A 144,179-nucleotide genomic window follows, 5' to 3' on the forward strand; every position below is an offset into this window, starting at 1 on the left:
GAGTAACCACATCAGTTGCAAAAATTGAAATCATATAAGAGTATAAATAAAAAGGGAAAGGCCCTACTCCAGAGCCCATACCTTAGAGGTAACCGCTGTTAACAGTTCAAGAGATATCCTTTCAGACCTTTTTCTAGGCCTGTGCAAATACATGATATAATTTCTAAACATGAGTTTGCACTATACACAGTGTTCTGCTACTTGAGTTTTTTGATGTAACATCTTGGACATCTTGCCAGACCTAGTATACTATTTGCATAGTCAGACTTTAATTTATGATACAAATATCCTCTTAATGGAAATCAGGTTATTTACTATTTTTTGTGGTTTCAGCTGTTTTGCAATGAACATCCTTATGTAAATACCCTCTTGGTGTATATCCTAGTTAATTTTCTAGGATAAACTTTTTGAGGAATGGCCACATTAAAGGGTACAGATATTAACTAGACTCCGCCATGTTGCAGGGAGAGTGTTATGGGCTGAATTGTGTCCCCACAAAATTCCTATGTTGAATCCCTAACCCCTAGTGCCTCAGCATGTGACGGTATTTGGAGATCGGCTATTAAAAGGGGGTACTAAATTTTATGAGGCCAGTAGGGTGGGTCCCTGTCCAATCTGATTCATCTTCTTGTAAGAAGAGGGAGTTTGGACATACAAAAAGACACCAGGAATGGGCAGGCACAGAGGAAAGACCATGTGAAGACAGAGAGAGAAGGCAGTCACCTGCAAGCCGAGAAGGGAGATCTCAGGGGAACCCAAACCTGTGGACCTCCGGATCTTGGACTTCCAGCCAGAGAACCGAGAGAAAATTAATTTCTATTGTTTAAGCTACCCATGCTGAGGTCTTTTGTTACGGCAGCCCCAGCAAACTAATACTGCAGGGTTATTCTCCAAACGTCGCTGGCTCTTCTACCTTTAGCTGAAGACCAGGTGGTGTGAACAAGCTGTTCTGGCCGCTGCTCCCTACTTTCTTGATCCCATACTCTTGCTGTCTCTTCCTTCATTGTCTTTACTTCCTTGCACATTACAATTTAGTTAATAAGGGGGCTCTTAATATGAACCTTGGGGAATTTCAAGGATTTTTGGATGTTTGTGAATAATTGGGTTTTTGATGTGCCTCATTTTGGCATGGCATGAAGATAACGGGAAAGTATTGACTGAGATATTTTCCTGAATTATCCTCTATTTTTACTATATGAACTAGGAAACATTGAGAAGAAAAATTTTCCCATACCATTTCTCTCACATTTCTTCCTCTGACTGATGAGAGTAAATAGCTCACCCTTTGTAGATTACATCCACTTCATTAGTCAGATTTTTAGATTAAGATAATGAATTCACCCTACATCAGTTTTGTGGTCAAGATTGCACTCTTTGAAACATATTCCCTCTCCCTGACCAACAGTCCTCCTTCGACCTTCATTATATCTGGGGTGTGTGCTTCTGCAAGGAGGAGGCAGGAAGGCAGCTTGAAGTCACTGGAAGATCTACATTCTGTTCCACGACCATCCCCAGTAACTGCCACATACTTGACATTCCTTTGATTTCCTGAAGAAGAATGACTCACCCAGAATCACATAGACACAACAGATGGAATAATTGGTCTCAGGGTCTCCTAATACTTCTTTCTGCTGTCGGCAATTCTCTTTACTTGTAATGTGAATGGTGGTCTTCCTGGAGACTGCTGCATGTTGGTGACAATGGGAAAGGAAGAGGGAGAGGATCTGCCCGTGACTGAAAAAGAGGGCTTTCTTTTGTGAACTCTTCCTTCCCTGGTTTCTTTTCAATGTTCATGTTGGTTGCCCAAGCACCATAGGTCTGAGAAGTTTGTGCTTACATTTGCCTAACAGTTTAGTATATCTTAGGAAGCTATGAGTCAAGCCTGTCTCTTTTCTAGTATTGATTGAGAGGGAAAGAGAAGGGCAGGAAGGAGCTGGGCTGGGAGAAATAAAGGTGGTCCTGCCCTTTTTGCCCAGTCTTGTCAATGGCCGTGCCAACTGTGCCTCTCATTGCACTGGCAAGGAAGTGCCTCCAAAACCCCCAAATAAACCAACACAACATGGTGACACTAAAAACAAAATACACACGCAAAAAAAACAAAATCAAGAGAACAAACATAGAAATCTCTGCCATTTGAAATCTGGAAGGAAATTGTGTAAAAAGGGTCCCCCCCCCCGATATGTATATGTGCAATGGAAGTTGGGAATGAATTAAGGAGCAAATATAATTTTTTAAAAAAGATTTTATTTATTTATTTGACAGACAGAGATCACAATTAAGCAGAGAGGGAGGCGGAGAGAGAGGAAGGGAAGCAGGCTCTTCGCTCAGCAGAGTGCACAATGCGGGGCTTGATCCCAGGACACTGGGATCATGACCTGAGCCGAAGGCAGAGGCTTTAACCCACTGAGCCACACAGGCGCCCCTAAGGAGCAAATATAAAGGTAATATAATAATCACTTCCTAATTGCAACAATCAAGTTCTATTTTATTTTTGCCCCCCCCCCTCCTTTTTGATGCTGTTTTTTCTATTCTATACAGTTTCCTAAGCCACATATGTTCCCTAAAAGTATGTGCTACTATTTCCAAAGCTATTTGGGTGCCTACTATAGGCAAGGTACTATGTTAGGTTTGCACAAGATAAAAAGATGGCTAAGATTTAGTCTATGCTCAGGTTCTGCAATTGCATAGTAAAAGTAATTCATAATCATGTTTTCTTACATATTTGCAAAAACAGCTAACTTTTACAAGAGAAACCATTTTAATTGTCTTGTACTCATCAATAGCATTTAAATGTCATTGACATTTAGCTCAAACCAAAAACATAATTTGAAATACTAAGCAATTAAATGAAGACTTATATCACAAAAAAGGATTTCAGAAGAGTTGGCTTACTAATGTGTTATAAATTGTAAAAGGGAAAGAAAGAGTTACACCCATGCCATATGGGAACTATGGAGCTATAAAGTAATTTATCATCTGTAATACATCTGTTTCATTTAATTCAAATTCTAACATTTATAATTCCAATAGTTGGTACTATGGTCTTTTACATGACATGAAAAAAATAATACTTGAACAAGTTCTTGAATTTGGTAGGTAACTGTTTAAAATTACAATGTCTCTTCCAACCCCTAAGATATTATATTCTATTAGGACACAAATGTAGCCTTTAGAATAGAACTCCTGAGGGAAATATGGGAAATATCTATAGTTCAACACTAGTTAATGCTGTATTACTCTCATTTTGAATGCGAAAGATGGCCATTATTTTGGTTTCATAAAATATGTTTGTTTATAGTAGTTGACTGGCAAAATGTTATCATTTGCTGCCAAATTTCTGGAAGCAAATCATGGAAAATAGAGTATTACCTAAAAACCATAAATCAGCTCAATCATGAATCCTCCCGTGAAATGGATCAAATCATGGGCAACAATCACAAACAGATGCAATTTTTTTAATCAGATGCTTAAGTATATCCTTAAAATAGGATCCAAACAATGTCAAATGATTGGAGGTATAATGTAGAAAGAGTCTAAGTTGTTGAGAGTCACACAAAGGAAGGAAGTAATGACATACTATTTTAACTATTACTAAGCATTTTGTCCTCCGCCCGTCAGTCTCCATGGTAATCCAGTGCAATTGCTCCACATAAAGTAAGCACATTAGTCTGGCAGAGGCATTTGCTTCCTCTCTGAATTTCCTGTTTTCCTAGATATGAGGTCTCTGAGGTGTGCCTTCAGGAAATAGTAACTCACTCAGCAGTCTGCTAGAAGAGTGATTTGGAGAGGGCAGGTTCCTACGGCTTGCTAAAACCATAGCTTTGTTCCAACCTACCATGTTCCATCTACATAAACTTAAGTTCAACTCAATTCACTTTCACTAACCTATTATACAGCAGGAGGCATTCAATCATTGCCAAAGTCAGCATATTAAGTCTAGTTGTTGAAGGCAGCTGGTTTCTCATAGAACCATGTTTCCCTACTTCCTGCATCAGTCAGGTTATGATTCAGTGGTAGGAAATGCCAAAGGGAGCTGGCAACAATGGCCCTTTCCATTTACAATAGAAATGGGATTTTTTCCCAGTGGTGTGCTCAATGGTATTTGTACCGCATAATCAGATCGGATGGCTTTACAAGGAGCTGATAGGCAAGAAAACCTCCAGGTAAATGGTTTCCTCTAGTCCCGCAGACCCAGAGGCAACTGTGCTGCCAGTCTGTTACTAGGGATTTCCCCAGAGGGAAGTGGGGCTCTCATCTGCATTGGAATGAATCTTCCAGGAGGGCCCTGGAATTTGAAAATTCCTTGAGCCTCCACTGATAAATTGAGATAAATTAGGCCTCCCGGGGCAGTCTGGATTCAGACATCTTATTTCTGTGCTTTCTCCTCCACTCCCTTCTTGGCTGGGGGGAAAAAGAAAAACTCCTCCTTCTAAGGTAAAGAATTTAAGAATGGGAGCTATTTTGCTGCTTGTTTAAGTCTCTGGTCTTCAAGTTGCATGGTTCTTTCATTTTATCTTCTTTTGTTTTGTTATTACTACTGTGTCTTTTGGCTTCTCTTCCTCTGTGGGGTGAAGTTTGATCTTCACAAAGGAAGAGGAAGTATGAGGCTTGATGTTTTCTAATTTTTGTTATCAGGTGTTTAACCTTGTAAGTGTCATTTGACTTCCTGTACAATATGGATTCTTAAGTCTACAAGAGGGCTTGTCAATATCTCTTCCCTTTCATTTGCAGAATATTAACATTGTCGATTATTTTAGATTGGTCTCAGAACTTTTCCCTAATATCTACGCTATTTGATCAAGAATTTAACACTAGAATACACTGGGATCTTAGTTTTCAAATATTTAAAAGTTAAGCACAATATTTTAAGCCATACTTATCTTGATTCCCTGTGTTTTTATTTCATGATACTTAAATGAGGTTTTGTGCATGGCAGAATATTTCTCTTGACGAATGTCTTGAATTATGAGGCTTTATGTTCTAAGTTTATTTAAACAAAATATATTCTCATAATCATTCATACAAAACTGGTTTCGACTGTTGTGAACAAGTTATATGTTCTTAATTTTCACAAGAAATGAAGTTTTAGTTAGCCAGGGCTCTTTGGTTTCTAAATCATTTCTCAATCCTCTTCTACTGGACTTCAAGAGAGGAATAAAAACTCTCAAGGGGTTTTAGATATTTGGACATTACTGTTAACGGGAAATGTTGTGAATTGCCTAACCCACTTCACAAAATACACAACTGAAATCTCAAACTCCATCCCTACCACCTAAACTGACATGTTTGCTAAGTTTTGGCAATAATGAAAAGTGCTATCTCATTTTTACTGTCATGTTCTGAGTTGGGCCTCAAGAAAAACCTTTATATTTAGACCTAATACCCTTGACTACTTCTTCTTGCATTAAAGGTAGAAGTACCTGAAAATTCTAAGAAAATGTCTAATCTTTTCACCAGACCAAATGTCTAACAAATGAGTATAGGATTCAGGACAACAGAGGAACAAATCTCCTCACCAGAGGTCTTGTGTATTGGAAAAGCATGAGCCTTTGAGTCATGTCTCAGTGTCTTAAAAATTCTTTCTGTTTTTTTGTTTTGTTTCTTAAAGATTATTTATTTGAGAGAATGAGAGAGAGAGAGAGAGAGAGAGAGTGTGTGTGTGTGTGTGTGTGTGTGTGTGCACGAGCTGGGGAGAGGGGCAGAGGCAGAAGCAAGCCTCTCGCTGAGGAGGGATCTCCATGATCAATGATCAGGCTAAATCTCAGGACCCAAGGTTCATGACCTGAGCTGAAGGCAGGATCACTACCCACAGAACCACCCAGCCGCCCCAGGATCTCACAAATTCTAAGGGCTTGAGTAAATCACTTCACTTCTCTAAACGCTGGTTTCCTCATTTAAGAAATGAGGGTAGTATCTATTTCACAAAGCTGTTATATAGATTAAATTAGATTGATGTTAAATGACAGCTATAAAAATTCTCATCTTCAAGTCAACCGTCAGTTTTGACTCAAGAAATATTTCCTGAATGAAGTGATGAGTACCATACCCTGTGGCAGATGCTGAGGATACACGGACAAACCAAGACAAGAGTCCCTGCACTTAAGGAGCTTAGACTCCAGTAGAAGAGACACGAATTTATAGTACTTCACTGTTAGTACCACCCTATTTGGGGGTGGTACTACTTTCTCCCTGCTAGGGGAAAATACAAGATACTATTGGGGATAAGTGGGTACCTTGCCCAATCTTGGGAGATCAGGAAAGGCTTTTAGAGAAAACGATGGCTATGCTGAGACTTCAAGGAGAAGCCAGGTGAAGAAAGCTAGTGGAAAATGAGACTGAAGTGTTCCCCATAGAGAAAACAGCAAGGCTTGTTGGAGTTTAGAGAGCAAGGGGATAGTAGGTTGACCAAAAATGAGGATCTGTATCACTTAAGTTTTCTGAGGGAAAGTTTGAAGAATTTAAACAGGGGACTGACATAGTTAAAGTTTAGAAAGGTTACTTTGGCTATGACATGAAGAATGAACTAGATTTGAACAAGGCACTGGGCAGAAAGGTTATTGCAGAGAGGTAGGCAAGAGATGATGTTGGCCTACCTAGAACAGTAGTAGTGGAGATGGAGAGAAATGGAGAGATTGGAGGTATACAAGAAGGAAAAATAGACAGGACTTTCTGATGGTTGTAGGAGATGAGAGGAAGACATGGTGGGGCTGAGTATAATACTCATATTTCCGGGTTAGTCAATTGAGTTGATGATGGTACCATTTAGAAATAGGGAACATATAAGTGAGTATAATGAAAATGAGGACTTTAATTACAGCTGTATTGTTTTGAGATATCTTGGAATATTAGGACATGTATTCCTTTAAATATAAAATTGCATTTATAAATAAATTTAGGATACGTGTTTCAAGGACACATATATTTTCTCTTTTCTCAGTGGAGACATAAGACGACTATGCAGACTTCCCGAATTTAGAAGGACATTTGCCAAATACAATACAATGTCTATCAGGTCATGTACTTTGAAGACAGTCTGGTATGCAGGTTTGTAGGAAGGAGAGAACTGGACTAGAAATTTATATTTAGGAGTTATTAGTATATATATGGTCACTGAAGCCTTGGAAATGAATGAGATCACCATGGCATAAAAAGTGAGATAGGAATAAACTGACCAGGACACAGTGATGAGGTGCATGGACATTTAAGTGACAGGCAGAAGATTGAAGTCCTGGAAGGAAGAATAAAGAAGCCAGAGATCTAGAAGGAACACTAGGTAAGTGGGTTTCAGAAAGCAAAAGATGTAAATGTGGCAGGCCATGGTCATGAGTATCAAATGCTACAGAGACACCGAGTAAAATAAGTAAAAGCGTCCACTAAAAAAAGGAACCCTCATCATTTTGGTGGGTATGCAAATTGGTGCAGCCACTGAGGTAGAGAATATGGCGTTTCCTCAAAATATTAAAAATAGAACTACGATATGATCCAGTAATTCCACTACTGGCTGTTTGTCCGAAGAGTATGAAAACACTAGCTCAAAAGGAATTATGCACCCCTATGTTTATTGCACCACTATTTACAATAACCAAGTTATGGAAGCAGCCCAAGTGTCCATCAACAGATGAATGGACAAAGAGATAAGGTATCAGTGGAGTGGTAGGGACAGAGCCCAGAAGCTTATTGAATAAATAATCCACTGAGTAAAGTTCCCGGGAAGGCAGGAGAAATGAGACTAGGCACAGAGAGAGGGGATACATATAGAAATGTATGCCGCAGATTTGGGGGGGATACCTGATTCATTGTGATGTTTGAAAGGATAAATGTGGATGCAGGTAGGCTTATGAATATGGAAGCAGAAGTTGTTGGAGGTCCTCTCTGATTACTTTTATTTTTTGCTGATGATAGATGATGGAGGAGTGCCTGGGTGGCTCAGTTGGTTAAGCAGCTGCATTTGGCTCAGATTATGATCCTGGGATCCTGGGATCAAGCCCCAAGTGGTACCCCACATTGGGCTTCCTGCTCAGTGGGAAACCTTGTTCTCTCCTGCCTGGCATTCCCCCTGCTTTGTGCTTGCGGTCTGTCTCTCACTCATTCTTTGTCAAATAGATAAATAAAATCTTTTAAAAAATAAATAAATGAGGGGGGCGCGCCTGGGCGGCTCAGTGGGTTAAGCCTCTGCCTTTGGTGCAGGTCATGATCTCAGGGTCCTGGGATCTGACCCACATTATGCTCTCTGCTCAGCAGGAGCCTGCTTCCCCCCCTCTCTCTGGCTGCCTCTGTGCCTACTTGTCATCTCTCTCTCTCTGTCAAATAAATAAATAGAATCTTTTGGTTTGAAAACAATTGAGAAAATCTGAAGTGGTTGTTGTGGAAAAGAGAGCTAACCACGCAAGCAAGTATTGTTTGGCAAAGTTGAAGGCTCATTGGAGGTTGGACACTGTAAATATGTGACCAAAACAATCTATATTGTCTATCTAGGATTTCAGGTCAGTTTTTTAAAAATCTGTTTTTGAATCAGAAGATTAAGGTCTAGACTATATTTTATTAGCAAGTATGATACTGCAGACAGTGCAAGAGAGATTATAAAACTAATACAATAATTCTCTTACTTTCTCCATCCCAACATAAAATTTATAATACACATGTGAGCATGTGCATGCATTCTGTCTCTCTCTCTCTCTCTCTCTCTCTCTCACACACACACACACACACACTTATATAACACTATTAGAACTCCTTATGGAGCAAGTTCTATAGGTTGTCATCATCTTGTTGCCTGTAACCTTCCACATAATTTTCAATGGAAAGTAATGAAGTTATTATTGTGTGGGGTGCAGTATGCTGGAGAGCATGAACAATCCTGAGGCAAACAACTTACAATTTCTATAAAGAATTTATCCATTTTCAGAGAGCAAAATAACAAAATTCCATTGAAAGATCCCCCTCAAAAACATATATTCGTAGAGATGGGAGGCAAAGATTATTATTTAGATTACCTTAAACAATAATAGTATTCAGGATAATTTTATATTTTAAAATGTGCTATATATAGGTAACATTCATTAAATATTTATTATGGACTAGGCACGTTTAACTTTCACAGAAACTCCATTAGGTAAGTATCACTCCCATTTATAGCTTAGGGAACTGGATTACAGAAAGGCTGAGTAACTTGTCTTTGGGTATATCCATTGTAAATGGCAGAACTGGGATTAGAACCCAGGCAGTTTGACTTCAGAGGTCACATGTTTAAATTCCTGCCTATGCTGCCTCTTCAAGGTGGGAATGTAATGATATTTCCTAAAGTAAAATGCCCTTTTGAAGTTTTGGAAAGTTAAACAATGACTGGTTGAAAAGATGAGTTGTTAAAAGACATGATGAGCAATTCAGTACAAGTAGAGACTAAGGAAAGAGTAGTTACCAAGACTCAAAATAAGGTGTTTCCTTAGATAAAATTTCCTTTATAAAAACAACAACAACAAACAAAACAAAACAAAAAAAACCTTGGAAACACTTCAATATATACAACAGACTACAGAAAATAATTACAATATAATACCCAAGTATTACATTCCCTTCTCTTCTTCTCAGGAAGGAATCACTATTCTGAATTTATCTATCACTTCTTTACATGATTTTCCGAATCTGATCTCAAATTTTGTTTTTAAATTTTTTTTTTAAAGATTTTATTTATTTACTTTTTACAGAGAGAAATCACAAATAGATGGAGAGGCAGGCAGAGAGAGAGAGGGAAGCAGGCTCCCTGCTGAGCAGAGAGCCCGATGCGGGGCTTGATCCTAGGACCCTGAGATCATGACCTGAGCCGAAGGCAGCGGCTTAACCCACTGAGCCACCCAGGCGTCCCTGTTTTTAAATCTTTATTTATGATATACCATGTACATCTTTTTGCAATTTGCAGGTTTTTTTTTTTTTGCTCGGCATTATGTTAATGAACGTTATCTAAATCAATACTAGTAGATTTAGTTAATTTCCGTTTAGTATTCCGTGTATGTCAGTTTGTCCAGTAGTGTAATTTAGTCATCTATTCTCCTGTAAGTGGGTATTTAAGCTGTTTCACTAATATAAGTAATGCTGCCATGAATATTGTTGCACGGACTCACAATAATTATTTATATATTACATATATTATGTAATATTCTATATTGAATGTATTTAATTCCTTAACATGCAGTTTAACAAGAAAGGTAATAACGTGCATGAACTATACAGCAAAGACAGGCATTAGTTTTCAAGAAGGGTATAACAGACCATGGGTTGTTCTGAGCAGAGCGAGGCTACTTTGACTATCGAGTGTTTGGGGGGGGAATACTCAAGGATCAAGCGACATTCATTATTATAGTATGACACCACACTCCAGTCTTTAATTATTCTTTCACTGTTATCCAATAGTTTCACGTGTGTTCATTCATTTTCTCAACTAGAGTACAGCTCCACCAGGAGGGAGCCGAGAACCAACAAGGTGAGTTAACACGAGTGTGACCGTGAAGAGTCCGCAGTGGAAGCTGCAGCAGGCGACCTCTTGGCTGTGCCAACCTACCAGAAAGTGACAGCGCCAGGCGAATGTCAGGGCAACCAGGACCTAATCTCACTTTCCACCCCAAGAGTCTTGGAAGCTGAGGACACGAGGATGGATGGAGGCATAGACACCTGCTCAAAGTGTCTCTCCACTTTCACCCACAATGCCGCCAGGTCAGTAGCTGGGAACAGAGGCTTGAACGCTGCCCCCACCCAGAGAGCACCTTCCCAGTCTGGCCTCTGTTAACCGCGCCTCTTTGCTTTACGCCAAATACGTAACCAGGCGCTAAGGCCAACCCGGCGGCTTCTGCAGCTCCAAAACCTGACGTGAAATTGCGCGGGGCAGCCCTGACAGAGGCCATCTTTAATTTGGGCAAAACCCCACCCTCATAGCTCACCGGCCACTCCCTCTCGTCGTCCCCAGGCTTTTCACCGACCAACGTAATGTGACTTAACCTTAAAGGCAGTGTTAAAGAAACACACATAGAGGCCTGACTATCCATGACCCTGGAGACGCCAAATCCCGCCAATATAAACATGGCGGCTAAGCCTGAGTAGCAAAAGTGCGCTGATGCCAGTGAAGTCATGTTCGAAATGGAGAGAGGCGTCTGGATAGAGAGGGAGTAGTCTCGCGAGATCAAGGCTGGCGTCGGCTAGGCCCGGAAGCCTCGTCTGAAGGGGCGGGGGCGGAGGAGCGAGCGGGAGTCAGGCGAGAGTCCGCCTGCTGTCGCCTGCGTAAGCGGGGCAGCGACGCCGGGCGGCTACGCCGCGAAACCGGCGTAGGCGGCTTTGGAGAATCGGCGGGCTGCGCTGCGCCCGGGCTGGTCGCGGAGGGGGGAGGGGATGTCGGTCAGTGCGAGATCCGCTGCTGCTGAGGAGAGGAGCGTCAACAGCAGCACCATGGGTGAGTCTCAGCTTTGGGCCGCTGCGACTCAGGTTGGCGGCTCCGGACTTGGGGGGGCTCTGCGGCCGCCAGATCGAGCTGGGGAAACGCCTTCAGACGATGTGGGGAGCTGCGGCCGAAGGAGGTGGGGTGGGCCAGCGGCGGGCCCGGGGCGCGGTGGCGGCGGGCCCGGGGGGAGGGGAGAAAGCGGCGGTGACAGTTTGAATTGAATGTGAGGAGAGCAGAGGCGGCGGTATTTCCTGTGCCGCGGCCGACGGGCCGGGGGAGCGGGGAGACGTGACCAACGGCCTCGCCCGCCCCACCGAAGCGGCCCGAGCGGGGTCGTCTCCGCCCGGCCCGGCTTCCGCGGCCCTGTTTCCTCCGGTCCGCGGCCGCTGCACCCGCCGCGGAGCTCCCCTCGTGGGGAGTGGGCCTGGCGAGGAGGGTGGGGACGTGTGCGCGAGCCTGGCTGAGGGTGCTGTGTGGGCCGGCCCGCGAGGGTGGCGGCGGGGAGGGAGGAAGAAGGATGCAGCAGGCAGAAGCTGCGGTGGAGGCGGTGGAGGCTGCAGAGGCTCCGGCAGCCGTGTCGCCCCCTCGCTCCGCCTCCCCGCCTCTCGGGGTTTCCTTTCCCCAGGCGCGGCCCCGAAGGCCGGTGGATGGCGGGCGAGGCTTGAGTGCGGAGGCTAAGGAGCTGGTTTGCGCTTAATTTTTAGGAAAAAGAGGAAAGCGAAAGCCTGGGAAGGGCGCCCCCACCCCTCCCGAGGAGCGGAAAGGGTGGGAACGGGTCGCTGGAAAAGGGACGAGTTGGAAATACTGGTGATGTTTAAGGAAATTAATTTTTGAACATATTTCAGTATTTTCAGTTATTCTCTTCTGAAGCCTTTTCATTTCCTTTCCTCCCCCACGTATTGGAAAAAGAACAAGGCCATTTCATTCACATTTTCCACTCCTGAGTTCCATTTCATACTTGTGTATAGTAGGAAATAAGCAACTAAGGTTTTTTCTAACGCATTTCCATTTGCTAAGTTACATTTTCAGAGTGCACTGTTTCAGATCTTTTATTTATTTATTTTTTAATATAGTGGAGGGAAAGAATATTTAACGTCCAGGTGTTGGCTTAGTTACTGAAGTAACTGGTGAGTTTGTGGTTAAAGTTAAACTTTAAGATTTATTTTAGTTTTGTTACTTTGATGGGATGGAAGAATACCTTCCTGAGTGCCCTTGAGAATCTAAATGAACATATAATCTAGACTGAGAAGTATTTTACTTGTTTTATGTATTTACGTGAGGAGTATAGTCAGTTGTCGTCGTTTCCCACTCCCCAAGTATATAAAAGCAAGTTGAGGAAGAAACTTTTTAGGCATTAAGTGTACAGGTACAGATGAAATTTATGGAATCCTGATAGACTGAAAGATGACTTAGCAGGATAAAAATTATTAAGCTAGTTACTGCTGCCCGGATCCCTTATTCCTCCAAATAGCAAGAGAAGGGGCTGGGGAAAGCAGGAAACTGTCTTTCATCTCACCCAGCTGTTCAGTGGGTGGGGCTAGAGGAGATAGGGTTGAGTGGAACTATGAAATAAATGTGGAAGCCACATAGATGGTGTGTATGGTAGTAGTGTGTTATTCTGTGATGGGACAACATGGTGGAGCCAAGCTCTCCTGATATAGTTTTAAAAATATCATACACCCACTTAGGCTTGCAGAATGGAAGATCATAATTGATAATAGAAATTTATTTTTGTGTTTATATCAAATAGATTTTAATTTACAGAAAGGATATTTTTGTAATTTGGTTAAGAATTTTTGGTTTCTGGTTTTGATTTGGAGAAGGTTTTCAGTATATCAGCTACATGAAAGGTAGTGTTATCAATAGGTTGTTTCAGAAGTTCGTTGTAAAATTTGTTGCTTGCATTTGCACACTTTCCCACAGAAATAATCTTAAATAAGTGTATGCTAGAACTTCTGAGCTAGTCCATCACAGGGTAAGGCTCCTGACATGTTAGAGCGATTTAGAGGGTTAATGTTAACAACACAGACACACCGCGCACATAAAACTTGGGTAGGAGGAAGAGTTAGATCTGTGGTTTTCAAGGTCTCAGTAATGGGGGTGGTCAGGTGACATAGACTATTCAGAGTGAAGATAGTGGAGAGTAGGTTGGCTTCAGACTTCTTGTTGATGATACACATACTCACTATAGATTCTATTCTAGGAATTGCCAGTAGGGTACTGTTCTATGACTAAATTACCAGCTGAGGACCATGTCTTACATTCTGAGCTAATAAGCTCTCTGCAGTTTTTTGTTAGAGGGTGAAAAATTTTAACTTTAACATGTATGTATTTTACTGAATTTTGAGGCAAAACTAACTTTTTAAAAATGTGTGTGTTTTTCCTTGTAACTAAATCTGGACTGTAAATGACACTAAATTTATTGTGCCATGAAACTGATGTAGGAAAAAAATGTGTTTTTGAGTAGAATTGTAAGGTAGCATGATTATGGGTTACACTTGCCAGATGAGACCATAGTGTTAAATGTAGACTATTGGTCTCTACAGCAGTGTTTTGCAGACTGCAGGTTGAGGTCTGTTAGTGGGTTTTGAAACCAATTTCATGGACATGTAATGATTTTTAAAAAGTAGGAAAGAAAGAGAAGATAGCAGTACATTGCACTTAGCATGAATTTTAGGCAGGGTTAAATTTTGTTTTGTATGTATTGTGTATTGGGTTGGGTTATAACATTTTTATTAAGAATTGTAGTCAAAACTGGGAAAACACATGGGGGATGTGCAGCATGGATGGGTCAAGTCAGAGGTCTTTAAACATTATGGTATAGTGTGGAGATCTTGGTCTGAAAAGGAGGATATTAAGATTTTATTTATTTATTTATTTGAGAGAGGGAGAGAGAGAGCTCACAACAGAGCATGAGCATGAGGGAGAAGAGGGAGAAGCAGACTCCCCACTGAGCAGGGAGCCTATCATGGGGCTCGATTCCAGGACCCTGGGATCATAATCCGAGCTAAAAGTAGACACTTAACCAGCTGACCCACCCAGATGTGAGAAGTGAAGACTTTAAATGCTGTTAAGTCCATATGACTTTTTCTTATCTTGGATTTATTTATTCTGTGCTCCATACATGAAATGTGGTTAGAGAGATCTGGACAAGACCCAGAGAAACCGAAAGAAGATAGTATTATTTAGGGCCTCTACTCTAGACTTTGTGTACACACACACATACACACACATGTATATGTATACATATATAATTTATAATATACTAATAAAATTATCATTTTAAAAATTTAATTAATTATTATTTTTTTTCTTGTCCATTTACATCATCAGAAATCAAGAGAGCCAAGTTTTGGGCATGAGCCTGAGGGAAGGGGGCCAAGGAGGCAGCTTGGTTTGCTTTCAATGTTGAAGGCTTTACGCCAGACATATAGGTCCGTTTGATTTGTGCTGGTCCAGTCCGGTTCTCCAGAGGTAGTATTACATATAGGGATTTGAGTTCAAAGTGATAACAGACAAATATAGTATAATGATTAAGAATATGGGCTTTGGTGTGAAGCAGACATGAGTTTAAATCCTGGCATTGCTTACTAGATATATCAGTTAGGATGCAGTTAGGATACTGCTTTTCAAACTGACAAAGGACCTTTTCTTTCCTGTTTCTTTTGAAATTTCTAATCCATTGTTGACTGATACTATTGCAAAAACTACTGCAAATTTTTTTTTTAAATGAAGATGAATTTAAAGAAGGGGAAGTACAGTCTGAATGTTTTTTCAATCCCAACAGACAAATTTATTTTGCTATAAAAGTTTTCATTTCTGTTAAAATTTAGTTTCTATACTTCTGTGATATAATCCGATAAACAGTTCAGACTGGCTCACTGGTCCACACACCACATTTTAAATAGCACTGGGTTAGACTATGCTGCAGTAAGTAGCCCTAAAAAATCTAAGTGAAGGTAGCTAAAGATGAGGTTTTGCCTGTCATTCTAAAGTTTATGTACTTTATTGAGGCAAGTGTCTCTTAACTTCAAAAGTACCTTCAAAAGGCTGAGGAGAGTTAATAAGTATCCCCTGAGGCTGGGGAGAGTAAATAAGTAGGAGAGTAAATAAATAACCTTGAAGTTGTTTCTGTTCACATTATTTTGAATTAAAAAAAATCTTATTCATGTTACATTTACATTTTATTTGTTTGCCTTACATGCAGTGTAAAGAGGCTTTCTCCCTCCTTCTTCCCCACCAGTCTGGAAGTAAAAATTGATTTTCCTGAAGAGGTGACATGTAAATTCTGTTCTGTATACCTTTGGGGTCACAACTGAGTACTTTTGGTAGCTTCATTTGAGAGGGGAGGCTCCAGGTCAGAATTTTTCAAATTTGACACTATTGTAGTTTGGAGTTCTGTAATTGTTTGGGGGGCTTTTCTTTGCATTGTACAATGTTTATCAGCATCCCTGGCTTCTACCCACTAGATGCCAATAGCACTCTCCCAGTTGTGACAAAAAAAAATATGTTTGCAGGCCTTGCCAAATGTCATGGGGTGAGGGGGAGAGGAGAGAATCACCCCAGATTGAGAGCCACTGTGCCAGGTGATGGAGAAGCCTTTGAAGAATCATAGGAAACAGAAGAAGGAAGTCTTTCTTAATCAGCTAGTCCATAATTCTTCCTCTTAGAGCTCTCACTATATTTCTCAAAATTGGTAATCAGAATCACCTAGGTAGCGTGTGTGTGTGTGTATGTGTTCGTACGTAAGTTTATAATTTAATTCATGAATTTCTGTAAATGTGATCATTAGTTAACTGGATGCATAACATTATGCTAGGTCAGTATTTTCCATAGCATAATTGATAAACCTCATGCATCAGGATCAACCACAGCCTCTTGTTGAAAATGCGGATTAGTTCCCACCACACATGCAAAGATTCACAGTCTCTGAGAGGGTCCCAGGAATCTGCACTTTTTAAAATGCTTTCCAAATTAAGTAACTTTTTTGAGGTGAGGTATAGCTTTCATACAAAAAATGCACAGTTAAGTGTTCAGTTCATTGGATTTTGACAATTATATACACCTTGTAGCTTTTATTCCAATCAAGATAAAGAACATTTTTGGGGTGCCTGGGTGCTTTAATCCTTAAGTGTTTGACTCTTGGTTTTGACTCTGGTTATGATCTCAGGGTTGTCAGATTGCCCTGCAGAGGGCTCTGTGCTCAGCGAGGAGTCTGCTTGAGATTCTCTGCCTCTGCCTGCCCCCCTCAACGTGCTCTTGCTCTCTCAAATAAATAAAATAAATCATTTTTTTAAAGATAAATGACATTTCCATTACCCTAGCATTTCTTTCTTTTCTTTTCTTTTCTTTTTTAAGGTTTTATTTATTTATTTTGAGAGAGAGAGAGAGAGAAAGAGAAGGCATTGGGGGTGGGGAAGAGGCAGAGGAAGAGGGAGAAGCAGACTCCCAGCTAAGCTGGGAGCCCAGTGCAGAGCTTGATCCCAGGACCCTGAGATCATGACCTGAGCCTAAAGTAGATTCTTAACAGACTGAGACACCCAGGCACCCCCACCCTAGAGTTTCTTGTGCCCTTGTGCCATTATTGCTCTGCTGGCCTGATTTCTAATGTCCATCGGTGAGTTTTTAAAAAATTTTTTAAAAAAGAAACAGCTTCATTGAGTAAGATGTGATTCACAGGCAGTGGACTCATTTAAAGTGGTTTTTCTGGGTAGCTCTTTAAAGTCTTTCCCCCCTAACTTGTTTATTGTGAAAGATTTGAAATGTAAAGAAAACATGAAACTATAGTAAAATGATCATCTTGGTACTTTTAAAAGCATACAGATTGTAGTAGTCTTCCAGGGTTTCATAAGCAGTAGGCTTGGGATAAGGCCTTGATTGTTTTTCAGAATAATTAAAAGAATTTTTTCCAGTTTTACTTTGTAAAATATATTTGAAATATTCCTGCAGTGGCAATTTGAGATTTTTGTAAATGTAACAAATACTCAACTGCTAACAAAGTGTCAGACACTGCAAAATAGTAGCAATCAAGAAAGCTATGGCCCATGGCCTTATGGATGTTACTTAGTGTTTGTGTTTTCATTTCTGAAAGTGCTTTTTATTATGTGTGTTTTTTTAAAAAAGATTTTATTTATTTATTTGACACAGATTACAAGTAGGCAGAGCAGCAGGCAAAGAGAGGGGGAAGCAGGCTCCCTGCTGAGCAGAGAGCCCGAAGTGGGGCTTGATCCCAGGACCCTGAGATCATGACTGAGCGGAAGGCAGAGGCTTAACCCACTGAGCCACCCAGACGCCCCGCTGGGGGTGTTCATATTGTCAAATAGGTAACACAATCACTTGGTTCAGAGTTCAGAAGGTTAAAAAGAGATATGTAGTGAAAGCTTTCTATTCCTATCCTCAAGTAACCCAGTTTCCTCCTCAGGCAACCCATTTAACAGTTTCTTTTATGTTTCTTCTGGAGGTGATTTTTACATATACAAGCAAAAAAAAACATACCTCCCTCCTTTCCCCACCCATGATAACATCAGACACACATTCTTCCTCACCTTTTAATTTTTCCCACTTAGTGTATCTTAGGTTATTCCATATCAGTACATGAAGAGCATTCTTATTCTTTTATATAGCTGTATAATCCCATTATAGGTAGGCTATGATTTAACATGTCCCTTTCTGATAAGACATTCATTTTCAGTATTTTGCTATTATAAACTATATGAGTAACTTGGGACATTGATTATTTCACATGTGTTGGTAAATCAGAGCTCCTGAACCCTTTGACACAAGACATTATCAGATAAAGTTGTAGTATTGATGTTAAGTCATTACTAGCTTAGGACTTCACCACTCAAGTTAATTCATTAGCAAACATGTCTTGTGCCTTGTGCTGTGTGATGGGCACTGGTGATACTGAGTTAAGTGCTGTGACAGTCGAGATAGAAGGTGATTAAGAGCTTAAGTTCTGGAGTTAGACCTGGATTCGCATGTCTAAATCTTAACTGAATCTTGGGCAAATAACAGAATTTTGCCTTCTCTTCTGTAAAGTGGGAATCACAAAGTTATTAGATAATTAAATGAGAATTAGATGATAACGTGGCAAGTTCTTAGCCTCATATAGTGAGCAGATGGTAGCTTTAAAAAAAAAGTTACCATGGGGCGCCTGGGTGGCTTAGTCAGTTGAACATCTGACTCTTGGTTTCCACTTGGGTCTCAGAGTCATGGGATTGGTCCCTGTGTTGTCGGACTCTGTGCTGATCTCCAAGTCTACTTGAGGTTCTCTTTCCCTCTCCCTCCCACTTGTGTTCCTTCTCTCTCTCTTTCTCTAAAAGAAATGAATAAATCTTAAAAAAAAAAAAAGTTATCAGACTATATGGCCATTATTTATTTTTCTGCCTTTATTTTTAAGTTTCTTAAAGTCAAGGATTGTGTTTTGTTCACTTATCCCTACCTGGCATTTACTTAGTAAATCATTTGTGATATAATTTAAAGGTATGTAGAGCATACAGTGAAAATATAGAGCAGGATACCTTTTCTAAATTGGAAAAGGTAAATCTTTAAAGGTAAATAGGAGTGATTAGACAGAGGAGGAGGAAGGATATTTATTGTAGGCTGAGAACTCGTGGTAATTTATGGAACTAGACTCATAAGTAGAGATCTGGTGTCCTGTACTGAGTATTTAAAAAAAAAATCTTTATTGAAGGATTTTAAAAGAAGAATGGTAACCATGAACATCATGATGGTAATTGCAGTAGGAATAGCTAGAACACCAAGGTGGGGCCAGTGAATTGAGGGAGGTTAACAAAGCAGTCCTAGGACTAAAATATGAAGGACAAGGGCACCTGGGTGGCTCAGTCGGTTAAGCATCTGTCTTTGGCTTGGGTCATGATCCCAGGATCCTGGGATCAAGCACCATGTCAGATCTCTGCTCATTGGGGAATCTGCTGCTCTCTGCCCACTCCCTTCCTGTCGCATACTTACCGCTCTCAAATGCATAAATAAAATCCTTTAAAAAAAATAAAAAAAAGAGATGAAGGACAGAACTAGAATAGTGTCAAAGGACATGAAGTGTAGGGGATGGTTGTGAGGGGATGTTGGTGGGGAGTAATGAATCCAGTGTCTGAACCTGAGTACATGGGTGATTAGTAGGTATCATATATTGAAAGAGGTAATTTAGAACATGAAATTGAGAGGACTGGAGAACATCTAAGTCTGCATGTCTGGTAATCTTAATACTAGGAGAGACCTTTAGGATGGGAAACAAAAATTTTAAGATTATTGTGAATTTATTCATTTGTGCTTTGAGTTTTTATATTTACTAATGAAATCCACCATATTGATCAAAAGCTATACTGTAGTCTGGTTAATAAATTTGTTGGTACTTTTTTTTTTTTTTTCTTTTTTAAGAGTTGGGGAGAGGGACAGAGGTAAAGGGAGAGAGAGAATCTTAAGCAGGCTCCACCGCCTGTGGAGAACTATTGCAGGGCTGGATCTTAAAACCCTGATATCATGACCTGAGTGGAATAGTTGGATGATTAACCGACTGAGCCACCCAGGCGCTCCTTTTGATACTATTTTTTTAAGACTTGGTATTTGTGGTTTGGTGAGCAGTGTTGAAGGAAATTGGAATAAAATGATTTGTGTGAAACTTCAGTGTCCTTCAAAGTTAGACAGACTGAGGTCATCAATTTCTTAAGTACTACTAACATGTTTACTTATTTAAACTTTCTACTGTTGTATTTCATAGCATAAGCTCTTTCACATTAAGGGTCACACTAGTGTTTCTTTACATGAGTAACATTTTGTATCCTTAATGTTCAAATTGTTCTATACAGATTATAATTAGTTTTTTTCTTTATGGGGAAGATTCTGGTAGGTGTTGTTAATTTCAGAGACTACTGTAAATACTTTGTGTGAGATCATTATTTGTGTAAGAGGAGGCAGAATCTTCATAGTAATTTTATCTTAGTGCTTTCTGTTTATGCTATTATTAAAGTAACCAGGGTAATACATGTAGCATTGTAAAAATTTGTTACATGTAGCATTCTGGGATGTGAGGTGATCTATATAAAGAAATTTTTTTTAGTAATGAATGAATCATTTTTAATTTTAAGAAGTTTTAATAGAGATGCTTAGTTGATCTTATGATGAATTTGAACAAATTAACCAGGAGGAAAAAAAACCATTAAATTATTTCAATTGCTGATGGTTAATTTTTGTTCTTTCTTAATTATATATATTTTTTCATGGTTTTAATTAGTGGTATATTAGTGATTAGTGGTTCTTAACGCTGGTCAGACATTGAAAACACTTTCAGTGCTTAACACCTTTGGAAGCTTAGTTCACTATGAGGTGGGGCTCAGAAATTTGCATTTTAAGTATTTTAGATAATTTTGATCAGCAACCAGAGTTGATAAGCTCTGGTGTGAATTATATATTATGAGGTAATATAAATAAAAGTACTCTGTAAACTCTTAAATTTTATACAAAACCAGGATATTATTCACTTACTATTTAATATAGTTTTTGGTATATTATTTGACATAGTATTTTGGTAGATTAATCTATATGCAGGTTATTTTAATATGTATTTAGTGTTCCAATGTTGATATCCTGATTTGTACAGCTATTTTGTTATTTTGAGACATTTTGTAGTTTCAATATTTTAGAATTGTAAGCATTACTTTAAAGAATATCTTTAAAGATTTTTATTAATTGATTTGACAGACAGAGATCACAAGTAGGCAGAGAGGCAGGCAGAGAGAGAGGGAGGGAAGCAGGCTCCCCGCTGAGCAGAGAGCCCCATGTGGGGCTGGATCCCAGGACCCTGGGACCATGACCTGAGCTGAAGGCAGAGGCTTTAATCCACTGAGGCACCCAGGTGCCCCAAGAATATCTTTAAATAGACCTCTTCTGCCTTCCTATTATTTTCCTTGTTAGTTCAGTCCCTTAAACTTGTTTTCATTTACATTTCTAACATTATTGGAGAGAGGTATTTGTTATGTATAAACTGATTGGCTTCCCCGCTTTCAGTGGAATATACTGAACTTGTGAATGTCACCTTCAGGAACATTTGATTTTATGCTCTGAGTTAGGGGGCTATTAAATAATGCAATATGTGAGTAGTTTTTTTTTTTAACAATGTATAGCTTTTCACCTGTTTCTCTCATGGATATACCTACCTTCTTTCCTTGAAGTCTGTAGCTATCTAGTTTACTGTTACAAATCTCTGTGTTTTAGTTGCTCAGTTTTTATTTCTTGGTTCATTTCTTTATTGAAGGTCTGCTATCTGTTAAGCATTAAGTTAGATTTCCATTTCTGGTTCCCAGCTATATTCTGTAGAATTGATATGCTGAGTGGAAAGGCAAGAAATTTATGTGGAAGTGATTCCTGTTCAATAGGTATTTAAAATAATGTGCAAATAGAAAAGAAGTGCAAAAGTTCTTTATATAGTTACTGTATGATTTGCAAAGACCTTACTTCTCAAAGGACGCCTTGTAGTCTGTTCATTTTCTTGTTGCTGAGAAGGGTAAATTGAGTAAGTATTTGTCTAGTGTAAGTTTGGAGACATGAGAACTTCGCAGGAAGGGATGAAATTGGTGATCCTAGATAGAACTGTAGTCAGTCCTGTTTTGGGATTTGTGTTAGAATATTAAAGTTGATCTAATCCAATACGACTAGGAGTTACTTTATGAGATGCTTAATTCATCTGTGAGTTAGAAAGATAACTGGAATGACTTAACTGGCAAGAGGACCCATCAAAAATACTTAAATTTTTGTTTGACCATGGTGCTGTGCTGTTAAAATGATAATTACACAGATGTAATTTTTTTTTTCGAATTTTGGAATAATTTTAGACTTGTTGAAAGGTTGCAGCCCCTAACTTCTTGAAAATTAAATATTTCGTCAACGTGGAGGAAATGCAGAAACAATACCACAAACATGCAAATACAACATGATATATGAGGTAAATGCACCGGTAGCAGTAGTGCTGGCCAGGACTAAGGGAATTAAGAAAGCAGGTTTATGCTTGATAGAAAAACCTTTAATTGAAATCTTTGTTGAAAGTGTTTGGGTAGGGCTGGGAGGGTCTATTGTTTTTTAATTGAAGGATGGGTATTCTAAGTATAGTTAGTCATTAGTGGATTCCATGTAACAAATTAAAAGCATGATTCTTATCCCCTACTTCTAGACTGTGGCCTGGGTATCTGTTTTTATCAAGCTCCCCAGATGTTTCAGATTACAGCCAAGTTTGGGAATCACTTATCTGTAAGATAAAAGTCCAGAGTCCTTAATAATAGCTGTCATCTATTGCACAACCACTTCAATGACCATCATTTATTATACTCATTGTATGTGAAGTGCCAAATATTTCATATATACCTTGCAACAATCTCGCAAAGATTTATCCTGGTCTAAGGCTCAGAAAGATTAATTTACCCACCAGAGTGTATTTCTAAGTTACAGCAGGTATTGGAATTCAGATTTCTTGCTGTATTTATAATGCTTTATTATTCTCTTATGTGTTCTGTCATTAAAAATTTAGGCAGTCATTTTGAGATATCCTTGGTTGGACTTTTTTCTTCTACCCAGGTTGAGTCATACTCTTCCTATTTTTGCCTCTCCTTATGCTGTTCTTAGCTACCTTGAAGTCCCATCCATCCATTAAGGAAGGTCCAGCTAAAAACTACTCATTCAGGGAACCTTTTCCCAGTTATCTGAGTCTTCGATGATCCTTCCCTTTTCTTGAACTCATAGAAGATATGCTTTTAGTAGGTAATAGCACAGTCAACTTTTTATGTATTATCAGTTATTGTTCATGTTTAATAGTATATTGTTAGGGTAATATTTGCAGTATTGTCATGTGTGGCATGCTTTTTTGAGCTCCCTACTGCTCTTTAGCTTTATTGTATATATAGTACTGATCTTGAATAGAATTCTTTTTTATAATGAAATGTAAGTTGAAGGCTTTGGTTATGGGTTAAAGTTAGAATTTGTAGTTTTGAGATATCATATTATTTGGTTACTTCAGTAGCTCATTAAAGCAGACTTAAAATCTTTGGTTTTAGAGTAAATTTTTAAACGTACAGATATATTTATCATAATTTATGGATAATTTCAACAGCAGTATAATTTGGTTTGCAGTACAATTTTTTTTAAAGGTTTATTTGAGAGAGCACAGTTGGGGAAGGGCAGAGGGAGAGAGAGAATCTCAAGCAGACTCTTCACGGAGCATGGAGCCAGCAGCCTCAGGGCTTGATTCCAAGAACCTGAGATCATGACCTGAGCTGAAATCAGGAGTCTGATGGTCAACTAACTGAGCCACCCCGGCAATACAATTTTTAGAAAGTACTTTCTTAGAAACTATATTACTCTGCTAGGGCTGTCATACCACAGATTGGGTGAATATCACAGATTGGGTGGTTCAAACAACAGACTTTTATTTTCTCACAGTTCTGGAGGCTTGAAGTCCAAGGTCAGGGTGTGATCAGGTTTGGTTTCTAGTGAACGGGTTCTTCCTGGCTTGTAGACAGCTGCCTTAAGAGTGTGTCCTCACACATGGCATTTCCTATGTTCATGGAGAGTGAGTGAGATGCCTTAGGTGTCTGTTCCTCTTTTTATAAGGGCAGCGATTGAATGTGATTGAGGCTCTACTGTAAGGACCTCCTCCTTTAACCTCAATTACTTCTTTAAATGCCTTATCTTCAAATATAGTCACATCCTCATTAGAACTTCAACATATTAACACATTAGAACTTCAACATATTAACACAATAGAACTTCAACATATTAACACAATAGAATCCATAAGATGAATTGATTTTCTATGAATTGATTTTGTAATGTAGATAAGCTATAGAAAAATTTTTATAAAATGGATAATATTTTTATTGATTTCTTTTTATGAGGTAGGCAATACTAGGATGAATATCAGTTAAACATTTTGTAAGTCATGGCATTTGATATTCTGACGAGAGATGTCTTTGATGTCTTTTAAGAAGCTAGTTTGGGAGAGAGATACTGAAAAAATTGGAATTCTTTAATGAAATTGCTATGTTGTGTTCAGAGTGAATTCTAGTAAAATACAGAGTTTGTGTGTGTGTGTATGTCTGTCATGAATGTACAAAGCACAGTAGTGACTGATTAAAATGGAGTAAACTTAATCCTATGAAAATTTTGAGTATGTTCTTGATACTTCTGTTATTCTTTTGATATTTTTACAAGATCTTAGGATTGGAAGATGTATCAAGTTGCTTAATCTAATTATGCAGAAAATGCTCTAATTTGCTCTGCAGCATACCTGTCAAGTGGCTGTCTAATACTGCCCTGTCCAATTTTGTAACCATGAATATACATAGCTGCTGAGCACTTAAAATGTGTCTAGTCTGAATTGAGATTTGATATAAGGGTAAAATACACAGAGGATTTTGAAAAGACTTACTTTGAAAAAAAATATAAAGTCTTATTTTTGTATTGATTGTATATTGAAATGTGTTGAGTGTACAGAGTTAAAGAAAATATATTATTACAATTAATTTTACTTGTTTCCTTTTCTTTTTTTAAATGTGGCTACTGGAAAATTTAAAATTGCATATGTGGCTTGTGTTTTGTTTCTAATGGATGGAGCTTAATTTAGCCTGTGTTAGAAACTCACTGCCTTTGACAAAGCACATTTCATCTTTGAATAGCTGAGACCATTAATTGTTTTTTTCCTGTTTGTGTATATCTGAAGTCTGTCTTTTATATTTGTATTCAGAAGTGCTCACTTACTCCTTGAGACTAAGAAAATAAGTCTAATTTCTCTTTTTAATATTACTACTTAATAGTCTGAACATAACTTTCTCTGAGTCTTTTGTAGAGACTTTAAGTCTTTATATTTCCTTTATGACAGGGGGTTGTATCCCTCCAACCATTGTTGTTAATCCCCTCTGAACTATCTCCATTTGGTACATATCCCTGCTGACACCAGAAACTGAATATCTTTTGTTCTTAAAATTATAGATCAGAATAAATCTTTGTCTTGTATTTGCTGTATAAACTGTTAATGAGTTAAACTACCTTTTAGGGTGACTTTTAATTTCTTATTGACTTACAGGGCATGTCAACTAAGATTTTCTACTTTTTCCTCCCGAGCTGCTGTTTTATCTTGCTTCTTCAGCACTTTTTTTTTTTTTTTTTTTTTTTTTAAGAGGAGCTTGTTGATTGAGAGGTGAAATGTGTTCCACCACTGACTTCTTATTTTGTAGTCCCATTTTATAGTTCTGAACTAATCTGAGGCTTTGTCTTCAGATTTCAGTTCAGGGTGGTGAAAAAGGACATGGTTTGTATACACATATTGCCATATTAAACTTCATTTGGATTTTGAGTGTGTCATATAAAGTATTTGGTGTCTTTTTCACTTTTTTTCATATGCAGGTTTGATAGTATGTTTTCATCTAGGGTTAGAATAACGTTCTGGGTTTAATTAAGGATGGATCCTTGTGGTGTATAATTATGCTGAGTTGACATACTTCTAATCAGCTATTAATCCACCTTATTTTATTAGTATTCCAGACTTTGTTTCTCTGCCTTGCTGAAGTTCACATCATGATTGAAATCTTGCAAGAATTATTTCCTATAATTTCTTCCTTTGCATTCTAATAAACTTGTCAGAAATGGAAAATTTAAAAAAAATTTGACTTACCTATAAAAAATAAAAATGCATACTGTCTTGTGGTCAACATTACTTTTCTATCTATGTGATCTTTAGTTTTTTGTTTTAATGGAAATGCTTTAAGTTCTTTAGTAATAACTTGGAAAATAGAAGGTAGTATAAAACCAAGTTACTTCTATGTCCCATTAGCAAAATATAACCTACGTTGAAATTTGGATATATTTTCCTTTTGGCTTTTTTTCTTTGTAACTTTTAAAAGAGCTGTAATGATGGTGGCACATAATTACAGTTCTTTTGGGTAAATACTTAGGCTAAGTATTTAGCTACTTAGTACTTAGGCTAAGTATTGGTAGATCTGTGCTTAACTTTTAAAGAAATTGCCAAACTGTTTACCAACTTAGTTGTAACATTTTACGTTCCTGTCAATAGTACATAAGAACAGTTGCTTTAAATACTCAGCAACACTTGGGATGGTCACTGTTATTCATTTTAGTCACACTAGTAATTGGAAATACTTCATTGTGATTATAATTTGCATTTTCCTGCTGACTCATAATTTTGAGGGTCATGTGCTTATTTGCCATCCATAGGTTTTTGGAAGTCTTGTCCATTTTTAAGTTGGGTTGTTTGTCTTACTGAGTCGCATATTTTAGGGACTAGTCCTTTGTTGAACTATTCAAATAATGTATTTCTCATTGCACTTTTTGTCCATTGTCAATTTTTGCCTGTCACAGTTACTACTGTGCTATTAGCTTTAATAATGATTTTCTGTTTCTGTTATCTACATTTTTAAATCTTTTTTTAAAAAAGATTTTATTTATTTATTTGACAGAGAGAGATCATAAGTAGACGTAGAGAGAGGCAGGCAGAGAGAGAGAGAGAGAGGGAATCAGGCTCCCGGCTGATCAGAGAGCCCGATGCGGGACTCGATCCCAGGACCCTGAGATCATGACCTGAGCTGAAGGCAGCAGCTTAACCCATTGAGCCACCCAGGCGCCCCTGTTATCTACATTTTAAAATTAAAATTCTTTTGTAAGAGGCACCTTGGTGGCTCAGTGGGTTAAAGCCTCTGCCTTCTGCTTGGGTCATGGTCCCGGGTTCTGGGATCGAATCCCGCATCGGGTTCTCTGCTCAGTGAGGAGCCTGCTTTCCCCTCTCTCTCTGTCTGCTTCTCTGCCTACTTGTGATCTCTGTCAAATAAATAAATAAAATCTTAAAAAAAAGAATTCTTTTGTAAGAAAGAGCTATTGTGTCTCATGTTCATTTATTCAGATATTTATTTATATTGGTATGGGCATATAAAATTAACTTTATCAGTTGTGTTGCTCATTGTCTTGGATGTGACCATTGGGGGCTCTTTTAATTTGGCTCCCATTCATCCTTTCAACATGCCTTATCAGTTTTTGGGAGCACTTTCTTACTTTCTGGTTCATCTTGTATTTTTCCTGCCTAAGTTCTGGAATCAATCATTTTTCCAAAGAGCACCAAGTTTCTTTTGAGAATAGTATTTAGAAACCAAGATTTGAGGACTGGAAGTATTCATCGCTATTAGGGTGTCATTGCTTCTAGGTGTTTGGAGCAGATAGATCTAGGAAATTGTATATTTATATATATTTATGCATCCATATTTGTATGTATATGTATACTAAAAACCATGAATTCATACTGATAAACCAATTCTTTTATAGTTCTGAGCTAATCTGATACTATTGTCTTCAGGTTCCAGAAACCCTGCACTAACACTAGGTTCAGTCTAGCCTCTTTTTTCCCCGTACTTGTGATTCCTTTCTCCCAACAGTGAACAACCTGGCTCTCATCCACAATTTATTACGTATTTGCTAATTCTGGTATATATATAACTGTAGTTTTAGGATTGCTTTTATAGATATACTTACTAGAGTAGTATCTGTATATACTTTTTTTTTTGTTTTTAAACTATCCAGTCAAAATACTGTTTTCCAAAGTTATTTGTGGTCTTTCTTCCTTACCATGTTCAGTGGAGTTATGTTATTCACTTGAAATAAAGTTTGTTTTCATTTGTTAACTGTTTCAAGTCCCTTTTGAACTCTATTCACATCTTGGCTGATTTGGGTTATTTTTTATTGGGATATGTGAAACATTACTATGGTGTCAACAGTCAGCGCTATAAAACAGTATGTCCAGAAGTATTCATCTCACCTTTGATCTCTTACTCTGTTCTCCATCCCCCTTCTTGTCACTTTTCCACCCATCTTTGTGGGTAACCAATGTCAGTAGTTTCTGGTTTAGTTTCTTTCTGTCTTTTTTTTTTTTTTTCTTAAAGATTTTATTTATTTGACAGAGAGAGAGAGGGATGACAAGTAGGCAGAGAGGCAGGCAGAGAGACAGAGGGGGAAGCAGGCTCCCTGCCTCTGAGCAGAGAGCCCGATGCGGGACTTGATCCCAGGACCCTGAGATCATGACCTGAGCTGAAGGCAGAGGCTTAACCCACTGAGCCACCCAGGCGCCCCTTCTTTCTGTCTTTTTACAAAAATGATGTATGTGTAAGAAAGGAAATATACAAGCTATATGTGAAAGGTAATGTCTTGTAGATACTACATACCTGCTTTTATACTTTTTGAGATGTAATTCATATGTGCCATAGAATTTGCCCCTTTAAATTGTACAGTTCTGTTGTTTTTGTTATATTCATAGAGCCATCCCAGTTTTTAATTTTAGGATATTTTCATTAGCTCAGAAGGAAACCCTGTCTGCTGTTGCTCTGCTCCTTCTGCTTTGTAGGTCTTGGCAACCACTAATCTGTTTTTCATCTCTATAGATTTGCCTGTTGTGAGCATTTCATATATAAATGGAATCATACAGTATTTGATATTTTATGACTAGCTTCTTTCTCTTTTCAAGATGCATCCATGTTATAGTATATATTAGTACTTTGTTCCTTTTTATTGTTGAACAATATTTCATTATTTTGATAACACTATATTTTGTTTATCCATTCACCCGTTGGTGACTATTTGGGTTCTTTCTACTTTTTGGCTATTGTGAATAATGCTGTTGTACACATTTAAGTACAGGTTTTTGTGTGGACTTATGCTTTTGGTTTTCTTGGATGTATATCTAGGAGTGGAATTGCTGGATCAAAGGATAACTGTATGTTAATTTTCTGAAGAACTATCAGACTCTTTGCCAAAGTAGCTGTGGTATATTACATTTCCACCAGCAATGTATGAGGGTTTTGGTTTCTTCACATCTGTCTACACTTGACATTGTTTGTCTTTTTAAATTATCTTAGTAGCTATGAGGTGCTGTCATTGTGGTTTTATTTTATATTTCTCTAATGACTAATGATGTTAAGCATCTTCTTGTGTATTTACTGGCAACTTCTATAAATCTTCTTTGGAAGAATGTCTGTTTTGAGTGCTTTATTCAATTTTTAATCAGGTTATTTGCCTTTTTATTTAGTTGTAAGAATTCCTTACATGTTCTGGATGTAAGTCCAAAATAGACTGGGATAGATGATTTACAAAAATATTTTCTGCCATTCCATGGGTTGTCTTCACTTTGGAAGTGAAGTATTGACAGTATTCTATGAAGCACTTTTTAAATTCTGATGAAGTCCAGTTTACCTTTTTTTATTGCTGTTATTTTTTGTGTCATATTCAAGAAGCCATTCCTAATTCAAGATCATGAAGATTTACTACTGTTTCCTTCTAAGAGTTTTATAGATCTAGATCTTATAAATATTTAGGTCTTTAATGCATTTTGAATTTACTTTTGTACATTGTGTGAGGTGGGTACCCATTTTCTTTCTTTTGTATATAAATATCCAGTAGTCCTAGCATCTTTTATTGAAAAAAATTTTTCTATTAAGTTGTCTTGGCAACCTTGTGGAAGAGTTGACCGTAAAATGTAAGGGCATATTTCTACCATTGATTTGTACATCTCTTCATAGTTGTACTACACTGATTTGAGGACTATAACTTTGTAAATGAGTTTTGAGACTAGGAAGTGTGACTCCTCTAGCTTTGTATGGTTTCAAGATTGTTTGGGTATTTGTCTCTTGAATTTCCACATGATTTAGAGATTATTGTTAGTTTTTGCAAAAGGACCTTGATACACATGGCTTTGTGTATCAATTTGGGGAGTATTGCCATCTGAACAAAATTGTCTTCTAATCTATGAATGGACAATAGCTTTCATTTACTTAATCTTTAGTATTTTTAGCCAGTGTTTCGTAGTTTTCAGTGTACAATGTTTGCTCTTTTATTAGATTTATTCTTAAGTATTTTTTTATGGTATTACAAATGATTTTTTTTTTAGTTTCATTTTCTGTTGCTTTTTGCTCGCATATAGAAATATAGTAAGTTTTTGTTGATCTTGTTTCTTACAACTATTAGTTTGTGGTGTGTGGATGTGTGTTTCAGTAGATTCGCTAAGGTATTTTATTTATAAGATCATGTTATCTGTGAATAGAGATAGTTTTACTTCTTTCCGGTTTGGTTGTCTTTTATATCTTTTTCTTGCTGAGTACCTTGGCCTGAACCTTCAGAACAGTGTTGAGTAGAAGTGGCACTAGACATCACTGTCTTGTTCCTGAACAGTGAAAGCATTTAGTCTTTGACTACTCAGTATGATGTTAGCTCTGGGTTTTTCTTAGATACAGTTTATGAGCTTGAGGAAGTTCCCTTTTTATGCCTTGTTTGTTAAGTGTGTTTATCTTGAAAGAGTGTTGGATTTTTGGTCAAGTGCTTTTTCTGTGTCTATGATGGTCATGTGTTTTTTTTTTCTTCTTTTTTTAAGATTTTATTTATTTAAGAGAGAGAGAGCATGATGGAGGGAGGGTCAGAGGGAGAAGCAGACTCTCTGCTGAGCAGGGAGCCTGATGTGGGACTCGATCCTGGTGTTCCAGGATGATAACACGAGCGGAAGACAGTCACTTGATCAGCTGAGCCACCCAGGCACCTGATCATGTGTTTTTCTTGTTGTTGGTTAGTTAATACGGTATATTACATTGGTTAATTTTCATATGTAGAACCAATCAGTAGATGAATTCCGGTGGTCATGGTGTATACTTTTTTTTTTTTTTATTGCTGGTTTTGTTTTGCCAGTATTTTGTTGATGGTTTTTGCATGTATGTAAGGGGCATTTGTCTGTTGTTGTTTTTTGATGTGTTTGTCTGATTTGGTATCAGGGTAAAACGGGGCAGTGTTTTACCTCTTCTGTCCTCTTCTGTTTCTTGGATTACTTTGTAAAGGATTGGGCAGTCTTTAAACATTTGATAGAATTCACTAGTGGAAACATTTGGACTTGGCTTTTTTGGGGGGGAAGGTTTTTGGTTACTAATGTAATTTATTTATTTTTATTTTTAATTTTAAAAAGATTTTACTTGAGAGAGAGAGTGAGAGAGGAGTAAGGGGCAGAAGGAGAAGCAGACTCCCTGCTGAGCAGGGAGCCTGATGCAGGGCTTGATCTTGGGACTCTGGGATCATGACCTGAGCTGATGGCAGATGCCTAACTGACCGCGCCACCCAGGCACCCCTGTAATTTCTTTGTTTCTTATAGGACTTAAGATTTTTTCTTCTTGAGCCAGTTTAGGGTAGTTTATGTCTTTGTAGGAATTTTTTCATTTCTTGAGGTTATCCACTTTGTTGGCATACACTTATTCAGAGGTTTCTTTATAGTCTTTTTTGTTTCTGTAAAGTTAGTAGTGAATTTTCCTCTTTCATTCTGAATTTCATTATTGAGAGTTTTCGGTTTTTTTCTTGATTAGTCTTTGCTAAGGTTTGTCACATTTACTTCTTTTCAATGAGCCAACTTATGCTTTGGTTTATTTTCTGTATTATGTTTGAAATATATTTTACTTCTGCTCTAGTCTTTATTTTTGTTTGGTTTGCATCTAGTTTGCTCTTTTTTTAGTTTCTTGAGATAAGGGTTTGGTAGTTGATTTGAGATCTTCTCTCTTTAGCATAGGTATTTACCGCTATAACTTTTCCTCTAAGCCCTGAATTAGCTGCATTCAGTAAGTTTTGGTATGTTGTGCTTTTTTAAAATTAGTATTTTTATTATTAATCTCAAATTTTATAGTCTCCTTTGTGATTTCTTCTTTTGCCATTGGTCAGAGTGTAATGTTTAACTTCCACAGATGTCAAATTTTCAAGTTTCCTTTTTTTTTTAAAAGATTTTATTTATTTATCTGACAGAGAAAGAGAGATCACAAGTAGGCAGAGGCAGGCAGAAGGGAGGGGGGAAAGCAGGCTCCCTGCTGTGCAGAGAGCCCGATGATGCCTGTGGATGGTAGAGGCTCAACCCACTGAGCCACCCAAGTGCCCCTCAAGTTTCCTTTTGTTATTTATAATTTCATTCTTTCATAGATGATTAGTATCCATAGTAGCTGATCTTAGCCCTTTAAAATTGTGACTAAGATGTCTGATGTATGGTCTCTTCTGGAGAACATTTCATGTGCACTTGAGAAGAATGTCATTTTGCTGATTTCAGATGCAATGTTCTATATATGTTAAGTCTAGTTGCTATGTTCAGGTTTTCTGTTTCCTTATTTATCTTCTTTGTAGTTGTTTAACCCATTTTTGATAGTGAGGTATTGAGGTCAGGCTATTATTGTTGAATTGTCTTATTTTTCCCTTTCATTCTGTCAGTCTTTGCTTTGTGTATTTTAGGGCTTTGTTTTTAGAGGCATATATGTTTATAGTTGTTATGCTTCTTGATAAATTGATATTTTAATCAGTATTAAGTATCCTTGTCAGTGGTAAGAATTTTGTCTTAATGTTTGTGTTGTAGCCACTCCAGCTCTCTTTACATTTTTGAAATCGTTTTACTTCAAGGTAGTTGTGTCTATGATTCTAAAAGGTGTTTCTTGTGGGTACCATATAATTGAATCATGGTTTTTAATCTATTCAGTCAATATTTGCCTTTATTGAATATTTAATCCTGTATGAGTACTGAAAGGTAAGATTTTCACCTGTCATTTTGCTATTTGTTTTCTAAATATCTTATATCTTATCAGCATCTCTGGTTCTGTTTATTTTTTCCTTTTTTTCTCTTTCTGAATTATTTTTTCTTGTTAAATAGATGTTTTTAATGTACCATCTTAACCCCCCCCCCTTTTTTTGCTATATTCTTTTGAGAGTGTGTGTGTGTCTAGCAGGGGCTTTGCCCTTGGGATTACAGTTAATATCTGATTTTATAGCATTATAATCTGGCTTATTACCTATTTAGTTTCAGTAGAGTACAATAATTCTGCTTTTATATAGTTTCATATCCTCTTACTTCCTTTGTGCTATTAGTGTCATACAAATTACATCTTTGTACATTATAGACCCATCAAGGCAATTTTATAATTATTGCTTCATGAAGTTGTTCCTTAAATAGGTAAAAGAGAAAAGAGTTGCAAACAAATTATGCTATCTTTTATATTTACTTGTTACATTTACCGGTGATACACATTTCTTAGAGGTACTGTGTAAGATCCTCCCATTTCAGTTTGAAGGATTCTTTTTTTTTTTTTTGAAGGATTCTTTTTAGTATTTTTCATAGGGCAGATCTGATTTTGAGTTCTCTCAGTTTTTGTTTATTGGAGAATGTGTTAAGTTCTCTTTTATTTTTAAAAGATACCTTTTAGTAGATACTGAACTTTTCGCTGACAGTTTTTATGTTTTAACATCTTGACTATGTCATCCCTCTACTTTCTGGTCTCTAGTTTCTGATGGGATGTCAGTCATACTTATGGAGAGTCCTCTGTAATGGTCACTTGACTCTCTCATGATTCTTTGTCTCTGGTTTTTGACAGTTTGATTTTGATATTTCTAGTTGTGGATCTCTTTGATTTTTATCCTGTTTGTGGAGTTTGCTCAGCTTTTGATGTGTAGAAAAATGTTTTTCTTCAAATTTTGTAATTATTTCCCATTATTTCTTTTCCTTTCTTTCTCTTTCCTTCCCTCCCTTTTTCCTTCATCTTGAGGGATTATGTATATGTTGGTATGGTTGATTATTTTCCTTCCAGAGTCTCCGGTTTTGTTCATTTTTTTCTTTATTCTTTTTTGTATTTTTCCGTTAGACTGGTTAAAGTGATTTTTGATCTGTCTTCAGATTTGTTGCTTCTTCTGCTAGCTCAGATATATTGTTGAACCTCTCTACTGAAGTTTCATTTCAGTTGTACTTTCCAACTTGAGAATTTTTATTTAGTTCTTTTTAATACTTAGTGTGTCCTTATTGATAGTCTCTGGTGAATGTTATTTTCATATGTCCCTTCAGTTTTTTAGACATTGTTGCCCTTAGTTCTTTGACCATATTTAAGATAAATATGCCTTTGCTTAATATCTGGGTGTTCTTAGGAGATAGTCTCTATTGACCCTCCCTCCCCGCCCCCCCGCCATATATGGGATGTTATGTCTTGTGTTTTTGCATGTCTCATAATGCTTGAAAACTGGACCTTTTAAATAATACAACTCTGGTTAAATAATGCAGCTCTGGTCAGATCTCCTCCCAGGGTTTCTTAATGCTGTTTGTTGTTTGCTGACTTTGTAAATTCTGCTTTCTTCACCATTGTGTTGTCACCGAAATCTCTGGTTATCTTTGTGGTTATTTATGGAGTCTTCTAGACTCCATATCAAACACCAGACAGGCCAAATAATGATAATTCTCTGGGAATGGGGCTTTAAAAGAGCCTGTTCTGCCTTCTCCCACTTGCTGTCAAGATGCTGATTTTTGCCATAATTGTGTGCTATTGGTTTTCAAGACTACTGTGGAGCTGAGAGGGGAGATGAGAATAGGCAAGGTACCTAGATTCAGCCCCCTTATTTTGAGTAAGTGCTCTGTGGATTGCTACAAACCTTTTGTTAATTTCTAGAGTTCTGAAGAAGTTGATTTTGAGTTTTCTTATTGCCTTTATTTATTTTTAAAGATTTTACTTATTTATTTGACAGAGAGAGAGAGTGAGAGAGGGAACACAAGCAGGGGAGTGGGAGAGGGAGAAGCAGACTCCCCACTGAGCAGGGAGCCCGATTCGGGGCTTGATCCCAGGACCCTGGGATCATGACCTGAGCCAAAGGCAGCCGCTTAACAGACTGAGCCACCCAGATGCCCCTTCTTATTGCTTTTAAAGGATAGAATTTTCTGAGATCTTTACCTTGTCATTTTCTTAACTGTCACTCTAGTCTGTATCCTTTGAATTGTCTTGCATTGTGCACACAAGAAAATGTTTAAAGGTACATAATACTGTGTCAACTGTCTAGTAACAGTTTTTCCACTTGATACAATGTTATCTGTCATGCTTATTCTTCTCAAGCTTATAATGCGTGGTATTTTTACAAACGGAATAGCATGATACATTGTTTCTTTCGCTTGTTTTTAGAACTTGGTTTTTAGTCTTTCACTGTTACTGTGTTTTGTTAAATGTTCTTATAGCTAAATCTTAAATATATTCTCAAAATTATAAATGTGTAGAAGCGGAATGTGTTGAGTCTGGAAGCATGAAAACTCACTTTTTGGTCTGTAAGACCAGATTGCTCTTCAGGGAAATGGTTAAAATTTATATTTCACCAGTCATGTAGGAGAGTGATTATTTGCCAGCTTCCTCACCCAGTACTGGGTATTACTATTCATTTCATTTTGTGTTCCAGGAGATCTTTTGGCACAAAGGAAAGTTTTATATTCTTGAAATGTTCTGTATCTTTATCTAGTATGGGAGCCACCAATCACATGGCTCCTGAGCACTTGAAACGTGACTAGTTCTAAATGAAGTGTGCTGTATTTCAGATATTACTACAAAAGAAAAGGGTGCAGAGCAATGAATATGTGAAATGAATTCTAGTAATTTTATATTGATTGCATGTTGAAATAGTATTGTGTATACATTGGTTAAATAAGATATTAAAGTTAAATTCTTTTTTCTAGTTTTTTAAATGTGTTTAGTGGAATACTTAAAATTACATGTGTGATTTGTTTTATATATTTATTAGGCAGTGCTAATCTAGATTCTAGACAGTTCTTTCTTTAACAAAAGCCCTGCTTCTTTAAAGCTTATGCTGTTTAACCACAGCATGTTCTCACCCTTTTTAAATTTGCCAGTTTCTATTTATTCATTCAAGATGACACCAAACACTCAGTTTTCCTTTCCTCCCCAAGTTCTGTCATTATTCTGGGGCATTTTTAGTGCCCATATGTACAACTGACTCAATAATTTAGCCTCCCAATTTCTGGGTTGTGCTTGGGCCATCATTTTAATGGTCCCATGTGGGGGTGCCGGGGTGGATCAGTGGGTTAAGTGTCTGCCTTTGGCTCAGGTCATGATCCCAGGGTCCTGGGATCCAGCCCTGCATCAGGCTCCCTACTCGGTGGGAAGCCTACTTCTCCCTCTTCCACCCCCCTGCTTGTGTTTCCTCTCTCACTGTGTCTCTCTGTCAAATAAAAAAATAAAATCTTTCATGGTCCCATGTGGTTATCATCTGGAACTACTGTTCCACCTCTAAAATCTTAATTGTATGGCCCATTTTAACCACAAGTTCACATTCTTTCAGATATCTCATTTCTTTGTTTCCTACCTTTCATCCTTGACCCTGAATCACTTCAACTGGACTTGTCTGCTTCCATGATGCCATGATCCCTTGACCTTTTTTGCACACTTTCTGCAAAATAACAGTTTCAAATGACTCTTACAGTCTATTGGCTTGTACTTATGTTGCAGATTGCTACTGGACAAAAATCCTATGGCTTCTGGGATATATTCACACAGATGTGTGGTCTTCAGCTTTAATCTGCATATAGAGTTGCTTGGCTGTCTCCTATGGGACTCCCAGTCTTTTCCTGCTATTCTTGTGGTTGTTTATTCAAATGTTTTACCTCTTACTGTTCCCTCTCCTCTCCTCTCCTTAAAATGAGTACATGATTTTGTCTCTTGCCCTTAGAGAAAACCTCATCCCTCATTCTAGAACACTGTATCCTGATTTACCTTTTTTTTCAGCCATTTGTCTACTTGATCTTTTCTGTTAGCATTTAAGTGGGTGCAAATCTCTCTCTCTCTCTCGTTTTCAACTCGCTCTTGACCCATTGTTACTCTCCAGGTTCTACCTTATTATTCTTCACCAAAAGCTTTCGAAAGGAATTGTTTATACTCTTTCCCTGCACTTACTCACTGTTTATTTACTTCCAGTATGCATTTTTCTTTTTCTTTCCCCTGTTCTGACAAAGGCCCCTGATAATGATAAGTAGATTCTTCTGTATCTTTATAGTGACCACTCCAGAGCATTTGGTACAGTTGACCACTTCTTGAAGAAGGCCACTACATTTGACCTCCTTGAACTGCTTCTAGGAAGTACTTTTTTTCCTCATTCTTTTTATCTCTCATCTTTTTCTAGATTTATGTAGGTGGTGGGATGTTAGTATTGTTTCTGGCCTGTTTCCACTTCGTGTGCTGTATTTGGATTCATATGCATGGTCTTCATACCATTTAAGTGTTGTTAGCTTAAAATGTTCTGTTTCACCTAGACATTTCTAGAACTTCTAACTTTTATATATGCAAGCTGTGTACTAGACAGTTGTCTCCCTAAAGTCCATTTAATACCTTAAACTCAAGTGATTCCTGCTTTTAATGATTGGTACCACTGTAACCCAATTGTTCAAACCTGAATTTAGAAATCTCAGCCTTACCACTTCGCAGGTTAGCTATAGAGACCTGTAAATACATCTTATTAATTTCTAACTAGCACTGTCTATTAGAAATTACTGTAAGTAATAGATGTAATTTAAGATTTTCTAATAGCCACATTTAAAAAGTAAAAAGAAACAGGTACAGTTAACTTTAGTTCATATGTCAACCAATAATGACTAAAATTTTATTTCGGCATGCAGTCACTTTAAAAATTAAGATAATTTTTGGACGCCTGGGTGGCTCAGTGGGTTAATCCTCTGCCTTCCGCTGGGCTCAGGTCATGATCTCAGGGTCCTGGGATCAAGCCGTGTATCAGGCTTACAGCTCATTAGGGAGCCTGTTTCCCCCCTGTCTCTGCCTACCTTGATCTTTCTCTCTGTGTCAAATAAATAAATAAATAAATAAAATCTTTTTAAAAAAAGATAAAACATTAAAAAATTAAGATAGTTTTCATAGTTTTTTTTTTCATACCAAGTTTTCAAGATCTGACATGTATTGTGCACTTAAGGCACATCTCATTTCAGGGTAGCTAAATTTCAACTTTTTGATAGCCGCGTGTAGCTAGTGGCTACCTTAATATAGACAGTAGAATTTTAGCTTCTATTTCTCTTCATCCTCACTTCTTTCTTGACTCAAGTCCCACTTTTTTCCCTGGGTTACTGCACCAGCTTTTGGGACAATGTACAATGTATGTATATTTTAATTCCAAAGGGCACAAGTTGAGCTTGAAGTTAATTAAGACAAGACCAAATGTTTGTCTTTGAAATTTAAAGTGTTGTCATTCTGAGAACTCTTACAGTTCATCTTCAGTTTCTTGTTAGTGGTAGTTTTCTAAAATAAGAATACAGTTCTGCATGTAAATTAATGTGATTGTGTATTCTTATGCTTCAAGTCCTTTAATGTTCTCCTTAAGCTTTCAAGATGAAGTCTAACCTAAGTTCCTTAGTGTGACTGACAGTAATCTTCATGATCTGGCTTTTGTTCTAGTTTCCTATGCTATAGCTCCCAGGCCTTGAAACTGAGATGTATTAAATTTGTAGTTCCCATACAGAATCATGCTCTCCTTTTTTGCTTTTGAGCCTTTGCAGTTACCAACTAGTTTGCTTGAGACCCATATTTTCCAGCACCTACCCACATTTCTCATCAGACTAAGGTGTGCTAGTCCTTCAGGAGCTGAAGGATCTGACCTCTCCCCAACCCCCACTTTTTTGTTCTATAGCCATCCTGTATGTTTGCCTAGATCACAGTATTTTATCACTGTGTTGTTATGATTGTCTTTTAATTTACCTGACCTTAGGTTCTTGGTTTCATAAGCAGGGAACTTGTTTTTATCAACTTTTGTGTACTTAATTGCTAGTACATACATTGTGAAGGTCCAGTAACTATGTTGATTGAATGAGAGTAATTCTTTGTAAGTAGAGATTAGATTCCAAGTTCAGAGTAAAGAAAAAAAGTTTTAAATGTTATCTTATTCTTACACGTATTCATATAATTAAATATTAAAATACTTTAAGCACATTAACTAGGAATCCAAAATAGAGAAAATAAAAGTTAGTTTCATCAGTACATAATTGCTCATCTCAGTGAAAAGGGAAGAGCTGGGGCAGGCAAATTAAGACATGAACTTTTCAAAAAGATCAGGGTGAGGGGACATTAAAGCCGACATTTAGGACATAACCATGCAAATCTTGTAACATTTTAGTGTTCTTGTTGTATTAAATCTGAAATCTAGGTATTTTTGTACCAGTTATATTTAGAATATTTAAATCATTTACATGGTGGCATTCTTTAATTTTTCCATTGGGTTATATAAGACTAAAACAGATATATATATATGTATATATATATATATATATATATATATGTATATGATGTAAGGCTTTTAAGAATACTAAGGAATAGACAAAAGTGTTTAGAGTTGCTTAAATTTTAGAAGAAACTTAATTTTTGTCCATGTGTAAAACAATGTACAATGTATCTTTTAATTCCAAAGGGCACAAATTGAACTTGAAGTTAATTAAGAAAAGACCAAATGTTTGTCATTGAAATTTAAAGTTATGGATAAAAATCTTGGATCTTTCTAGCATGATTTTTTTAAATTGCAGTTATTAAGGAGAGAAACAATTGTGGTGTTACTAAGGTAATTTGGGGTTGAATGTCTCATTTTGTAAAGATGAGGGAAGTTGAAGGTTTTGTTGTACATCTTAGCTTGGATATGTTTTAATTTTCCTCAAAATCTGATTTTTGTCAGGCTTCCTTTCTGTTATAATTCCCCTTGCTCAATTGCGTTTTTGTTATGGAAATGTATATTTGGCATTTTCAAAATAAATTACTGCTTTTCTTTTTTGGAAAATTTATTAAAACATATTAATATTCAGACCTTTAAAAACGATAATGGATTTCAGATGCCAAGATTTTCATAACTTTATTCCTTGTAATCGTAACAAGTGGCAAGAGAAGGTAAAGTGTTCTTAGGGGTTCCAATAATCTATCAGTTAGAACCTATTTAAAGCATCTTGTTCTTCAAATATAATTGATTTCTAGAAATAAGGTTAAATAAGTTAAACACTAAAATTACTGGATATTGTATTTAAGTTGATATTTCCACAGGCAGTGAAGTAACAAGCAGTAAATTGTTGTGATTTGGTTTTCTTAAATAAGAATTTTAACATAGAAATTTGGCATAGTAACTAAAAGAATTTTTTAAATGTATGCCTTTAGAAAAGATGATTTGATAACTGTTTCTTCTTATGCAACTCATGTTTCAAATCCAGTAATACTTTGAAGAGCTTAAGGTATTTTGGTAGAAGCCTGCATGAGAATATACTTTTATCTTTATTCACATGCTTATAAGAGTCACAGTTATATCACTCATATCTATAAATAATGTTTCTTATTCAGAGATTATATTTCACACTGGTACTGTGAACATTTTATTTGCCCAGGAAAAGAATCAGTGGGTGGTTAAGTCTTCTGAATTACAGACTGTGGTTGATTTTAGAATTTGGGATGAGGAATGATTCTTATGAAATGTGAAAGAAAAGTCTATATGTTTTAGTCAACCAATGTTATGTTATTGGTATAATCCCAAAGTCTTTTGGGAGGGGGGTGGACGCAATTTTTTCCTTAGAAGGAATTTTCTTAAAAATATATATTTAGCCATTTAGCTTTTTAAAATCTCTCTCATGTATTGGCATTTTGCTAGGAATATAGAGATGTGTAGAACATGGTTTTCTCCCTCTGGGAAATAATTATAGAGGGCTGATAAGTAATGTGTTAAATTTTAAAATAATTTAATTTTGGGGTGCCTGGGTGGCTCAGTGGGTTAAGCCTCTGCCTTCAGCTCAGGTCGTGATCTCAGAGTCCTGGGATTGAGCCCCGCATCAGGCTTTTTACTCAGCAGTGAGCCTGCTTCCCCCTCTCTCTGCCTGCCTCTGCCTACTTGTGATCTCTCTTTCTGTCAAATAAATAAATAAAATCTATAAAAAAATTTAATTTAAAACATAGAATTATTTAAAGTGTTATATTTATGTGCAAAAAATTGTTTACCCTCATCCTACTCATTCTTCTTCCTCACTATGTTACTGAAACTGCTCTTATCCAAACCAGTAACCTCCTTAGTTTTATGTTTATGTCTCTTTGGTTATGTTTTATGGTTATGTTTTTGGTATTTCATTTGACCTTTCAGTGGCATTTAACACAGTTGAGTGACCTTGAGCCATTCCTGGTGTTCCTTCTTGCTGACTGATCTTTCTCACCCCTGTCTGTCATCTCAGTGTTAGAGTGCTCCAGGTCTCTGGCTACCCCCCCAGTCTCTAGTTTCTCCTCGAGAATCCAACTCTCTTCTAATACTGCTTAAGTGCTTATGACTCCTAAATCTATGTTTTCAGCACCAATCAGCCCTGCAGTTTCTGGACTTACGTATTTAACTGCCTACTGGCCTTCTTGAATGTATAATGCACACATCAAACATCACACATTCAAAGCTGTTTTTGATTTTGACAGTTTGGGCCCTCACTGCCTAATTTTTAATTCCCATTATTCCTATTTTTCCTTAGAAATATCACTCCATTGAGTTGTTTAAGCCAAAAACCTAGGAGTTTTCTTGGTCTATTTCTCCTTCACCAGTCACATCTAAAGTGTGTTAGCAATGTCCTAGCAGTTTTACCTTCAAAACACATTCTGAATCCTTCTTATCTCTTCTTGTAACCACACCATCTAAATTCAGTATACCCTTTCTTTCTTGGACTATTGCAGTAGACTTCTTACCAGTTTTCTTATTTCCACTTCTTCTCTTAGCCCTGAGAGCTATCTTTAAAACACAAATCAGGTCAGGTCACTTGCCTGTGTGCAACCCTCTAGTGGCTTCCCATCATGCCTAAAATAACATCCAAATTTCTTACTTTGGCTTGGTCCCACATGATCTGGCCTCTGCCTGCCTTTCTGACCTCATTTTCATCATTTTTCGGCCTGATCCACCACTTTCTTCATTGTAGTTCTTGTAACCTCTTTTTGGCCTAAAATTACTAAGTTCATCTCTACTTTAGGTCCCAGCCCTTTGCCTAGAAATCTTTCCTCCCTTTTCTTAATCCATTCCCAATATTGTACTATATGCCAAAGACTGTTCTAGGACTTGAGGATAAAGCAATGAATAAGACACAGGGACATACTCTTTGGCATTTTTCTTATGCCTTTTGTCTGGAGCGTTCCTTGAATATGCAACCTAAAATAATCTCTCTGAAACTTTTTTCAACTCTCCCAGATGGCGGCTTCTTTTTTTGATGCCACATTTTATGTGGTTTATTTAATATCTACCTTTAAGGAGCTCACATTGTAGTTGGAGGTGGAATAGGGTGGAGAGTGCAATAAATATGGTGAGTAAAATGTATGTTAGATGATAAAAAGTGCTAAGTAGAAAAACATAAAGCTACAGCAAAGTACAGAGGAGAATGGAGTTGTAATTTTAGATGGGTGGTCAGGGCAGGCCTCCGTGAAGTTGACATTTGAATATCATCATGTGTTCCAGGTTGTGATATAACTCGTAGATTTGTGTCAATATAAAATAAAAATATACAGTTTTCACAGACTTTTTGTCCAAAGTAAATCTACTTTCTTCTCTATGCTTCGTTAGTTGCTTTCAGTTTTCACAGCTCACATTAACTTCATCTTCCCATTTGTTGCTTGCTATCTTTAGCTTCCTTCCCTTTCCTGTATCCACAAGTCTGTGTTTCTTCCAATTCTGAACTTTAATCAATAGAACTTGAAATACAGTACTGTATAAAAGTTTCTAACTAAAATGTTTGCATTTATCTTATATAGACGGTCTTTTTTTTTTTTTTAAAGATTTTATTTATTTATTTGACAGAGAGAGAAATCACAAGTAGATGGAGAGGCAGGCAGAGAGAGAGAGAGAGGGAAGCAGGCTCCCTGCTGAGCAGAGAGCCCGATGCGGGACTCGATCCCAGGACCCTGAGATCATGACCCGAGCAGAAGGCAGCGGTTTAACCCACTGAGCCACCCAGGTGCCCCTATAGACTGTCTTAATTCAGAGATTGACAAAGCAAAATTGTATGAAAGTTAGATTTTTTTCCTTGAGATTTAAACCCTGTCCTTATATACCTTGCTGAAACACCATACATAACAGCTTTTTTTTTTTTTTAAGATTTTTATTTATTTGAGAGAGAATGAGAGAGAAAGAGAGCATGAGAAGGGGGAGGGTCAGAAGGAGAAGCAGACTCCTTGCCGAGCAGGGACCCCGATGGACCCCGATGAGGTATTCAATCCCAGGACTCCAGGATCATGATCTGAGCCGAAGGCAGTTGCTTAACCAACTGAGCCACCCAGGCACCCCCGTAACAGCTTTTCTACCATTTCTTTTAAAAATTTAAGTACAAGGCATAGTAGTAATTGGCTTTTATAAAAAGTTAAGAGTTGTTCAGGAAAGCTACTGAACATTAGTTAAAATTCATTAGGCCTTAATGTCCCACAAAAAAAGTATTTGGCATGTATAAAGCCTGTCCTCACCTTATTTATAATTTATTTCTAACTTGTTGAGTTACATGTAAGTAACTTTCATTTTTTTCCCCTCTATTTTTTGCTATGTTCCAATGGATTTGCCTTTCCTGTTTGGACTGAATGTGTCATACACAATTCTTGGAATTCCTCATTTACTGTTCCTCTATGGATCTGTTCTGTTGGAATCTGGAACACTGGAATGATGGAAATGTGTTCTTTACAAAGTAGCTGTGAGTATATGAGATAATTTATACAAAGATGTTTTCAGTCTAAATTAACTTAAATTTAACGTACAGTTCAATGAAATATGAGCTAAGGAAGCCTTACATTTAATATATATTTTTAGCTTAATGCATAGTAAGCTTTCATATATTTGATTTTAAAATACTATACTGTGATTAGTATCCTAGTTAGTCTTTAAAATTAGCTTTTCCATTTAATTGGCTTGGTTATTCTATCAACATTTGGCTTAAAGATTAGTTCATATGATTCAAAAAAAATTGCTAAAAGTTGGTGGATGGATTTTGTTACATGTGATGCTAGTGAGGAATGCAGATTGCTGTTTAAATCCAAGTGTGTTGAGTTAATGCTTTGATTTCATGAGTATTTCTTTTTTTAAATGAGATATTAAATGTGTCATAAACTTTTAAGAGAAATATGTACCTCTTAGGAATATTTTGCCATTGTATTTTAAAGATGACTAAGACCTACCTCTAAGTAAAATTAACCGGTAAGACTACTCACTCAGATGGTCTAAAAACTATGGACAGTTTTTCTCAGCACTGGGTAAGTTAAAAGTCAGATTTAATTACTACACCAATTTAATAGTAGGTTTCTTTGAATTACTCATGAAGCTATTGTTGAGATCAAAGAATCAAAAACCATGCAGAGAACTGAATTCTGATTTTCTTTAAAATCTGGATAAATCTGATGTCCCTGATGAGGGAGGCAACAGGATCATTTGAAATGCTGAAGTGGCGTAATTGGACCTGGTATTAATAGCTTGAAAGATACTGTTCACTGATTGACTTGGCCGTAAGAACTTCTAAGAATTTATGAGAAAATTGTTTTAAACTCAACATTTGATTTCATTTCATGAATAAGAAGATAAATTTCAAGAAATTCTTACCTGTGGTGATTAGTATGAGTAAAGGGATAATTAAGAGAGTTCCTACTATAAAGGTATTTGAATTTTTTTTATCCTGAAAAACACTATTTTAAAAAAAATTTTTTTTTTTTAGCTGATTGGTCAGAATCTTGTTATTGACTAATTGTAAGTTGAAATCTTTGCTCTGAGGAAGGTTTCTTTGGTTTTTATTTTTTGCCCTTGGGTTTTTATAATTGACCATTATATTGTCAAATCAACTCATACTCCTAATTCACTTTGTCTTTTGCTGTAGTTAATACTTTTATTGGTAACACTATAAAATCAGTTTGACTTGCCATGGATAATAGTTTTTACAGTTTTCTAAAATAGGTTATTGACAGGAATTTGAAATACATGACAGAAGAGTTTTGTTGATACATGAATAACTTGGCCCTTTTTACTTTTCTCAGCAACAGAAAAACCTTGAAGGCTATGTGGGATTTGCAAATCTCCCAAATCAAGTATACAGAAAATCAGTGAAGAGAGGGTTTGAATTCACTCTTATGGTCGTTGGTAAGATATGTTTTCTTACTAAAATTGGATTTTGATCTGAGTTTTAAGTTATTAATCAGCTCTGAATGAATTTAAGAAGACAGTAGCCTAAATGACTGTAGGAATCATGTTATATCTTATTATGTGAATACATTTTTTAAAAAGATTCTATTTATTTATTTGAGAGAGAGAGAGTGCTAGCTCATGAGCAGGGGAAGGGGCAGTAGACGTCTCACTGAACAGGGAGCCCCACACGGGAATCCATCCCAGAACCCTGAGATCATGACCTGAGCCGAAGTCAGATGTTTAACCTACTGTGCTACCCACATGCCCCTTATGTGAGTACATTTTAAAATTTAAACTGGTGGCATGATAGGATTTATATATTTTTTAGCCTCTTTTTTTTTTTTTTTTAAAGGTGGCACAATTTTAAAAACAAAGTTGAAAAGCCGTGGTGGTAGAGGAATATAACACTATAAAGAAATTCTCTTCAATTGGTAATGCTACAAAAGGAAATAGTGTCTTGTGGTTAGTTATTACAGGCTAATTTTATTCTCTGGCTTATATACTATAGAGGGGTCATATCACATGAGTATTTAACTTAAACATACGTGCTCTGAATTTGAGAAAGAAGGGTGGGGTAGAGGTTCATAATCATGCAAGTGATTACCCTGGAAATTCATTCAGTGAGTATAAGCTCTGTAGTGAGTGAAATACAGCTTTCTTCTCTAATTCAGTTACATTTTTCTTAAGTGTTTTATCCTCTGAGCACCATACCCTACCTGAAGTTCATTTTAAGAGATTGTCAAAGGTTATTTTGACTGTATGTTGGTACCATCGTTGTTATATTTGAAGAGACAGTATATCATATATAAGATTAGTAATCCTTTTTTTTTTAAATTAGAGAGAGCAAAAGAGGGAGCACAAGCAGGGGAGTGGGAGAGGAAGAAGCAGGCTTTCTGCTGAACGGGGAGCCTGATGCGGGGCTTGACCCCAGGACTCTGGGATCATGACCTGAGCTGAAGGCAGAGGCTTAATGACTGAGCCACCTAGGTGCCCCAGATTAGTAATCTTAAATGTATAATAATTTTACTTCATAGAAGCTGACTCCTGTCTACAGCCATACCACCCTGAACATGCCCGATCTTTTCTGATCTTGGAAGCTAAGCAGGGTCTGACCTGGTTAGTACTTGGATGGGAGACTGCCTGGGAATACCAGGTGCTGTAGGCTCTTTTGAAAGTAAATCCTAAGGATGATGAAACTTTGTATTTCTCTATACGTTTTAAGAAGGTGAAAGGTAGGATAATGGATACACTGTCCTTGACAAAGAAAATTGAGTTAATACTTTGTCTTTTTTGTACTGTTCATTAATTTTTGCTAATTATGTTCAACTCCTATTGTTTTTATTTGGGTATTGAATATTAGATTCATTGAATTAGCTCTGAAATAACTCCTTCATTGGAGGCGAGAATACTTTATCAATCAACTGGAATATTTTACCAGACGATCACTTTGTGGCTGTTGGAAGTGTATGTGTTGTGATAGTTAAAGTAATTAAAGCATGGTACAAAGTCTGCAAACTTGATGTTTGGTAGAGTTGGTTAACTTGCCTGTTTCTGGTTGAGTAGAAGCATAGTATGCCCAGCTGGCAAATTGCTACTGTGAAGCAGAGGTCAGTCTAGATAGATGGATGGATAAAACATGCAGAACATACCTTTCCTTTTATAGGGCAGTTAACATGATCATTACATGTAAAGGAATACTAAATCTTACCTTTACTTATATAACATTTATGATCTTAAGTGACAGACTGTAAACAAATAAAAGATCTTTTTGTAATTTGTAAGAAAAATTTCTAGATCTGTTAGAACTATAACAATTTAAAAAATTTTTCAATATTAAAATTTTAGTTTGAAGAGTGACTTCTTGAACATATACTTAGTAGAATAATATCTCGGGATCAAGGCCAGATATTTGGTTTAAAAATCTCGAACATTTTTCCAGGTGAAAAAAAATTCAAGTCAGCTGAAATGATTTTAGAGGAAATAGGGAAAGTATCTTACTAGTTTGTGAAATACAGCTTTTGTCTTTTCTTTTTCTCAATATGACTTCAGTTGAGATTAAAGGAGAATGGGTGTTAATATCCTGACCCACTTCACCTTGAATGTTATTGTTTAGTTAGCTGTCTCTGTATAGACTTGTTGAATGCAAGGAGTGAATCTTTTCATCTACGTAGTTGAGGAGTGTCTAACACATAGTCATCTTTTAAGCAAGTGTCTAATACTTGGTTGGTTTTTCTGACTTTAAGCCAAATATAACAGTATTGTTTGCAAATCACAGAAAGCTAAAGCTAACCTTGCTTTATTATTCTTAACTGTGGGTTCTTCCTTATAAGCTAGTTCCTCATTTTTTTTTTTAATTTAAATTTTACTTAGTTAACATGCAGTGCAGTAATGGTTTCTGAGAATTAAATGACCATCACATACAACACCCAGTGCTCATCACAAGTGCCTTCCTTCATACCCATCACCAATCAGTCCATCCCCCATCAACCCTCAGTTTGTTCTCCATCCTTAAGAGTCTCCTATGGCTTGTTTTCCTCTTTTTTTTTTACCCCCTTCCCATACATATGTCTGTTTTCTTTCTTAAATTCCACATATAGGTGAGATCATATGGTATTTATCTTTCTCTGACTTATTTTATTTAGCATAATATACTCTAGCTCTATCCACATCATTGCAAATGGCAAGATTTCATTCTTTTGATTGCTGAGTAATATTCCATTTGTGTGTGTGTGTGTCACACATATATGTACGTACACATCTTCTTTATCCGTTCATCAGTGGATGGACATTTGGGCTGTCTCCATAGTTTGGCTATTGATGATAGTGCTTCTGTAAACCTCAGAGTGCATGTAGCTCTTTGAATCTGTATTTTTGTATCATTTGGATAAATACCTAGTAGTGTAGTTGCTGGGTCATAAGGTAGTTCTATTTTTAACGTTTTGAGGAACCTCCGAACTTCTCCAGAGTAGCTGCATCAGTTTGCATTCCCACCAACAGCGCAAGAGCGTTCGCCTTTCTCCACATCCTTAGCAGCACCTGTTGTTTCTTGTGTTGTTAGTTTTAGCCATTCTGTAAGTCCTCAGTTTTGAGATATAAACTCAGAATAGTTTTAGTTTTTATAAGGATTCTTGATTTAAGACTTATATATTGATACAAACTGAAAATCTATATTAACATTTGATTTCTTTGAAACTTCTTTGTTGGAAAACCTTTATCCAATAACCTTGCCTCAAAAAAGCAGAATTTATTGAGTACTTATTTAAGTGCCTTCTTTGTATCAGGGAGGCATAGTGTATATTCCCATATCTTAAAGGAATTTATAATTTAGACAACATAAAGTACACATAAAAAGGTAAGTAACATTTCTGGGAAGTATATATGAATCAATGGAGTCATACAAAATCAAGGGTCATAGAAGTTGAAGGATTTGGAGAACTTGTCCCTGGTTAGAGATTATTTCTGCCTTATTTGAGAAGGAGAGGTATTAGGACAGATTTTTAAAAGAACAGAATTGGGATAGACATTTAGTGGTTGGTCCACTTGGGAAGAAATAGCCAATACCTGCATAACCTTTTATGTATCAGGCAGTGTTCTGAGTGTGTACCTCACTCATACCTTAACAATGATCCTATGAAGTCGGTATTTCTATTCCCATTTTAGAGAGGGAGAAACTGAGGCATAGAGAGATTAGTTACTTGCCCCTGGTCACATTGCTAAGCAAATGGTAAAACCAAACTCAGTCTACTTCTCAGTCTGGTGTGTTCTTAAGTACTATGCAGAGGCTCATTTGAGGGTATTGGATAAAGTGTGCCCAGTATGCCTTGAACTTACATGATTTCATCTGGATGTTATGTTTTTCCTAAAAAAAAAAAAAAAAAATGAAAGAGAGAAAAGAGAGGGAATAGCGGGGCAGGAATGATTGAGAATTAGAGAATTTAAATACTTGTGTGAGCAGTTTTTATTTAGTATTAACTGGAAAGAGTTGTGTGGCCTAGGGCAGGCATGAAGTGGGAGAGGTGAATTTTCTATTTCCCCAGTCATTTTCAGCTCCCACATACTTTCATATTGTGAATATTTTACCTTGCTGAATGTTAGTGTAGTGACAATATGGTGCACTAATATAAACTAGTTACTTTATATATTTTCAGACACAAGTATCTGTGTTGGTATAGGAATAAAAACACGTTGTCAGTTTTGTATGTAATTGTGGTTTATACATGATACAGGGGTTTAAATTTGATTGAATAAGATTAAATTTGCCCGAACATTGATTTTACCCATAAGGTATGACGTTATAATAGTTGAAAATTAGGCTGGAAAGGTAGGCTAGCCTAGATTTTGAAGAACTTGATTGCCACCAGGATAAATAGATTGGAATTCTTTTTTTTTTTTTTTTAAAGATTTTATTTATTTATTTGACAGAGAGAGAGAGAGAGATCACAAGCAGGCAGAGAGGCAGGCAGAGAGAGAGGAGGAAGCAGGCTCCCTGCTGAGCAGAGAGCCCGACGCAGGCCTCGATCCCAGGACCCTGAGATCATGACCTGAGCCGAAGGCAGCGGCTTAACCCACTGAGCCACCCAGGCGCCCTAGATTGGAATTCTTGATTTTGAATCTTTATTTGAAAATTTAGTTTAAAACTCAGGGTCAAGCATATCAAATAATGAAGACACTTAGGTCTCTAATTCAGCAAATTGTCAAACAGATTAGGGCTTGAAATTTGACTGTCTCTTGTGTGCTTCTTAATTAGACTTGACTATGCTGAGAAGTAAAATGTTAATTATAAAATCCTAATTTTACTAGAATTCTCCAGGATTTTAGAACTCAGACTATGGATTGCTTTATCTTACCAGAAAATATTTTTTAAAACAAGTGATATTAAATCTATTATTTTGAATTTTTTTTTTAAATTGAAGTATAATTGACCCTACAGTATTATTAGTTTCAGGTACACAATACAGTGAATTGAAAGTTCTGTGCATTAGTCATAAATGACCTTATCATCTGTTACCATACAAAGTTATGACAGTATTATCGACTGTATTTCCTATGCTGTACTTTTCATTCCCATGACTTATAACTAGAAATTTGTACTTTTAATTCTTAGAGGATAAAATCCACAGTTCTGTCATTTTTGCAGTTTTGAACTTCACACAATTTTTATGGTAGAGATTTTCTCTATTTAGTGTTTGTCATGATATATTTGACCTATACCAAATGTCTTTAGTAGCAGGATTGACATTTCTATTTTGTCAATGGGAAGGAACTTAGACTGCTTTAGCCATTTTGGGTTTATCATAATGTGTTTTTTGTATATATGACTTGTAAGCTAAAGTTTAGGAAGTGTATAGTTGGTAATAGGATATACATTGTCATAATTGTCATTTTCTCTCACCTTCATGTTGGTGTTTGAATTGTAAGAACATCCAGAGTTATTTGAAGAAACTGAAAGGTAATATTGACTCATTTTGTTTTTAGGTTGTTCGGCATTCTGTGATATGTGTAATTCTGGATTTAAGATATGTTGGAGACTTGAATGCTTTGAGTAATATTTCAAAAATTTCTTCCTTGAGCTCTATTTTTATTTTACTTTTGGTAATAAAAGTAATCAATGATTGTGCAATATTGTGAATATAGAAGAACCACTGAATTGTACACTCTAATGTGGTGAAATTTATGGTATGTGGATTTTATCTTACTTACAAGAAGTAACTTAAAGCAGAGGAAGTTTTGGGAAAAAAGAAATCATATACGTCCACATATTCACTATTTTAATTTTAAAATTCGTTCTAGGTTTTTCATCTGTGTATTTTAAGATGTGCTTTTGTAATAAAGATAATGTGTTTCATCCATAAAAATTAGGAAATGCAGAAAAGCAAAATGAAAATAAATATTACCACAACCTGTCACTGAGTTATCTATCTATGATGTTCCATGATTGCTCTCTAAAATAAGCAGTAAATTGTGATCATCTTTTGATGTTAGGTATTCTTTGAATACCTAACTAGCTATGCTTGTGTCATAGACTTTAATGGCTTATATAGGTTGGGTATTCCATAATTTGCCATGTTGTTCAACATCAGGATAAATTTTTTTAAAGATTTTTACTTATTTATTTAACAGAGAGATACAGTGACAAGCGGGGGAGTGGGAGAGGAACTTGGACCCTGGGATCATGACCTGAGCCTAAGGCAGATGTTTAACGGCTGAGCCACCCAGGCACCCCAGTCAGGATAATTATATATAAACACGATTATAGTTCTGTCTGTCCTTGTATTTTTAATCAATTCCTTAAGATAAAGCTTTGGAAGTTTGAATTCCTGTGTTTAAGGGTTTTATTTTATTTTATTTTATTTATTATTATTGTTTTAGATTTTATTTATTTATTAAAGAGAGAGAGAGCGAGAGAGTGCACGCAAGCACAAGCAGGGGAGAAGTAGGGAGCCGAGCAGGGAGCCCAACATGAGGCTTGGGATCCCAGGATGCTGGGATCATGACCTGAGCCAAAGGCAGACGCTTAACAGATTGAGCCACTCAAGCACCCTTAAGCATTTTAGTAGATAATGCCAAATTGCCCTAAAATAGTTTGTATACCATTTTGCCCACTTACCTAGTGTTGACAATATTCTTTTCTGTGCATACTCTCAACGATGGGTATTATAGTCTTTTTTTTGTTTACTTTTTTTGCCAATCTAATGCCTAAAAATTGGTATCTTATTTTCATCTGTATTTTATTGTTGCTGGTTACCTTACTTTTTTTTTTCCTAGTATTTATTTTTAATATTAATTCTTTCGTAAGTAGCATGTTCTAGTTTAATTTAAAAAGCTCTGCTCATTTTTTTTCTTTAATAAGATACAGGACTCCAGGGCATTTATTATTATTACTATTCATATTATTATTAATAATAGTAGTAGTATTTGTTATTAGATATTGGCATTTTTTGCCAGAATTTTTTCTGTGTTGTGTTTTAACTTGACTTTATATTGTCCATGCAATCTTTTTTCTTATGGCTTTTGTTCTCCATGTCTTCCTTCTTGGTTCGGGATTACTGGGAATTCCACTGTATTTTATCTAAGTATATAGACTAAAGGTTTAACTTTTTATTCTGTAATCTTAAATCCATATGGTTGTTTTTTTTTTTAAAGATTTGATTTATTTATTTGACAGACAGAGATCACAAGTAGGCGGAGAGGCAGACAGAGAGAGAGGAAGGCAAGCAGGCTCCCTGTGGAGCAGAGAGCCCAATGCGGGGCTGGATCCCAGGACCCTGGGATCATGACCTGAGCCAAAGGCAGAGGCTTTAACCCACTGAGCTACCCAGGTGCCCCAGTTTTTTTGTTTGTTTGTTTGCTTGCTTTTTTGTTTTGATGTGAGATGTGAGACAGGAATTTGGTTTATTTTATTTTTCAAATGGCTAAGTAGTTCTCCCCAAACCATTTATTAGAAGCTTGATTTTTAAAAGATAATATGTGCGGGGTTGGTTCTCTTTCCAACCTTTGGTTTATTTCATTCAGTAGTTCTTCCTCATATAAGTACCGCATTATTAGAGTTATAAATTTCAGTAATTATGTCGTGACTTGTGTAGGAAGATGACTAGAGTTTATGTTAATTTAGGGAGATCGGCAAACAATATGTAAAATAATTACAGATTATATTATTTTCTAGGAAGAAAATAAACATGGTGGCATCTGTTTAGAGTTATCAGAGCAGATCTGCCTCTCAGAAAAGAAGACTTTTCTGTAACAATACCTGAAACACATGAAAATTAGGAAATACTAGAAAGAAGTAAAAATGATGAGATAATTTTTAATATTTTGCTGTAGTTATCCTCAATATTTTCCTTTTGACAGTTGCATAATATTTCCACCTGTGGCTATCTCAAATTTTAACCATTGCTTTTTCATTTGATATTTGAGTGATTCGCTCTCTTTGATCTCATAGTAATGCTACAGTAAAAATTTATGGAATGGAAAATTTGGTCAACATTTTAACTATGATGTTTAATGGCTGCATAATATTCTAATCTATAACTGAATATACCATAATTTTTGTATCTTATTTCTCCACTAATGGACATTAACTTTGTTTTTACCCCTTCCCTGTTACAAATAACATGGCAGTGAAGATTCTTAAACAAACAGGGCTTGTGTATGTGTGTTGGGAAGCAAAGGGCAGTATCTTTATTCATTTGTTGATAGTCCCTGAAGGAGGATTATTGTAGCAAATTTTTTCAGCATTTCTGTGGCTCTTGGTACATATTGGCAAATTGTTTTCTTAAAAGTTTGTTCTATTAACTATATATTTTTAAAAAAGAGAAAATATTTTCTGCCTAATTTGAGATGTATAGTATAATTGAAGGTGGAGCTATTAATTCTCTGGATGCTGAAGGGAAGAATGTAAATGTAGTTGAAGACACTGTAAGGGAATAGTAAAGGAGGACAAAAGTATACCAGTTAACTACAACATTAAATGATAACTGGCATAAGAAATATACAAACAGCATAATATGGGAGTTGGAGAAATAAGACTATGGCTAAAAAGCAGACCACTGTCTTCAATCGTATGCTATTTCCTGGGAAGATGGTACATGATATTTTTAGTAGTCAGAATATCCACATTTTATACATTTAATTCTTTATCTGATTTACTTTCAGCATTTTAATTGTGGAAAAGTATAATTTAGAAAAACACAAAGCAGTTTTATAGACTGAGAGTTTTTCAGTCTTGTAATGGGATAATGCCTGGATTGACATACATAAGAAATGTACTCTGGATAATATCCCCATTTCATTTAGTAGGCTTAAAAAAAAGTCATTCAGTGTGATTTTTAAAATATATATAGGTTAATCCTTGAGTTATAATTCTTAATCTATTTTGACTTCTTTTACATGTTCTATCCTAATACAGTCTTTGAAAATAGATCATAGTCTATTGAAAATAGGGAGGTAGGTGGAGGGTTGGGGATAAAAGAGTACACTTATGATTAAAAACATGGCCACCCTTTTGACAGCCTTTCTGAGAGCACTAAAATAAATCTTATAGTAAATGGTGCTGAATTAGAGAAGACCAGTGAGAATGCTGATGTTTTCTAGCCATAGGGAAATTGTTTTCTTGATATTGAATATATTCAAGATTCATTCGATAGATGGACTGAAACAAAAGTTATGAAACATTTGTTTATTTTAATTATTGGTCTTTGGGACAGAAAAGAGGTTACATAGTCTATCAATATTACAATTTTAAAAGGTTTATTTGAGGGGGGAGCAGTGGGAGAGGGAGAGAAGCAGACTCCTGAATTTGGAGCCCTACATGGGACTGGACGCCACAACCCTGAGATCATGACTTGAGCTGAAATCAAGAGTCATATGCCCAGCTCAAGCCACCCGGGAACCCCTATCAATATTAAATTTTAAAAAGACTGGGCACTATATGCAAAGAAAGGTGCTTAGGACTTTGAAGACAAGGTAATGAAGGAAGCCCTTGTCAGTGCAAACTTCTTTACAGATTTTTCACACAGGAGAGTCTGTTAGTGTGTGGTTTTTCTCTTGGAATGACAGGGTGTTATTTCTTGATCCTTAAGGGTCAATTTTGAAATCATCCATAATCTAGGGCATGGGGATCAGGTACTATTAGATTTGGTCAGGTGGGTCCATCCTTTTCCTAGGTAATTTTGTTACTTGTCTCTGAAATCGTTTTAAATATGAAATGGTATTAATGTCTCTTCTTTGGAGCTATAACTAGAGACAGCTCAGCACCACAGGAGGTCACAATTTCCCCTTCATACTCTTAGTACATTTTTCTTTCCAAAGCATTTTAGAGCAATTAGAAATTGAGTGGTTTCTGTGTTAGTAACCAGGTTTACTCTGTTCCAAAGCAGGAAGTTCTCTATCATTTCATGCTTTAGTACGCAGCAGGAAGATTTTGTTGGAAAGATAATTTTATGCTAATAAACCATACTTGTTTCACCACTGAGCTTCAGAACATAAGAATTATTTTAAAGGTTGGAAAGATATAACCTGCCTGCCATGAAAGACCTTACAAAGGTGGTTAAAGTTGGGAAAGCCAACCTTGTTAGTTTTATTTAAATTTTCTGTTTGAATAAACAGAAACATATTTAAGTATATAATTTTCATGCATTTACATTTGATTTTTTTAAATATATATTTTATAATGTAGGAGTGATAATTTAAGGCAGTAGCGAAGTTACTGATTCCAAATCAGATTTTTTAGGAGAAATGTGGGCAAATAAAATGAGTTCACGGACTAAATTTCCTGAAATAAAATTGAGATTTTTATTATTATTATTTTTTTCGGGATAGTTTGTGATATATAGATTCTCCAAAGGAGTTGTTATTTATCTAAAAAATTGGGAACTATAGGTACAAAGTAGTTTATGTAATTAGAAGCCCATGGCATTGATTTATAGTGATTCTTGTGCTGAAATAATGTTTTAATTAATTTTGAAACAGTTCTAAGCACAAAAGTTACAAATACAGTATATAACTTTCTTTCCTTCCCCCTGCAAACATTTGAGATGCATGATACTTGTGTTTCCCTACCTTGGTATATTCTCTTATGTAACCATAATACACTATCAAAATCAGAAAATAACAAGTGTATATTTCTATACATACATATATGCTTACATATGGACACGGGAATGTTCATTTACATTTATATTAATCTGTATCTATCCCTCTCTACATTTGTATTGAAAACTGTTAAGTTCACATTGATATTTACAATTTCAGTTCATTACTTCAGGGGTCCTTCTACTTTTCATCTTTTCTTTACTAGTGTTTTCTGAGATAAGAAACCATTATCCTAATATGTTTACTTACTTGATCAGTTATGACTGTAGATAACTAATCAGCTATATTCCCCAGGCTCCTCCCCTCTCATTTCTGATGCAGTGACCCTGCTCACCCCTCTCAAATGCTATGACACCTCATACCATGCTAGTCTTCTCACATAGGTGCCCTCCTCATCCTGTTTAGGTTTAGGTCTTCTCCCAGGACACCTTTCGAAGCCATCTTCATTTTGCAGTCTCTAACGCTCTGCTCTTAGGCTACTGTAGCTCTCCTTCCAACATGGTCTCCTTCCTTTCTCAGACCCAGATAATGATTTCTGGACTGAATTTTCAGGGAGGAAAGTAGAAGAGAAATAGCTGAAATAATTTTGAAGGCTTTAAAAACTTATATTTAATTATAGAATTAACTGGCCTGTGAGTAGAAGAAATAATTTGACTTTTTTTTGATGCTGAAAAGAAAGGTAGTAAAATTATAATTTGGGACTGCCATAAAAATGACTAATGGGGAAAAAACCTTGGAACTTTTAGCTTGAGAACTTTTGGTTGGCCTCCAAATTTATTAACAATTGAGACAAATATTTAGAAGGTTAATATTTAGAAGGAAGAAAACTTTAGACTTGGGGACTTCTGTTCTTGCACATAGCACCCTCGAGTAAGCAGATGATAGTGCATGTCAAGGAATCAAGGATTCAAATGTGAAGGATGTTTTGTGGTTCATTCTTAACTATAGCTTTTATGATAGGAGACTGTGAATTGTTTATTATTTTACAAGTGGTAATCACTACAGTAAAATATAATGGTGAGATTTCCATAGTATCTTGTCATGGTTCTAAGAATAGATTTTAATTGAATGATCATTAAGTCCTCTGATAAAACTGATCAGCAATAAAGTACTAGGAATTATGGATTAATAGGATAATATATAAATGAAAATGACCACTTCAACACTCAAAGGAATTTCCAGGGAAATGCATGCTACTAATTACAATTTAATTTAATAAATGCTTTAGTAGTACACATTTAAAGTGCCATGTAAAGAGTCAAGGGAGTTATTATTTGGGCTTAATGGGGATAATATCTTATTTGTCAGATGGGATAGAGGTCTGAACCCAGTAACTCTCTGTTGTGCTTAAATTTCAAATGACTAATTCATTTTGACAATTTTGTAAAATAGCTAGTTACAGTTATGCTTTTATTTATGTTTTTAGCATGTAATAAAGATCAGGTTTCTATATTTAACATAAATCTTCCTAATACTTAATATAGCAACTGCTGTATTAAAAAGGAATATGTTCTTAGCCTAGTTTTAAATTCTAATTTCTGCCACAAATGAGCTTTTTGACCTTGGCTAGGTCACTTTGAATCTCAGTTTCTTATCATACATTTATCAGACATTTTCTAGCTAGGTAAACAGACATTTACCTAGTTAGGTTTCTAAGTTAGGCATAGGGCTAAGATTAAAAAAGAGAGAGAGACATACCCCCTGAGAATCTGAGGATTTAGGATGGTGGTAGAGTGGAGACAGTTGGACAATAATACTGTCTGCTATGTGTAATTACTCCTTTCTCACAGAGTGCTTGAGATAATTGAATATATGAATGTACTTTGTATATATAATGTATCTATTAAGTCTGTTAATAAGTAAAATATTAAAATCAAATTTTTACTTTAAAATATTTTTACTTAAAATATTAATTTTAAGCATATATTTATTAGCACATTTTTATGTCTTAATTTACTTTTAAGATCCAAATGTGATGAGGAGAAAAGAAAGGTCAGGGTGGTTGAGAATGGTATGGCAGCTAAGAGGCTAAATACTTGATTAATTCTTACTTTGAACTTTTGCTTTGGCTGAATTCCTTTGATATAGACATTCAGGGTATACATGTTATCCTTTTATTTTGCAATTCAGTATAGCAGCAGAACTCTTTTCTGGTGAGAGTCAGACGTAGCTAATTTGAAAGATGGTTGAGAATTTGCTCTTATTTCCCATTTTAAGCAAGGTAGCTTGCATTCTTGTTAATAAAGTATGATTTTTGTGCATGCCTGTTCTGTGCATTTCAATAAAAATGAAGTTTGGGTTTTGTTCAAGTTACTTATGTGACATTACTAATTAGTCTTAAGGGGTACACTTGCTTTATAGTTGCTACAGAATTAATGCTGTCCTTTGTAAACCTTTTGAGTATCTTATTTTTCCTTGAGTAGGTCAGGTATGTAATATCAGTGATATTAAGAATGAATCTTAGGGATTGTTTTTAGGATGACATTAAGATTTTGATTTTGAGGAGTGCCTGGCCGACTCAGATAGTTAAGCATCTGTTGATTTCTGCTCAGGCCATGATCTCAGGGTGGTAAGATTGAGCCCTGTATTGGGCTTCACCGCTGGGCGTGGCATCTTCCTTTGCCCCTACCCACTCCATTTCCTCAAAAAAGATTTTAATTTTGAGTCTCAAAATTAATTTTTCTCATATAGATTGGTCTTTGCTTTTGTTGTTGAATCATGTTTCCATAAGATTTCGTGTCATTCAGCAATTAAGAGTAGTATTTCTGGTTCAAACCATCATTATAGATAATTTTGATTAAGGAAGAGACATTTTAAAATTTTAGTCGTCTAAAAGGCCAAATAAATGAAGAAATTAAATGAACTACATTTTGATCTCAGTTTGTTACCCTGGTTTCTTTAATCAATTTAATCTTGATTTGGGTTCACATCCTGATCTCAGGGTGGTGGGATAGAGCCTTGCCTAGGGCTCCGTGCTCAGCAGGGATTCAACTTGAGATCCTCTCCCTCTCTCTCTGGCCCTCGTCCTGCTCATGTTTGTGCATGCTCTCTCTTTCTGTCATATGAATAAACAAAATCTTAAAAAAAAAAGAATCTGGACTTCTTATTCAAGATGCTCATTCCTGGGAATTTGGGAGTCTGTGTTTTGACAAGAACTGTCCCTTACTCCCCATTCTGAAGTTTAAAGAGCACTGCTCTTAGTCTACTTTAATGTCCAGAGAAAGGAATTAAATTATACATTTCTTTGAAACGTAGTTGTATTTTTTGATAACTCGTGTTTTTAGATAGAACAAAGATATTAAGATACGTAGTTTTAAAGTAGTCTTCCTATAAATCTATTACTTGTTACAAAATAGTTTTCCATTGGAAATGTAATACAGAGGAGTAGAAAGAATGTTTTAAAAAGAAAGAGGAAATCACTAATTTTGATATATATTCTGTGTTTCTTAGGCAGAGCAGTAGTACCATATTCCTTTTTATGTGTTTTTTTCACCTAATGCAAGACAAGCATTTTTCCATGTCAAACAGGTTTTTAAAAGCAAAGTCTTATCACAGGTGCCCTCCTTTACACTTAAAGCAGCTGCGTAGCACTGCATGTTATATGTAAGTGATGAATTAGCAAATTCTACTCCTGAAACTAATATTACACTATAAGTTAACTAATAAGAGTTTAAATAAAACTGGAAACATAAAAAAAATAAAGATTTTGGGAGGATAAAAAAATAAAAACTAAAAACTAATTCTCAGTGGCAGATTAATTTTATTTTTATGAGTGTATCATACTTAGCCTGTGCCCATTGTGGTACCCAAAAGATCGTCCTCCTACCCCAACTATTATTTGCAGCGTTTTTTCCCTTGTGCATTTGATCTTTGAAAGGGATGACATAGTCAAGGATGGGAACTGAAAATGTTATACCAACTTAAACAGTTACCATAGATGTGCCAGCATGTTTCAGCTTATCCTTGCCAAAATAGAGTAGAAATCTTTTTAAAATGCCAAATATAGCAAAATGATGTTGCTAAATTAGTATTAGACAAAAGTTCTGAATTTTAACTTGGAGGCCCTTGATTACTGATGTGAAATTTTTAGTTTAGCCTTTTCTGTTTTTTTTTGTTTGTTTGTTTGTTTTTTGGGTTTTTTTGGTCTAGCTTTTTATTAAACATTCATATCACTAACAACAATTTCTTTGTATGCATACTCATGCTGTTTTGTTTTGTTTTGTTTTAAGAAATATGGGTAAGACAGATTAACAGAGTCACCAGTATAATTCATACAACCCACCATTGGTCCTTAGTGTGTAAGTTTTGGTATATGAGACTTGTAGAACTTGAAAGAATAAGTCAGGCATGTAGGTCAGTTGATTAAAGCCTGCCCACTTTGGCTTTGAAAGCCACTTCTTCAGAGCCACTTTATAGAATGTGCTCCCAGCCCAAGCATAAATCATCTCGTTGCTTCACCTCTTCTGTCCACTAGATCTCTAACTAAAATTCTTTCCTTGGTATATTCTATTTCCTTTCCTGCTATCTTTCCCTTTACTTACCCTGTAGTGTTAACATTGGCTTTAAGCTGCCCTCTGTTCATAGAGCCCTCCACTCTGCTATTGCCACAAAATCTTTACTTAACTCTGATCAACGTTTCAAAACTATCCCGATTTCCCTCCAAATTAAAGCACTTATTTCCTTAGTAAATGCTGACCACAACTAGAAATTAGAGGAAAAGTCTGATTTTTCCCCACCAAGATATGAAGGACTAATAGTATTCACAAGAATACTTGACTTTTTAAGAAGGAATGTTTATTGAATGATCTTGGGCAACAATATGAAGAATTTGGAGGAAGATGAGGGGAGAGCTTGTAAACAGTATCTATCAATTTCAGCTCTTTTCAGTTTAGCTAAACAAACAGTTTAGCTGAACAACAGAAGCTTGATGTACAATCTAGGAGAAGTTGCAGACTGTAGCCTAAGTAAAGACTAGTGAGTGCATTTTAACCAAAAAGTTGTGGTAACCCATTTTGGAAATAATCATGAAAAGAATTTCCAAATAGACATTTATATATATATATTTTTTGGTAACATGGTGATAAAAAGGCAGTTAATTGCTTAAACTGAGCTGTGTAAATGATACTTTTATCTCTGAATATAGCAAGAACTGTCATAAACATCCTCCTTAAGGCCTCCATGACACATATCAAGTGAAAGTTTTTTGACTCATTGGATGAGGTAATTATTGAGTGGCTGGTTGGAATGTTTGCTACTGGCTACATAGCAGAATTATTACTTAGCTCTTAGTGCTGGCACTCGATTACTGTAATTAAAATAAGTAAATCTTGTTTAGATAATTGCAGAGCCAGGTCATGGGGAACCTGTTCAGCTTGCATTTTAGTATTAGCATGTGATCAGTCCTAATACATTTTGAGGAGATGAAATAGTCTTAAAGCAAATCCCAGATCACATGTTAATGGAATATCTTGGAAGAAATATCAGTGTCTAGTGGAGTCTGGACTGTTCTTGATAGATTAAATCTTCAGAGAGATAAGCATACTAAAAAGCAAAACAAAGAATAGCAACCTCTCTTTATTTTTAAACCAGATATAAATTAAGAATAAATCTGTACTTTTTAATTTCCTGTCCATTACTCCTCTCTATTTGGTTTCTTAGTCCAAAACTGCTCTTCTTAAAAATCAGTAAGAAGACTTCTCATTATCCCTGGGCCATTTTTTTTTAATCTCTTACTTGGTATGACTGCTTTTTCCTTGCAATTCTTTCTCATTTTTGCAATGCTGCTTCCTGATTTATCTGGTTGTTCAGCGTCCCTTTTACTGGCCATCTTTAAATGTTGGTGAATCTGGCATTTTGCCCTGTCATCATTTACTCACTAGAGGTTTTGTTTTGTTTTGTTTTTAAATTTTTCTTTTTATTTATTTGAGAGAGAGAGAGTGCAATCAGAAGTAGGCAGAGAGGCAGGTGGAGAGAGACAGGGAAGCGGGCTCCCTGCTGAGCAGAGAGCCCAGTGAGGGGCTTGATCCCAGGACCCTGAGATCAAGACCCGAGCCGAAGGCAGACGCATAACCCACTGAGCCACCCAGGCACCTCACTAGAGTTTTTAATTTCATCTACCTTTCGAGTCATTTTGGGAGGCATCTCCAAAACATATATGGAAATACTTGATGGGATATTCTGGGCTTTAGTTCTGGGGTAAAGTATAGTCATGTGTTTTGAAATAGCTCCTTAAATAACACTGGTGGATTCTGGTTAAGAACTCCATATAGTTTGATACTGTCTCATCTCTACTTCAGCTGAAAGTAACACCTGGATCATAATAATACATAATATTGGAGATGATTTTTTAATGTCAGGTACAGTGCTAATAAATTTTACTAAAATAGCTTAAGTAGGTGCCTGGGTGGCTCAGTCAGTTTAGTATCTGCCTTTGGCTCAGATCGTGATCCTGGGGTCCTGGGATCGAGTCCCATGTCAGAATCCCTGCTCTTTGGAGAGCCTGCTTCTCCCTCTTCCTCTGCCTGTCTTTCTTTCTGTCTCTCATGAATAAAGAAATAAAATCTTAAAAAAATAAAATAATTTAATTAGATTATTTTATTATTTTGATCAAGGTCACTATGTATTGTGGTGAACTTGTATTTGAATTTGTATAAAACTGATTTCAGACCTCCGGATAAACAAGAGTAGGCAAGCAGTGGACAAGTTAGAAAAGATCTACAGGATCTCTCAAGCACCAGGCTTTCCTCTTGTTTAAATTCCAGTACAGGCCTCCTGAAAGGAGTTAAATATTGTTGTTGTTGTTTTTTTAAACCTTTGCTTTCTTTCCCATGCTGTTGCTGCAAGCTGCTGTAAAGTGGTCTTTTATACCTATAATATTCCAGATAGTTGGAATGCTCCTTCAGCCTTCAAAACCTCATTGAAATATGACCTCTTTTCTAAGCTGTTGAGATCCTTAGTTCTCTGAAATTCTGTTACTCTTGGATATCTCATTCATGGTCTTGATCAAATTCTGCCCTGTAGGACAACATCTTTGCATTCCTCATTCATTTATTTAATGACCACCTATAAAGTAGCAGATGGTATTCTATTCCCTAAAAATCTGGATATGGATAAAACATGGTCTGTGTCATTAAGCTCCTAGTGACAGGGAAGGAATTAGGATCGAAGTTTGTTTGTGTTTTTTACAGCATAATGCAGAATGATAAATTACTCTTAACCCCACAGCAAGTGTACTTGTTCAGTTGTTGAAACCTGTCAGAGCAGGGGATCAAAAATAATACCATACCATTTTATTTTAACAAAACATTAGCCAGTCTGTTTATGTAAGGCCTTTTCTTTGATTGTATGTTTGCTCAGAGGCATTCCATGTCATTTTAATAAAGCTATACCTATAATATTTATTTTTTAAAATTTTATTTATTTGAGAGAGAGAGAGAGGGAGGGAGCATGAGAGGGGACAAGGCCAGAGGAAGAAGGAGACTCCGTGCAGAGCTGGGAGCCCCATGTGGGACTTGATCCCCAGACTCCAGGATCATTACCTGAGCCGAAGGCCGTGGCTTAACCAACTGAACCACTCAGGAGCTCCCCCTACCCCAATAATATTTGTTGCCGGTGACTTCCAGTTTCAGTTTTTTTGAGAAAAGCAAAAAGCCTTGATACTTTGTGATAGTTTGTGTAGGCGCCTTGATTTTTTTTTTAGTTTTATCTCCAGTTAAAACTGTTCTCAGTTGCCTATTTGCTCTTAGTAGATATCTTTTATTTCTCTAAAAATAATTGTATCCTCCTTACTCTTAAAATTATTTATCCTCCTATGCTTCCTTTTTTTCTTCATAAGTGCTAAACCACAGGTTTTGAGCTTCTGCCTTTCTAAAAAGCCACTCCACATGTAAGCATTATTTAACTGTTCACTGGTTTTCTTGGTTAGTTCCTATGTTTATCTCAGTGAATTGCAGCTTGCTCTGTGAAGTCTTCCTTGATTCTTCAAGCTATACTTCAAGCTATATATACTTTATGTATGCCGACTGTATTTTTTGTTTAACTATAGCTTGTTTCTCAATGAAATTAAACTTTCGAGGGCAAAATGTCCCCAGTTCCAACATTAGCAGCTATTAATAAATAATCATAAAATGAAATTTTTTGTGTCTGTATTTTCTGTCGATTGTAATAGTGTATCAGAGGATAGCTGTTGGGATGCAGAAGCTATAGGATGTTGGGAGATGATTTATCTGAATGAAACTTTGAATCCTCCTTGGCAGGTTTTTTCAAATTGGATCATGATATGAATTTAGTGAGCCATTTTAAAAAATGAAAAATAAAAATGATTTGAAAATGAGTGTATTTTGCTTAACATGAGTGTTATTTCATTGAATTTTTAAGTTTGTATGCACATACATTTGTACAATACAGATAAGTATACTTGTATGTATGTGTATGCTGGGTTTTCATGGAAAATGTGTGTAGAGGCAGCTTCTCTATTTTCTGTAAATTGTGGTAATAAAAGTTTGAAAACAGCTGCCTCCATGGATAATCCATGGAGAATCCCAGAGACTTCATGTAGAAGCAGATTTACATGAAGAGCAGAACCCCAAGGTTGGGGATTGCAACAGGGTTTTTATGGTTCTTGCTCTACCACTGACCTTGATGTGCTCTTGGCATAGTCAGTTAACTTCTTTTTGGCTTCATTTTCTAATGTTTAAGTGGTTTGATTTGTGTCTCTAAGGACTATTCTAGTTCTAATGTTCTGAGACTACATAATTAGCAAATGATGTTGATAATAAAACCACATTATGTGTGTTCCTTACACAGTTTGTGTAGTGAAGTAGGTTTTTCCAAGCCACTAATTGATAAAACTGAGGAGCATCTGTGCTTAAGTGTTTATATGCTGTATAGAAATGAAAAATCCTCAAGGTTTAAGCTGTGTATTCTCTACTTAACAATAACTAAGACAGTACTGTTACTTATATTAGGTGCTAAAACGATGTATGATTAAGGAAAAATAATTTATAAGAACTACACAGTATAATATCTCAAAGTATGCTTCATATGTTAGATGTTACTAAATATTTTAGGGGTTTGGGGGTAATAGTCTAAGGCTGCAAAGTTGAGGAGCTGCTGGGTAGAACAGTCTCTTTAATTATAGGACCTCTGAGAGCCTTTATAATCCCAATAACCTAAAGGAACCTTACCTTAACTGTTACAAATAATTATTGATGTGACTTTCTTCAGAACCTTGTGAACAAACTTTTCATGAATGTTTTCTTCTTAGACTTGAAATGTAATAATTTTCAATGATGATGGGATATGCATGACTTTCATGGGCTAGGCTTCAAAGAGGACATGGGTTATTTTAACTTGTATCTAATGTTAAAGTAAGGGGGTAATATAACAAACTCAGTTACTCTTATTTTAGAATTTTCTTCAAGTATTTAACATCTTTAAATATTATAATATTTTGTTTTAACAAGGACAGAAAAAATATTAAATCCAGTTATTTCTCTTAAGGTCTGTTAAAATGAGGGACAGTGACTTTGTTCTGAACATTTATAGTGCATTTCATTTAACAGATCTTAAAATATTAGTTATAAAGGAATACAAAATACTACATGTTTTATTCATGTAAACAAATATAATGTTAGTGATAAAGAAATATAAAGAAATATAAAGTGATAAAGAAATATAAAATGATGCAGATAGGCATTCTGTTTATATTTTATTGGATAATTTTGTTTTCTTAAGTTAGGATATAGAATTCTGAATTGTGTTATTCTTACATTTTTCTTAAATAATACAGTGTATTCTGACAATCAAGCTTATTAATTCAGAGCGTTTCCATTTTTAACCACTTGGTTTGTCTGTATCTGAGAGGCCTATTAGTCTTTTACCGTGGATGGTCTGTTAACTCACTGTTTCTAAGTTGATGTCTTGTGCATTTTTAAGTTTCGTTGCTATTTTTATTCTTCTATCATATGAGACTTTAAAATAAACCAAGGTAAAGTTTATAAATGAGAGAATTAGTAGAATCTAAGGACACACAGCAAAAACTTAACACTGAGTTTCTAGTTTTCTCCTTAGATTAATTAATATACAATAATTTGTATTTCGATGACGTTTATTGCATTAATATTCTTTTTTTTTTCCAAAGATTTTATTTATTTATTTGACAGACAGAGATCACAAGTAGGCAGAGATGCAGGCAGAGAGAGAGAGGAGGAAGCAGGCTCCCCACGGAGCAGAGAGCCCGATGTGGGGCTCGATCCCAGGACCCCAGGATCACGACCTGAGCCGAAGGCAGAGGCTTTAACCCACTGAGCCATCCAGGCGCCCCTATTGCATTAATATTCTTAAAAATGTATTTTTTAAATCTTGTGTAGTTTGTTTTTAATTTTTTGTCTTACTGAAATGAGACTTTTAGTTTTTTGTACTTGCATTTGCTTGTCTTGCTTGTTAATATTATTTGATTAAATTTTACTACAAATAATGGAATCCTAAAATAACAGTGTATGACAGGTTAGAAATTTATTCTTCCTCTATTTCAGAATCCAGAGTTGAATAGTTTTGGATTGAAGTGATGTCTTTGCTTTAAGTTTTCAGTGTTCCCCAGGTACTTCCTTGTTTGTTGCTTCACTAGGCATGTTCTCTGCCCAGTATATTTCATGGTCTAAGGTAGTTAATTCAGCTCCGAGCATCATGGTTACATTTCAGCCAGCAGGAACAAGGAAGGAAAAAGAGGAGTGCATTACCCTTAGAGAACCATTCAAGAAGCTACGACATGACTTGGACTCTGGAGCCAGATTCAAAACTGTCTTAAATTCAAATCCTCCTCACTTTAGGGAAAAAATACTATTGTGGTGGATTTGAGCGGCTAGGTTAGCATGAGAAGGAATTACACCAAATATAGATACCAACTTTCCCTATTTGGATATTCTGCTCAGGGCCCTGTGGCAGCAGCCATTCACAACAGACAGTTGGTATGGTGGTGTGCAGCTAAGAACTGTACGTATGTTAGGTTAGGGTAGGTGAAGCAAGATACCCTATTTAGGAAAGTTGAAGTCACCTAGGTTTTTAGGTCAAATTTTCTTCCATCTTAGGAATATTGGGAGTACTACCTACGTCCAACCTACCCTTCAAAATGTAGCTTTTATTTTACTGGGAAACTTTTCATTGGTCCATAACAGTCTTGTGTTTCTTGCCTCTTCTATGTGCTTTAGTACCTTATGCTTATCTTCCTTATACCTTGTTAGAATGAAATGGTAAATTGTAGCCTTCTCCCACCCAGATAGAGGACATGTGTCTGGGTATGTGTATAGATTTGTATGGGGGTATGTATGGTGGAGGGGTAAGAATGAATTTCTTGTTTTTAAATCTTCATAACATAAGCCTCTACTATAGTGCATTGTACATAGGAACTAATTGTGTGTACTTGTACATAAATTTGCATCTATTTTTGTTAGTCCATCCATGCCTATTCTAAGATTTATATCCATCTTTTAAAAGTTGGCTTTTGGGGGCGCCTGGGTGGCTCATTGTTCGGGCGATTGCCTTTGGCTCGGGTCGTGGTCCTGGGGTCCTGGAGTCCTGGGACCGAGTCCCACGTTGGACTCCCTTCTCAGCAGGGAGTCTGCTTCTCCTGCTGATCTCTCTTCTCTCATGCTTGCTTTCTCCCTCTCTCAAATAAATAAATAAAAATTATTAAAAAAAAAAGTTGGCTTTTAAAACTGATAAAGTACAGCTTAAAGTTAAGTGAATTTAATTCTTCTAATTCTGTATTGATGTAAAATCTTTGACTTTTAATTTGAAAGGGGTGTTAAATTTAAAATGTTTTTATCTTAATTCATCCTGTTTCTTCTTACCTTTTCGTGTATTATTAATCTCAGTAAATATTTTCACAGAGAAAGTACTTTTTATTGAGTATTTACTGTGCACCAGGCACTGTGCTTAGGTTTCACATGTATTATTTAGTTTATCAGTTCATGTATTATGTTTAATTTGATATGTGAAGAAACATTAAAGTTCAAGTATGTTGTTTGCTGTAATCATGCTATAAAGGTAAGATTCTCATCCAGAAAGCCTGAAGTTAAATGCTGTACTAATAACCACTGGACAATTGCTTCTGCTAGTTGTACAAAACAAATTTCTATAAGTCATTTTAAGAGTTTTCTGTCTCAGGACGCCTGGGTTGCTCAGTCGGTTAAGCATCTGCCTTCAGCTCAGGTCATGATCCCAAGGTCCTAGGGTCGAGTTCCATGTCGGGCTCCTTGCTTGGTGGGGAGCCTGCTTCTCCCTCTGCCTCATGCTTCCCTGCTTGTGCTCTCTGTCACTCTCTCTGATAAATAAATAAATAAAATCTTAAAAAAAAAAAGTTTTTCTGTCTCATCCCCCCATTAAGCCCTAAATATGTTTAAATTCATTTTTTTGGTTTTGTTTTGTTTTAAAGCCTTCCTCTCTTAGTATGCTTGCCAGTGGTTCTCTACCATTGCCTACAGAGCAGAATCACTAGTGATTCCCAAGCCTTGGCCCTGGAGACTGATTTAGTAGCTGTGAGGCTGAAACTCATACATAGTATTTTATCTGAATAAATTGCACTGATTCAGACTTCTGTTTTCTGTCTAATGAGTTCTTTTCTGTACCTTTCTTTATTTTGCCAGTTTTTATTTATCTTTCAAGTTCTTGTTTGGTTGTCACCTCTTTCTGGAAATCTTTAACTCCCATCTGATTTAGAAGTTACTCTTCTGTGTTTTCTAGCATCTTAAATATAGCTAACTACAGAGCTCATAGCATGTGCTTACTTATTTGTCTCCCCTACTCTGTCTTATTTTGCCCTTTTAATCCCTTGTGCCTGGTACATAGTAGATTTTTAAAAAGTATTTACAGAATTATATTTCCTGCAAAGCACTAAGTAATATTTCACATCGCTTTTTGAGGATATTTTATAGTCAGAATTTGGCACTGTTGGGGCACCTAGGTGGCTCAGTCGGTTAAGTGTCTGCCTTTGGCTTGGGTCATGATCCCAGGGTCCTGGGCTCTCACTGTCTCACTGTTAAGCGGGGAGTCTGCTTCTCCTTCTCCCTCTGCTGCACTCTCTCTCAGTCTTGTGCACTCTTTCTCTCTCTCAAATAAATAAAATCATCAAAAGAAGAATTTGACACTGTTTTCGGTTTTCAGTGTGATCTTAAAGTCTTTATCAGGGCAAGTAAAAGAAAAATTATTACAAGAAGAAATTATTAGTCAAATGGTTATGGATTTCTTATCTCCATAATAATAAAAATTATTACAAGAAGAAATTATTAGTCAAATAGTTATGGATTTCTTATCTCATGATCTTAATCATGATAAGGATGTTTAAATATGTGGGACCAAAATAATAACTTACCTTGTTTTTAGATGGCTAAAAATTAACTTGCTAGAATTTTATTTCTATGTAATTTTATCTATATTGCATTATGCTTTCTGGTTATAATGAAGAAAATACACATTTGGTTTTAGAAAGATTTGAAGATAGAAAATATTGGTATAAGGGAAAGAAAGCCTGAGTCCAAATCACAACTTTGAGGTTCCTTTCTAGGTCACCAATGAAAGCATCCCTCCTTTCTTTAAGAAGTTGTAGGGATTAAAGCCTCCATAACTAACATTTAGTCTTCCTTCATCACAATGTTGGGTTCTCTTATATATTGCCTTGTAGATTCTCATCCCTTTCTCAGCTACCCCACCAACCCTTCTACTGCTTTATCTAGATCTCCCATTGTATGTTCAACACAGTTACCTCATAGTAAATTCTTAACTGCTTCTTAGTACATTCCTTCTACCTCCTTTCCCTGAATGAAACTGGGACCTTGAAGAACCTTTTCTCCTACAGTTTGTAACCTTCTTTGGGGGAACTTTGTTCCTTCACCTCATGAGTTAGAGTTGGTGGGAGATGGTCTTAGTTACCTTCTTTATGGTTAAAATCTTCTGTCCCATTGCAGTCCTGTGAATTAGAAAGAAATAGAAATCATCTTAGTACAGAGTAACTCATTCTAAAAATTAAATGTCAAATTCTGAACTTTAGGGAAAAATATTAAGGTCTCTTTCCTTTGATTGGGCTCTTTAATTAAGTTTGAGTTTGACAGAAGTATTTTGATCTTACTTCCTTGATTCCAGGATATGATCTATGAGATATATAATCAGATTTGATTTGGGGGACGTAAGAAATAGTACAATAAAACTCTCAAAACTAGACCTGATAAATGAATTCACTTATGTCACAGGATACAAAATCATTGTACATAAATCTTTTGCATTGCTATACACTAATAATGGAACAACTGAAAATGAAATTAAAACAGTCCCATTTATAATAGCAGCAAAAATAATAAAATATCTAGGAAAAAACTTAACCAAAGAGTTGTTAAGTATCTGGAAACTAGAAAACACTGATGAAAGAAATTCACGATAATACAAATAAGTGGAAAGACATTTCATTTATGGGTTGGAAGAATAAATATGGTTAAAATGTCTGTACTGCCCAAAGCGGTCTATAAATTTTAATGCAATCCCTATCAAAATACCAATAGCATTTTTCATAGAACTAGAATAAAAAAATCCTAAAATTTGTGTGGAACCACAAAAAACCTCAAATAGTGACGTGACATCAGTCTTGAAAAAGAAAAAATAAAACTGGAGGTATTATAAGTCCAGATTTCAAGATATATTACAGAATGGTAGTAATTAAAACCATATGGTACTATCATAAAAATAGACACGTAGTTCAGTGGAATAGAACAGAAAGCCCAGAGATAAGCCCACAGTTATATGGTCAATCAGTCTTCAAAAAGGGGGAATGAATATACAATGGGAAAAAGTCTCTTCAACAAATTATGTTGGGAAAACTGCAACATGCAAAAGAATGAAACTGGATCACTTTCTTTCTCCATACACAAATATAAACTCAAAATGGTTTAAAGACCTAAATGTGAGACCTGAAGCCATACAAATCCTTGAAGAGAGCACAGGCAAGAATCTGTGATACTGGTCATAGCAACATTTTCCTAGTTATGTCTCCTGAGGCAAGGGAAGCAAAAGCAAAAATAAACTATTGGGACTACATCAAAATGAAAAGTTTCTGAACAGCAAAGGAAACAATCAATAAAACTAAAAGGCAAACCTGAATGGGAGAAGATATTTGTAAATGACATAAGTCAAAACCACAATGAGATATCACTACTTCACACCTATCAGAATGGGTAAAATCAAAAACACAAGAAACAACTGTTGGTGAAGATGTGGAGAAAGAGGAATCCTCATGCACTGTTGTAGGAATGCAGAGTGGTGCTGCCACTGCGAAAACAGTATAGACGTTCCTCAGAAAGTTAAAAATAGAATTACTCTGATTCAGTAATCACACACTGGATGTTTACCCCAAAATTACAAAACCAGTAATTCAAAAGAATACATGTACATGTACCCTTATGTTTATAGTGGTGTTATTAACTATGAAAGTAGCCCAAGTATATCCATCAATAGATGAATGGATAGAGAAGAATGAAGTGTGTGTGTGTGTGTACACACCATTCTTCATATTCTAATATTCCATTATATATTATTATACAATTACATGTTTATATATAATGAAATATTATTCAGCCATTAAAAGGAATGAAGCCCTGCCATTTGCAACAACATGGCTAGAGCTCGAAAGTATAATGCTAAGTGAAATGAGTCAGTCAGAGAAAGACCTATCATATGATCTCACTCACATGTGGGATTTAAAAAACAAATCAGCAAAGGGGAAAAAAGGCAAATCAAGAAATAGACCATTAGCTATAGAGAACAAACTGATGGTACAAGAGGGGAGGTAGGTGGGGGGATGAAGGAAATAGGATATGGGGATTAAAGAATACACTTATGATGAAAAAATAAAAAGATGCTGAAAAATTAGTATAGTAAATACACATTTCGACTATGAGAGATGTTCATTTTTAGAAACATTGATGAAGGAAATGTGTATCTCTGAATTAAAGAAATTGAGCAGTTCATGAAAAAAATTGTACTTTGCCGAGAACAGTTCAGAATAAGTCTAAATAACTTAGAAACAACTACTTGCATAAATGTGGAAGATGAGAGGTAGAGAAATGTGAGCCAAGTTAAACTGGATTCTGAAATTCTTTTTCTTGGCCAAATGATACTCAGTTTTTGTTGTGTTTACTTCTATAGAGATCACCCAGTTACTGTAGTTACGGTTTATATTCTAGATCAGTCTAAAGGAATATAAAATGTACAGAATAAGTTGTCAGATAGGATATTTATTTTCTTTTAATTTGAAGGTTACCTACTTCTGTCTGTATAACTCACCAATAATTTACTCTGACATTTTTTAAACCTCTGAGACTGTTGGTGAAGTTTCCTGAAATGTTCACCTTGATTGTAAGCAAAATAAGCTATCTTTTGTTGTTATAACCAACATTCAGGGGCATCACATATGAATTGAATCTTAAAGCTTCAGTTTTAATGTGAGTTGTCTAGGAGTGGATGGAAGTTAACTAATTTAGATATCTCCTCCCTGACATGTTAAAAATTGACCAGACCTAAGTTTTAGTTCAGAGTATGCAAGCTATTACTTCATGTAGTGAATGACAGGAGTTTAAATGAAGATAGAGAAAAAAATTCCCTGGGGGGAAAAATCGTAAGTGAAAGTATAGTTAGGTGTTTTCTGATTTTTTTAGTGAGTATAAAAAAGCAGACAGTATTTTGACATTTTATAATAGTATAAGATACATGCTGTTTAAAGTTAAACAGTCTTAACCATTGTTCCCAAAACGAGAATTGCTCAAGAACAAAAAGCAAATAGTCTTAATCTTTAATAGGAGAAGCATGAGCCTAAATTCTCTAGGATCAGGTATATACTTTATTATACCCATCCATAATTTTCTGCTCCAGGCATCCATGGATTTATAGTTTGCCTTCAGCTTTTACCATGGTATCGAGTGCTTCCTCCACCTAAAATCCCAATTAGACAACACAGACCAGTCCTTCTGGCAGACCCTGGAGAGGTTAGAATATTTTAAGAAAAGTCAGCTCTATTCCATCTGATTTGAGGGCTGCTAAATCCCTTGAGTCCCAGACATACCCATATAGAGAATAGAGCAAGAGAAAATGAAAATGACCTGAACTTTGTTGTTCACGGTACTTTCTTAACTAGGCATTTGTTTGGTTGCTGTAAAGCTTTGACTTTTTCCAGAGCTCCTATAAAGTTAATGCAGCCAGTCTCTAGTTGTTTTTGATGTTTCTATGAGGGCTTGGAACTTCTTAAGTCTGTCATTTTGCTGATGTCACTCAAGAATGCTTTTAAAATTATAAAAAATTAAGTTAGTGAAGGAAATTTAGAGCACACAGAAATGTGGAAAGCTAAGAAAAAAAAAATCTTATCTCCAATTCTACTCTGTAGTAACCACTATTAACATTTTGGTGTGTTGCCTTTCAGGCTTTTTTCCCCCTTTGACATGTCATGCCTTTCATTTTACCCTGCTTCCTCTTGTTCTTCTACCCTGTAACACCAAAAAAAAGAAAAATTGTTTTTAAAGTTAATTAAAATAAGGTCTCTAAACATACTTTTAGTCAGTGCAGTATTAATTTTTGAATTTAGTATACTTTTACATTTGGCAGCCCAAAATATTTTTACAGGTATGCAAATTTTTCATTTATGCTTCTAAATGAAAATATTATAGATATTTTTCTTCTCTTTTTTTGTTTTAAATAAAACACAAGTCATATTTATTAGAATTGTCCAAGTCAGCAGTGGTGATCTTCTCACTCATCTTGCCATTCCTGGACCCAAAGCACTCTGTGGCTTCCGCAGTAGTCATGCCCTTTTTCACCTGGTCAAAGACTACATGCTTGCCATTCAGCCACTTGGTGTTGGCAGTGTGGATGAAAAACTGGGAAGTGTTTGTGTTGGTTCCAGCATTTGCCGTGGACAAGACGCTAAACCCTGTGCTTCAGGATGAAATTCTTGTCATCAGATTTCTCCCTGTAGATGGACTTCCTGCCAGTGCTATATGGCATGTGAAGTCACCACCCTGGCATAAATCCTGAAATAATCTGCGAAAGCAGGGACCTTTAGAACCAAGTCCTTTCTCTCCAGTGCTCAGGCCATGAAAGTTCTTGTTGTGTTTGTGTGTGTATGGTGTGTAATTCTTCCTCTTCTTATTTTTTATTATATTAGTCACCAGACAGTACATTATTAGTTCTTGATGCTGTATTCCAAGATCCATTGTCTGATGTCTTTGAAACTTTGTCTGCAAACAGCCTGGAGGAGATGCAGCCCATAGCAATGTTGAAAAACATGATGGGGTTGGGACGCCTGGGTGGCTCAGTTGGTTGGACGACTGCCTTCGGCTCAGGTCATGATCCTGGAGTCCCGGGATAGAGTCCCGCATCGGGCTCCCAGCTCCATGGGGAGTCTGCTTCTCTCTCTGACCTTCTCCTCGTTCATGCTCTCTCTCACTGTCTCTCTCTCAAGTAAATAAATAAAATCTTTAAAAAAAAATAAAAGAAAAAAAGAAAAACATGATGGGGTTGACTGTGGCTAGATAGTGAGTAGCAATAGGACAGTGGCGTCTGTAAGGCCTAGATATTTCTGATTATCCCCTACAGGCTTGGGTTTTATTGTAGTCTTTACTCTTTTATTCAGTATATAAGAGTTGAGAAAGAAGTAGGTATCAAAAATCTGTATTTTCCTTGGTCTTAGAAATTTCTGGAATTTTTACATTCAGAAAAAAGTGACATCCCCTCATTCAAAGGGGTAAGCCCTGACAACCTAGTATAGATCTTAACTTTCTTGGGAGCCAGTATAAAAAGAAAGAACTTAACCTGGACAGAAATAGTAATGCTGATATTGTGATATCAGTTATTTAGGCTATAGGTGTCTTTTAAACCAGCCGAACTATTAACAATAACTAGATTCTTTAATTGTGCTATATTAATTGATAATTGCAGTTTGATTTTTAATTTATTTAGTCTTATATTATGTAGATCTCGAAGCTATTTATGTTTTGGTAAAAATTATATATTTATATATAATTTATATATCATATGTTGTATTAAACTTGACATAAAGAGTTAAAGAAGAGTATGTGAATCTGAGCAGAAATTGTTTTTTGCCTTCTTCCATTCCTACCTCTTACCTCAGTCAGGAGCACTCTAAAAAGTAATTACCTATGACTTTTTTTGGGATTGGTTTATGGAAAGGTACCCTTTATAATTAAGGTGATGGATAAATTGGAAGTACTTTTTTTGTGATTCAGTTTTATACTGAGATGCATTTTGATTAATTTTTCTTTCATCAGCAGATTTCTGCTTTTTATAGTTGTATGATTTCTTTTTGGGGGGGGTCATTCATTAATTATTGCCTATAATAAATGTTTATACCTAATTTTTTTTTTATGTTTTATTTCACTGAAGTAGCAATTACATTTTCCAAACTTGGGTGTTTCTTTCATAGCTAACTTTGGTCTCTAGGAATACATTACTATTAAAAATGGAGACTGTTGTATTAGATGCATTACTTTTAAGGGGCGCAGATTGTAGGATTACAAAGCTAAAAAGATTCCTTGAAAGCATGACTCTAATCTTATAAGAAAATGAGGACAAAGAACTTATTCTAACAGGGAGTCTTTATAGTATGTTTTCTAATGTCACTTCTTTGTTCCATCAAGAATTACTTAAATAAAGCAAGTTTGGTTATGGTAATGGTTGAATATTTAAGGTTGATAAAGTAGCCAACTTTAACAAATTTTTCCTCCCCCTTTTCTTTTAGGTGAATCTGGACTCGGGAAGTCAACATTAATCAACTCATTATTCCTCACAGATTTGTATTCTCCAGAGTATCCAGGTCCATCCCATAGAATAAAAAAGACAGTACAGGTATGTACATTTGTATTGTTCATTGATGATAAGCTGGGGTAATGTTACCACACACAAAATACATGCTATAACTTTTATTATGCTTCCCTAGAGGTAGGTTTTATATTTGGCCTCATCCAATATAAAATGGTAAACCTGATTGATGATTAAAAAGAGAAGGTGAATTTAGAGGAATTATCTTGGCTAGAACCTTCTATTAAATTTGTCCCTAGGACCCTCCTATAGATTATACTGTGAAGTACTAAATAATACCCCTAGAGTTAGGCTGTCCAACATGGTAGCTGCTTGCCATATTTAGCTGTTAAGTTTGAGTAAGTTAAAAGCAAATAAAATTTAAAGTTTAGTTTCTCAGTTACACCGGTCATATTTCAAGTGCTCAGTAGACATATGCGGCAAGGGTAGTATGGATGTATTTGGGTAGTATAGATGTATTTCCACTGTTGGAGAATGTGCTAATAGATAGGGTAGAAAAAGCTTGATTTGCAGAAAAGCCATTATTACTTAAATACAGTGCTCTGTATTACTCAGTGGCATAGTCCTATGTGATAGATGAATGGCAATTGGAATTTTAAGGCTCCTAAGCTATGTGTAGTCTAATTAAGTAGTTCTCAGTCTGTACTGTGTATTTAGATCAACTTGTTAAATTTAGTTCCTGTTTTAGGTTAATTTAGTCTGAGATGGGTTGAAATTCTGCATTTCTAAAAATTTTAGGTGACGTTGATGCTGTTGACCGTTAGACCATACTTCATGTGACAGAATACTCTAGGCTCCAGATCTCTACTGTTCAGTACAGTAGCCAGTAGTCACATGTGCCTGTTGAGCTCTTAAAATATGTAGAGTCCAAATGGAGATGTTATGCAAGTATAAAATACATCCCAGATTTTGACAATTTAATATGTAACAAATACAAAGTATCTTATTACTAATTTTTTTATATTGATTACACTTTCCAGAGATAATATTTTAAAGTGGCTACTGAAAAGTTTTAAATTACTTATGTGGTTCACATTACATTTTTGTTTCAGTACTCCTTTAAACTGTTAATTGAAAAAAAATTGTTAGTGGAACGGTACAGTAGTAATATATAGCCCATAAGCAGAGAGGAGGGGGGTGAATAGTTCTCATTGGAACAGGCTTTATTCAGGCTGGAGGTGGATTTGAAGGATTGGTAGTGATTATTCTAGTGCATAGGGTAGAAGGACACTCGGGAAATCCTGGGCAGAAACTCATACATATCAAACTGCAAGATGCAGTTTAGTAATTAGAGTCTTAAGAAGTAATTCTGTCAAGTGGATATTTTGTTTCTTTTTTTGAAGTTTTTCTCTTTTAGGAAATTTTTTTGTATCTTTCATAGAGTTTGAAATTTCAAATTACTTGCAAAATTGTATTCGATAAACTTGACACTACCTTGCTTATTTATTTTGTGATCAGTGTTGTATATATGTTTTTTAAAAGATTTTATTTATTTATTTGACAGAGATCACAAGTAGGCAGAGAGGCAGGCAGAGAGAGACGGGGAGGAGGCTCCTTGCTGAGCAGAGAGCCCAATGCGGGGCTCGATCCCAGGACCCTGAGATCATGACCTGAGCCAAAGGCAGAAGCTTTAACCCACTCAGCCACCCAGGTGCCCCCAGTGTTGTATATTTTAACCCTAAACAAGAGGAGGAAGTTCTAATTTTTTAATTTAGGTATTTAAATTCAAGATAAGGGCGCCTGGGTGGCTCAGCGGGTTAAAGCCTCTGCCTTCGGCTCAGGTCATGATCCCAGGGTCCTGGGATCGAGCCCCACATCGGGCTCTCTGCTCCACAGGAGCCTGCGTCCTCCTCTCTCTCTGCCTGCTTCTCTGTGTACTTGTGATCTCTGTCAAATAAATAAATAAAATCTTTAAAAAAAAAAAAATAAAATAAATTCAAGATAAGTAAACTATGTATGTAGAAATGTTAAAGAAACCACACAGTGCAGATTCCTAAGTTCAAGAATATTTATTTTAGGGGCACCTGGGTGACCTAGTTGGTTAAGCGTCTACCTTCAGCTCAGTCATGATCCTGGAGTCCCAGGATAAAGTCCTGCATTGGGCTCCCTGCTCAGTGGGAAGTCTGCTTCTCCCTCGGCCCTTCATCCCACTCATGCTCTCTCTTTCAAATAAATAAAATCTTTAAAAAAAGAATATTTATTCTAAAATATATTAGATCTTAGTGGTCATGTACTTGCCAGTAGTGTTCTTGGTAATTACTGCTGAGTCCTCTTTGTAGCTCTGGCATATGGTGTTAATGCCAGGCTTGCATTAGTAAGTCATTAGTATCTTCCAGGTATTATTCTAAGCAGTTTATGTGCATTAACTTACTTAATTCTTAACAACAACTTTATGAGGTAAGTGGTATTATTACCGCCATTTTACATGGGTGGAAACTGAGGTAGGGACATGGTCATATTCCTGAGATCACATAGTTAAGAGTGACAGAACTGGGGCGCCTGGGTGGCTCAGTTGGTTAAGCAACTGTCTTCAGCTCAGGTCATGATCCTGGGATCCTGGAATTGACTCCCATATCGGGCTCCCTGCTCAGTGGGGAGTCTGCTTCTCCCTCTAACCCTCTCACGTCTTGTGCTCTCTCTCTTTCTCTCTTGAATGAATGAATGAATAAATAAATAAATAATCTTAAAAAAAAAAGAGTGACAGGACTGGATACAAATCTAAGCAGTCTGGTTTGGTGTGTTTTCTGTCAAATTATGCTGTCTCTATACTGTTGATATTTAATACACGCTAGTTTCATAGGTTAACCAGTTCTTAATAGGTGGATTAGCTTTCCTTTACTACAATCTCCCTATTTAATAATGTTTCATCCGACAGCTTTTTGGTTTTCTTTCTTTTTTAAACCTTTTCCTTTAAAAATCTTATATAGAGAGAGTTTCCCAACTAGGCAGTTAAGACAAAATGAAGACAAAATGATTTGATCAGTGAAGTCCTGTGAAAATTGTTAAAATAACATAAAAAATGCCTCTATCGGGGTGCCTGAATGGCTCAGTCATTAAGCGTCTGCCTCCGGGCAAGTCATGATCCCAGGGTCCTAGGATCGAGCTCCACATCGGCTTTGGGCTCCCTGCTTGGCAGGAAGCCTGCTTCTCCCTCTCCCTCTCCCACTCCGGCTACTTGTGTTCCCTCTTGCTATGTTTCTCTCACTCTCTCTCTCTGTCAAATGAATGAATAAATAAAAAATATATATATATTTTAAATGCCTCTGTAAGCAGTAAAGAGCCAGTCATCTGACTCTAGCTAGTAAGGGATAGTTTCAGGAAGGGATTTTTTGTTTGTTTTACTTTTTAAATCTCAAATAGTACATGCATGATGTTTGCTGTTGCTTGTTAGGTTTAAATTTGCAGTCTGGACTCAAGGGTAAGGACTTCCCTTTAAATACTAAGTTTGAAATTCCAATAAACTACTGCTGGGTAAATGATGGAAGCCAATTAACTCATGAAGATTTTGTACCTTTCCATGTTTTATTTTACTTTGCTTAATAAAGACTAAAGAACAATACTCAAGCTTTCTTGATTCATCCATGCAGTGATTTTTTCTTTTTTTTTTTTTAAACCAGTGTCTTAACACATGAAAGTACCAGTGCTTGCAATTTCAGGAATTTGACATAAAGAAATTGAATCTTTCATACTCTGTAGCAAAGTATTTGCTCAAATGAGAGATTGCTTGTAATGTAGTTACAACTGTGTGTATCCTGTCATGGTCTACATATTATAAAAAGGATATTAAATAGAATTCATTATCATATTGTCATCAACGATTCTTCATATTGTGAGACTGAATATTTTTCCTGTCTTCTCAATTTTATACAGTGAGCATGCTTTTATAATTTTGCCTTTCAGAAAAGAAATATGAATACCAAAAGATAAGTATTTATAAGGAATAAGATTCATATTAAGAATTCATTCTAGGTCAGCTCAACAAAAATATGTCCCCTAAAAGTCATTATGCCAAAAATAAATTTGCCAAACAAATTTATTAAAAATACTGATAGACTATATGGTACTGTCTACTAAACCAGTTGCTCAGACCAAAAAACTTGGAGCCATCCTTAACTCCTTTTTTCTCTTTCAGTCCATATGTAGCCATCAACAAATCCTGTTATCTCTACTTTCACAGTTATATCCAAAATTCTTTATTATACCTCTCATATGTAGGGTTCCATCATCTCTCTGCCTAGATTATTAGAATAACCACCTAATTTACCTCTCTGACATGATCCTTGGCCACCATCTCAAACTTTTTTAACAAAGCAGTGAGTCTTCTTTCATAGTCTCAGAACAAGGCCAGAGTCAGCTTTTTAAAAAGTTTTATTGATCTATTTCTATTTTTTTTGAGCAAAATTTTCTTAATATAATTTTTAAATGAATATGTAGCTTTATACCAAAAGGGCATAGATTTTAGCATAAAGCTTGATGAACTTTTGTATACATGTTCATATATTTAGGTAATTACCACCCAGATTAACATAATGTACATTTCTAACACCCTGGAAAGTTTCCTTTTGCCTCCCCTAAGTCAGTATTATACCCAACTTCAGATATAAATAGATTTCTGACTTCTGTCTCAATAAATTAATTTTGTCTTTCTTGAACTTCATTTAGATATATACTCTTTTGTGTCTGATTTCTTTCACTGAAGATTATGTCTGTGGTATTTGTACTGTATAGTTATAGTCCTTTTTCATTGTTGTGTAGTATTTCAGTATTTGATTATATCATAAATTATATTCTGTAGATAAGCACTTAGGCTTTCAATTTTTAACAATATGAATATTTTTATACATTCTTTTGGTGGTTCTGAACACTTGTTTCTGTTTTACATCTGTGACACATTAAGTAAAGGTATTTTATTGTTTCAGTTAAATTTCTTTGATTCTTATGAGGTTGAACATGTCTTTTATACTCATTAACTATTCAGATTTCCTTGAAGTGTTTTGATCATCTTAATGTTTCCTGTCTTTTTCTCTTTGATTTGGAAAAGTTCCTTGTCTAGATAATTGTCCCTTATATTTCAGACACTGAAGATAATTTCTCTTAGGCTAGCATCTGTTAAGGAATATGGAAGAGGCTCTCAGGATTGTTTTTACGTTTACTTGTCTCCCAAATAATCCTGTCTAACTCACTTAACCTTCTTTTAAGGTACCATTTCAATAGTGTTCTCTTTTTGTGAATATCTTCCAAGTCTTCCTTTTTTGGAAACAAAGGAGTAATTAGGGCTTGACAGTATCTCTACTAAGATTTTTATGACAAAGGCCTGTGTATCACTCTTAAATCTTTTCTTTTTACCAAAAGTTAAGATCTATAACATCTGAGAAATGGGTTGATAATGACTAGAATCCCAGAGAAGTACTCTGGGTGGTATTCCTTCATATACTGGAAACAAGTTGAAGATCCTGTGTACTCTCTTTCTTACTTATCCAGGAGAGAACATAACATGTTCTGAGTCATTCCATTTATTTAGAGAATAGAGGGTAGTTTTCTTTCACAGTTGACTGGCTCTTCACCAAGCTCAGTAATCTAGAAGATAATCTCCTCTTGGAAGCTCATAAATTCTTTGTGGAGGGTGGTCAGAAGTATTACATCTCAGCCCAGACATGGCAGACCAAGAGAAACATAAAATCCCGAGTTTCAAAAGGCATATGTCTGCAGTTTCTCACCTGAAGGCTTTCTGGAACACTTCCAACTGTCAAAAAAAAAAAAAAAAAAAGGTAAAGAAAAGAAAAATGCTGTGATGTAGCAAGGTAGGGAGTGAGATTTTAATAAAGACTGTGATCTCATAATCTCCTCCCTGAGCATTATTTATTTATAAAAAACTGGTATCGTAAGGAATTCTTCCACATTTGCAATCTTGGAAGGAAAGAAAAGGTGCTTACACTAATAGAGAGTTAGTTCTGAACTTCTCGTGTATAAGTGGTTCTGATTTGAATGGAATTTTCAGTATTAAATAGAAACCTTTTGTGATTAATTCCCAGTGTCCTGTCTTGGGCCTCAGGACTCTGAATGCGGCAGCTCAAAATGTGAGCCAACACTCTAGTCCTAGAGTTCTTGGTACTTGTGGTTCTCACACTTGGGTGTACATCAGTCATTTGGAAGGCCTGCTAAAACAGATTGCTGAGTCCACCTCCCCTCAGAGTTTGCTATTTAATGGGTTTGAAGGAGGGCCCAAAGAATTCATGTTTCTACCAAGTTCACAGATTATGCATCTGCCAGTCAGGATACATTTTGAGAACTACTGCTTTGCAGTGTTTCTAGCTGATCCAAACTGGTTTTATCCTGTCTCTATGGGAAGAAGTGAGAGAGGGTACTGTTTATCCTTCATTCTTGCAGAATATTTCACTTCGAATGAAATTTAACTTCTGTTTTTATTCATGTATTTTTTAGTAGACTAATTAAAATGAAGTGATAGAAAGCATTGAATACTTGTTCCACTCTCAAAAATAGATCTTCAGATGAACAAAGTTTTAAGAAAAATATTATATAGTAGCAAATTTTATAATTTTGGTATATTTGAAAATTTTTGAATCCTATTTTAAGTCTGTGAAAGGTTGCCAACTGTCTCCAAGGAAAAAACTGTCCTTTATTCTGAGACTAAATTGCTTCAGTTTCTTTTGTGAAATTAGTGTGTTAGATTTTTTTTAAAGATATTTGAGAGAGAGAGACAGTGTGTGAGAATGGGAGTGGGGAGGGACAAAGGAAGAGGGAGAGAAAGAATCTCCAGCAAACTCCCTGCTGAGCACAGAGTCCAGTGTAGGGCTTGATCTCAGGACCTGTGCTGAAATCCAGAGTCAGACACTCAACCAGCTGAGACATGCAGGCACCCCAAGAGTGTTAGTTTTTTTCTTTTTTTCCCTTTTATTTATTTATTTATTTATTTATTTTTAAAGATTTTATTTATTTATTTGACAGACAGAGATCACAAGTAGGCAGAGAGGCAGGCAGAGAGAGAGGAAGGGAAGCAGGCTCCCTGCTGAGCAGAGAGCCTGATGTGGAGTTCGATCCCAGGATCCTGGGATCATGACCTGAGCCGAAAGCAGAGGCTTTTACCCACTGAGCCACCCAGGTGCCCCTTTTTCTTTTTTTTTAAAGTTCTTAGTTTGCAGCCTTATATTGGTCCTCTTTAAAACTTTTTTTCTTGGTTTATGAAGTTCTTCAGATCACTATTAAGATTAAATGGGTATAGAAATTTTGGACGTGAAGAAAGGTGAAAGCAAAGAATCCTCTCCCTAAGATAATGTTTTATAGAATCCTTGAGACCTTTTTGTAAAGCCCAGTTGGGAAACTCTCTTGTTGATATTGGTCCAATATTGATAGTTTTTTGAGCTATTCATAGAACAGACATTTAAATGCTTTATTTATTTATTTATTTGTTTGTTTGTTTGTTTATTTATTTGACAGACAGAAATCACAAGTAGGCAGAGAGGCAGGCAGAGAGACAGAGGGGGAAGCAGGCTCCCTGCTAAAGCAGAGAGCCCGATATGGGACTTGATCCCAGGACCCTGGGATCATGATCTGAGCCGAAAGCAGAGACTTTAACCCACTGAGCCACCCAGGTGCCCCTGAATGCTTATCTTATGCCAAGTTTTGGGACGACAGCTTTAACCCACTGAGCCACCCAGGTGCCTCCATAATCAAAGTTCTTAAGCCAATCACATGAAGGATATAGCAAACAAATATGATTTAGTGAGAATGTGCTGCTGTAAGGTGCTATAGATTACCTTGGCAGATTTTAGTGTAGTAGGAATGAAGGGCAATATGGTACTGGTTGGGAAGTGAGTAGTAAATGAGGCACTGATGATGGGATGGCTATGAAGAAAGGGATGAAAGTGAATACCTAGAGGTTGAGTGTAGGGTACTGAGGCAGTCGTTTGGTTTTTATTTCCAAAAAAGACCTAAGAATGTTTATATCATATGGGGAATTAATCCCTGAAGAGACAAGAGGTTGAAAATAAAGGATAAATAGTCTAAACTCTTGTCAATATGACTCCAATATGGAATAATTAGATTATATAGATTAAGAAATTAGCCTTAGGAAGAAAGGGACCTATTCCACTGAACAGAAGGAAAGACTGTTGCTTCAGACAAATTGGGGCTGTTGCTTCAGACAAATTGGGGATGCTCTTATCTTCATGTAGAGATGAGGTACTTTGCTGAGGATGGACAGAAATAGGGTAGAGAAGACCCATACTGAGAAATGAGAGTGGCATGAGACTAAGGAGCACATAGAAGGATTATTGGATAGCAGGGAAATTCCGGTCAGATCGAGGTTCATGAATTTTGTGGATCAGAAAGATATCTGAGCTTGGAAAGGAAAAAGAAATAAAGGGTTTAGGAGGGGGGTCACTAATGAAAATGAAAGGGATGAGTTGCTTAAGATCTCAGTGTAAGGAGTCAGGGGAAGTTAGGGGTGGTGATATAGGGAGTGTGTGTGTATGTGCGTGTGTGCGCACCTGTGCGTGCTTAAAGATTTATTTGAGAGAGAGAGCAAGAGCTGGGTGGGGGGCAGGGGAAGAGGGAGAGGGAGAGAAGGGATCTGCGCTGAGGACAAACCCCAGTGTGGGGCTCCCATCTTATGACCCTAAGATCATGACCTGGGGTGCCCCTAGAGTTCAAATCTTTGGAACAACTTTCTTTCTTTCTTTTTTTAAGATTTTATTTATTTACTTGTCAGAGAGAGAGCATGAGCAGGGGGAGGGGCAGAAAGAGAAACAGGCTCCTTGCTGAGCAAGGAGCTGGATGTGGAACTTGATCCCAAGATCTTGGGATCCTAACCTGAGCCGAAGGCAGACTCTAAACTGGCTGAGCCATCCAGGCATCCCTGGATCTGCTTTCTTAATAAACTAGGTCAGGGTTTTGATGAGAAGGAAATAATCTTTAGGTATAAGTATTGTACCTTTGGTCATTGCCTCTTAGTTTCTTGTGGAACATAATGAAGTATTTAAGATAGATATTTATCTTATATATCTTATCTTTATCTTAAATATCTATCTAATTTATTTATCAGGCATTAAATAATAGATAGTTTTTGTGTTTTAGCTAAGTGAAATATCTCAGGCTGTTTAAGTCTCTGTTGTCCCAAGTCCCTGCAGAGCTTTGGCTGTAATGCCACCTCCTGAACAAGTTTGGGTAGAGAGGTAAGCTCCTGGCAGAAAATTTTAACCCTCTCTATGAAATTTAATATAGTTAATTAAGTAACACTTTCTACTTAAACAGCTCTTAAACATTATGTTATAAAACTTTTAATGGTCTTTTGAAAATGAAAGAAGTTATTGAAACACTGAATGTTTAATTTTTTTTTTTCTCAGATTGAAAAATGGAACAATATTAGAAAAAAGAGTGCCTTGGATTTCTGGAAAGTAGGAGTCCAAATGAGGCCTCAGTAAATTAATTATACATAAGTAATGTAATGGGCTTTAGTTTTAGTTTTATTTTTCAGAGAGAAACACATAATTGAAAATACCCTTGATTCATTCCTTCAGTATTAAATTAGGCATTTAATCTTAGAGGATTTTGAGTGATGCCATAAAATATGCTGATGTGACCTGCTTAAGTAAAGTGCATGGGAAAGTAGCCATTTGGAATAGATTTCTTAAGAAAAGTTTGAAATTCCTGGACTTGAACTAATTTGTTTTCCATGGATCCCATGAGGATACTTGCAAAACCAGATGATAGGATACAGTCGGATCCTGTGAATGGCACTAGTTTACAGTTAAGTTTTCTGGATATCTTCCATATGTTGCCTTCTTCTTTCTATTTGACCATATATGGATACATAGAAATTCATAGGCCTGAAAAGACCTTTTATAAAAAGACTCTTTGAAGTATTTAAAATACAGATCTTAATTTTTTATATCAGTAAACAATTAAGTTAAACTGATTATAAAAACAAAGAAACAAGAATCTTAAAATTTAAGCTGGTATGGTGTGTGATTAGTGTACAACCTATTATTGAAGATAGAAATGGGCTTTATTTACTAATAAGAGAACCAGAAATGGTTTGGGAGTAAAATTGGGAGATGACTCATGTAGAACAATTGTATTTTGCATCAGTTTCTAATATACAGTGCTTTGTCATTTAAAGAATTATTAGGAAAGGGATGGTATGATTACTTTGGATATTTCTGCTTCAGTGCCAGTTACCATAAATGAGTAAGCTATTTTTATGGAAGGAGATGGAAGCAAATTCAAGGTATATTGAGATGTTGGAAATTGTCCATTTTTTAAATTGATATTCAATGACAAATAACTCGATTGTCCTTTGACTAGAGGACAACCATATATATAAAATAGGAACTTTGTAAATCATGTGGCATAATATCACTTTTTTAAAAAAAGTTTTGAAAATCTAACACTGGTAAGTCTGATTATTTCCTCATTTTGCCTTTCTCATGTTGTGAGAGTAACCTGGTTTCAGACTAGCTGTATTATCTTAGCTATGTGGTGTGAAACAGTGGTCTTCCAAGTAATACACCATCTATTGTTGATACTGAAAATGGCCAGAAAATATTAAGAACCCTATTTATTGATGTTTACTTTTTTAATCTACAGAGAATTAATACTGTGTTAATACTTATTAACAGATTTCCAATTATGTATATTTGGTAGGTAAAAATAAATATATTTGGGATGTTCAGAATTTCCACTGGTATTTCACACTAGGACTAAAACAGTATAAAGACCACTGGTCTAAAAGATAAGACCTTTACCTTTTATTTGTCTAAAAGATTAGAAGCCCTTCCATGGACATACATGTCCAAATCTTAGGCAGTGTTTTCAGTTTTAACAAGATTTTTTTTTATATTATATTTTTTTAATAACTGTTGGCTGACTTAGACCTGTACTGTCCAATTCAGTGTCACCAGGCCATATGTGTCTAAAATTTAAATTTAAGTTGATTCAAATTAAATAGTTAATTCAGCTTGTAAGTTGCTCTAGTCACATTTCAAGGGCTAAGTAGCTGCATGGCAAGTATCTACTGTATTGGATAGTGCAGATACAAAACATTTGCATCATCTCAGAAACTGTCCAACATTATGTTGGACAGTGTTGCTGCAGACTTTCTTGCTTAGCAGTCTTAGTTCCTTAGTCTCTTTATGCATTACCTAGCCTCTGTAAAAAATGCCCAAGGAAAATGGAAACTACATCATATTTATAATACCAAAAGGTACACTCAACTATTTCTACCTAGAAATTAGTCACTTTTCCTTTCCAAAACATAAATAGTTGAAGTTGCTTTTCACATATTGGTGATATTTTTCCCTTAAGTCTTATGGTACTTAAGTCATACCATCTTTTGGCAATTAACACTCAACATTTGTGTCTAATTCTTCTCTCTTAAATTAACCTGTCAGTATATGAAGAGCCTCTAGTCTTAGTTAGCCCTTGATATAAATGTACATTGAATGAAAGCTTGTGTTTTTCTGGGGCAATTATTCTTATTCCCTTTTTCTCTTTGAATCAGTGTTTACTTTATCAGGAACATATGCCCCAAATGAATGAGTTATATGTTCTGATACATAGCTCAGGGTTACCGAAAATCTTAGATTGCTGTTGGCATTATTTAAGTCCAATACTCTTTCTCAAATAGAATATTTTCGCAAATTGTGACGAGAACTAAAGATTTTAGTCAGAGTTAGTAGGATTTTTTTTTCAGTGCCTGCACGTCTGCTGATTGCCTCTGTCAAATATGCGGTATAATATTTGAGAAGAGAATTGGATCTTAACTATACCATAAACCCAAGTGTAAATAATTATAGCTATGCTGAAAAAGATTTGGGAATGGTAGTAAGTTAACTTGAGTTACCTTTCCTGGAGGTAGTCCAGGAAAACATTTATTGTAAATGGTACATTAGTTGTACTTGTTTGGTTAATTGCATTTGATTTCTATGAGTTACCAAATCATTCAAGCACATTGTTTATATTATTAGATATGCATTTAGATTATATGAGTATTATATGGCTTTAGTGACTATTACTACTTTCTCAGTTCCTGTTTTTCTTCTTTATGTCAGTTATAAACCATAAACCCGATGTTTATATATGTGCCTTTCTTTCAAGTAACCAGGACTTCTACTATCCACAGTAATTGATTCTAAAGAGAATGTGGGGGTGGGTTTTTGTTTGTAAAAATTTCCAGTTGGTTTTGATTAATGCTCATCCCCTGCTTCTTACTTTGTAGGAAACCACAGGTGTAACGTGTGGTATTAATACCTGTACCAATGACTCTTACAGGTGGAACAATCCAAAGTTTTAATCAAAGAAGGTGGTGTTCAGTTGCTGCTCACAATAGTTGATACCCCAGGATTTGGAGATGCAGTGGATAATAGTAATTGGTAAGAAGGATTATCATCACTGCTTTATACTGCGTTTGGGGTATGGGGTCGTTAGAGTTTTTCTGCTTAAGATTTTTAAACTTCTCATTTTAACAAAAGTTATTTAACTTAAGTCCTATGACCAGAGTTCTTATACTAATTTGGCCACTTACTTGAAAATGTTGCTTATTTTCTCTGAACTGATTTCTATAAAATAGAGATAATACCTGTCATAGAATTATTTTGGAGGCAAATTCCAAAACAACATAGAAACAAGAATTCTCATTATTATAAGGAAGCTAAAACTTTTCATTTTCTACTATAATTTTATCCACTTATTGTATATATTACTTTCTGTCACATCCTAATTTAAATCTGATTTTAAATATTCAGATTTTCCAAGTTACAAGTTTAGAAAACATTCATGACATTCTATTTGGAAATAATACCTTAGTATCTTCTAAACAATATTTAAATTTTTCTTTGAGTACCACATTGTTTTTGAAGTAAATTTCTGTGTCAGCTTTTAAAACACCTAAATAATCATGGACTACTACATCAAAAACTAATGATGTTCTGTATGGTAACTAACATAACATAAAAACGACACCAAAATATGTTCATCATGAAGTTTTTGAATTATTTAATCTTTTCATTTGAAATCTAAAACTGTGTACTTACCAATGCAGATAATACGATAATTTTGTTGAGCTTTGACTCTATATAATTAATTATCTTTGATTTGGAAAGTTTAGAAATAATGAATCAAGATTTATTCAATGTGATTAATATTTGTTTCTTAATCAGTATATGTAGAATAATTTGAGATATTTTCCAGTGGTTCGATTAGTTTTGCCTATTTAAAAATAATGATTACTCCACCTTAACAGTCATCAATTGTACATTCATATGTAAATTGAAACTTAATTTTTTTATTTGTCTGGTTTCTCTAGCTGGCAGCCTGTTATTGACTACATTGATAGTAAATTTGAGGACTACCTAAATGCAGAATCTCGAGTGAACAGACGTCAGATGCCTGATAACAGGGTGCAGTGTTGTTTATATTTCATTGCTCCTTCAGGACATGGGTCAGTACCTTGATACTTCTGGTAACTTGCTGTTGCTTATTATTATTGAACATCAGGTACATATTTTAGTAATCTAGATCTCTGTGGAGCACATTTAACTACACATTTAACTACACGAGTTGTGAAATCCCAAATTCTATATAAAAATGACTTATAAAAAACACTTTTTAAGTTCTAGATAAGCTAATAGTAATTTTATTTCTCAATTTATGCATAAGACTTTTTTTTACCTGCTTCACTATAATATTGAAAGTGTTTCCATCATGGTTTAATGTCTCAGTGTGGCTAGTTTAGCTTCCTTTTGACCTCTTGCCACAAATTGAACTACCAAATAATGGGAAACAGCTATAACAGCTTAGACATATTCTAAGAAACTCTAAAGATGTTTTTACTGTGAGTCTGATAGAAAAGATTACCAGAAAAGTTAAGTACCTAAGTTCTGATGTGCCATTTATTTCTTTACTAAGTTTCTTTGGCTCTGTTTCACCTTAGCTATCACAATCATATTATTTAAGTTTCATATTATCTGTGCTAACCGTCTACTTACTAGGAGTTTAAATGTAAGTATCTAGACATTCATATGATCTGATTATTTTTTTGTTAGTATGGCCAGTCTCTATTTCTTTTTTTATTGTTTGTACTTCCTCTGTCATTTGAGTAGATACATGTGTCACTGTCAACTGCAGATGTTTGTATTTACTCTTCTTCAGTCTTTTTCTTTGGGTAGATGACTCTGCATAATTCAGCTACCTGATGAGTAGAGCTGCTATCTCTCTACCAAAAGGAACCGGAATATTATGTAACATCAGACTAAATAGCATTACGCCACCTTAGATTACCCATAGTATAAACCAGTTCCTTCATAACAGTACCTTTGTCTTCTATTTTCTGCTGCTTTCTCCACCATTTTCCTAGATAAACTAATGCCCATCATCATTATTATGGTTGAGCAAAAAGTCTTAATTATATAGTTTACCATTTTTGCACTGTCAGATTATGATGGTGCAAATAATTCTTCTTTTGTTTCTAATATTCTTCTGTGGTGCTCTAAGAAGTTTACATATTTAATGTGCAAAATTGACTCATCTACTTAAAAGGCTCAAAAAAAAAAAAAACCTCAAAAACAAGATACTGTTTATAGCCTTTTATGAGTACCTGCTAGCTTCTTCCTGAATTTATGTACTTTTTTTTTTTTTTAAATCATTTTAGGTTAACTTGTTAGGACTTTTCTTGGAAGCCAATGGAATAAAATCTTAACTGCACTTTAGTCAATAGAAATTTGATGGTTTTTATCCAGTTTTATTATTTTAGGTCTTTTGGACTCTCTCCAGTATTTAGTAATTCTCATGAAATCACATTCCTTCCATCCCTAGGGGAAAATATATTTCTTAAAATTGCATGGGAAATAAGATTTAAAAAAAATTTTTTTTTAATGATTCAAACGGTGTGTGGTAGCTTTGGGCCATTTTTTATTTGTAATGAGAGACAGGGATTCAAAATTTTTATTTTCTAAAAACATGCTTTTGAATAGTTTCTCATCTTAACTACTTTGAGGCATGGAACAAAGTTTTGCCCATTGGTATGTGTTACTGTGGATTAAGTGAAAGAATAAAACATTGAATTTATGTAGAGAGTTCCTGATCTCCTGTTCACTATAAATTGAAATTCTAGGCAGTCTAATAATAGTTGAATCAGGGCCTTTCTATCTTATCTGGGTAGTCCCTAGATTCCCTTTTATGAGAGGTCCTGTTTTGGAGTAATTATAAATTGGTTCAACATTGTATTTTCAGTGTCCCCCACCTCACCCCACCCAGTGTCATCCGTAAACACAGGACTGATTTATGACTTCAGGAATTGTTTCTTCATTTTCTGTTCAGTGCTTGGTAATAGTTATTAAAATTAAAAACTGACTTGGAACTTGAGTTTTAAAATGGTATACTTACCCTTTTGAATATTGATTGCCATTTAAAAAAATCAGTGTCATTCAGTGAGTTTTGTATAGAAGATTTTTTTCCTTAGAAATATGTGTATGTGTATATATTATAAATATTTGTCATTTGCCCTATAGTCATTTTATTTTGCTGTAGGCTTTGAGGTTAAATAGTCTTTTCCCTCTAATGTGGGTTTATCTTCTAGAAATTCTAGAAAGAACTTTCCATTGTTTAAAACTAAATTTCTTGGAAAAGATGACCTGAAATAAAACTAAATGGACAGAGGAAAAATTTCAACCAGAATGTAATCTACATGTGAACTAAATGTTTTCTGCTGTTGACATTTTGTAAGCTTCTGAAATTTGTATTCTAATTTAAAAGGGCAGAAGGGTTTTATTGGGGCTTTTATAAAGGTTTTACCCTTTTTCCCCCCTAAAGTTTAATTTTTAAAATTATTTAAATGTTCTTCGGTCGTGTTTCATATTTAAGAAGTTGACTTTACCCATTTCTTTGTCATGGTTGTTTTTTAGTGTCTTTCTCTTTGAAAGTTGAGATAACAAATATTCAGCAAGTCCTGCTTTACTTTTAAGTGTAAAACCTTGTTAACTTTGATTTTAATTTTAATATTTTATATTAAATGATCTTAAGATGTCTAAAAATATTAGACTGAGTTCTTTTCTGTTACTGGTTTAATGAGGTAGTATTGGGGGTAACTTAAATTTGATGTGAGTATAATCTGGAAAAATCTGTATAATCTACAAAAATTTACAAATCTGAAATTGACTGGGTCATGGCTTTTATATTTAATGTTGTATGTAATGACTGATGAAAAAAAGCAAAACCTAAATTTTTTCAAAGTTGGGTAGGTTCTTTCACTTAGCACTTATGAAGTAAGGGTACTCTTTATGGATAATACAGTGTTATTCCAGTGACAGTTCTTTTCTGTGGTGTTCCTTATTCTCTGAATGCCAATAACACATTTCAAAGGATTCAGGATAAGGAGAATTAGAATAGGAGGTAGGTATCTTCTCCATACCTGCCTTCCTACTCCATATCCCTATCTTTCTGCCAGTCAGCATCACTACCACTAAGAGATATAGTATTATTTATTATTTGTTAGTAAAAAGGAATACCTCTTTAGTCTCTGGGTCCCCAACCTCCCATTTACTTACATATATGTATGTGTGGGTATATATATCCACATACACAATGTGTTTATTTACCTATAGTATTCTAAAAGAACTCTTTATTTTTTATTAGTAAAATTCATCATGAGTAGATCTTTATTCCAGTTGTTTTTAAGGTTTGTAAATTAAAGAATACCAGTTTAGAATGGTATTTCTATGCAAAATACTCCCATCATCTTCATTTATTTTTGTGGAATATTCATTTTTAGCCTGTACTACATTCTAGATGTGAAGAATTTCTTTGGTTTTCATTTAGAGTTATTCAAGAACATAAGAAAAATCACAGCAGCTTACTCTTTTAGTCAACAAGTATTTGGGAACTTCAGGTGTCAACACTATAATAGCTGTTGGAGATATAGATGAATGAGACAAAGACTTTGCTCTTAAGGATCTGCCAGTGAGAAGATAGGGAAAACAAATGCACAATATATGGCAAATTAAGTGTTGTGACCTCTTAGAAGATGCCTAGTGTTAGGTTGGAGAAAGATTCCCAGAGGAAATGAGAATTTAAACCAAGTCCTAAAGGACCAATAGGAATTAGGCTAGCCAATTAGAAGGGGAATGGGAATGGAGCATGTTTTAGGTAGAGGCAGTAGCCCGTGACCTATCAAAGTATGGTGCTTTCAGAGAATCATGAGAGGTTCAAAAAGGCTGGAACATTACAAGTAGGAGATGGCAGAAGATGGTAAAGGATGTTAACAGATGAAGATAGCCAGAAAGGCTATGTCTTCACAGGCCTTGTAGGCCACACTAGCCAAGGAATCTGGCCTTTGGTAAGGTTTTCAGTCAGGAAAATGACTCATTCAGATTTGGATTTTAGAAAGACCTTTCTGACTGCAGTGTTTACAGTTTGGAGGGAAACTGGGTGCATTCTAGTAATTGTCCGTATCAAAGGTCTCAGTGGCCTGAACCAAAGTAATACATTTATTTGTTCAGCAGGTTTTGGGAAATCTTTGGGAGTGAGAATCAGTGGAGGAAGGAACCCTGGGTTCCTTGAGTAATTGAATGGATTACTCAAGGCTGGAATATTCATAGTACCATCCTCAAAAATAGCACAGAAGAGGAAGGAAAATTTGGGGTTCAGATGAGCTTTTGATTTTGAGGAGCTAAAATTGGTGTCCAAGTAATATATGCACTGGGTAAACATGACTCTCCAACATAAGAATGAGATCTGGGCAGGGTGTGAAGATTTGAGACCCATAGAGGATGATAGAGGTCATTGTAGTCAGTGATAAGCATATAAAATTAGAGTAGAGAGAAAAGACGGCCTAGTCTAGAGCACTCTGAGGAAGGTAACTCTTAAGGGACTAACTTACAGAGAAGATCCTTAGACATACCCTAAGGGAAGAGCAGCTTATGAGAGAGTAATGTCAAATGCTGCATAATGAGTAAATATAAGAAGTAATGGTAAACACCACAATATCTATGAGTTATTGATGTTAATTATATTAGCAGCATGACATTATTTGGTGACCTTCTTGAAAGTGTAACAATAAAGTGAAGGCAGCAGCCAGATTGTAATGGGTGAAATTGATGGTGAAGAACAGTCTCTTTTGAGCCTTTTCTCTGAGACATAAAGTTGGCAGCAAGAACAGAATGTGGGGTTCAAGGAGGACTATTATTTTTTATTTAAAGACAAAACAGAGATTTCCCAAATTTTGAGTAGTAAGTATAGAGGCTATTCTAGGAAAGCCTGTTAGGAGATTTTCTGGTTTTTCTAATTTCTCTTTAGGGCCCAAACCCTATGATCAGGGTGATCAGGGGCTGGAGTCAAAGCCTTCTTAGACATTCCAATGCTTGTTGAGGTCCTGTTCTACCTAACTGTTGCTGACCCAGTACATCTTCAGAGAATGGTTCTGATAAGTAATTAAAGTAGTTCCAGTGTATTTAATTTAGCACTGGGATTATGAATGATCTATTCCCCCAAATTAATCAATTGTATTAAATATTGTGTATTTCAGACTTAAACCATTGGATATTGAGTTTATGAAGCGTTTGCATGAAAAAGTGAATATCATTCCACTTATTGCCAAAGCAGACACACTTACTCCAGAGGAGTGCCAACAGTTTAAAAAACAGGTGAGAAAAGGAACTTGAATTCTTGGGTTTCTTATACCACTCATGTAATTTGCAGTTTTTGTATTTTCAGTTTAATGTGTTACAATGTATTTCTCTTGCTACTTTACTGTATGGTCATTTGTACTGTATAAAAATAACTCTTGAAAATAATCTGCCTTAGTTTTCTCCTCAGAGCTCTTATCCGTTACCAATAGTGCCATTATCCTTTGTCAATTTAAATAAGACTCTTTTAGATGTTACTGTTACAACCTCCTCCACCAATCCTCTCCACACCCTTTAGAAATATATTTTTTTTAATATTTTATTTGAGAGAGAGAGAGAGAGAGAGATGTGTGCTTGTGCATGTGTTGGGGGTGGGGAAAGGGGCAGAGGGAGGAGCAGAGGGTCAAGCATACTCCACATTGAGCAGGGAGCACAAGGGGCTTGATTCCAGGGTGCCTGTGAAAATTATCTGGAGAAGTTTTTTAGAATGAGTTATTGGGGGCGCCTGGGTATCAGCTGGTTGAGTGCCCAACTCTTGATTTTGACCCAGGCCATGATCTCAGGGTCATAAGATGGTGTTCTGGGTCAGGCTCTGCATTGGGTGTGGAACCTGCTTAGGATTTCCAACACCACCACCTCCCCCTGCCGCCCAGCTCACTTCCTCACTCTCTCTCTCTCTAGAAAAAAAGAATATAAAGAGAAAGAAAATCAGTTTTGGATTATATCCTTACCAATAAGTTTTGTAGATTAAGGTGAGGATTTGGCATTTTTAATATACAGTCTCTGACTAAGAACCACTGCTCTTAGATCAAGCCACTAGTGTTTCTTTTTTTTTCTCCTAGTCATCCATTTGATGCTTCATCATTTATTTATTCTCATGTTTTTCTCTGTATTGATACATATCCCAGTTGAAAAATATGTGTGGTCCTATTTTTCTCTGTGGCAGTTTCACTTTTACCTACTTTGTTTAAGGCCCCTTAATGCTGCAGGGGCCCCCTGCAGTGATGGTTGTGCTGAAATACCCGTATAGGCAAGGACCTAGTTCTGGGTATATTGGCCATTGGTTTATTGTGAGTTCAAATAGGGTAGGTAGTTGAACATTATTTGGGTGTCTCTGTTCTCTTTAGAATTTGGAGTGATTTGGAATTAGTCTGAAGTTCATTTCTGATGTTACTAATTAGTAGCCTTTTTTCCCCCCTGCGTTTTCCTTATTAGCTCTGGAGCTTCTTAATTTCCAGGACGTGTTTTTTCTCTATGTGTTCTTGCCTGATCTTGTATCTGTTACTCCTTAATGTGTGAGTGTGTATGTATACACAAATGGACGTGTGTGTGTGTGTGTGTGTGTGTGTATACAAATGGACATGCAAAGATAGTTTCTTTTCTTTCTCTCTTTTTTTAAAGATTTTATTTATTTATTGACAGAGAGAGATCACAAATAGGCATAGAAGCAGGTAGAGAGAGGGTGGGGCAGGTGGGGGGGAAAAGCAGACTCCTTGCTGAGCAGAGAGCCCATTGCAGGGCTCGATCCCAGGACCCTGGGATCATGACCTGAGCCAAAGGCAGAGGCTTTAACCCAATGAACCACCCGGGTGCCCCAAGGATATTTTCTGATCAGCATGCCGATTTTTCTTCTGGAGCCGGTGCTGTACTTAGTTTCACTTACCTTTGCCAAATTTACTAAAAATTTAGGTGAGTTGAAGCTATGTTGATTCAGTTGAATAAAACAGTTGGTGAGAGTTCTATTTAGAGAAAGAAGGTCAGTCATTGTAAATAAATAATGTAAAACCATTATAGTCGAAATCAACTGGACAAAGCTGTTTCTGGAATCTTACATCATTTTTAGAACTCTTTTGGTATTATAACCGTATAACTTCAATACTTCTGAAATAATCAGATTTTGGAAATAGTATTTATATATCAGCTTCATAGCTAAAAAAAAGATTAGCATAGTTCTTTGCTTTTAGATTACAGTTTTACATCACTGAAAAATAGTAAAGGAATTGGAGCTGAGGGATCAGGAATTTAAGAAGAATATAATACAGATAAAGCTAATCTACTAAGTATGTGTGGTGGTCTTTTGTTAATAACTTCCTCTTTCATTTTAGATAATGAAAGAAATCCAAGAACATAAAATTAAAATATATGAATTTCCAGAGACAGATGATGAAGAAGAAAATAAGCTTGTTAAAAAGATAAAGGTAGGTTTATTCCCATATATACACTAAAATGTTTTAGGGCCTTAAAACCACTGAAATACTCACAGAAAAGATTAAAAAAATCAGTTGTTTTAAGTAGTTGGCTTACAAAATGAACTAGGGAGATTATTCATTATTGAATTCAACTTTGCAATTAACTTTGTTGATTGGCTGTTAGATGTAATAAGAGGTGTAGAATAGAGAGATGAATAGCATAATCTCTGTTTTATAATCTCTGTCTTTGATTTTCAGTTAACTGGTTTTATATTATGTAATTTTCCTCTTTAAAAAAACGGGTAATGAGAAGGGAGAGGATTTGTTCCTAAGTACTGCTATGCACAATCTTTAAGAGCCAGACAAAAATATGTTTTCTTTTGTCTGTGTATCAAAAAAAGCCAAAACTGGTACCAACATAATTTTCCGTTTTTTAATTTATAGTCATTCCTAAGTACCCTAAAAATGATGTGTTAATTAATGGCATTATCTAAGCAAATAATTATCTTGGAATAATGAAATACATATATCTGACCAATGAAGATTTTCTATGGTTTTATAAAATAGTTACATATTTTATATATTGTTAAATATTTCGGGAAACTACAAGAATTTTGAAAGATCGTACTCTGAGTTTGTCTGGAGGTACACAAATCCAGTCTGCCAGAGCTAGAGTTCCATAGATAAAGTTAGCACATATAATCCCTGCTTCCAGGACTGTTAGGGTTGGTTTGTGATCAGATAGGCAGGCTAGTCACAAGCCTCATGTTTTCCCTCTAACTACCAATGTGTTTTTTACCCTTTCTAACTTTTCAATATGGGACAATTTCTTTTGGAGATGATTTTTTAAACAGCTACTTTGATAAGTGGAGTATATATGCCTTAGTATTCTTAAAATTTCAAAGAAAATACAGTTTTATCCATTGTTTACATTGATGAGATTCATTGTTTACATTGATGAGAATACCATGTGATGACAATTTTAATAATAAATAGTAATTGTGAATGGCTTATAAAAGTAAATACAGAAACTGTCAGGGTAAGGTTTTTTTGGTAATGTGTTGAGTTATGTTAACTTCTTTATTCTTGAATTTGTGAGGACTACAGAGATATATTTGAACTTTGTTTTATAGGACCGTTTACCTCTCGCTGTGGTAGGTAGTAATACTATCATTGAAGTTAATGGCAAAAGGGTCAGAGGAAGGCAGTATCCTTGGGGTGTTGCTGAAGGTAAGGTTTTCTTCAGTGAATGGCTTTCTATAAGATCTCACAAAAGTGATCAAAAGTTTGTATTTCACATTGATATATTCTGGATTTCCAGATAGTTCTGAATTCCTTTTCATTTAGCCTCATATGCTCATAAGTACATTCCAGTTTCTCACAGCTTGTGTTTTACTAAGTCAGGCAAGTAAGTATGTGTTAAATCTCAATTGTAATACTTTCCAAGTCACTTGTCAGTATGCTCTGTCCCGTCATTAAATATACTCGTGTTTTCTTGTTTGAAAACATACTTACAGTGCAGAAACTCTTTACCTGGGGCCCAAAAGCTGCTGCCAAGGGATCTAATAAATCTTCTGAAATTGAAAATAATTTTTGGAGAAAACGACTGTCATTTTTATCTGAGTCTCAGATGGGTCTGGGACCCTGAAGAATGAGAACAACTTGCATTTTAAACCAAATCAAAACATTCATGATATCCTTTCTTTGGGATAAAAGTCATCTTTTTTTTGGCGTCACATCTTTATCGTAAAAACAAAAATTAAGTGTTAAGAGATACTCTACTAATTTTTAAGGCGTTTTAAATACCAGTAAAATCTTAGTTCATAGCACCAAACCTCAGAAATCTTCTTGGCAATAGACACTTTTCCCCAAATTTGTGTTTATTGTATTGGTGTGACTTAATATTTAATCTTCTGTGTTATAGTAACTTGGAACCAAGATTGAATCATGATTGTTTTTATCTACTTGTTGTTATTAGTTTGAAAAATTCTGTAATTTTTAGCAGATTGTTCCAAGTTATATTCCTTTTCAGCAGTTTTCCCTATCAGTGAGTGACTGTACTCATTCCCAGCTCTCTGTCATCCTCTGGGAACCTTCAGTTGCTGAGCTGAGCCTTTAGAACTTTTATATTCCTTGAAAATAGGTGCCGATGGAATTGCTTTGTTTCTTTAGTTTTAGTAGCCCCACCCCACCCCCACCAGAATGTTCTTACCAGTGATTCATTTTTTAAAAATAAAGAACCTTGAAGTTCTTGACTCATGGCTTTATTTTGGCCACCTTAAGGAGGCTTTTCTAAAGCGATTCTCCCTCACCATAACACTAAGCTTTAACTAACTAACTAATTAATTAATTAATTAAAGATTTTATTTGTTTATTTGACAGACAGAGATCACAAGTAGGCAGAGAGGCAGGCAGAGAGAGAGGGAGGAGAAAGCAGGCTCCCCGCTGAGCAGAGAGCCCAATGTGGGGCTCGATCCCAGGACTCTGAGATCATGGCCTGAGCTTAAGGCAGAGTCTTTAACCCACTGAGCCACTCAGGTGCCCACTAAGCTTTTAAAATACATTTTATGGAGCACCTGAGTGGCTCAGTGGTTAAACATCTGCCTTTGGCACAGGTCATGATCCCAGGTCCTGGGAATGAGCCCCACACTGGGCTCCCTGCTCAGTGGAGAGCCTTCTTCTCCCTCTCCCTCTGCTGCTTCCCCTTCTTGTGCTCACTTCCTTTCTTGCCATCTCTGTCAAATAAATAAAAAAATCTTAAAAAAGATATATTTTATTATGGAATAAATACAGTCTCTTACAAGTGAATATACAGTCTCCCCTTTCAGAATTTCAAGATTGTTTCTGATGAGCTCATTTATTAGGTTTGTATATTTTATCATTGAGGATTACACTACAATAAATAATATTATAGTACCCTTGTTTGGCATGCCCTTCAGTTAAGTACTATGTTACAGTGTTTAAACTATAATGAAAAGTTTTGATCTAATGAAAAGTTAATGAAATTTTGCATATGCTCTCATTGTTACTCTTCCAATATTCTGAGAAATTTCCTTTGAAAAGACTTGGCTTAGTAGAACTGATGTATGTGTTTTGTTTTTTTTTAATAGTTGAAAATGGTGAACATTGTGATTTTACAATTCTAAGAAATATGTTGATAAGGTAAGTTTGAACAATGATGAAAAGTGTTTTTCTTTCTGAAAATAAAGTTAGAATTAGATTTACTTTTTGACTTCTATAAATATAGCTACTTGAAATTGATACCTTCATTCTAGCTCTAGGTAAACATTGCTTGGAGATAGCTTGAATTATTTTGCAAAGGTTTTTAATTGTCAGCAAAAATACAAAATAATGTGTGTTATTGCTACAGATGTTTGGGAAAATGGGTCTGTTTATTGTTAATAGTAAAAGAGAGAAGGAAAGGAAGAGGCTTTTGCTCTTTCATGTGATTTAGGAAAACTGTGGAAGGGAAGGCTAGATTTTGAGTCAAAAGCTAGACTTTGAATGTTAAAAGGTACACGGCCTGGGAGCTGGCGAGAGGGGCATTTTTGGTACTGAAACACAGTGACCAAAACTGATCTTCCTCCTAGGTGAGAAGACATTACTCCTAAACTGTACTTTGTGCAGCTGATGAAAGAGAAGGAAGCTTGTGAGATGTGAGACTAGGACATGAAGCTAAGCCTGATTAGAGGACTGGGACTTGAATTAAAAAAGAAACAGCAAAGAGGAAACCAGAGACATTAGTGGGCAAGAAACAGAAAGGGCATCAAAATGAACTTTAGTGTTTTCATGTTGAGATAAATTCCTTCCTCTTGCCATCTCATAGCCCTTTCCCCATTTCCCTCCACCCCCATCTTGCTTGCTTCTCCAGGCCCCCACCACATATTCCCTTCAATCTCCAGTTTCCCAATACACAGGAGTATCTTTATCTGTTTGGAAGTATTAACATGCCTATTGATATTTGGAAGTTATGGAACAGTAAGGTTATTCTTACAAGTGGCGGGGTGAATTTAAGTGAGTCAAACTGCTTCCTCAAGAGGTACACTAAATATCAGAGTAAATGTTGAAATCAAAGAGATTGCCGTGTTATAAGTCTTTCTTAAAGAAGCTTATAACCAGGTATTTTTGGTAGGAAGTAGATGATAGGCTTGATTCAGCAATTGGGGTTGCCAGGCCTCACTCAGTGAGAGAACGGATGCAGATGAAAGGGAGGTCATCTGTCTCAGCCTTGAGAATATAGCATTTCATTTTCTATTATGAACTGTTCCCTTTCTCTTCCATTCTTAAGATGTGACTTCAAAAGAACTCATAATTGCTTACAACAGTATATATGTAGGGGATGTTTTTAAATATTACTTGTCAGTGCATTCTCTCTCATACTGTTCTTTTCCTCAATTTTAAATCCCCCCCGCAGCTTGCCCAGTGCTTGACACAGTGGTATTCTATAACTTTGTCTTGCATATTTTTTAAATATGCTGCAACCAGTAATTGCCTGCATAGCTAAAATCCTGTAGAAGGGGAGGCTAGGTACTGAGCCAGAAGCGAGACTTTGAACATTTGAAGGTTTATAGCCTGGCAGCTTGTGAGTAGGACTCACTAGTATAAAAGGATTACAGAGCAAATGGACAATTTCTCGCAGGAAGATTAAGCATAGGAAAACTGCAAGACAGTCGTGCATGTATGAAAATACAAAAAAATTCTGAAGTTGCATAATAGAAAACAGATATGTGCTATGAAATGAATACTTAGATGTATTAAAAGAATTCAGAGTAAGTCGTATATTTCATGGAGTGAGTCAGATAAAGGATTCATAGAAAAGATGTCAACATAGGATAAATACAGTCATTCAGTGATGATTGTGAGATTGGGAGTGGTCCTGTTTAATATTTTTATTAATGAATAGGATGAAGACTTTGCTTTCAGCTCCTTAAGGTAGATGTTTAGATGATTTTACTTAATGAGAAATTTATTTGTTCAGTTTGCTGTAGCACATTTGTTTTTCTTTCCTAAAGCATAAATGTTCACTTACGCTAGGTGGTTTTGCTTTGCTTCTTCTCACAAGTTTTCATTTATAGTTCTTACATTTAAGTTTGTAAAACATTCTTGAAGAGTATTATAGTCTGAAAAGGAAAAGCTTGGGGCACCTAGGTGTCTCAGTTGGGCATCTGCCTTTGGCTCGGGTCATGATCCCAGGATCTTGGGAGTTAGCCCCACTTTGGGCTCCCTGCTCAGGCGAGGACTCCCTCTCCCTTTCCCATCTCCCACTTTCTGTCTCTCACTCTCTCACAGATAAATAAATAAAGCCTTAAATAAAATGAAAAGCTTAAGAATATTTTATCACTTTTTCTTGTAAGTTTGGATTGAGCCCCGCATTGGGCTCTCTGCTTGGCAGGGAGCCTGCTTTCCCCTCTCTCTGCCTACTTAAGATCTCTGTCAAATAAATAAATAAAATCTTAAAAAAAAAAAAAAGAGTGGAGGACTTAGTCAAATCTTAAAAAAATAAAGTGAAGCATGTAAATAAGTGGAAATAGAGCAAAAAAATCAGAAGTAGGTAATTATAAAGGGTATTTTAGTGAAAGGAAAAAAAATCTTTCATTGTCTGAAATGTTAGATGGCATTAACAAAAGTTGCTTAAACAATGAGTAAGTCCACCTTATTTTTATTTCATGCCTTTTGTATTTCAGCTATTAAATGCTCCACCTCAGGTCCTTTAGTGATTCATTGTTGAGGTAATCTATATGTAAAATTACAAAATACTTAATTTATACTTACACAGTTATTTGTTTTTATTCTCTACTTAGAGAAGGTGGTAACAGTAAATTTATTCCAGAAAATCAAATATTTATCTTACTTCAGCTTTAATACTTCATTACTGGTTAAGGACCCATTTTTTTTTTTAAGATTTTTTCTTTTTTAAATTTATTTATTTGACAGAGCATAAGTAGGCAGAGCATCAGGCAAAGGGAGAGGGAGAAGCACACTGAGCAGAGAGCCTGATGAGAGGCTCAATCCCAGGATCCTGGGATCATGACTTGAGCTGATAATGGCAGATGCTTAACCAACTGAACCACCCCGGTGCCCCTTAAGGTCCTATTATGTGCTATCTGTATCAAGAGTACAAGAAGTGATGGCAAAAATGCTTCTTATAAAAGGGAGCTTACAGTAAAACTTCAGAGGTTTTATGACCCTAACCCAAAAAATGGCTGACAACCGAGGAGAAAATTGTCACGGATTAGAGTGACTTGATTTCAAGGCTGGAAAGAGAGCTTTCAAAGTAGGAGCACTCTTAAGTTTGAAGAGTCAGTGACAAATTAGCATGAGCTATTCAGTCTCAGCCAGTTGGATATGCTAGGAATAAGGAGCTGCCTGACTTGACTGAAGTGGAAAGGGATAGTGGCCATGGAGAAGATAAATTCATCAAGGAACAGAGCATAAATGAAAATGAGACTTGTTGGAAAACACAGACTTAAAGTACTCCATCGGATGAGTGAACTATCAGAGAACTGCTTGAAAATGTCTGTTAATAGGAGATAAATTAGAGTAATTGAAAATCACATTCTGTTCACAAAGGGAAAGTAATAGCAAATGTTTTCTGGATATCAGAGAGAGTAAAAACACAGTACACCTCAGGGTGCCTGGGTGGCTCAGTCAGGTAAGTGTCCGTCTGACTCTATCTCAGCTCAGGTCTTAATCTCAGGGTCATGAGTTCAAGCCCTGTGCTGGGCTCCACATTGAGCTTGAAGCCTACTTTAAAACAAACAAGCAAACAAAAAGAAACAGTACACTTTTTTGTTTGTTTCCTGTAAGGGAGGTGGAGGATGGTGGAGGCAGGCATGGATGGTATGAGAAAAGGGAGAATCGGACAATACAGAGTACTGCCCCTCCAGGTGTGTCCTTTCCCTGATTTGGTAAAGGATATCCTAGAGCAGCTCAGAGTGTCTTTGGCTTCTAGAATCTTCAGGGAATGAGGAAATGTCTCATGTTTCTTGTTGTTTATTTCATGTATGTGTTGATTTTATATATGATAGAAATACATGAGTAAAATTCGTTTCACTGAACAGTTTAAAGAAACAGATTTACTCTAAATTATTTTCCTCAGTGTGAGTTCAACTTACGTGATCTAAAGTGTTCCTGTGTGTTACCTTAGTTAAAAACTCAAATAATAATAAAGACAACCAGTTTCTTACAGGTTTTAAGAGTTTCAGCAAGAGCGAATCTCCTTTCTCTAGTAAAATAAAATATATAGTATATACTATATACTATAAATACTTTTCTGAGGAAATGCCATCCTTTAGTAACTGCTTTGAGAAGATTTAGAACTCTTAAACTCTCATTTGGAACCTAACAATCCATTGGTTTCAAGTTTAGCGTGTTGTATCTTGCTCTGACTTGAGCATAAATGAAGATAGGAATTCTCTTCCTTAAGAATAGTCTTTTGCTTGTTTTAAGTCTAGAGTTTTTGTTTTGGTAAAGTTTTGAATTAAGTCAAAGCTTTTTTCATAGAAGCAAACTGTTCATATGTTATTTATTTATGACAGAACACACATGCAGGACTTGAAAGATGTCACTAATAATGTCCACTATGAGAACTACCGAAGCAGAAAACTGGCAGCTGTGACTTATAATGGAGTTGATAATAACAAGAATAAAGGGCAGCTTACCAAGTAAGTATACATTATGTCCTCCAGAAAAGGTATCATTTATGTAGTAATCATATTGTTTCATCTTCATCAGATTCTTCTTGGCTACTCAATAGAAAATTGGGATAATATTCTTTATGCACAATAGCTGAAATTTATTATTGTTAAGCTTTGTTTTGGCAGTTTTATATTTTACTGTTTGTCACAGGAAGTGTTTTATTCCTTAGGTGAAAGCTATGAATTCTCTTCTGGTCATTTGCCATCATGTTTGTACACCACACATTTAATAGATCCCCAATTAGAAATCAAATGGCTCCTTTTGCAAATACATTTTTAAAGTTTTTATTTTATTTCCAATTAGCTAACATACAGTGTTATATTCCTGTCAGATGTACAATACCAGTGATTCAACAATTGCATGCATCACCCGGTGTTATCATGAAAAGTGCATTATTTAATCCCCATCACCTATTTCACCCAACCCCCCACTCACCTCCCCTCTGGTAACTATCAGTTTGTTCTCTGTAGTTTAGAGTTTGTTGCTTGGTTTGTCTCTCTCAGTCTCTCTTTTATTGTCTTTTTCCCTTTGCTCATTTGTTTTGTTTCTTAAATTCTTCATATGAGTGACATCATGAGGTATTTGTCTTTCTCTGGCTGACTGACTTTGCTTAGCATTATACCCTCTAGCTCCATCTCTACTGTTGAAAATGGCAGAATTCCATTCTTTTTTATGACTGAATAATATACCCCTATATATTTTTTTAATCCATCATATGTATTACTATGGACATGGGTGTCCATCTATGGATGGACACTTGGGCTGCTTCAGTATCTTGGCTGTTGTAAATAATGCTGGTATAAATGTAGGGGTGCAAGTACACTTTTTTTAAGGGAAGAGAATGGTTACAACCTAGATCTCTTAATCCATTTTACTTTTAAGATGAACATTCTATACTCTCTTTAAGGAGACTACAGAGCTTTTACCTTTTGTTATGTCTGTTTTGAATAAACCATTTTAGTAGCAGAGTTTTCAGTAACATTGTAACGAAACAAGGAATAGGACCAAACAAAAGCAATATTTAGGTGACTGTAGTCTTGGTTACCTTTTCCTTTCCTATTCTGTATTTCTAGGGAGTAAATTAGCTTGAGTTTAGATTTCTTCTCTTGGTTGTTAAGGTAGGGTAAATGACTGACAAGTGTGTAGCTTTACCCTCCTAAGCTAGTATATATATATATATATATATATATATCAAGCTATGGTGGTTTATGGTGGGGTAGGAAAATGAGATGTATGAGGAGGGCTGTGAGTAGGCCTGTATAATTCTTGGTAACAGTACCTGTGCTCCGTATTTCCTTTATTAGGAACTGTTAAAGATCATAAGTGTTATGCAGACCATTTTAACAATGTATGTACATTTGTAGTCAGATGTTATCTACTATTAGAGGATAATCCTGAAGGATCATCTGTACCAATAATGAAGAGGGCAAGTTTTGTAAAGTAGCAGTATAGTACTGCTACTTAAAAAAAAAAATAATAAAAACTTATTTGGTTATAAGATTCAGCATTCCTTATAATGGAAAAGAAGAGTGTTCCTTTTTTATTTTTCAGTTATGTCTCCACAATGGCTCAGATTCCAGAAGAAAGCAAACAAAGCATTAACAGTGACTGGCAGTCACAAACAGTTCTCTTTTAAAACTGATCTTAGATCTAATTCTATGTTTATTTCCTTCTATATTTTTCTAATGATATTGGAGTCATAGACTTTGAATTAGATTTCTTCTCATACTGTTACTTAACTTTTAATTTCTCCATATGTTATTAACATGCTTATATTTGAGGAACTTTACTCATCAATTCCTAAGTTTTCTGGTTTCAATGATCTGCAAGAGATTCTGATTTAGTAGATGTGGGATGGACCTGAGAGCTTGCATTTTTAATAAGCACCCTGTATGGTTTTGATACAGGTGATTCGTCAGTGTATGCTTTGCAAAATGCTTACTTTTACGAATTTATTACTGCTGTTTTAAAAACTTATTTGGGGGGCACCTGGGTGGCTCAGTGGGTTAAGCCACTGCCTTCGGCTCAGGTCATGATCTCAGGGTCCTGGGATTGAGTCCCGCATCGGGCTCTCTGCTCCACAGGGAGCCTGCTTCCTCCTCTCTCTCTCTGCCTGCCTCTCTGCCTGCTTGTGATCTCTCTCTGTCAAATAAAAAAATAAAATCTTAAAAAAAAAATAATAAAAACTTATTTGGTTAATATTTCAACAATGTTTTTATATTTAAAATACAAGATTCTATTTGAAGTAAGATCAGTGCATGAGTAAAGGACTTTTATCTATCTCTTTTTAGCAAAATTTCTATCAGGCAACTTTATTTAGCACAAAAACATAAGGATCCATCATAGTAAATATTGTTCATAATTTCCTAATCCATTTTAAATGCATTTCACTAGCTTACAGACTTTTTAACTATTTAAAAGAAAAACATGAGTGGTTAAAGCCACCAGTAATTTTTATATGTGAAAAGGAAATGTATACTGTCAGTTCCTATTATTCATTAAATGTGTGCAGTTAATGTTTGATTTTTTCCTTCTACACATTTTTTCATGTCCTACAAATAATTATTTGTTTCCATATTTCAAATATAAGGCTTTTAAAATAGTGTTATTGAGGTATTTCTGCTATTAGATTCAGAGAAAAATAGTAAACCATACAATGTTGTTAAAAATTCTTTTGAATAAATAGAATTCCAGTGTGGTTTACTTGAGTTAAACTATCTAACCCAGGTAGAAATGTAAAAAATAGAATACTATTGGAAATGTGTTTCTTAATGAGATGAATCATGTGCAGACTTTGTCTATGAAAATGATGAAAATGTTTATACTGCTAAAAAGCAAATTGCTCTAGGAGTTAGTATATTATTTTGTGTTAATAGTAAGTAGAAAAGTATCTTTAAAGATTGAACCAAATGGAGAATGGCATGATTAGAATAGATATTGATATGATATTACATTAGCTTTTTACTACTTTATTGAATAATTTGCTGAATCTGGAAGAAGTCACTTGGAAGTTTTATCTATTGGTTGTATCTTATATTATCTTGAAAATGTTAGCAATTTCAGAAAGCATTTCAGCTGTGTGCTATAAGCTAAGGATTCCTCCCTGAGTAACTGAAAAGAATGGCGATTATTTAAATATGTGATAAAAGTAAATGTGAGTTTAGGCTTCTTAGTGATATTCTAGTTGTATTGCTCTCAAGGGACTCTTCCCTCCATAGCAATGTGTCCTTTGATAATACTGACAGGGAGAGGGTGAGGTTGTTGGGGGGTTTGGAATGGAAGAGGTAGGGTCATTAAACAAAAATTGCCACTTGTCCAACCACCTCCCTCTACTATGAATCTGAACTCAGAACATCCCTGCATGGACCCAAATACTGCATTTCTAATATCACAGGTAGCCCTTAATAGAAGCATGTTTAATATTGGGAGATACAGACACACTGTGGGATTATATTATAGTACTTTGATTAATCACTGAAGCAGATTGCTCTCCTGTCACCTGGAGGTTTTCACACCTCCAGATACACCTGGCACAGTGCATCTCAGATAAGGGCTGGTTAGGAGGGAGTAGGTCTTCCTTCTATAAAGTGAGAAATGGGCTATCTGTAACTTGGAAATTTTCAGGCAGATCACTTTAGGCAAGACTTTGTATGGAAGTTGAGGATCTGGACATTGAGTCTCTTAAAATTGCATGGTCTTAAGTAACTCTTGGAATACTTGATAAATAGAGACCTCAGTTTGAAGACCACGGACCTAGACAATCTCTGGTCCTTAAAAAAAGAAAGGTGGTTATTTTATCACTTTGTGTGGTCTCTAAATAGCATCTGCAGGCAATTTGAGGAAGAAATAAAATTGATCATAAAGCCATTTATCTACTGATTGCTAGTGGACCTGTTTTTTAAATTGCCCTCATCTAATATTTATACATATACAAATCCATTAAAAATTTAGTTTTATTAATCTTTGAATGGCAGTTTATACTCTACAAACTGTTAATCACAATTAAGCGCTAGGTAGTAAACTAGGTCAATGAATCTTTTTATCTTTTTTAAAGATTTTATTTATTTATTAGAGAGACTGAGAGAACGAATGGCAGGGGAAAAGGGAGAAGCAGACTCCCTGCAGAGCAGGGAGCCTGATGCAGGAGTTGATCCCAGCACTCTGAGATCATGACCTGAGCTGAAGGCAGACACTTAACCAACTGCTGAGGCAGTTTTGGATGGACTGTAGAATAAACTGAATAGTGGGTAAAGATATTTGGTTTGTATATCTGAAAATGTGCCTTTCTGTTAGGTTAGTGGTCCTAGAATGATTTTATTGTAGAAGGACACTAAAACAAGATTTAGACATCACATTGTACATCTTAAATTTATACAATATTATATGTCAGTTATATCTCAGTAAGGCTGGAAAGAAACCAAGGCGTAGATTTGGTAAAAATCTGGAAAGTAGCTGAGCATATCTCATCAAATACTAATTTGCCTCAAGGCCAAATCTGGAAGATGGCATTTTTCTAGCAGCTATTCAGGTATTGTCTGTATCTGGCAAAGAAAATATCAAGTCACCAATTTAAATACTTGTTAAATCTTCAGGGAGTGTCTATCTTGTTCATCCCTGACTAGAGAGTATGGAGGGTGGTAGGCAATTGGAAGTGAAGAAAGGGAGGTGAAGTTTCAGATCAAAGAAGATTCAACAAGGGGTTGTAAAGGAAAAGGAAGAAGAATTAGCAATATCCAGATGGTAGAGATCTCTTAAAGGAAGGTGACCCTCCAATAAGGAGAAGGTTAACCTACTATTATTTATTTATTTATTTATTTATTTAGTATTGGTTTTGATAAACCTGCTTCTTCAAGTTCTTCCTTCCTTGGTCTTCTTTTGTATTTTTTTACTTAAAATCACATTTGATTGACGACTCTTTTATGAACTGCTGTCTATCATTGGCACCAGTTATGACAGTTGGTATCTTGTTCCAAGTTGGGCATACCCTTTCCCATATGTTTTCTGTTTTGTATAGTTTTCTCCATCTGTAAGCTTGGGGAAACTTTTGTGGATAACAGATTCCTAGAAATGACTGAAAATACAGGTTTCCAAAAGCTGATTCTCTGCACTCTTTTGGTACAATACAGTTTTCATTGAAAGAGAAATAAAGACAATTTTCTGAAATTTTCCGAAGTTTTTTCAAAAAATTATATTTATTCAGTTGTATCTTTTACTGTTTGTTAAAATGTCCTTTCATGAAAATATAATGAGTATTGTTTTATGTTTGGCTCTAATGCTTTCACTTGGCAAAATGAAGTGTTGGTATTTTTTCCCAAAATTTTGGAAATTTTTATTGCTCTTTGAAATCTAAGTGAAATTCCTTTGAAAATTTTTGTATGAAAGTTGCTACATGTCTGTGTACATAGTGGCCTTACTAACCATTGGAGAAAAAGTATGTGAATGTGTTTGCTTAATGTGTTCTTCAGGAAAGAGCACACATAATCCAAGTGAAATGTGGTTGTCTTCTGTTATACTCAAAATGTGGGTTGTATAACACAACCGCTGTTAGAACCTTTCTAGGTCAGCCTTGTGTGGTCCTTGTTATGATTTTGCTATTTGTCACATGAAAGGGTGAGTCATCTGGTGAGTTTCAGGAACTATAACCCTTTAAAGTGATCCCGAAGGAGTTATGTTAAATCTTTGTGGATTTAGGCGAGATATGCAGGTTATGTTATACCTTTTTGTTTCTTTTTATTCTTTTACCTGGCCTTTTCATTTCTTTGGCAGAGTTGCTTTAAATTTCTTAGAGAAGTTTAAGTTTATAAGCTTTAGCCTATCTATGTGTGTAAAGAAGTTTCCATTAAAAAGCAGTTAGGCTATAGTATTAAATGCTTTTTGCAGCTGTCTAGTAAAAAGTTTTATTTGGAAAAAAATGTTTAATGTGATGAAAAAAATGACCCATCTTTGTGTTTTCCACATTATAAGCATAAATTTGTATTCCAGTTTTTTAAATAACACTTTAATAAAGATGACTAGAAATGAGGGGCTAATTTAAAAATTAAAGGGATTTGAAAGATGTGTACTAGTGAGAGGCTTTAAAAAATCCATTTAGGCATATATATATGACTATCTTTTTTAAATACTGGAATATCATTTCGTTTGGTCAGGAGTCAAATATTTTGGCAAGGCTGAACAACTTAAAGTATCTCGATATGAAATTCTGCAAAATTTTTTTTGAAAGTACACATATTTAAATAGGTCTAGAAATCTGAGCAGGCTCTCAGAAGATAATTGCACAGCATTTTATTTTCATAATGATTTGGTATAGTAATTACTAATAGAATTTTGGGAAAGAAATTAATTAGCTTTAATGAATTTTGCCATAAACTTAATATTTTAGGGCACAGACCTTAATTACTCAATTGTGAAATCTCTGAATTTGCCTTTAATTGTTGCTTTTAGTGTGGTTTACTGTAAGTGTTCTAAGTCTCTCTTTTTTGTTCTCTTAGATATGACACAGTTGAAGGCATGTAAGTCTTTGTTTCCCAAAGACTTAGGCAGGTTTATGATGTAGAGATTTTTAATATTTAAATTTTGACTTTAAAAGCAAATTTCAAAACATAGCCTATTGTCTGGAGTCTTCTCTTTTCTTGGAGTTCTTTAAATAAAAATCAAGATGACAGTGTTTACTTTGGGTTAGTTGGTACCCTTTTCATGAGCAAATTATATGATAAATTCTTTATATTTAAATGATTGCCTTCTCCTTCCAAGGATAAAATTAAATAAACATTTTATAGAGTATTATAAATAAGAATATAAAATTTTAAGATCACTCTGAAATTCTCTTTTATTTAATATATTTACAGTTTCGAGCTGTGTTTTCAAATTGCAACAATATTATTGGATAATCTCTCTTGCTTAAACTACTCAATTAACACTGTCAACTGAAAAAATAGTTATTAGATTATTTCTTTTCTAGAGTTTAAAATGTTTTGAGGGGTGGGAGAAGTGAGGTTTATAAAAGACTCAAAGTCTAACAAAAGCTTTGGACCTTCTCACCAGAAAAATGCTTGCATGGACACACAGATTGGGTATGTCATTTCAGGGGATTCATTCAGAGTTCTGCCAAAGAGATCAGAAGCCCCTATATTAAAAACATCTGCCATGAAGATGAGAACTATGTTATCAGGAAGGCCCCGAACTTTTAATAAAATAATGATATTTATATTTAAAAGTTTATTTTAGTTGACCTCACTTTTTGAATGCAGGTTTTTAAGTTAATATTTGGTTTAGTTTCATTTTCAGAACCTCTGATTAATTGCTTAATTGTTAAAATATACTGCAGGTTTTTAAGTTTACTTTTGGTGAAGAAATATCCTTTAGTTAACATTTTATTCAAATTTACACTAATTGCAAAAACAGATCTTGATCACAGCATACTTCATGTCTTTGTCCTCCCTTTTTGCTAAGAAAAATCAGTAGCCAATGTTCTGTCCTGTTGCTCTTATTTAATATATCCCATCTGGCTCTCTAGTCCTCCTCCTTGATACAGAAGAAGAGTGCTGTAAAAATACTTAGCTACAATAAAGAAAAAAAGAATACTCAGCCTCATTAGGAGAGAGGTCTACCATAATCAAAGTATGTCACCTCAGGATTAAAGTGACTAACCTTAGAAGTTATAGGTGAAATCCAAGGTCTGATTTTGTTTTTGTTTGTAAGCCATGATTTAATTTCTTAAAGTGCTTTACTGAGATAAAATTCACCAATTTAAAATGTGCAATTCAATGGTCCCATCAGTGGTCAAAGCCTGTTGATGTGAAGGCAAAATAAACATGTTTATCAACAAAGTCAGAAGAAGGCATGTCTCTTTTAAGTTGTCTTATGTGTTGAATCGTTTTCAAAGATCCTCAGGGAGCACAGGTTTCTTTCCTCCGTGGGACTATAGTGAGTTACTGATATTTTGGCATTTATTTTTGTCTCTTTAAGTATACTATCCTTAAGATAATACTCGTTTGCAATATTTTCCAACATGAAAATTTTGATCAAAATTGTGTAGAGATTTCAGGGCACCTGGGTGTCTCTGTTGTTAAGTGTCTGCCTTCAGCTGAGGTCATGATCCCCAGGTCCTGGGATGGAGCCCCACATTGGGCTCCCTACTAAGTGGGAAGCCTGCTTCTCCCTCTCCCACTCCCCCTGCTTTTGTTCCCTCTCTTGCTGTGTCTCTCTCTGTCAAATAAATAAAATTAAAAAGAAAAAACAAAAAAACAAAATTGTGCAGAGATTTGAGCCTGTGGACTTTAATGTCAGTAGAGTGAAATACTTCATTTAACTATGTTTATGTCTGTTTTCCGGCATTTCAGAAATAATTATCAGCATATTTATTTGCTTCTGATTCTCTCTCTTATATATCATCTGTGTGTGTTTTATCACCAAATATTTTTTTAAATAAAACAAAAAGGACATGAAATATTTGAGTTACATGGAATGAATTTCATGAGCAGTGAAATTACCGTAAATGGCCTGGAAATTCTGCATACCTAAATGAAAAACTTTCTAGGGATTTATTGGTAGGTAGTATTTCCAACATGGTGATTTAGTTACTAAAATAAGTTTGATAATGAATCTTGGAACACTGAAAAAATAAAATAAAAAATAAAAATAAGTTTGAATTAGTGTTAATTAACTTAAAATTGTAATGTCAGTAGTTGTTACAAGAGATTATAACACTTAGGAATTTATAGAGCTAAAAATAGTCTACATGTATTAACTTCATTAGCTTGGTTCTTTTTTTCATATTAAAATTTTGTTTAAAGTACAAAATTAAATGATTTTCTTCTCGTTTTCCATTTTGTGAGTATAATTTGGGAATGGTTCCTTTCCATTTTCCTTCTAAAGTTTATGTCATCTCTAGATTTGATACACACTAGGTTAAGAGAAACATTCTGCTAACAGTTTGTTTTTTTTTTTTTAAAGATTTTATTTATTTATTTGAGAGAGAGAGAGTGAGAGAGAGCATGAGCGAGGAGAAGGTCAGAGAGAGAAGCAGACTCCCCGTGGAGCTGGGAGCCCAATGCGGGACTCGATCCTGGAACTCCAGGATCATGACCTGAGCCGAAGGCAGTCGTCCAACCAACTGAGCCATCCAGGCACCCCTTGTTTTTGTTTTTTTTTTTTAAGATTTCATTTATTTATTTGACAGACAGAGATCACAGGTAGGCAGAGAGGCAGGCAGAGAGAGAGAAAGTGAAGCAGGCTCCCTGCTGAGCAGAGAGCTGGATGCGGGACTCTATCCCAGGACCCTGGGATCATGACCTGAGTTGAAAGCAGAGGCTTTAACCCACTGAGCCACCCAGGCACCCCAATAGTCTGTTTTTTTTTTTTAAATATCTATTTTCATAATAATTATTTGTTAGAGATCCAGGTTTAAATATAAAACTTTATGGAAGGAAGTTCTAGATTATAAGTATCTGTAAATTGTAAAGCTTCTAAAGAATTTTTAATGCATTTATATATAAAACTTCAAATCTATGTTCTGTGTCATTTAAGATGGTGTTAGAATAATTGAAAAATTATTCTCAAACACCAGAATTTAGTAGTGGAATTCAGCATATTATTTGTTTTCATCACTGTTTCAGAGTTTTGTATTGAATTAGTATTTTGACTTCTGATGTTTATCCTTAATGTTCACAACAGGAGCCCTCTTGCACAAATGGAAGAAGAAAGAAGGGAGCATGTAGCTAAGATGAAGAAGATGGAGATGGAGATGGAGCAGGTGTTTGAGATGAAGGTCAAAGAAAAAGTTCAAAAACTGAAGGATTCAGAAGCTGAGGTAATCAGCCTAACATTTTCATCTTGCAGACACATTATTTCTTTTTAAAATAATAATATCTTTATTAGTATAGATAATGAAACTTTTCTACACATATTTTCCCAAATTTAATATAATGCCCTAACGTAATAAGATGGAGAAATAAAAGGAAATACTTTGTTTATAATAATATATACTTCAATATGTAAGTGGCCATAAATATTGTTAGGAAGATATAATAGAATACTTATGATGAATTATCAGTTTTAATGAACAAATTATGAGAAATGAAATTATAAACTATTTCCTGTATTCAAGGTAAAAAGAGTAAAGATCAAGGGTTTTGGGTGGTTGTAAGAATAAAAGCTTGTAGGAGAATTATAATAATAAATCAGAGTTATTTGCATATGAATGAGAAAATGAAAGAAAGAACTTTAACTGAACTAAGGGCTTGCCAGGATAAATTATAGACCGCCAAAGAGGAGAAAATAGAAGGAAGGTGATATTGTAAATGAGTTGGGCATATTTGTAATATAGTGTCAGAGTAATTGCCATTGTTAGCACATTGGTAGAGTAGTGACAAAGCATCGCAGCAAGCTTATCTACTACTACCTTGGATGTTGAGTCATACATTTAGTTTCTATAAATTAAAAAGACCTGGAAGACATTTCCTCACACTTCCTTCAAGAAATGAAAGATGGAGGAAAAAAACAATAACATGAGAATTGAGTAATAGTTGGCTTGATAGATATTAATATGAAATATTTTTTAAATGACCTTTAATGTTAAAATTCAGTGAGATCCTTGTGTTCATATGTGGCTCCGTTAATAATATTTGTATCTAAGTATATTAAAAGGGGATTTAGGTCTATTTTGTTTATGTTCTTATGGTTGATCTCATTGCTTTTGTAATTCTTGCATAAAATGCTGAAACCCTCTTTGACTAAATAACCAGAAGTATTTTAATCCACTAAATAGAATGCATGGAGTGAGTAAAATATTGAGTAATTTGGAAGAAATGTTTATATTCCACATTAGATTACTCTCAAATTACTAGGCTTTACCTTTGATCTCTTACTTTGAAAAAAAAAAGAAATAGACAGCCACTTTGTTGTTAAATTTGTCATAAACTTAATGCAGCAAAGATAAGGAATACTTCCTTCTGGTTTGAGACTGTAAAGCATTGCAAGAATAGGATCCCTAGCATCTGTTATTAATAAGATGACATTTTAGAGATTAAGTTTAGTCTTTTTACTTATCAGCCTTTTATTGATTCTGTCCATTTGAGTTTTTGCCCTTTCACTAACGAGTGAATAATCCGGAACATCTGTAATAGAGGGGAATAAAAACAGGAATAATTGAGAGTCTGTATTACCTCTACACTTAGATTTCATTGAAAATCTAAAAGTAGTTGAATTTACATTTGCCATAGACATATTTTAGAAACTGCTCCTAAGAGTAAATGTTATAAACAAATAATTGTGAAACTAGCTGAAAAATCCTTCAAGAGTTTTATGATTTTTGTGAGTGGTGATAACAGTTTTGAGAAACTTTACTCTTTGAAGGATGAAATCTTTCTTAGCATTCGAAGAATCTGTAAAGAGAACTGCCAAGTTTCCCCTAATACTGTAAGCCACATAAATATATAAAGTATATAAATATTTAAGTATATAAATATTTAACCTTGTGTAATACAGTTTTTTCTCTAGTTCATTAGTGTTAGAAATGTTTCTTTAGGGCACAGCTGTTAATATCCATCAGCACAGTGCATCAGGCACAGTAGTAAGCATTCTTAATGTATTGTGTCATTAAATCCACACCATAACCCTATGAGGTAGGTACTATTGTCCATCTCCCTTTGTATACATAAGAGGAAGGATAAAATAACTACGTCAGTGCTGCATATTGTTGTAAGTTGAACCCATTAAGTCTTTAAGTTTGCTCTTAATCACTAGATAAGTCCACAGTCATGTATCCACAGTTTCAAATCCTAAATCTTAATAAGCTCTGAAAACTGCAAAACCAGACATAGAACTAATTGTTTTATTCCACTTGATGTGAATATTATAAAATTTACTGCAAAAAATAGTAATGTGTTTGATACTAAGATAAGTGCTATCCTAGGTAGCCCAGGAGGTGTTTTATAAATGTAGTTTATATACTTTTCTAAGTAATAATGCCTTTCTAAAATCTGAAAAAGTCAGAATTTTGTTAAGACATCTAACCCCTGACAGTCCTTTGAGAGGGCTTGTAACCTATACTTTTTGCCTACATGTAGTTAACACAAAAGATACTTCTATGTAACAGAAATACACAGATAAGGAATGATGAATACCTGTGAACTTAACTACCCAGCTTAAAAAATAAGACCTCATTAGTTCATTTTAACATTCGTAACTCTCCCCTATAGTAGTTCTCTCCCTCCTTCTCTGAAGTAACTGTTGTGAATCACGTGTTTATGATTCCCTTGCATTTTTTTTTGATAACTAGAAGCATTTTCCTGTGTTCCTATTTTTATATTTTCTTAGCAATTTGCTTGCTATAATCAGGAAGATGGTATCTCAAATTTGACTCATGTTTGTTTGCATTTATCTTAGATGGTTTTGTAGGAATTGCATGAACTTTTTGCAGTAAGAATAATTATGAAGTCACTCTTCGTAGTCTACAAAATAATTGAGAAAACAAATTATATATGCAGAATTTTACTATCATCCAAATTTAGGATGTTAACTCACTGATGTAATATGATCATTAATAGAATATGATTCCTGGACATCTGAAGGTTGAATAGTTTTCAGGTATTAAGTGTATTTAGATTCAACCTAATTTTTTTTTTATTGGTGTAACTATTTTCTTCAGAAACAGGTTGACTAGTGCCTAAATGAAATTATTTAAGGAACCATTAGATAAGCTCTTTGTTTCTGCGGTTACTTTGCATGAGTGTTTCTACTTCTAAGCCAGCATTCTTTACAGCATTAATTCTCAATGTAGGAAAAATGCATGCACTGGAATCACTGGGGTGTGTTGAAAATGCAGATTTCTAGTCTTAACACTCAAAGATTCTAATTCATTATGTCTGGGTGAGGTCCAGTAATTTGTATTTTGAGCAAGCACTTTTGGTGATTTGTATGAAGACTAACATTTGAGAAACCACTGCTTTATAGGAATTGGGGAGGATTACTGTGATCTTGAAGCCCTTTAAGTCCTTATGGACCTGCTTTCTTTCCACTTGTCTCAGCTTTCTGAACTTGGAATGAGGAGACCGGTTCAGTCCTGTTTCTTCCAATATTCTGGCTAGTGATCTTGGGCAAGTGACTTACACTCTGCGACTCTTTGTTCACCTGTACAGTGAGGACAGTGATGTTTTCCTTGTCTTGTTTCTTCATGCTTATGGGTAGTGATGAGATGATAAAATAAGATGAGATGATAAATAAGATAGAATATGTCCATTGTAAAGTTCAACACAACTATAAACTTGTAGCATTTTTTTTTCCCCATTTCCCAAAATTACTCTCTTGGGTCACTGGCCTTTAGGGTGGCAAGTCCTACAGAAAGAGAAATCCCAGACAACACTTTCCAGGTGGTATTCTGAATTTATAGCATAAGAACTCAGTGCTTATTAACATTAGAAAGCCTGGGTGAAACATACTTCTGCTCCTGATATCTTAAACAGCTTTATTTTACATATTGTGCTGTGATTTAGCTCCAAAGGCGCCATGAGCAAATGAAAAAGAATTTGGAAGCACAGCACAAAGAATTAGAGGAAAAACGTCGTCAGTTTGAAGATGAGAAAGCAAACTGGGAAGCCCAACAACGTATTTTAGAACAACAGAACTCTTCCAGGTAATTCATATCAGATTCCTAAGAAATATGTATATTAATGTTTTAAGGAATTATTATCTTGTTTATTTATTTTTAAAGATTTTATTTATTTATTAGATCACAAGTAGGCAGAGAGGCAGGCAGAGAGAGGGGAGAAGCAGGCTTCCTGCTGAGCAGAGAGCCCGATGCGGGGCTCGATCCCAGGACCCTGAGATCATGATCTGAGCCGAAGGCAGAGGCTTAACCCACTGAGCCACCCAGGCACCCTGTCTTGTTTATTTTAAAAGACCTTACTCAGAGTCCCTGGGGGGCTCAGTCAGTTAAATGCCTGCCTTCTGCTCAGGTCATGATCCTGGATGGAGTCCTGCTTTAGACTCCCTTGGCTCCTGAGCACTTGCTCTCTCTCAAATAAATAAATACTAAATAAATAAGTAAAGACCTCACCCTTTGTCACCCAAGCACAGTTAATTTCATGGATGAATATTTTTAATAGATGGATGCAATCTGTCTACTCTAACAGTATTTCTTTTCATTACAAATATTTTCCATGACATAACAGGCTTCATAATTATGATTTCATATCTTCATAGCATTCTCCCTAAGTGACTTACCATAATCAATTTCTTATCTTCTTTCTTCAAGTATTGGACAAAATAGTTGTGTTCGATCATTGGCAAGCATAGAAAACACTGCTACAAAGATCTTTTACACATGTAGAGATATGTTTTACCCCCTAGTTGTACTGAATTATTTCTTTAGGATAAAAGTTATTTCTTAAGATAAAATTTTGGATATCTAATTCCAAATACAGCTAATCAGTTACTTGTTCTTAGTTTACACAAAACTCAGTAATATTTGTACCTTGACTTGTTCTTTTTCTTGTTAGTCCCATTAAAAACTGAAAAGTTGTATCCCTATAAGAATTCTACAGGGGCGCCTGGGTGGCTCAGTGGGTTAAAGCCTCTGCCTTCGGCTCAGGTCATGATCTCAAGGTCCTGGGATCGAGCCCCACATTGGGCTCTCTGCTCCTCGGAGAGCCTGCTTCCTCCTCTCTCTCTTCCTGCCTCTCTGCCTACATCTCTGTCTGTCAAATAAATAAATACAATCTTTAAAAAAAAAAAAAAAGAATTCTACAGTTTGCCCTCACTGCTAAATATTTTCAGGGTTAAATACTTGTTTTGTAACATTGTCCTTCTATTAACTTTTCCCCTGCAAAGAGGAAAATCTATTGGTAAAAGCAAACATAATGCAAAATTCAAATGGCAGTAAAAGAAAAGGATACTGTATTTGATGTCAGTTGATATTTTTCAATTTGCACTATATCATTTGGAAAGAATTGTTCTCATGCATTAAAAATGGGTTTTTGTCCTATTTTTACTGTTTATCCTGAAATTTGGTCAAATATTCGATTGTCTATTACAGATTTGCATTGTCCTCATTATGCACTTCTAAACCTTATTTTTATTTATTTTTTTAAGTTTTATTTCTTTATTTACTTTTGAGAAAGAGAGCAAGGGGAGGGGAGGGCAGAGGGAGAGAGAGAATCTTAAGCAGGCTCCACAGCCAGTGCAGAGCCCGACATGGAGATCAGTCTCACAACCCTTAGGATCATGACCTGAGCCGAAATCAAGAATCCAATGACGCTTAACTGACTGAGCCATCCAACCACCCCTTTTAATTTTTTAAATAAAAAAGTAGTGTTGTGAGGTGCTGGGTGGCTCAGTGGGTTAAAGCCTCTGCCTTCGGCTCAGGTCATGATCTCAGGGTTCTGGGATCAAGCCCCGCATAGGGCTCCCTGCTCTCTCTCTCTGCCTACTTGTGATCTCTGTCTGTCAAATAAATAAATAAAATCTTTAAAAAAAATAAAAAATAAAAAGTAGTGTTGGAAAAATCTAACACAGTTGTAGCTTGATTAGCCATTGATACTATCATGTATTGTCTGTAATGTTTATAACATGGCTACTCATTTTGATTATTTTCCTTTAACCATTTAGAACCTTGGAAAAGAACAAGAAGAAAGGGAAGATCTTTTAAACCCTCTATTGACCACCAGTTACGTATTAGTTGCCAATATGCCAGCTTGGACATCAGTGTTTGTTGGATCCGTTTGACCAATTTGCACCAGTTTTATCCTTAATGATGGATTTAACAGCATGACAAAAATTATTATTTTTTTGTTCTTGATGGAGATTAAGATGCCTTGAATTGTCTAGGGTGTTGTGTACTTAGAAACTAACAGCTCTAAGTACCTTTCCTACATTTTCTTTCTTTTTTTTTGTTTTTGTTTTTGTTTTGTTTTTGTTTTTTGTTTTTTTATTAAACAGATGTCTTCAATTTAATGCAAGAAAACATTTTACTGTTGTACAATCATGTTCTGGTGGTTTGATTGTTTACAGGATATTCCAAAATAAAAGGACTCTGGAAGGTATTCATTGAGGATAAATTGCCATAATATGATGCAAACTATGCTTCTCTATGATAATTATAATACAAAGGTTCCATTCAGTACAGCATATACAATAATGTAATTTAGTCTAACACAGTTGACCCTATTTTTTGACACTTCCATTGTTTAAAAATACACATGGAAAAAAAATCCTATATGCTTACAATGCACCTAGAGCTTTTTTATAACAACCTTTTTTTGTTTTATTTGTTTGTTTTGGATTCTTTAAATATATGTTATTCTCATTTAGTGCCCTCTTTAGCCAGAATCTCATTACTGCTTCATTTTTTAATAACATTTTATTTAGGTATTTTCCATATATTGGCCCTGCTAAAAATAGAATATAGCATCTTTCATATGGTAGAAACCAACAAGGAAACTTTCCTTTAATTCCCTTTTTACACTTTATGGTAAGTAGCAGGGGAAAAATGCATTTATAGATCATTTCTAGGCAAAATTGTGAAGCTAACGACCAACCTATTTCTACCTATGTGCCGTCTCTTTATTTTACTAGAAATGGGAATCATGGCCTCTTGAAAAGAAAAAAAGTCACCATTCTGCATTTAGCTGTATTCATATATTGCATTTCTGTATTTTTTTTTGTTTGTATTGTAAAAAATTCACATAATAAACAATGTTGTGATGTAATAGAGTGTGGGCTCTTAAATATTTTACAGCTGATACGCAAAACTAGAATATATTTGGGTAGAAACTTTTCAACTTGAATTTGCCTCCTCCACAATTGTAATTCATCTTTTCTCTTGCATGTTTATTTCATTTGGAATGATTATGGTTTTCTAATTTATGAGATATATAGTATCTCTACTCATTACTATCTCATTAATATGTTATTCCTCTGAGAAAAATCCCAATTCATTCACTTTGGGTAAACTCTTATGTCCCTGGAAACTGAAACTTTTAACTGGAAAGAAAGTGGTATAATTTCACTAGGTCAGATAATACAGATTTTAACATAATGCTTTATGGCATTTTAAGTACAATTAATACAACCAAGTTCATTACCATAAAAAATTTCACTATGTTTGTTACATTTTAAAATTAATGATCCAAGCAGAAGGAAGTAAGTGCTAATTCTTATTTTTGGTGGCTTCATATGCTGAAGGATTTAAGCAAGTCCGTATGCTTGAAAGATCCTTAATGCTTTTCAAAGATACATAGATCCAAAATGTAAAACATAGATTACTCATATTATATAATTTTAACTTTACATATAAGTTCACCCCAGGGTTGCTATATTTAAAGTAGATCTCATGAGGCATTAAAAGCACAATTTAGGAATACCACAGTAAACATTTATTCTTATTTGATGGCTATCACTAGTTAAAAGTTGTCTTGGAAAAGTTTTGTTAATCCTAAAATGCCTTCTGCTGTTGGAGAACGTTAACATGGTATTTTTAAAAATAAATTGCTGGTTCATCCAAGACAGGTGTTCCAGAATAACTATAGGTAAAATATGTAGGGCTTCTTCCCACCCCATTTGTTTTGGTTCCTGTGTTAAGAAAGATTGGGTTAACACCCGTAACCAGAAGGATTTGGTTTTAGGGAGTTGACAACCTATTGAATTTGAAGAATGCAAAATGAAAAACTTTGTATAGACTACCTGCCTAACTAGTGAAGTATTACTCCTAGAAACAGGTCCTCATAGTTACCATTTAAAAATTCTGTATATTGTGATAAGTTTGTAAGTCATTTTTATTCTACTATGCTAGTAAAAATTTGCACAAATCCTTATCTGTGTCATACTTAAGGTTTTACCTGAATTTGATATGGGTCTTCTGATTGTTGACTCCAGGCTTCTCAAGCATATTGAGGGCTGTTTTTGCTGTATGGCCTATGAATTTCTGAGAACTGCTTTATGATTACTCATAATACATATACCATTCAGGAAGGCATCAGGAAAGGCCAGCTTGTAAACAGAAAAGCAATGCCTACTCTCCATTGTCTAGAGGCATTACGGGACTGAAGCAGTTTGGTAACCACTGTCTTTAAGTATGCAGGATTGACCAAGTCAGTCCACTGACTGGTTTGGGCACCACAGTGATAGAGCTTTACTGCCACCTAGTGGGATGAGATCTACTTGTCTTGTTCTCAAGTTCACCAGTAACCAGGGAAGTTGATAAAATGAATTGATTGGATGTACGGTTTATTTCTATGTAACTTAGGTCATACTCTTGAAAGCTGAAGAGATACATACAGGCTCCTGCCTCTTAGACTCATTAATTTGGTGTCACTCTACCACCTGCATATTATGAGAACCTCCCCTCCTCCCCGCCCCACCTTTTGTGCCTTTTATCCTCTTGGAGAAACTGACCTAGTAATGTGGAGGTAGGTGTATAGTAGGTGAGGTAAAAGCAAGAGGAAAGTGTATAAGATGGCCTGATAATGCAGCAAGAGCAGAATGTTGACATAGCAAGTCATCTAGATCACTGTTTCCAAACTTTATCCTGTTTTCTTATTAAATATTTTTCAGCATGTATCCATAATTGCAATTGTATAATAAATTGTATGCATGTACTACTATGTTACTGTGAACATTATGAAGCAGACTTTTAAAGTGGGGGAAAAAAGTTTAGCATTCTTAAGCCCCAGTGAATTATCTAGCTCATTCCACTTTGGAAGCCATTGATTTAGGTAGTGTGTAGATCATTAATAATTTTGTTGACTCCCCAAGGATGTCCTAATGAAGACTGCTGTGGTATCCTATTTGATGTGAAAGGAAAAATTGTCTGCCACTCCAGTAAATTAAAGTCTTTTCTAATAAAAACCTTGCAAATGTAAACAAAAGTCCCTGTGTTTCATTCAGGATATTTTCCTTGCCCTTTGTAATAATAACAATTATTCATGTATTGAACACTTACTATGTTCCAGATGGTAATTTAACTAGTTTTTGTGCGTTATCTTCATTTAACCCTTAAAAGATACCAGTATCATCCTTTTACAGACTGGAAACAGGCTTGGAGATGTTTAGTGACTTACCTAGGAGAAAAGTGGTAACTGGCCGAGCTGGGTTTGAACCAGTCATGGTGATGACATCAGGGCCTATGTGCTTCAGTCTTATGCCGTACAACCACCTGGAGTGTGCTAGAAAACCCTGAACACACTAATCTGTTCAAATCCCATCTCTGTGAACTGGGCATATTACTTTACTTTCTGAACAGTTGTTTCTTCAAGTATAAATTAGGGCCCTTATCTCCCTTGCTGGTTCAGAGTGAAGACTGGTCATGTGAATGTATCTGGACCTTGAGAGATTATCTTTGGATGTTGATAGAAGCAGTGATGCTGGGCCCATGACAGAGTATTGTTTCTCCCCAAGTTTAAAAGATGGTGCATTTTTAGTAAGTTTGCATGGTGCTTTGATAAGTCTTTAGACCTGCTTCTTTGTAGACACAGAAAGTCTTTTGGAGTTACTAAGTGAAGTATGTTTTGACAATAGAGTACACCGTGGAAATAAGGCAATTTTGGTAAAAAGTGGGTTTTCTACAGTGCCAGTAATGGGAGTTAGGAAATATGTCATTCTTTGCAAGTAATGCTGATATGGTTTATCAGAGTATCTCATCTCTGACATGGCTGAAAAAAATTGGTTCTTTTCAAGCAAATTGGGTCCCATGATTTGGGATTAATCCATAGAATGTTCAAAGTTTAATGTCAGCCATTTTCAATAGAAAATAAGGGTTGACAATTTCCTGTGTTCTTTAGAAGCCTTTCAAAGCTTCACAGGAAGAATGAAGACTATTCTTGGCTTGAACATTTGCCCCATGGAGTGCTGGGCCCAGCCAAACAGCCTTGTATTAGCAAAGGAGGGTCAAGTAAAAGGGGAGCTTGTTCTGTGCCAGGCTTTCAAAGGGTAGGCTAAAACACCCTTGGCCACACAGAACCACTGTTTAAGGTGCAGTATTTGGTATTTGGACATGCTGAAATCTAAAACCATTCAGGCTTTCTGAAATCCTTTGGGATGGGGAAAGGCAGTAGCTGACACTAAAGAATAGGTGGGAGCTAATGTGGGGATAGTTAGACACTGCCAATAAATGTCTGTTCTCGCTCTCTTAAAAGTGAGCCTGCTTAGCTTCCTAATTTTCAGGTGTGTTGCGAGGCACAATAGTTCACGCTGGATATTAACAAGGAAACGGACCCCAGAGTCCCCCGGGATGGGGGTAGGGGTGAGGGGCTGGTTCTCACCGAAGTGTGGAGTACTGAACTGACATGGTCTAGCAGGGGCTTACAGCTTTTCTTTTCCTCATTTAATTCCAGTGTCTTTGAATTTCACTGGTCTCTTTCATATTTAAATACATGCTCTGCTAGACTTGCAGGCACAGAAAAGTTCCCTGTATTTTGGATAAGCCAGTGATTTAAGCAGCTTGGCAAGTGGTGGGTAAAATGATGGGTGCACTGGCACACAGTCCTTGGTGTTAATGTGAACTACTCCCCCCTGCTCATAAGTCAAGGAATCTGTATTTTGTCCAGTAGTAGTAGAGAGAACTCTCAATTTTGTGTCTCATGTGATTGATTATATAAATCTATGGCTTAGCATGGTTACTTTAAAAAAAAAAAAAAAAAAAAGGTCTTTCGCCTAGACACCAAAATAAGATCTCCCTGAGACCTTAGTGTTGCTGGGTAGAGGTGCCAGGAACTCAGGTTGGCATTTTCTTTCCCTAAGTTCCACTTTATTAGTGCCTAATTAGACCCCATCACTCAGAGTTAGGTGCTTGGAATGGAAGACAGAGTAGAGGTCACTGAGGCAAGCTCTCCTTCTGTGATCTCTGCATTCAGATGGGGTTGACCCCTGTGTGTGTGTGTGTGTATTATATATATTTACCTAATGCCTTGAAGAGGAGATGGGCTTTTTCTCCAACTTGTACTGTGAGAACAGATGACCTCATCGTACCAAATGAGAATATTGTGATAATATTCAAACTAGGAAGAATACCTGTTTATCAAATGGGAAATTCAGCTGGGAATCTGAGGGAAGGAAAGGAAACCAGAGAAGAGTGCGGTGACAAGCCTATTGAGTGCCTACTATGTGCCGGACACATAAAGTTCACGCAGATTCTCACTTAAAGCTCAGTAGAAGTCTATGATTTGCCTATTTAAGCCCTTTTAAAAAACAAGCAGACTAGGGGTGCCTGGCTGGATTAGTCGGTAGAGCATGTATCTCTGGATCTCAGTGTTGTGAGTTTGAGCTCCATGTTGGGTGTAAAGATTACTTATAAAAAAAAAGTTTAAAATATATGGGGCTCCTGAGTGGCACAGTTGGTTGAGTGATTCTTGGTTTCGGCTCAAGTCATGATCTCGGGGTAGTGGCATCAAGCTCTGCACTCAGCAGGGAGTCTTTTTTATATTCTCTCCCTCTGCCCTTCCGCGCCCCGCCTGCTCTCAGTCTCTCAATGTTTAATAAATAAAAAATTTTAAAAAGCAGATTAAAATTTCACTATATGGTTATATAACTTTTGTATTAGGTATTGCTACATGCAAAGCAACAAATGCCTTAGTAACAACTATTGTTAAACTGTAATAACATTTGTTGGGACGCCTGGGTGGCTCAGTTGGTTGGACGACTGCTTTCAGCTCAGGTCATGATCCTGGAGTCCCGGAATCGAGTCCCGCATCGGGCTCCCAGCTTCACAGGGAGTCTGCTTCTCCCTCTGACCTTCTCACTCATGCTCTCTCTCACCTCCTCTCTCTCAAATAAATAAATAAAATCTTAAAAAAAAAAACTGTAATAACATTTGTCATCTTAGTTTTTGTAGGCCAGAAATTGACAGGGTGGTTCTGCCTGGAGAGCAGCATTAAAGATGCTTGACTGGGTCTGGAGGGCCTCCTCCCAAGAGGGCTCACTCAGATCCTAGGCAAGCCGCCGTCAGGAGACCTCAGCCCCTTGCTCCATGGACGTCTTCAGGGAGCTGCTTGAGTGTCCTTGTGACATGGTGGCTGTCTTGGCCCCAGAACAAGTGATCTAAGAGCGAGCAAGGTACAAGCCCCAGTGTCTTTCATCACCTGCCCTTGGAAGTCACACAATGTCACTTCCACAATATATTTTTGCAGCCCTGTTCAGTGTGATAGGCAGCTGTACAAGAGCTGGAGTATGAGGAGGCTGCTACCACATTTCATCCACTTTCTGGGGAATAGATGATTTTTCATTTTTACAAATAATGCTGTGGTGAGCACTTCTGTATACATCTTCTTGCCTAAATATACAAGAGTTTCTACAGGCTTAGGTATCAACATGAATAAAGCCGGCAAATCTGTGGCTTTGAGCTTCCTAAGCCTCTGTCAAGGTTTCTGAAAGGCGTCATGTAGAATGTGTTATCCCTTGCCCCCTCCTCACTCAGACCAGATGTCCCCATAGACCCAACGCACAGCCTTCAGTAACCCCAGGCTCATATCTTTACAATCTATTCTTGACCAGAGAAGAGAGCAAGATCTCTCCCCCTGCCTTAGAGTTTTTTAAACCTCAGAGAAGAACTGCAACAGCCCAATATGGCGACTGGCACAGATGTGGTCACTGAGAGGACCGCTTGAGCCAGAGAGCACCTCTGCTCCCGCCAAACCTTGTCTCCCCTAGGGATTGTGGGTAAATAAGGTGCCAAGGCTGCAGCCAATATGGGCCTTTGAATCAGTTCAATTCACCCCCACCCCACACTGCAGTTCTGGGCCATCTGGGGCTTTGCCTACCCTACAACCTTCTTTCCCACACCCAGGCAGCCCCTAAACCTTGGCACTCATGAGACTCCACCTCTCTCCCTTCCCCCTGGCAGCCTGTCCTGGATGTCAGTTTACACTAGCCTCTACTCCATGGGTCCTGGATGCGCCCAGAGCTCACATCCCAGCACCAACCCCACCCCCAACCCTACCAAGGCTGGATTCCTACTGGTACCGCCAACTGACTGTCAAATAGCTCCTCCCTATTTATCGATTTTTTTCATGAACTTTTTAAATTTATTATTTTTGCAAAAGGCACTTTTTTCTGAACTATTTCTGAGTCATTTGTAGCTGCATGCCCCTTGTATTAAATACATAGGTGTGTATTTTCAAGAAACAAGGAAATTCCCTTATAATAACAGTACAATAGTAAAAATTTGGTGAAATTTAATGAGCTTTTAATATGATGAAAAACATTTAAATATCCTTTTGCTACCTTATCTTCCAATATATATTTATGTATTCATATTTACATAGACTGCATTATGGCCCAAAGCCCCCAGTTCTGGCTGTTGTGCTTGCATTTTCCTTAACATAAATTTAAAGGGGATCACTCCAGTGTCCCAGGGCCTGGACCCCTCCTGCATCAGTAAACGTTGCGGATCGATTGCATGAAATCAGTGGCAGTATTGACATCAGAGTTCAGTGGCCAGGCTCCCACTTCATTTCTCTGTACACCATGTGGGGGCAAAGTCATTCTTTCCCATTCATTGATTCATGAATTCATTGATTCATTGGTTAATTCGTCAATGATTCATTCCATCCACCTTCTCTGAGCTCCAAGTACTATGCGCGGGGCAGCTGGAGACATGGGGTGTGCATATGCCCCCTCTGCAGGGACAGAGGTGCTTGATACTCCTGTCTGTCCTCTAGGAACCTGTGGCCTCTGATACAAACAGGTATGAAGCACGATGAGGGGACACTCAGCATCGGGCCACAGGGAAAGTTGGGTGTGGTCAACATTTGCTCCGGTGTGAGGGTCCCGCAATGGTGGAGACCCTCAGGCTCCCTTCCCCCAGGCGGCGCTGGGCCCGGCCTTGGCCCCAGGTGTCCCCAGCCTCGCGCTGAGACCTCTGCTCGCGACTGGGGGAGAGCGGAATCCCGCCGCCATCTCGGTCGGGGCTGGGGGGTGGGGGGGGGGGGCGGGTGGGAAGTCGGTGTGAGGATTAGAGGAGCGGCTGGGGGTGCCCCCAGGACTGCCCCGCGTTCGCCGAAGGCGGGCTCCCCTGCGCCCCCTGGCGGTCTTGGATGCCTGCGCAGGGCCAGGCTCCCCACGCGTGTAGCCTGGAGACTCCATCCCCTGCACGCGTCCACGCCCAGTGCCTCCCGGCCTCTGTCTCTTGGCGTGAAGCGGGGGCTGGGATCTATGGGAACAGCCCCTGCTTTGCTCCCACGGGCCGCCATTCCAGCATCCACGGCGGGTGGTGGCCATTGGGACAGAAGGTGGCAGCATCTCCACGCGGGCTGGGACCGGCGCCGGAAAGGGACTTTCCTAGGAGCGGCCCTGAGTGAGGGCCTCCCCTAGATTCCATACCACTGCACAGTCGGATTTTATTTTGCTTCAGAAATACTTCAGGACCTTCTGTTACTTTTATTTATTTAGGAAGAGTTTTAAGAACGTCGCCAAAGTCACTTAGACTCTTGAAACAGAACATTACAACCCAAGAAAACGTCAGTGGTGTTGCCATTTTCAAGAAGTTAAATATAAAATTACTATAGGACTCAGCCTCTGGGTCATATTCTCGGAGACTTCCACTTCCGGGAATGTACTCGAAAGACGTGAAGGCAGGTCTCAGGCAGATACTTGCACACGCTTGTTCACAGCAGCGTATTCACAACAACCGAAAGGCGGAAGCTTCCCAAGCACTGGGGACACATGCGTGGACAAAGTGTGGTCTGTACCTGCCGTGGAAGACTATGCAGCCCGAGAAAGAGGAAATTCTGATGCTGCTGACTGCTACAACACGGGTGGTTTAACTTCGAGCGACATTATGCCAAGTGAAAAAAGCCAGACGGCAGACCCGAAAGGACAAATGTTACAAGATTCCACTTTGAAGAACCACCTAGAACAGGCAAAGGCAGAGGGGCAGAAAGCAGACTAAAGGCTACTAAGTTCTGTGTGGAGGCACTGGGGAGTTCTTGCTTGATGGGTACAGAGTCTCTGCTTGGGCCGTTGAAACTTTTTGAAAATAATGGTGATGTCTGTACAACACTGGGAGCGTCATTAATGTCGCTGAATTGTACAACTCTGAGTTTACCTCTCTTCCTCCCATGGCCAGGGGCAGCACAATGACTTAACCAGTGCCTGGAGTCACGTTAAGTGGAAGGGGCAGGCGTTGAGCACGTTGCAAAGCACAAACATCAGTGTGGGCAGCCTCCCTCCAAGAGGCCCCGCAGCCGCGGAGAAGCTCTCTCCTAGCCTCACGTCTCCCTGGGAGTGCCACTTGGTGAGTCAGCATTGTTTTGCTTTCCTGGTGGGAATTGACCTTGGCCTGGACCTGCTCTGGGCTTTTGCACCTCTGGCCTCAAGCATCCCCGAGACAGAGAGTGAGCACGACTGTTGTTGAACAAAGCGTGGCTGGCTGAAAGCCCAGGTTAACACAACGGCGAGGAGACTAACCCTCTCTCTTACCTCATCTCCATGGACCTTCACCTCAACCCCTGCAGCCCCCGCCATGCCCTGTCCCTCTGCAGCTCAGGCTCCCTCTCCCCCTCCTGTAGAGGTCTCCACCTGCACCTGTTCTTTCCTCAGAGGCTCAAATTTGAAATTTGAATTTTCAAATTTGAAATTTGAAAAAAACGGCATCAAATGACATGCTATATGGGAAGCCAGGATTTGTTGGAGACCTGGATTTTGTTGTACTGGTTTGCAGTTTTAAGTTACTTTTATTTTGAACCACATGGGTGGGTGGTCCAGGCGCTAGTCTTTGAGGGTTTAGATCCTGTCTGGCATCTTGAACTGGCCCTGCCCGACCCGCCACGGAGACCAGTCTTCTCCCTCCAGCTTCTCACTTACTCTCATGGGGGTCTCCCCGTTCGTTGCATCGCAGGGCAGGCCAGGCCGAGGAAGAGCAGGGAGAGCAGGAGGCGGAAGGAGCCTTCAGCCTGCCTCGGGGGAGTTTGCTGTCTGTGGAGCGTGGTGTGGGGCGGTCCGGCTGCCCAGTGGAAATGCTTAGGAGCGATGAGACTGAAGGAGGGAGTGAGGGAGCAGCTGGGGTTGAGGTCAGCACGGAGAGCAGGACAAGCACCCTCGTGGTGCCCATTTGGGGCCCTGACCAAGGACAAGAGGGCATCTGCTTCCTGATGGCTGGGGAGGGGCGGACACCAATGGGAGTCTCCTGGGAGCATCAGCTTGGCTGGGAGAAGCGGGCACTGGGATTAGGATTCCCCAGTGACCTCACCATGTCCTCCGTGAATGAGTGGACCTCTCTGGAAAATGGGTTTGATGGCTCTCAGGTGCCCCTTCTGGAGTTGTGACAGCACACAGTGGGCCTGTCACAGGGTTACTTTGAGTTGGACACTTGAAAAGTCTGTGGGCATTGCCTAGCAGGTGGCCCAGTTATGGGAATGGGTGTGTCGGTGGAGGCCCCTACCTGTGCCCTGCCCACTTCTCTGAAGAAGGTTAAAGGAGAGGGAGCAAGTCTGTACCAGTATCGCCCCCCGCCGGAGAATTGGGAACACAACTCCCAGAGGGCACCGAGGAGGCGCTGCCCCTGCATCAGGCCCCTTTGCAGACTAACCTCTGGCTTCAGCAGCTGCAGCGGCACTAAGTTCCTCGGACTATATTGACCTTTTTGGATTTTAAGAATCCAAAGGGCTTCCGTTTCTTCCTCTGTCAGGTGAGAGCCGTTGCTTTCTGACCCGCAGCTTTAAGAACCCTTGTGCTAAAAGGGGCAGCGGATGCGAAATGCTTTTCCTGTGTCCGAGGCTGCCAGCCCACAGTTATTGGCATTCCCATGGTGAAGAAACGTGCCTGCGCTGCCCCTCGACAAGTGGATTCACAAGTCTGTGCTTTGGAATGAATCTCCCGTAGATGGAAACACGCGCAGATGAGTGATGCTTCCTGCTTTTACAAGTCAGCACAGCCAAGGGGCCACGGATGGCAGAGCAACCAGCTAGTCTGGCCTCAGAAGAAGTGAGAACCCCGAGCCAAAGTCAAACCCGGCCAGTGGAAGACCTCCAGGCATCTGGGAGTCTCTCTTGCGGGAGTGTGCTGGCGCATGTCAGGGCAAGTTTGTGATACCCACTCCTGGGCCTTCCCTTCACTCCTGGTTCTATCACCAAAGAGAAAGGAGCCCCTGAACGTGAGAGGAGGAAGAAGCAGGAAACCGATTTTCTTGTGGCTGAACTTTTGTCAGCCTTTTGCGAAAGAGCACAGCCCCGTTTATCCCCAGGAAGCCAGTGAGGCCAACACAGCACAAGACACGGCAGGATGGATTTCTGGAGCTTTGGCAGAGCTAGGTTTGGAACGCATCCCTTGGGAGGGGCAGATAGAAGGTGCTAGAAGGATCAGCAAGGCCTAGCTTGCATACAGTGTTGTCCTTAGCTTCAACAAGAGGAAGGCTTTGCAGATGGGGTGCAGTTTTCTAAAAGCCATCGGGTTATCAAAGTCCATTCAGCCCAGAATATTTCCATGGCTCTCAGAGCCATGCATCAGGCAGGGACCCGTTCTGGTCCTACGGATCCACCCCGAACAAGCTCCCTTCTGCTGTCCCGGACGCCTCCTGTGGAGAATGGAAACTCTTGTCTGTACTTCGCAGTGTCCTCGGGAAGATAAAATGCTTCTATCAAGTGCCTGGCAAAGCGTCTCGGGCGCAGTAAGTGCTCAGTAAACGTCAGCGCAGCGCGATGGTAGCTGAAAGGTTGAGAGATTTCGGTTGCTTAGTTTTGTGGGTGTTTTATTTAAGTAATTCCTTGTTCGTCCTTGAAGGGTGGGGGCAGAGTGGGCTCGTGGCTGGTGAGGAGACAATGAAAGGTGTTTTTCTGCTTGCAGGGAGAGACTTTAGTGTTCTTAAGATCTTGACCTCCTTCCCATATGGAAAAACTTCGTAGTTTTAAGGCTGTTGCCCTTCATGGCCCCAAGAAGCATTAAGGGCACAGTGGGCCGAGCCTGCCATTCAGTCCCCAGGGACTGGGAAGAACAGCTGTGAGCTCACCTGTGGGCGGGGAGAAGGCTGCAGGGATCCTGCGTGGAGAGCCCTGGGCAGGCCCAGGTGGGAGGGTGATGGCGTCCCCCTGGGCAGGGCCCTGCCAGACAGAGGGAGGAGGGCCGTGAATGTGCGCTGTGGGGTGAGACTGCAGCGTTGCCCAGGCAGGGGGCGCCCCAGTGACCCGGACACCTGGAGGACATTTTCAGGGCGATGGGTCCTCACTCCCACCCAGACATGTGGGATCCAAAGGAGGAGTCCTAAAATGTCTGATGTTAAACACCTCCCGGTCTTAGTGGGTGGTTCCTAATAAATCAGAGGGGAAACATCTAACATCATCTGCATCTCAAGGTGAATAATTCCGTGTGAACGAGGCACAAAGATAACGTGGGTCACATGTGCTTGGAATCTCAGCAAGCCAGTGCCAGACAAAACTCCCCGGGTCTTTTTTACCAGGTGGTTTCTGTTCTCTTGACATCAAACTGATAGAGGCCTGATGATCAACAAACCATACCCATCCAGCGACAACACAGGGCTTGGAGGGCCCAGGAAGAAAAAGAACCCAATACCATTCCTATAAATGAAAATGTACCATGTGAGCACATGACACCTATTTATAAGGACACTCACGCATTCCAGGATGTGGTCTCACACTGGTGAAGGATATGGGTGTGGGGACAGACCTAATCCATAGGGAAAGAGGGTGTCAGGAGAGGGCCGCCTGGCCTGGCAGGTCCTGAGGTCTGAAGGATGACTGGAGCAGTTCTCTGCAGACGCCGCTCGAAGAGGTGAGAGCCAGGAAAAATGCTGGGCGTGAACCGTGATGGCTTTGTCCCAGATGCTGTCAAACCTTCAGGCCATGCATGAAGCCCCAGGGAATTTGCTGGATGCACAGAGAGCTTTCCAGGCTGAGTCTGCCCTTCTGTTCATTTTGAGTGCCCAGTGTTGCCTCGTTGGGACCCTGGCTCCTGGGTGGGTTCCTGTGGGCCCCCCTGGCAATTTCTCAGGTTCCAATAAACACAAACAGCTTATGTCTGATGGGGGCTTCCTCCCTGATTTCTTTCAAGAATGACATTGAAAGTAAATTGTTCTACTTAAAGTGTTGAATCCTAACACATCCCACTGGAAAAATTCTCTTTCTCTGTGCTGCCAGATTCTCCTTCACTAATAGGCTTTGTGGCTTTTCCAGAAGAACCACAGCTGGGGGCCAGGCTGCACCCTGGGGCCATGTTCCAGCTGCTGACCCTTCAGTGACAGGAATTGTCTGTGGACTGTCTTTGTTGGGGAGATGGGGAGTGACTGTCTTGCTGGTCATTGATGCTGGTGACATGTGTCTTTATCCAAAGAGATGGAAACTTAGTGCTCTGTCCTCCAAGGAGATCCCAGCCTTTTTGGAGGAAGTGGTTAAGTCAATTATGATATAGGCAGACAATGTAATATTTTGCAGCCATGAAAAATCCTACTTTTGAAGCATTCTTATGGACTTGGGGAAAGGTTCATGTCACAACCATTCTGATAAGCCTTACCAGTGCCTCTGCCCCACAACACCAACTGATGGGAGAGGATCAGAAGCACAAACAGGCCACACCCGAGTATACTGGAAATTACTCTTTGGCTGGTTTCCATCCTATAGTAATTGGTCTGCTTCTCAGATCTCATGAGCCAGAAGAGATGGCCCCAGGATCACAGACTTAGCAATTCCCGGAGCTCAGCGGCTCCCGGTCCAGGAAAGGCTTGGCCCTGCAGGCCTTGGCTCATTCCTACTGGGGATGGGGGGCAGGGTCAAGGTCACAGTCAGGGCTCAGAGTCGGGGTTCAGGGGCTGGGGGCCTGGCGGTTCCAGGACACGCTGCACATGAGGGCCGTTTCTTCCCGCCTCTCACACCAGGTCCTCAGTCATGCCCGAAGCATAGTCTCAGGACCCTGGCTTACAGCTTAAAGAGTTCCAGGAAAACTAGACATTTAGGGATATTTGGACATTTGAAAAAGCCCAAGAAAACCAGGTGGCCCCTGCAACCCCCATCTGTATCCTGGGATGAAGGGCATCAGGAAGCATGGGGCCCAGGACCCCGCAGCCTTCCTGAGGTGGAGGGGTCCTCTCCTCCTGTCCCCACTGAAAGTCTCCCCTGTTGATCTCCACAACCAGAACTCCAAGTTGGAGACATTGCCACATGGGACTGGAAAGAGATGTTGCTGGTGACATTTCTGAGCAAGTGCGAGAAACAGCTTTCTAAGCTCCTTGAGATTCAGCCCATGGGAGATTCTCCCTCATGGCTAATAGCAAATGTCCTGCAGAAATAATCAAGGAAGGTGGTAACAAAAGAAGGGAGTGGTTTGGGCGGAATGGTACAGACACAAGGCTGGCCAGAGAGATCAAGGAGGTAGAACTGAGTATCCAGAGATGAGTTTTCACGTTTATAGTCACTTGAATTTCAGGAGTGACGGACAGTTCACAGGGGAAGGAACAGTGCTCTCCAACAATGGTTCTGGAACAGCTAGACAAACATGCAAGAGCTCGACCCTGTAACTCAAAATGGATCAAGGACCTAAAAGAAATCCCTTAGAAGAAAATGTAGGGATAAATCCTCATGCCCTTGTATTTGGCAATGATTTTTTAGATACGATGTCTGAACATGAACAATAACAAAAAATAAATAAATTAGACTGTCAAAGTTTCATACTTTTCTGCCTCAAAGGACACTATCCAGAAAGAAAAAAGACAGCCCATAGAATGGGAGGAAATAATTGCAAATCATGTATCTGGTAAGGGACTTGTACCTAGAATATGTAGAGAAAAAGAACTCTTACAACTTAATAATAAAAAGACAACCCAAGTTAATAAGTGGGAAAGGTGATCCTTAGTAATCCTTATCCAAAGAAGATATACAGAGTCACGGGGACTCTGTATATCTTCTTTGGATAAGGATTACTAAGGATCACCTTTCCCACTTATTAACTTGGGAAGATGTTCAACCTGACAAGCCTTCAGGGCGATGCAAATCAAAACCACAACCAGATACCAAATCACAACCAGTAGGGTGGCTATAATTAAAAATCAGACAATAACAAGTGTTGGTGAGGAGATGGACACACTGCTATGGGAATGGAAAATGGTGCATTCATTGGAAAATAGTCCTAAAGTTCAACATAGGATTACCATTTGACCCAGCAAACCCACTCCTAGGTATATCCCCGAGAGAACGGAAAACACGCGTGCACACAAAAACTTGACCATGAATGTTCATAGCAGCATTATTTGTAATAGCCAAAGGTGACAAGAACCCAAATGTCCACCAACTGGTGGATAGCAAAATGTGCTATATCTGTGCAATGAAATATCACTTGTTATAAAAAAAAAAGGAATGAAAAAGAAAACCCCAAATAAAAAAGGAATGGAGTTCTAATAAGGTGCTAGCTCATGGATAAACCTTGAGAACATCATGTTAAATGAATCCAGTCACAAGAGACCACGTATTTTATGATTCTATTTTTATGAAATGCCTCGAAGAGGCAAATCTGTAGAGTCAGGAAGTAAATTGGTGGGTGGCTGCCTAGGACTGGGAGATGAATGGGGAAGGGGGTGACACATGGGTGGGGAGAGATGATAACTAGAGTGTACAGGTTTCTTTTCGAAACAACGAACATGTTCTAAAATTAATTGTAATGATGGTGGCCCAACTCTGAAGATAATACGAACCTTTGTATTGTACATTTTAAATGAGTGAATGGTAAGGTGTGTGAATTATATCTCATTAAAGTTGTTACCAAAAAAACCTTACGGACTGATTAAAGAGTCTTTACTTAAAAAAAATTCCCATATATGTAAGGCATGAATTGCTCTAAGAAGCAAGGGTTACATGTGTAGATTAAAAGTCACTTGTCTGTATTCATCACACGTGTGCAAAGGGGTTGATTCTTGAATTTAATCAACTCCCATGTATGAAAAGAAGGCAGAAAAAAGACATAGTCGTGTATTCTGTCACAAATGCCCTCTCCAAGAAGAATGCCACGCCCTTCAGGAAGAGGCTTCCAGGGGTTAGGATGTACATAAATAAAACTATTTCTAGTGACTTCTTCAGTGTGGCTCCTCCAGTGGGATCCATACCCTGGGGGGCACATTTTCCCTCTGCCAACCCTGAGTGGCCACAGGGGCCTCGTTGAGGCCAGGGCCACGGAGAGTGGACTGGGACCCCAGGCCTGGGGACAGGTGACATCAGACGAGGGACCTGGCCTGAGGGTTTCCCGAACATTCGTTCCACTCCCCGGCCACCTGATGCCTCCCTTGAGATGTCGACTGGAAGTTGCCAAGTCTAAGTAAACAATGAGCCAAATATATTTGTGCAGAAATGTAGGGAAGAGGTGAAGCATGGGGCTGCCTTGTGCGTCCAACACAACAAATTCATGGCCCTTTGTAAGGGCTTGGTAAGGAAGAAGCAGATCGGGTATTTTGTTTGATGGTCCCGAGCGGAAGGGTGGGGGAAAGGCCATTCAAACCTGTAAGTAATCACTGTTCCCCTGGCTTATCAGCATATCCGCTCTGGAACACAGAGCTCCTCCTGGGGGTAGTTTTCGTTCCAAATAACAGGGGTCAAAGAGCATACCTGTACTGTGGGGAGACTTGTAGGGACCCCCCCATGACCCGAGTACATTTTGCTCATTTGTTTGTATTTTAGGAGAGGAACGCAGTTGTTCCGATCTCCTTAAATTCAGCCCCAAATCTCTTCTTCCATCCTGGCTCGTTGGCTGATGTGTTTTTGCCAGACTGTTTTATATGTTCACACGTAGCACGCCTAACTGCTCTTCCAGCCACGGGGCGACTTTTCCATCAGTGCCTCTCCTGGGTGCTGATGAATTCACAAGTGTACTCCATGGGCATAAATGATCTTCTGCATTCCAGATGGATCCGAATTCACATTAAGGTTCCTGTAGTCAGCCGCAAGGGTCCTGGACTCCCTGGCTATGGTGTCAGCTGAGCTTCCTCTCCCATTGTTTTAATCAGTGAGCCCGCCTCTAGTGTAGGGCTGGTGCTGCTCCGGGCCTCAAGACCTTGCACTTGACTATGTATGCATTTACTTTATTTATTTGTTTATTTTTAAAGTATTGTCAGCCACCTCCCCTTCTTTTTTTTTTAATTAAAAAAAAATATTTTAGAGAGAGAGAACGAGAGAGAGCGCACAAGTAGGGGGAGAGGCAGAGGGCGAGGGAGAAGCAGACTCCTCACTGAGTGTGGACCCTGATGCAAGCTGGATCCCAGGACCTTGGGATCATGACTTGAGCCAAAGGCAGACACGTAATCGACTGAGCCCCCGAGGCACCTCCTATGTATTTATTTTTAAAACGGGTTTTTGTTTTGAAGATTATATTTATTTATTTGAGAGAGAGAGAGAGCACAGGTGAGTGGCAGGCAGAGGAAGACGGAGAAGCAGGCTTTCCACTGAGCAGGGAACCCGATGCAGGGCTCCATCCCAGGACCCTGAGATTATGACCTGAGCTGAAGGGAGACGCTTAACCAACTAAGCTACCCAGGCACCTCTAAAACCATTTTTTAAAAAAATCAATGATTATTATTGTGGAATAGTCATCAAACTACAAAGAAGATAATAAAAACAATAATTCCATTTTCTAGACCTAATTATGGTCTTTTTACATCTGTATCGGGCTTTTTCTATTATTATTAAGACCACATTTTTAAAGCAATTTGAGGTTCACAGCAAAACTGAGGGGTAAGTCCAAATTTCCTCTATACCCCTTCCACCCCCACACACGCACAGTCTCCCGAGAGGGGACACTTGTTACAACTAACACATCTATCACCACCCAAAGTCCATAGCTCCTGTTACAGTTCCCTGTTGGTCTTATTCCTTTTGTGAGTTTGGACAAATGTGTAAGTGACATGCAGCCATCATTATGAGATCATTCAGAGTATTTCCACTATCCTAAAAATCCTCTGGGCTCTGCCTATTTCTTCCTCCCCCAGCCCTTCAAACTCTGGCAATCTTTTTACTGTTTTCATAGTTTTTGCCTTTCCCAGAAGGTCGTTGAGTTGGAATCACACAGTACGTAGTCTTTCCAGACTGGCTTCCTTCACTTACTAATATGCGTTTAAATTCTTCCCTGTCTTTTCATGACTTGATAGCTCATGACTTTTTGGCACTGAATATAATCCATTATCTTGATGTTTCAGTTTATTTATCCATTCATCCTCCTGCATCTTGGTTGGTTCCAAGTTTGAGCAACTATGCATAAAGCAGCTATAAACATACACTTTATCAACATAATTTTGTAATATGCTTCTTTCATTCAGCAATAGATCATGAACATTTTCTCAAGTCATAAACATTCCTATGCAATTTTATTTTAAGGGTCACACTGTAATCCATCACATGGATTAAATGAGTTAATACAAAATAAAGCCCTTAAAATGATGAGTGACACATGGAAAGAACTCAGCATAACTTAGCAATTATTATAATATGAATTATGTGTATAAACTCCCTGTATAATTTAATCAGTCATTTATTAGTAGATACGGGGCCGTCTTCATTTTTTTACTAATATAAATAATTCTCCAGTGAGCATCCTTGTGAACAAATAACCAACATTTATAACAGTTTCTTTCTTTTTTCTCTTTAAGTCTTCTACATGTGTCTTTAGAGTCTCTCACTTTCTTACCCTAAACAGAGAACTTTTCTGTGGGGAAGCACCACACTGAAAGGAGCTGAGCTGTTTGGGTTGCAGTCTTTCTTCTACCTTGCCTTACCTGTAGGACCCTGGACAAGTCACTTCATGTCTCTGTGCCTCAATTTCCTGTTCTGTAAAAAACAAAAAAGTCCTCATAGAGCATAAAGCATAGACTTAGTGAATCGCTATATTGTACACCTGAAACTAACGCAACATTTTGTCAACCACACTTCAGTTAAAAAAACAACAGGAAACATTTTGTCAGTGGATTAACCACACATGATCTCAGGGTCCTGGGTTGGAAAAATCGGGCTCTCTGCTCAGCAGGGGAAAAAAGTCCTCACAGGATTGTTTAAAAAAAAAAAAAAACAACAGGAAAAAAAGTCCTCACAGGATTGTAAAGAAGAATTAATTGACTTATATGTGCCATCAGTGGATGAATGGATAAGCGAATATGGTACCTCCACGCTCTGGAATATTATTCAGCCATAGAAAAGGAGTCTAGGTGTGGTAACCATAGTTAATAATACTTGATACACACAAATATATGTTTTATGTTTGGAAGTTGTTAAGAAAGTATATGTTAAAAGTTCTAATTACAAGAAAAAATCTTGGTGACTATGTGATAATGGATGTTACCAAGAAATCATAGGGATCATTTTGCAACATACACGTATATTGAATGAGTATGTCCTACATCTGAAACTTTTATAATGGTATGTATCTTTTACATCTAAAAAAAAAAAAGGGGGACGACCTGCTACAATTTGGATAACCTCAAAAACATTACACTAAGTAGAAGAAACTAGACCCAAAAGGCCATATATCTTACCTTTGGTAAGATATATTAAGAATAGACTAATCCATAGAGACAAGAAAGATTAATGATTACCAGAGGACAGAGAGAGGGGCAATGGGCAGGTACTGCTTAAAGGTATGGAGTGTTCTTCTGGGGTGATGAAAAGATTTTGAAATTGGAGAAAGGTGGTGGTAGCACACCATTGTGAATGGACTAAATGCCACTAAACTGTATGTTGTGTTTTTTTAAGATTTTATTTATTTATTTGACAGAGAGAGAAATCACAAGTAGGCAGAGCAGCAGCAGAGAGAGAGGTGGAAGCAAGTTCCCCACTGAGCAGAGAGCCTGATGCGGGGCTCAATCCCAGAATCCTGGGATCATGACCTGAGCCAAAGGCAGAGGCTTTCACCCACTGAGCCACCCAGGCGCCCCTAAACTGTATGTTTTTACAAGGTTAATTGTCTGCTATGTGAATTTCACCTTTAAGAAAAAGTAAAGCATTTTATAGTTCCTAGCATATAGTAAAAAATTAAAATATTATTGGTATTTGTTATCCTCTCCAGCCAGCAGAAACTGTTAATCTCAACTGTTTTCAAAACAAGAAAAGAAGGCATTAAGTAGCAGGCAGTATGAGGGGTCCCAGGCCCCATGGAGAGGATTTTCCTGAGGCCTGCTCATTTAACAACTGCTAAGGTAATAACATTTTCATCTTGCTGCAAGGACAACAAATGGAAAATTGGGTCATGGAATAGAATTTGTAGCCCTTAGAGAGTTTCTAGTTTCATTAATATGGCTCTGGGAATTGAAAGTTGGAAAACTATTCCACTGTTTAAATATCCTCATCATTATTCTCTTAGGGTAGGCTCTCTCACTGTCTCCCCCCACCCAAGATATAATCCACATGCCCTTTTAAGTGTCCAATTCAGGTGTTTCATATATTCATAAAGTCGTCTTCCACTTGGACAGCTGCTGTAGTCTCATAGTTAACCTTCCTGGTGTACACTTCTGGGTCGTGCTTCCAACTTTAGCTGATCTTATCTTTCTAAAACCCAAATCTGACCATGTTCTCTTCCTCCTTTACCTGCCTCATTTAGAACACCTCACAAGCATCCCACCCCACAGCATAATGTCTGACTTCCCGGCAGGCCCAGTATCTGTCTCCTTTCCATCCCATCCTCTCCTACTGCCCCACTTCCACTATTATACACCACTTCCATAAAAAAAAATCCTTGCACACACATCTCAATGAGCTTGTCTGATAATTTTTGTAGCAAGTCTTCTAGATTCAAGAATGGACACATTTTAGGGTATTGCTGAGTTGCCCATCAGTGGTACGTGAATGGACATGCTTGCCCACACCTTCAACAACATCAAGTATTAATCATTCCAAAAATCTTTACAATTCTTATAGATGAAAATAATGTCATTGTTTTAACTGGAACTTTTAGCAAGGTTGTGCCTATTTTCATAATGTAGACTCTGTTTCCTTCCTGTTCCATGAAATGCTTGTTAATGTCCTTTTTACTCTTAGGTCGTTCATTTTCTTTCTCATTGATTTGTAACAACTTTTTATTTATTTAGGATATTAGGACTTGTAACATATGATGTAAGTTTTCTCAGGATGTAGTTAATTCCTTGCCTTTGTTTTTGGTCTTCTTTTGACAGAGAATTTCAAACTTTTGCAGTCAAATTTATCAGACTTTTCCTTTGGGTTTCTAGCTTTCACGTTATATTTGCAAGGTCTTTCCCACTCAAAGATTATAAGAATATTCACCCATATTTTCCTCTGAAATGTAGATGGTTTAACTTTCTACATTAAAACTCTCTCTCCTTTGGGTATTTATGTCATTGTGAGGAAGGAGATAAGGTTCCAGCCGGATCCTGTAACAGTGGCCAAGATCCTCGCTTTGGGAACCTAAGGACGACGGATTGTGGATCCAAACTGATGACTTCGGGCAAGTCACACTTTCAGTGTCTTTGTTCCCTCTTCTGTGAAGTGGGAAAAACCACAGAATGTGTTTATACGTGTGTAGTGAGAAGCCAGTGAGATGACGTGAGAATGTGTGTAGAGCAAAGAACACAGTGGTGGGGGCAGCGTAACCCCTCAGTTCGGGTTTTCTAGTTTTCTTTCTTCAGAGCCAGTCCTCATTCTAGCGTCACTCCTGGCAGAAGCCACCTTCTTCCCACAGCTGTGAAGTGCCACCTTTTTGTTTTTTTAAATATTTATTTATTTATTTGACAGACCAAGATCACAAGTAGGCAGAGAGGCAGGTGAGGGGGGATGGGGGAAGCAGGCTCCCTACTGAGCAGAGAGCCTGATACAGGGCTCGATCCCAGGACCGATCCAGGACCCTGGGATCATGACCTGAGCTGATGGCAGAGGCTTTAACCCACTGAGCCACCCATGTGCCCCTGAAGTGCCACCTCTTTTTTTTTTTTTTTAAGATTTTATTTGTTTATTTGACAGAAAACACAAGTAGCAGAGAGGCAGGCAGAGAGAGAGAGAGAGAAGCAGGCTCTGCACTGAGCAGAGAGCCCGATGCGGGGCTCGATCCCAGGGTCCTGGGATCATGACCTGGGCCTAAGGCAGAGGCTTTAACCCGCTGAGCCACCCAGGCGCCCCTGAAGTGCCACCTCTTAAAGGCAACCATACACGAGTTTCCCAGCCATGCTGTGTTTGCTTCCAGACTCTCCTGTCAGTCTCTTCTGGCCAGGTGCCTCATCAGGGCCCCAAGGTTTGCTCTCTTCTGGCCAGCGAGGTCTTCCCGCCCCCGGGGTGCCCAAGCCATCTGCCCTCAGTAACTCCCTGCTCTTGTCTCCCACCCCCTCCAGGCCCGGCAGCCATAGCCAGCCCCCTCCACCTTCTGTCGCGTGTCTCCTCAGAAGTTTTCTTTGAATTTACCAAGAAAGGCAGGACCTTTTGTTATACCCATTTCGCAGATTCAAGAACTAGAGAGTTGGAGAATTGCAGTTAAAACTTTGTTTTTTAAGATTTTATTTATTTGAGAGAGTGAGAGAGTGAGCAAGAGCCGGTAGGGAGGGAGAGGGAGAAGCAGGGTTGGATCCCAGGCCCCCTCGATCATGACCTGAGCTAAAGGCAGATGCTTAACTGACTGAACCACCCAGGTGCCCCGCAGTTAGAACTGTAAAGTAAGACCATTTTCCTCTCAGCTCTGCCACGGACCAGGCAACTCACTGTCTCTGAGTCCCACTTCCTGTCTGCAAAACGGGGAGAAGCTTCCCTATCTCTTGGGGTTGTTACAAGAACCCGGTGGGGATGTGCATGCCCTGGCCTCGTGCCTAAACCCTGGGAACACCTCGGCTTGGCCTTAACAAGCCCTGCCTTCCAGAACACCTGGTCCTCCATACATGCAGGCTTGCTCCGCCATGCTGCCTCCCCTGGTCTGGACTCTGCAAGACTCAGTCATGCCACGGAGAGGCCTTCAGCACTCCCACCTTCTCATCCAGCCTTCTCTGGGGACTGTGTCTTCTTCAAGATGCTCATGGCAGCCACGAACGTGCCCCCCAAGGCTGCAACTGCAGCCTTTCTAATTGCTGTTGCTAAATATATAGGACGCTCTGTGCTATGCAAGTAGCACGTCTTCGTCACCATGGTGATCAGGCAACTTCAGTCTCCAAACACATTCCTTCACAGCATGTGTCTACCAGGGACAGAAGAGAGCCAGTGAAGCTGTGAGTGTGGCAAAGGAGGGTGACCCCGTCCCTCAGTCTCTGAGAATTGAGTGCCCAGGGCGCTGCCTTTGGCCAGCATGAAGGTCGTCCTTTGGAGACTTTCCTTGTCAGCCCCCAAAACACACATTTCCATCACCTAAAACTAATTCAGACACTCAAGCTCCCGAGAGAAGGAGACTCTACAGGTGACACCTGTGAATCTGGGCTAGATCAGAGCCTGCAGGATTCACCGGAGCTTCCAGAAGGCGCAGGCTTGGTGGTGACAGAATGAATCCCAGAAGCACCCACAGGACTCCTCTTTTGGAAGGTTCTCTGAAGGATGGAGCAAAAAACAAAATGGAGGTGCCTCCAGAGAGCCTCCTGCTTCTAAGGAAATTGTGAGACAAGCTGCTCCTCCTTAAGGCTCTTGGACTCCTCAGGCCTAATTGAATCAGCATCTTGTGGTGGTGGGGGGGGGGGTGGGCAGGGGCATCGATTGGGAGTTTTTTCCAGGTGACCGTCCACAGTCCTGATGGAAACTCCAGGTGAGGCTCTCAGGGTTATCACGCGCTTGAGGGAAGCTACCAGGATTAGGAGTTTTCCTGAGGGGCTGGCAAGGCGGCTCTGACCTCGAGTGGGGCAGGATTGTTTGTGAAATGTATTCCTGATACTGATAAGTCCTGTAGGGCTACAGT

The 144,179-nt window shown here is 37.2% G+C and overlaps 1 protein-coding gene and 1 pseudogene across 5 annotated transcripts; both read left to right on the top strand.

Moving 5' to 3' along the window:
• Positions 1-10,682: 10,682 nt before the first annotated feature.
• Positions 10,683-121,117, top strand: SEPTIN7 (septin 7). 5 transcript variants are annotated; one of them, XM_045062874.1, is made up of 14 exons: positions 10,683-10,707; positions 12,946-12,947; positions 45,286-45,388; positions 75,813-75,919; positions 88,181-88,281; positions 89,214-89,348; positions 94,428-94,545; positions 96,633-96,725; positions 97,850-97,946; positions 99,827-99,878; positions 104,255-104,380; positions 114,087-114,222; positions 117,905-118,044; positions 120,018-121,117. In XM_045062874.1, exons 1-14 carry the CDS (start codon positions 10,698-10,700, stop codon positions 120,055-120,057), a joined length of 1,260 nt encoding a protein of 419 aa, XP_044918809.1. In that variant the 5' UTR covers positions 10,683-10,697; the 3' UTR covers positions 120,058-121,117. The 5 variants fall into 5 exon arrangements, with proteins under 5 accessions (XP_044918809.1, XP_004742032.1, XP_004742031.1 ...); XM_004741975.3 differs by lacking the exon at positions 10,683-10,707 and adding an exon at positions 11,223-11,437; XM_004741974.3 differs by lacking the exons at positions 10,683-10,707; positions 12,946-12,947 and adding exons at positions 11,223-11,437; positions 29,244-29,248.
• On the top strand, positions 46,480-46,598 carry LOC123387061 (annotated as a pseudogene).
• Positions 121,118-144,179: the final 23,062 nt, after the last annotated feature.

This window comes from Mustela putorius, unplaced genomic scaffold, assembly GCF_011764305.1.
Source record: "Mustela putorius furo isolate JIRA1106 unplaced genomic scaffold, ASM1176430v1.1 tig00003845_pilon_pilon_pilon, whole genome shotgun sequence".
NCBI lineage: Eukaryota > Metazoa > Chordata > Mammalia > Carnivora > Mustelidae > Mustela > Mustela putorius.

Coding starts and splice junctions, on each gene's coding strand:
- SEPTIN7 (XM_004741974.3), top strand. CDS start 11,377: ATGTCGGTCAGTGCGAGATCCGCTGCTGCTGAGGAGAGGAGCGTCAAC. Junction 45,389..75,812: donor ATTCACTCTTATGGTCGTTG/GTAAGATATGTT, acceptor CTTTTCTTTTAG/GTGAATCTGGACTCGGGAAG. Junction 97,947..99,826: donor TCCTTGGGGTGTTGCTGAAG/GTAAGGTTTTCT, acceptor TTTTTTTAATAG/TTGAAAATGGTGAACATTGT.